At 43.5% G+C, this 144,179-nt stretch overlaps 1 protein-coding gene and 1 long non-coding RNA gene across 11 annotated transcripts in view; both read right to left on the reverse strand.

Moving 5' to 3' along the window:
• LOC147034480 (transcription factor COE3-like) overlaps window positions 1–43,104 on the reverse strand; it is a 169,641-nt gene extending 126,537 nt beyond the window's left edge. For 4 of the 10 annotated variants that reach the window (XR_015058937.1, XM_085883949.1, XM_085883924.1 and 1 more), the window contains exons 1-5: window positions 41,539–42,417; window positions 37,333–37,489; window positions 32,308–32,392; window positions 15,066–15,121; window positions 3,697–3,770 (exon numbers count right to left, since the gene is read on the reverse strand). Coding sequence is in view for 9 of the 10 variants with exons in the window: in XM_085883949.1 (XP_085740075.1) it covers window positions 3,697–3,770; window positions 15,066–15,121; window positions 32,308–32,392; window positions 37,333–37,489; window positions 41,539–41,675 (509 nt within the window). In the remaining variant the exon portion in view is untranslated. Of the gene's footprint in view, window positions 1–3,696; window positions 3,771–15,065; window positions 15,122–32,307; window positions 32,393–37,332; window positions 37,490–41,538 lie in introns of all 10 variants that reach the window. The other 6 variants (XM_085883960.1, XM_085883906.1, XM_085883915.1 and 3 more) reach the window with 4 other exon arrangements.
• A 7,291-nt stretch (window positions 43,105–50,395) lies between these two features.
• On the reverse strand, window positions 50,396–120,241 carry LOC147034482 (uncharacterized). The gene is made up of 4 exons (XR_015058943.1): window positions 120,085–120,241; window positions 79,251–79,390; window positions 79,007–79,149; window positions 50,396–53,830 (listed from the first exon to the last, which is right to left on the reverse strand). It is a non-coding gene; the product is annotated as an uncharacterized LOC147034482 (long non-coding RNA).
• Window positions 120,242–144,179: the final 23,938 nt, after the last annotated feature.

Here is a 144,179-nt window from a genome sequence, read left to right on the forward strand (position 1 = left end):
GAGCACTTAAAAAGTACGACTACTCCATCCAATGAGACCATACTCTGTTCAGAGCATTGGTGCTGCCTAAGCAGTCTCCTTGGCTACTGGACACAATCCTGGACAGGTCACCACTCCGACACAGGTTACCAGCAAGCTGGCATTCATTTTGCCAACCTCAGGATGACAAAGCCTGGTGTTGGCTTAGTGGTTAGGGTGGCGGCTTGGGATCCTAGGGTCCTGAGTTCAAGCTCCGTTGGCCGCTGAATTAAAATACACCAGGAGGTTGACTCAGCCTGTCATCTTTCCGAGGTCGGCAAAATGAGCACCAGTGTACTGGTAAGGGGGACACTGCATCAGCGGCATAGCCGCGTCCCAACCAATGATGCAACCAGCAGCCATAGGCTGCACTCGAGAGGGAGAGAGGGAGAGAGGGAGAGAGGGAGAGAGGGAGAGAGGGAGAGAGGGAGAGAGGGAGAGAGGGAGAGAGGGAGAGAGAGAGAGAGAGAGAGAGAGAGAGAGAGAGAGAGAGAGAGAGAGATGACAGGCTGAGTCAACCCCACCTGGTATTGATTCAACAGCTGAGTGGGATTTGAACAGGATCCTAGGATCCCCAGCACACCACCTTAACCATTAAGGCAACACCAGCACACTACTACTACTACTACTACTACTACTACTACTACTACTACTACTACTACTACTACTACTACTACTACCACTACACCACAATAAAATCCACCTTATTGGGTTTATCATGGGGGAAAGTATTTGGCCCAAGTCTTCCACAAACTGGCGAGTCAGGCCGAATGTTCAACCGAAGGTGACTTGGGCAGGAAATTTGTAATTTACTCAGAGTGCTGGTGATAACTTGCCTACTCTTTGCAAAAGACACCGTGGAGCCTTTAGCGTCCACCAACTAGTACTAGTCGACGTCACACCCAGCTTAACGTACACCAAAGGGACGACACACTTCCTGATGCAACGCCCTGCCTGTGAAACACTAATCTGACAGTTTATAGTTGTCCCGGAAATGAAACCCAGACGAGGCGGATCACAGGTAAGTGTGCTACCTTGCGAAATCCTGCCAGGATGTTGTTGGAGCATTAGGAAGGCATACAAATTCAGCCATATTCGTGTAGGTAATAAAAAGATGACCCCCATATTTGGAGCCGTCTCTGATGATAATTTCTTGGCAAATAAGAAATTATTAACGAAAACAAAAATATTTAACGAAAAGGTGTGTGTGTGTGTGTGTGTGTGTGTGTGTGTGTGTGTGTGTGTGTGTGTGTGTGTGTGTGTGTGTGTGTGTGTGTGTGTGTGTGTGTGTGTGTGTGTGTGTGTGTGTGTGTGTGTGTGTGTGTGTGTTACAAAGAATGTGACCCGAGAATGCAGTACAGTATTTTAAAGAGAGGCAGCAGAGTGGGGAAGACACACCTCCCACCACTTCAATTTGGCGGGAACGCTGCCACGTGGCCAGCGTGATCGATGAGTGTGAAACGCCGACGGCAAGGAAAGCACTTCCGGGAGCGATCAATTGTCTGTACCTTGCATTCTGTTGGCCCGACACGCATCCGGCTTTTTGGGCGGCGAGCTCATCCGACTGTAAAAAAGGGACCGTCGGACATTGTAAGAGCTTTTAAAACACGATAAAATTCACGCCCTGATTATTTATGTCGCATTAAACATCGAGGTGAACAAACGTTTCGCCACATTTACCAATATCCCTGTTTGCGTGTCTTTCAATCTCAAAGCACGATCATATATAATCGGCGAGGTTTCATCATACATTAACGTAACGACATAATTGGCGCAGAATGCTCCTCGATAACTGCATTGTAATTGCACTTTAATTGTGCAATGATTACAACACAATCGCATGTTGGAAATACCAATCCAAGCAAACGGCCCAAGGGAGAAAGTTTGGAGCAATGAAGTTCGCATGTTTTCAATGAGGTCGACGATTCACTACAGTTTACAGGTGTTGTACGCCATGTTGTACCTGGCTAAAGCAGTCAGAGCCGTGGCCACATCATGACAAGGGTTCAATTATCGATGCTCTCTGTGCCAGAGACGGGCGTTCCTTGTAAAATCGTCTTGTTCCGGAAATGCATATTGATCACGACCGTTCGATCGATCGAATCGATTCAGACTCTGGAAAGACGCGGGAAATGCGTCACTTTCCGCGTAGACCATCGTGTGCAGTTCTTTAGTTGCTACAAGCAGCGTTGAAGGTAATTGTGCTTCTTTACGTATGAACCCTCCTGCCAGGCTCGCTTCATTGGCCTACAGGTGTGCGCACTCGCCTGGGTGAGAATCTCGACCCAGTTGTAAACTATCACCATGGTGTTTCACAAGGATGTTGCATTGGAGATCCCATGGTGGCTTTTCCAAAGAGTAGGTGAGTTACAGTCGGCATCATGAACCAATCACAAATTCCTGCACCTTCACTGCAGTACCCTGTGATGGAGTGGTGACCGGTCGAGGATTCATTCTTGCTTTGAAACGTTTCTCTCTTTCTTGACCTCAATGCCAGGGTAACACTCTTACAAGACATGTCTGCACACACGTGTCGAAGTGTTGAAACGTTCGGATGGACTTACTTGGAGTATCAAAAAAAAATACTCCTCGAATGAGGTACTCATAAGAGTGCAAGATACCTTGATGTTTTTAAAATATATTTTTCATTGCATAAGTTTGAATAATTAGGCAAACAACATATGTGTATCTCATTGATATGATTAAATAGGAAGTTATACTTTTTGGATGTTGTGACTTTGACTCTTGTTAATATCTTATTCGAATAACTTTCTGAACAGCCCGTGTTTGTAATCCATCCATCCATTGGGACCATACTCTGTAGAAGGCATTGATGCTGCCAAAGCAATCGCCTGGGCTGTTGAGCACAATCCTAGACAGGTCACCACTCTGACACAGGACACTCGAATGGCTCAATCATCCCAGCAAGCAGGTACTCATTTTGCTGACCTCAGAAGGTCGGCAAACTGAGTCAACCACACCTAGTATTAATTCAACGGTAAAAGCGGGATTTGAACTTAGGACCCAAGGATCCCAAGCCCACCACCCTCAACATTAAGCCAACACCAAGCTTATGTATGTAATGCGCACAGGATATCGAGCCGGCGAACAAAACGTTTGCATTTACCGGTATGTGAAAGTAAATACAAGAAGGTGATAAATATTGAGAGAAAATGATATGTTTATGATGAACTTCTGAAATTTAATGCATAACAATATTGCAAAGCAGAAGATGAATCAGCTTCGCATTGGGGTCCGAATAAAAGTCCTCATTAGACCACAAGTGCCTTGAGGTTTTGAACCAAGAATGAACATGTGATCCAACTGAATGCATTTTGACAACATTACATACCATCAAGTATGTATATTATATATATATATATATATATATATATATATATATATATATATATATATATATATATATATTTATATATATCAGCTTTGGTGCAAGTCACACGAGTCCATTTATTACATCATAAGAGCCATAAATATATGGTTGGCAAAGCCATACAGGTAGGAGCGAAAAGCCAAGTTTAACTTCTTTGAAGTTTAATCAATTTCAACTCTTCTTTATATACATGGCTTAATCATGATAGAATAAAGAGAAGAGTGCAAAGGCTCATTGAAACAGGATTAATTATATACAGTATGAGCAGTCCCCAATGGCATCCTCACCTGCACATAATCTCGTGCGTGAGAAGCACCCGACACATCTCGGGGTTTTTGTCTTGTCCTTCGTATATGATCGCCTGCAAGACAAATCATTCAAATGGCCTCATCGTCGAAAGGAAAAGTTGATCTTCAGGGGTCATGCCATCCATAGCAAAGGAGGAACTGACATCACCACTAGAAAATGATAATATCAACAATAAAGTTTTTCAATGATGCTCAAAGTCAGTGTCCATTAAGACAACACAGAGTTATAATATTGGAAAAAAAAAACCCCACCAATATTGTGTACTTCATATCCTTAAAATATCAGGTGAATGTCGTGGCATATACTACGAGGCAATACAAGTCAAAACTGACATCAGGGAATCCTGCTGATGCGAGCCGAAAAGAATGACAAAGATATGGCATCATGTTCAAGCATTCACTTTGATCCGGTCATGGAGTGTTTGTTTTCAAAGGCAATTTTAAAGCTCGTGTTCTTCACAGACAAGGTACAGCTCGATGCAGGCAGGCGGCAGTTTCCGTAGCATATGAAGGTTGTACTCAGACAAATTAATAGTATATATTGTCTAATATTCATCCTTTCTGAAAAGTAAAATGCTGAACCAGATTAGAACAGCGTAAGCAAGCAAAAAATTTTCATGAATAATAAATAATTAAATATTGTCCTTCCAGCTGGCCTTGAGGAATCTCCAAACACGTTATAGACAAGAAGCACTCCATTCCCAGAGCATAACATTGGGCATCTGGTGCGGTTATAGACCAGGGAGGATTCCAATTACAAGGTCAAGTTGACCAGCCTGCTCTATATCATGCAGGCAATTTGGCCAAAGAAGAGGTAGAAAGATAGCGTGGGATCGGTAATCTAAACTTTGCAGAGAGGATAGTCGGCTTAACAACTTCAAACGACAAATATGATGCAATTTATTCTCTCCCAGCTTGGAGTGCGCCAAATGATGGGTTTAGTCGAATCCAGTTTCATCAAAGATAGAATCCCAGTGCAGAAGGCTTATAAGGCAAAGCAAGCTACCGTGCTGGCCATCTTCACACTACATTATAAACACTTTACGTGCCATTAACGATGACCAACACTCAAGAGATTCTTCAGCCTAAGCCTGAATGGAGTGGTAATGGAGTGACATTTAGTGAGTGTGTGTGTGTGTGTATGTGTGTACACACACAAAAAGAGGTTAAGCACACCTACAAAATGATACTATTTGCAAAAACAACCATTGAATGAAATTCAAATTTTCCTTCAAACAAAATAAAAGAATCCTCCATGCATAGACTGTATTTTCCATTCATCACTGGACCATGGAAATTTTACACACCTGGAGTCTACCACATAGTAAGGGTACCAACTTTTAAAAATAAAACAACACTTTGACCTGGTCGAGGGTTAGAGAAAGTAATATCTATGCATACTTCCATTGGCAGACCGTCTTAGTGAAGGCCAAATATTATTGGGGTGAACAATGCTGGAACAGCCTACAGTGAAATTAGATGTCAACCTGGCGTCCATCGGACTTATCAGCAGATTATTTTATTTACACCGAAAGGGAAGTGTCAAGTCAAAAACCTAAGAGGGGCCCCTTGTGTGAAAAAGCAAAGAAAGATGGGAAAATGTAGGATGAGGTATCACAGATGATTGGCTACAGTAAAATAAAGATGGGGTGAGGGACTTCAGGGAACTTTGCAGACAAGCAAGGAGCATTCCAGATGGCACCAGCAGTGCAATCTAGTGGCCCGGAAGGGCCTCCCAGAATCCCGTGCTTGGTGCAGCTCCAGTTGCGTACTGGCAGAGAAGGGGACCTGAGATTATGCCCCAGATGATGAGGCAGGCTCCCAGGGTGTTATATCCAAGTTTGGGCCTTTAGCTTTCTGGCAGCAAGACTATGGGACCACCGATTCCAACGGTACCTTCTAGCAGGCACTGCAGCACCAAAAATACAACCCATAAGGCAGAAACAATACCAAAATCCCACAAACCCACCCATCTGGCAGCCTGCCTCAAGAGCTTGCAAAAGAATGAATGTTCCGAGAAGAATGAATGAATGTGCACTCCTTAGGGGCAGGATTGGTCGGAAAACATCAACAAACCAATGATGTTCAAGACAGACCATGATCTGGATGACTCAGAGTGACCTCGAACAGAAAATGCATGAGCTCTGATCAGGTTTGTTAGACGTATTCACTTTGCCACAATCACAGTGTTGAGGACGAATAAAATCTCCCTCAGAGGTGATCCACAATGACCGAAACCAGCTCCGTGCTGCAGGTTACAAAGCCAGGAGACCAATAAGACACCCACTTTTCACCCCAGAACACAAAGCAGCCCACTTGGCATGTTGCTGGGCATGTTAACACTGGAATCTCACATCCTAAAATAAGTTCCATTGGTCTGATGAGCATCAATTTTCCTGTACATGACTGATGGTAGAACCCTGGTTTGGCGGCAACTTAGCACACCCCAAACAGCTAAGAACATTGGAGAGTCCATCCCATTTGGTGGCAGATCCGTGATACTCATAATACGGGGCTGCCTCTTGTATGAGTGTAAACTTGACCTCACTGTACAAGGTAACCAAACAGGCAAAAATAACCATTGATAAATTTTGCATCGTGTTGTTGTCCCACATTTTGACAACCACTCACTTCTCACAAGACCTGCATTAATGGATGACAATGCAAGACCCCACCATTCTCTTGCAGTTACCAACCGTTTGTTAAACTATACGATCACAACATGCCCTGGCCAGCAAGGATCCCTGATTTAAATCCAAGAGAGAATGTTTGGGACATTATTCGGTGTAGGTTTAAGAAAATGGACCCTCCTGTGCAGACTCCAGCACAGTTGGGAGCTGCTTTGGACCAGGAATGACAACAACTCCCTTTGTGTTCTCTCTGCTGACTTATTCAGGGGATGACAAGGAGGGTTGTAGCAGTCATTCCTTCTAATAGCGCTTCCACATATTATTGAACTTTTGAAACATTCATTGTGTTGTGACATCATTATTAACTGGTCTTGAGGCCAACAGCACAGGATCTATTGCTATCAGCCCCATTCTCAAGTCATAATGTCTGTGTTAAAACAGTGCCATTACATACATCCTCGTTTGTGAATTTTTCTGAAAAAAAAACTCAACAAAATCCCCAAATTTGTGTCAAGTCATTTGTCAAACATGCATACTCTAGGAAGATGTGGCTTTTTTTTTTTATAGAAACGCTCCAATTTCAGAATAATTTCCGTGGTTATTGCGCTGATCCAGGAAAAACAAACCCGTGCTGAACGTTATGCCATGTGCACGTGTCTTGTGTTACACAGAATGTCCACAAATTACCGTTCCAAATTCAAACCGTAATTAATAAAAAAAGAAATTGGATATGACGATGCAGTTTGCTGCATGTAAAATAACCATTTCATAGAGTTTTATTGACTTTTATTTTGTTTCCAGGTCTGTCCTATGACGAGTGACGTAACATCTACTGCAAATGGCATCCCGACCAGAAAAGGCGCAGTTTGTTTGCCTGGTTCACAGAGACCAAATCAGTGACACGGGTTCAATGAAGCTTCAGGACGCCCGATGGAATGCAATTCGTGAGTGGCACAAAAAATTTATGGAGACCGGTAGCATCCTGAAGAGGAAGGAGGTTAGCCAGCTTGACAATAAAATTTTGAGAAATATTCTTTCACATGCAGCAAACTGCATCGTATCCCATTTCATTTTATTTTATTACCTCCTCCACCAAAGATGGAAGGAGGTTATGTTTTCACCCCTCTCTGTCTGTTTGTTTGTCTGTTTGTCTGTTTGTGTACAGGATATCTCAAAAAGTCGTGGAGGGATTCGAATAAAATTTTGTGGGCAGGTTAGGTGTGTGACAAGGACAAACTGATTACATTTTGGTGAAGATCCGGATCCAGATCTGACTACTCAAATTTTAAAGTGATTCTTCACCATTGAGAAATAGGGTGTAACTGATACACAGCACGATATCTCAAAACGTTGTGGACGGATTGGGTTGAAACTTGGTGGACAGGTTGGGTGTGTGACAAGGACAAATTGATTCGATTTTGGTGAAGATCCGAATCCGGATCTGGATACGAGATTTATGTAAGTTTTTAAGTGATTCTTCACCATTGAGAGATAGGGCCAAAAACGATATATAGCATGATATTGCAAAAATGTATTGGGCCGGATATGTTCCACTGGATCAGGCATTGCGCGGCGGAGGTATACGCTCTACCGAGTACCCTTCTAGTTATGGTTTGAATTTGGAATGGTAATTTGTGAACACCATGTGTGTGTATACTCGTATATACTCTATTTGTGTATGTGTATGAATGTATGTATACACACACACACACACAATTATGTGGCATAACTTTATTTTTTTTGAAAATGAGATGTTTATTGTGCGCCTGACAATACAAAGCAATAAAGGGAGTAGAGAGAGTCGTGTGCCATATCTCTCTGGAAGAGAAGGAGAGAGGTTGTGGAGGAATGAGAGAAGAGAACACGTCATCACCCACATGTTCCAAATAATGATGCTTTGTGGAAGAGGAGTGGTTCATGATTCGTATCATTGCTCATTTATTTCGTTTTTTTTACACACTATATTAAATAATGCATTTTTTCAGACTTTGGTACGATCAAGGTGAATCAAAGAGTGCATTATTCTGCACGTCATCACCCATGTGATCAGGTAAAGGATTCTTATGTGGACGAGGAGTGATTCATCATTTGTGTCAATGATCCAAATCTCCTTATTGATCTGTAGGTTTTTTTTTTCCTTTTCTGACAGTTTCGCAGTTTGGGTTTTGTGTGAACTTTAACTAGTAATACTCACTCGCTCTCTCCGGAAGCGAAATATTGTGTCTGTGAATCACGAAAGCAGGAGAAAGGAAAGCGGAAATCGATGCATTTTTTTTTATCGACAAATACATATATACAGACATGAAATTGGCATATCTTCATTTGAAATATGAAAATTTAACTGGAAACTTGCACTGCTACAAGACATATAGTTTTAGACAGATGAGTTGGTTTATAAAAAAGGTACCACGAAAATTACACGAATAGGGATATACACTCTAACTTAGAGGATTATTTTCAGAATAAGCGTCATCAATTCCCACCTTCAATACCCCATACTTGTGGACAACCATCTGCACTATTCCACGTCTACAAATGAAAATTGCAAGTCGTCTCCCCACCCTCAGGGATGGTGAAGGATGGTAAAGATTTGTTTCCCATAACCTTACTCTTGGTACCTTGAAGATGTATGCAAAATTTGAAGGAAATTGGCCAAACAGTTTTCGATTCCATAAGGTTAAGACACATATATCGAAATAAAATTACCAAAAGTTAGTATGAACATGCACCTCACATTCACAAGTGTTGTTTTATTTACTTTTTCAAAAGAAAAAATAAACATTCACATTACATTTGAGAGCCCCTTAGAATCGCATAACGACGCACACGCGCGCGCGCACACACACACACACACACACACACACACACACACACACACACACACACACACACGTTGCTGTATTTCCTCCACCAAACCCATGCCTCACTGCACTCAATCATTTATGCAGCACCATATGGTGCAATGCTAAGTGGTTTCTTACTTGCACATAGTCAGTTATAGTGTTGAGCTGACGTCACGAAACACGTGTATACATACTGACACCGATCAAGTCATGGTGTGACACAGACATATAGATGAAGCTTTAAGCCAAAAATGTAGCAGATAACCTGCTTCAATCTACACGATGGTCTTGTTCCGTGATGACACATGCATTGCACAATTTCACAAAATGACATCGGAAGACTGCGACGATGCTTCTTAGGATGTTCGTTATGAAACAATAACCATGAACAAATCACTCAACAGGTTGATGCTGCATCAGGTAACATCTGAACAGCAGATGCTCACTGGGTTTCGCTAAAGATTATCATAACTTTTGCTTTAGTCTTAAGTATAAATGAACAGTCCTGGTAAAAGTAGAACAGTTGGCGAACCACATTTCCAAGTTGGCTGCCAAAGCCAATCATGGACTCCATTGTGTAAAGTCCTTCCATGGCACACTTTAACTCTTATCCACCGACAAAGCATTCATCCGCAGCTTGATGGAGTATTGCTCTCCCCTCTGGGCTGCCCCCCCCTCCATTCCTCACACCTTGCTCAGCTTGATGCCATGTAATCCAAGGCCTTCAAGATCATTGGAATCTTCCACGATGAGGGTCTATGGCCTATCACTTCAAGTTGCAGACAAGTCGGTGGTCTCTCTGTCTTCTACCAGCTCCTTCCTGGTTTTGAGCCCTCTGCTCTCTTCATACTTCCTCCCCATCCCCTACCCCAGGATTCTTTAGGGCACACATGGTCTGCCATCAACCTCCTCTGGAGAAACTCTCAAAATCCATGATCACTGCTCACCTGCACTCATTCCTTCCTCCTTTTTCCCCACCTGTTGAACCAACTTCCACATTCTTTTCGATCTCATTTTTCCCTCCAGGTCTTCAAGACAGATGTTCATCATCTCAGATCAGCCCACATCCAAAAACCATTACCTTTTATATCCCCATTACTCACCTCTTTCCAAGTTTCCAGTTCTTCCTTCCTGAGAGTTTGCTTCTGTATCTATCTTATCCAGCCTGTGTGACCTCCTGAAGCCCTAATTCTTCTCCACATCCCTTATTTATCTGAGTCTCCCTCTATTTTGTCCCTCAACCCTGCTGTTGACGTGTTCCTCCTCCCTCCCTCTATTTTGTCCCTCAACCCTGCTGTTGGCATGTTCCTCCTCCCTCCCTCTCTTTCTACTGTTCCTTTTGTTCTGTCATGTCCTTATCCATTCTTTGTTCTAGCTCCTCCATGAGTCAAGACTTTGCATCAAATAAAATAAAAACAGCTGAATGATATTTTCATTCGATTTCTTTGTGCTTTGCTTCAGTTTCAGAACAAAAATTGAGTCGGGGTACACCATCCAATTTGGCCAGACAATGTTACATTGAAGAAGCTGCAATAATATGCAGACGTTACGTTGAGAAACTTTTGCGTTGATGCCATAAATAACGCACCTAGCTGTGATAATAACATGATGTAATGTACTAATGTACTGGTGATATCTAAGTTCAGAAAACTACATGTGACACGTTCCCCCAATCTCTCCCTCCTTCCCTTCCTGTAATCCCCAATTCCCTGAACCAATCCAGGATATTCCTGCCTCGATTTATACACCTTTATAAAAATGGCGCGTTGGAAATTAAACGAACTGTGGTCTCACTCAATATCACTCTCGTTTGTATTTCAGGTTTTTCCATCATTATGACATACCGTCTCCATTTCAACTGCTTATTATCATTCTTCCTCCATTTATATTTCCTCCCTGTTGTGCGATGTGCATGATGATGCTGAGAGATTTCCACACGGCCATTCCACCATATTTCCAGTTGAAGGACACACTCGCCTCGCCATGTCGGGGGCTTTTTAACGTTATAACCTCAATCCGTGGGGAGTCGTTTACATCTCACGAGGCTGTGTCGTTTCACACTGCGGTAAAAGTGGAGCCGGAGGGGATGGCGCTCGAATCCACCGCAGGGTGTGGCACTTTAATCCACCTCAGCATATGACTGCTGGGTAAGTCAATCCACCGCAGTGTAAGGTGCTCAAATCCACTGAAGGATAAGCTGCTCAAATCCATCACTAGGTAAGGCGCTTGAATCCATTACAAAGTAAGGTGCTCAAAATCCACCACAAGCTATTGTACTCAAATCTGCAGTATGCATCTCCTCCATGGGATACTTCTGCGACTCGGTGCAAACTCGGCGTTTCTGGCTCATTTTACCCACTTTACAGCCTGTTTACCTCTGATAAAAAGTGTGGGTATGGGGGAATGAAGCTGTAGATGCTTGTGGTTGGGTGGTGATCAAAAAGAACCCAGGCATGCCAAATCAGCAGGCTGAACCCATGCATTGGAAGTGGGCCATTGTGAATAGCAAAGAGTTTGAAATGTGAGAGTTAATCAAAATTCTGCACAATGCAGGTACTCATGTGCGGCATGTACAGATATTTAGTCATATGCTTCATGATGTGTGCATCGTGCGTCACGACTCCGTGTAATCCTGAAGTGCGGTGGCACATCAAGCGCATGTCACCAGAAATGATTACACGTGGGTTTAACAGTGACTTCATGGTAAAGGAGTGGCCTTATTGGGGTTCACATGACAAAAAAAGGTGTGAAGAGCACATTGTATTGCGGATGTGACCTGTGGGCACAACATGCCATTTTTTTTTTTTTGTAATCTCGTGTGACTTTAGATTTTTGTATTGCAGGTTTTGTGAGACTGCAATCTACAAACAATGAACATTGCGGAGAAAATGGCGTTTGCACATTGTGGCACCTTGCGATGGGATGCACAATCAAACCTATTCACCTGTGATACAATTCACATGCAGCACAGTCTGAACAGAAATGGTCGCTCAATTTTGCAACCACTATTTAACCCAACAACAACAAATCCAAGAGAAATCTATTACATAAAGATACATTAATCTAATGGCAGTATATTCATTTCTGCACTCTACATGGGACAAGTAACTGATGAAAGAAGACATCAGTGAGAGTGAGAACCAACAGGGAGTCCAAAAGGTGGGAGATAGAAATGTTCTAAATCTTCTTTGTGAGCAGCCACGTCTATGGTCCTACCTGATAAACATTCAGTGACATCACGTACATTAACACTTTACTTGACCTGTCTGGAGTATTCAAATACGATTTTTTTTTTACTACGATAATCTACCTACCTTTTAAAGAATGTATGAGTGTGTGTGTGTGTGTGTGTGTGTGTGTGTGTGTGTGTGTGTGTGTGTGTGTGTGTGTGTGTGTGTGTGTGTGCACGCGCGCGCGCGCATTGGGGCTGTACATAGAATTCGTGATTCTTTTTTGACAGTATTTTGACACTTTACCTCCCCGCTGTGATGCTCAGTGACCCTTTGCTTGACCCCAACCTAATAAATACCTGACTGTGAATGAGAGTGATGGAGCATTTTTATTTTGATCAGCTTCCATTCTGCAATATTTTTTTTTTTTTTTTTCGGTGGCATCTGAGAGCTCAGTCAATGAGTTTGTGCTGCCCTTAAGCTCCCTTCAAATTTTACAAACTTCGTGTTCAACTTCCTACTTTCCCGTTTTCTGAAATGCCCTCTCATATCTTTGAATTAATGATTAAAATGGCACCTCTGTCAATTTTGGATGAAATGAACCAAAAATAAGGATATTCCAAATTGACCTGTCCCTTCATGGTGAATATAAACCCAAGATGGATAGTGTGCATGAGAAGACGGTGTCAGGCGACTGTGATTCTGACATCATCCTCCCTCCCCCCGCCAACCATGCCATGCTCTGAGAAACCGACCCCAAAGCGGCACATATTTTGTCTACAACCCTACACACACATTATATGTATATATATACATATGCATATGCATATGCATGTGTATGTGTATGTGTGTATGTATATATATATATATATATATATATATATATATATATATATATATATATATATATATATATATATATATATACACATAAACATACATATGTACAGTGCTTTCAGAAAGTATTCATACCTCTCAACTCTTGTCACATTTTGTTGTGTTACAGCCTGAATTTAATTTAAAATGGATTAAAGTTAAATTTTTTGTCACCAATCTACAAAAAATACCCCACAATGCCAAGATGAAAAAATGTTTTTCGAAATTTTTACAGTTTAATGAAAAATGAAAACCTGAAATGTTTTGCATCAATAAGTATTCAACCCCCTAAGTCAATACTTTGTAGAAATGCATTTAGCAGCAATTACAGCTTTGAGTCTTCTTGGGTATGTCTGTATCAGCTTTGCATATCTGGATTTGGGGATTTTCTCCCACTCTTCCTTGCAGATTTGCTCAAGCTCTGTCAAGTTGGATGGGGAGTGTCAGTGAACAGTAACTTTCAAGTCTTTCCACATATTTTCAATGGGATTCAAGTCTGGCCATTGGCTGGGCCATTTAAGGACTTTCATATTCTTGTTCTGAAGCCATTTCAGTATTGCTTTGGCTGTATGATTGGGGTCATTGTCCTGTTGCAATGTAAATCTTCGCTGCAGTCTAAGGTCTTTTGCACTCTGAAGCAGGTTCTCCTGAAGGATTTGCCGATATTTGGTTCCATTCATTGTTCCATCTATCTTTACAAGTCTCCTAGTCCCTGTTGCTGTAAAGCATCCCATAGCTTGATGCTGCCACCACCATTCTTCATGGTAAAGATGGTGTTAGATGAGTGATGAGCTGTGCTTGGTTTCTGCCAGATGTAGCACTTTGCATTCAGGTCAAAGAGTTCAATTTTCATCTCATCAGGCCACAGAATAATTTGCCTCATGCTCTCAGAGTCTTTCAGGTGTCTTTTTGCAAACTCCAGGCTTGCTGCCACGTATTTTTCTCAGGAGTTGCTTCTGTCTGGCCACTCTCCCATACATCCTACATTTGTGAAGTGCTGCAGCGACTGCTGTTCTTATGACAGGTTCTCCCATTTGTGCCAAGGAACTCTGAAGTTCTGTGAGAGCGGTCATTTGATTCTTGATCACCTCCCTGACAAAGGTCCTTCGTGCCTGGTTGCTCAATTTGGTCAGACAGCCAGCTCTAGGAAGCATTTGCAGAGTTCCATATTCTTTCCCTTTCCTAATGATGGATCTCGCTCTGCTCTTGGGAACTCTCAACATTCTCTAGAAATTATTTTATACCCTTCCCCAGATATATGTCTCCTCCCATTTCTATCTCGGAGTTGTACGGACAGTTCCTTAGACTTCATGGTGGAGTTTCTGCTCTGACATGCACTGTCAACTGTGGGACCTTGTATAGAAAGGTGTGTTTCTTTCTAAATCATGTCCTATCAATTGAATTGGCCACAGGTGGATTCTAATCATGTTGGAGAGACATCTCAAGGATTTCACCTTTTCATTTTTAATTTATTTGTAAAGATTTCTGAAACATGATTTCACTTTGTCATCATGGGGTATTTTGTGGAGACCGGTGACAAAAATTTCAATTAAATCCATCTGCAATTCAAGCTGTAACACAACAAAATGTGACAAAAGTCGAGGGGTGTGAATATTTTCTGAAGGCACTGTATATGCATTTACGGTATACATCCATACCTATTATATGTATGTGTATAAATATGTATATGTACGTATCTATAACTTGCGTACTTGTAATTTGTGAAAACTTCACGGGATCTCAGTCCACACCTTCTAAATGAAGTTGGCAGGTTAGGAAGTTATGAATTATGGTGTGAGGTAAACATGCGGCCCACCATAAAGATTTACCTGTTTCGTCATTGAATCGATGAGCCTGACGTAAATATCTTGCTCCGTTCGAATTCCTGAAAAGGGTGACAGTTAGTATAGCGTCGAAGCAGAGAGGATCAATGGGTAAATAAGAACACATTCTATTTATATATTAAAAAAAATAATGTGCCCAAAGGGTAAATAAGAATACTATGTGTGTGTATATATGTTGTTGTTCGTCTTTCGGCTGCTCGCGTTAGGGGTCGCCACAGCGGATCATCCGTTATGATCCGCATACTGATTTGGCACAGGTTTTACGCCGGATGCCCTTCCGGACGCAGCCCTGGTCGCGTCTTACGACACAGGGATATGGATTGGGTTTCACCATGATTCCGGGCTGCCCTCCACCCTCTCATAGCGCGGCCCAGTGCAGAGCTCCCGTCCTCAAGCGATCCTCCAACCCAAGCCTCCGGGTAGCCGGATTACAGGCACACGCCACTACTCCCAGTTTGTGTGTGTGTATATATATATATATATATATATATATATATATATATATATATATATATATATATATATATATATATATATATATATATATATATATATATATATATATATATATATATATATCGTCGAGCGAGAATTAACAGGGTCTATCTGACATTTCATTCAGATATCTGACATCTGACATTTCATTTGTCTGACATGACAAATTTAGAAGAAGTGCATGTAGAAGGGCAACAGAGGAAACTAAGTAAGATTATTTTATGTAACCTTTATATGTACCTGCTATGTAGCACACGATATAAAAATAAAATGTTATGAGATAGCGGCAATTCCACTTTGAATTTTTGATTTCATTTTTCTCAAACTTTAAAAAAACTGTAGGTGGACCCTGTTAATTCTCGGTCGACGATATATATATATATATATATATATATATATATATATATATATATATATATATATATATATATATATATATATATATATATATATATATATATATATATGTATATATCATGCAGTTTACAAAGTTTATGTAAATTATAATATATCTATTTCAGGTGATAATGAAATGCCACTCTTGCCTTGATTGTTTGTAAAATGGACACTGAGATGCACAAACTGCTGAAATTGAGTGAGTCAACAATTTGCTTTAAACATATGGAGGAATGTATTGAGGTCAGCAATTAAAGGTATAAATTGTACACTCGGTTTACGATTGTAAAAACACTTACCAATGAATCTATCACAAACTGTAACTGTCTTGGATTTCACTCTTGCTTTGTGAACTGCATGTACTACACCTGTGGAATTATATTTTGTTTCCTTTCTAGTTAATGTATCTAAATTCTTCCCATCATGCCTGTAGCCTATTTTGAACAGAGAGTGCTGATGATTTGTACAGGTTGGTGATGAATAAAATTACAGACAAAATACTGCAATTAGCAGCTTAATAAAACTGGAATAGTTATGGCCAATGATAAAGGTCACGTTTCACCTCATCGACTTTAGCTGGAGAATCAATCATACATTGTCATCGAATTCAAATCCATTGTCAATCTGACATCTCATTTACACCCCACCCCCTTAATGAGATCAGAGAGAGAGAGAGATATAGAGAGAGAGAGAGAGAGAGAGAGAGAGAGAGAGAGAGAGAGAGAGAGAGAGAGAGAGAGAGAGAGAGAGAGAGAGAGAGAGAGTGAGTGTGTGTGTGTGTGTGTGTGTGTGTGTGTGTGTGTGTGTGTGTGTGTGTGTGTGTGTGTGTGTGTGTGTGTGTGTGTGTGTGTCCGCACTTGTTGATTGACTTATTGCTAGAATGGCTGACTGTTTGGCCACCACTGATGTCATGGACCGAGTGGTGTGTACGCATGGTCTAGGTAGTGGAGTCGCTGTTTAGAGAGGTTCTGGATAGAAAGGGTCAAAATATCGATGAAGAACTGAGTCCAGCTGATAATACAGACAGCCAGAAAATCAATTCATCATTAACTGATTGGTTAGGTTCTGACATTCGGCCTTCACCTATTGAGAGTGCCTTAAAAAATGCACCACAAGGAAAACTGGCATGAGCCCCATGACTGGTTGGAGCATTAATTTAGAATTTGTACTTGGTGCCAGTGATAACTTGCCTACTCATAATTTGTGAAAGAAACCATGGGATCTTTAATGTCAACCAGCAACCAATGCAGCAAGTAGTTCCCCAGCTTAACTACCATCCGAGAGAAAATGAACATGCTGATACAACAAATTACCTGTAAAACACCAGGGTGACAGTTTATAGTCAGGTTAAGAATTTAACCCGCATAAGTGAACATACCTCTGAGCTACCCTGCCAGCCCCACTCTCCAAGACCATGATATCACACACCGCTCTTAGGAAAATGAGTGCTAATGTATATATGAAGGTATAAATTATTTTTATAAGGAACTAGCAGGGCACCCAGCATTGCCAGGTGCTGTTCAAAGCCTGTTGGCATTTTGAAAAAAAATTAAAAATAAAAATTTTACTATTTTTTTGTGGGGGCCTAAAACACTTCCCTACACCCACTAATGAATATGGTCAGGCATTATTTATTTAATATTACCTTTCACATAGCCACAAAGGCTTAGGCACTAGAGAGCGATTTTTAAATAAAATCCAACTTTATTTTTTCAAAACTTTCAAAAAAATTATTTCCCCTAAAACACTCCCGGGTACTCATTGATGAACCTCTCAAAGTTTGATGAAGATCCATTTAGCCATCTCTGAGAAGAATGGTGACACAGACAGACAGGCAAAGATCTCTCTTGCAGTATAGATATTGCAACTTCATACGAGGCTTAAAAATTAGAAAATGCAGACATCTATTGTCGATATTTGGAGATTAAATTATGAGGTATTTTCATTTCCATGGAATGAACAGTCAATTTATCAACAGCCTTTGCAAAAAAACAAAAAAAACAATCTTGTCATTTTTATATCAAGCAAGAATGATATTTCTCGAAGGAAATGCATTTGAAAGAAGCTCATTTTTGTAATTGCAGCTTCAGAATGAAGTAACAAAGGATGGCATGAACGAGTGCATTCGGTGTTTGAGATATATTCTGTACGAAGAAGGGGGAAAAAAAAAACAGGAAGAAGTTAAAATGAAAATATATGGCTCAACTACAAACTTTAGACTGAATTTTACAAACTCTGTCTTCATAAAACAAAGGAAGCTATTGTACAAAAGGCATGTGAAAATTGAGCGTCTCAAGCTTCATGAGATTTAACTTCCGTGATTTTGAGCAAACACATACACATATATCAGGGTGTTCCAAAAGTCACCTTGGGATTCGGAAATTAAATAACACTTCTGTTTTTAAATAATTTATGATTATTTTTATACCAAAATAAAATTTATAAAATGGAGATAAATTTGCTTTAGTTATGAAAAATTATGCAGCTCAGATGTCCTCCATTTCGGCTTCGCAGAGACGGGCTCTTTCGACAGCATTTTCCATAACAGCGGACAATAACTCTGGCTGCAGCCCTCGAATTTCTGCACAAATGTTGGCCTTGAGCTGCTGAATTGTGTGGGGCTTATTGATATATATATATATATATATATATATATATATATATATATATATATATATATATATATATATATATATATATATATATATATATATATATATATATATATATATACACGCTCATTTAGGTAACCCCAAATAAAATAACCGAGAGGCGTCAAATCAGGAGAACGTGATGGCCAAGAAATTTCTGAATTTCGCGAAATTATTCGGTGTCCATGCTCTTTGGGTAAGGATAATTGATCGATAAAATTTAAAATAAAATTCCACGATTTTGGTTCTTTGTTCAGTTGCGAATTTTTCCATGGGGAATTTCCAAATGTTAATCTAAATTCTGAAAAGAAAAGAAAAACAAAATTATTAAGAAACAGAAATGTTATTTAATTTCTAAATCCCGAGGTGACTTTTGGGACACCCTGTATATATATATATATATATATATATATATATATATATATATATATATATATATATATATATATATATATATATTTTTTTCTAACCACTGACTGACTGATATTAAAGATCGGTACTTTAAGGGTGCCGTAGAAGAAAGTTGAAATTTTGCATGCCAATGGACATCGAAGCCAGTACAGCAGAAAAATTCACAGAATCGTCAAACAACATCCATAAATGAAAATATAAACACATCCATCCATTGGGACCATCCTCTGTGCCGAGCGTTGGTGCTGCCTAAGCAGTCTCCTTACCTTGGTTATTGGGCACAATCCTGGACGGGTCGGAAATATAAACAAATGAAAAAAAATATGAAAAACTGCAGGTGAGTGACCCGAGACAATGGGGAGCATGGTAATTTTGGGTGCCAATGGATACCGAAGCCGACACACCAGGAAAAATCACAGAACTATTGGAAAGCAACCGTAAATGAAAATATAAATAAATGAAAAATAATTTAATGAAAATTAATAAATGAAAAATAATTTAATGAAAATACGTAAATGAAAAACGAAATGCAGTTCAGCGACCCAAGACAATGGGGAAACACAGTTCATATGCTTACACAATGTGGAAGCACACCCCGCTATATGTACATACATTATGTGTAAATGTAGATGTATATGTATATATCTGGTGTTGGCTTCATGGTTAGGGTGGCCGGCTCGGGATCCTTGGGTCCTGAGTTCAAATCCCGCTGTTGATTTAATACCAGGTGGTGTTAACTCTGCCTGTCATCCTTGAGGTTGGCAAAATGAGCACCAGCTTTCTGGGATGATTGAGCCATTTGAGTATTCTGTGTCAGAGTGGCAACCTGTCCAGGATCATGCCCAATTGCCCGGGAGACTGCTTCAGTCGCACCGATCATCTGTACAGAGTATGCTCCCAATGGAATGGATGGATATATATATATATATATATATATATATATATATATATATATACATATATATACATATATACATATATATATATATATATATATATATACATATATATATATACATATATATATATATATACATATATATATACATATATATATATATACATATATATATACATATATATATATATATATACATATATGTATACATACATATGTATATATATATATATATAAATATATATATATATATATATATATATATATAAATATATATACATACATACACACACACACACACACACACACACACACACAAATCTATACATGCACATATATTTTTTTATTTATTTTAACTTTTCCAGGAGATCTCACACGGATTTTACGGGATGCCCTTGAAACGATGGCTCTTCCTCTGGGTACTATTTGCGTTCTGCCCGTGAAGGTGCCATCTGTGCAGGAAATAAACTCATAAAAAACTGCTCAATACCATACCAGGGCTGAGTCCACCCCTTATTCTATGCCTCTCATCTAGTTTATAATGTTTTCTGCTTGTCTCAGCTTGTTTTCTGCCCACACCACCTGGTACATGGCTGACACGAGATGTTCGTCCATTCATTGTGGTTGACTTTTATTGCATTCTCTTCTTACAGGAGGTTGTTGTGAATAAGTATGTGTCCTCCTCTTCTCCTATCCTTTCAAATTTAGACAATAAAATTATTGCTCTTCTTTGGAAATCACTATTTCATTGTTTCATGCATATGTTCTAGTCTCCTCCATATGCATATAGACATGATAAAGCAATCTATGAAGCATTTCCAGTAACAGAAAAATAGTCAGTTGACTCGAGGTTTTGCACTCTGCGATTAAGATCATACTCCATCACAGCCAACCGGCCAGCACGATTCCATAAAATGTTATGTAATGGAAACATGTCACTCAAAGAAACAGCACAACTGATACACTTAAACTGTATGAGCTGTGTTAGTTTCTCCAGCATAATGATGAAAGAGATTATTTTGCTTTAAGGATGTCGCATGAATTTCATTTATAAGAATTTGTAAAATTAGAGGCCATCTTCATATTTCATATGCAGCAATGGGTGAATTGAAAAAATGAACATTTGAGAAAAGAAAGGAAAGCGGGAATGATTATGAAATGAAGAAAAAAAGAGGATGGGAGGGTTGGGGGGGAGGGGATTGGGGAGGGGGTTGAAATAAGAAGAAATCAGAGACAATGGTAAAGGGTGGAGAGTGAAGGGAAACACATAGGGTATGTGTTTGTGTGAGAGAAAGACAGACAGAGATGGGGGAGAGACAGACAGAGAGAGAGAGAGAGAGAGAGAGAGAGAGAGAGAGAGAGAGAGAGAGAGAGAGAGAGAAATAGACAGAGAGACAGAGACAGAGAGAGAGGGAGGTAGAGAGAGACAGAGAGACAGACAGAGAGACAGAGAGAGAGAGAGAGAGAGAGAGAGAGAGAGAGAGAGAGAGAGAGAGAGAGAGAGAGAGAGAGAGAGAGAGAGAGATTAGACAGAGAGACAAACAGAGAGACAGAGAGAGACAGAGAGTGAGAGAGAGACAGACAGACAGACAGACAGAGATAGACCGAGACAGAGAGAGACAGAGAAAAGGAGAGAGAGACAGACAGACAGACAGACAGAGATAGACCGAGACAGAGAGAGACAGAGAAAAGGAGAGAGAGAGAGAGAGAGAGAGAGAGAGAGAGAGAGAGAGAGAGAGAGAGAGAGAGAGAGAGAGAGAGAGAGAGAGAGAGAGAGAGAGAGAGAGAGAGAGAGAGAGAGAGAGAGAGAGAGAGAGAGAGAGAGAGAGAGAGAGATAGATTAGACAGAGAAAGAGAGAGAGACAGAGACAGAGCGAGAGACTAAAATTCCAATATTTTTCAACATCTAAGATGTAGATGGCTCTTCTGGCTAAAACCTAGGTTACTAGACTTGCCAAGGACACTTTAAATACAAGCTATAGTATTCAACGCTCTCTTGTGTGGGTGGGTGTGATGGCTAAGAGATACGTTATGAATTGTCATAATCCAGGTGGTCATAGACAGGCTTGAAGGTTCTTAAAAGGATTTAGATGTGGTTTCAGAACTGGAGTAGAAAGCTGAAAAGGCCGATTGACATTAATATTAATGGTACTCGAGGAGGCATCTGAAAGATGGCATGAATGGATGTATAAACGTGATTTTATCTTTACCCCCACGTGGTACGAGTCCTGTAATGTAAAAATAAAACAACGTACACGAAGCTAGAGATAAATGCTGTGATAAATATAATTATAATCATTAACGCAACATGGCAACATCCTTGATTGGATTGCAACAACCATTTTCAGTGGCATGCAGAAGATGCACAGCGATGTTTCCTTTTATATTGTATAAATCTAACGAGGTGTGGTGTAATCACAAATAAAAATTTCCAAAAACATGTGGATTCGCTATGATGTTCCTTGTAGCCTCAGCACACGAGAAAGGAATAGATTTCTTAATAATTATTCCCGTACATTGAGAAATTTTGGTAACTCGATATTTTGCCCTATTTGGACCAAATATATAAGGTTTCAATGTCAAGAGGGTTGGTAAGATAGCTCAGGGATAGGGCACTCACCATTTAGTTTTCTTGTCTGGGTTCCATTCCTGATGCGAATATGAATATAAATTGTCACCCTGGTGTTTCACAGGAAGGGTGTGGCATTAATGAGCATGCAGTCTTATGGATGGGACATTAAGCTGGGTGTCCCATCTGTCAGCATCGATTGCTGGTGGATGTTAAAGAACCAATGGTGTGTTTGGCAAAGGAAGAGGCGATTGTCGCTGGAACCTTGAACAAATCCCTAATTTGTGCACATGGGGGCAATGCTGCAACTCAGGGAGGATGCAACCAAAAGGATGAATATATATATATATATATATATATATATATATATATATATATATATATATATATATATATATATATATATATATATATATATATATATATATATATATATATATATATATATAAAGCAGGGGTGGCTGTCTGTCCCCAAACGATTCCCTCAGATTTGGGGCTAGCCCCGTCAAACCTTCTGTGGAATGTTTTTAGGTCCCATCCGGTGTCCTAAGGTAGGTGTAAGTTTTCAAAAATTCCTCAATAGAATTATGATTTTGAGTTTTGATCCATATGACACTGGCTGCTCCCTACATGGATGTAATGGCAGAATGACATTTCTCTTCATTTACTTAATGAGTTATATTAATGTTATATTAATGGTAATATTGTTATATTAATGGTACAGTATTAATTTGTGATTGGAATGATGCTGTTTGCAATGAAAATATAGGCCCCGGTAGCTCTTTAGTTTGCTGCCTACCCTCGCCTTACACTGCCTTCTCTCCCCCACACCTCACGCTTCCTTCCCTTAAGCTGCCTGCCATTCCCATTACACTGCCTTCCATTCCCCTCATGCTGGCTTCCCCTCCTCTCGTGCTGCCTTCCCCTCATGTTGCCTTCCCATTCCCTCACATTTCCTTCCCATTCCCTCATGCTGCCTTCTCCTCCCCTTGTGCTGCCTTCCCCTCCCCTCACGCTACCTTCCCTTCCCTCTCAGTTACGCACATGTGATAAGCTCGAGAATCTCTTAACCTGAGCCAAATTTCAAAATTGAAACTGCAGAATTGACCTTAGCAGCAGTTCAGAGAGCTACAAAAGTGTTCATTTGTCAAATTTGGATGTTATTTGATATTCCGGGTGTCTCTGGGTGGTGTTTAGTATAACTGATCGCTGATCGCTAGACAAGCCAGCAGTTCCTTATCACCCATTTCATTGGAGTTCTTGCTTGAGTGCAGAATAGTGGTGGCCAGAATTTATTCCAAAGTACTTGATTCCAACTCTGGAATCAAAAGGAATTGAGTAGTGAACTGGAATTGATGTTGATTCCGAATAATTCCTACTTCAGAGAAAAAAAATTTTTTGCCCCCGTTGGGCATATTTTGGTTACACATGGCCTGGTCACCCCAAAGGTGTGTTCCTTTTAAATGAATAGCAAGGTATTTAGAGTTGGAGCGGTAAAGCATGCTAATCGCTTTGCTAACGGACGGGAAGGCCACATAAAGTTTTGACAACATGTCATCTAAAAGATGAAGAAGTACAGTTTGGAACCATTTTGGGAAGGTTAAAGAAGCAGTCGGAAAATTGCATGTTCAATTTGTTCAATGGACATTGTTCATTACTGTAATACGTCCAAAATGCGAAAACAGTTGAAAACCAAACACCAGAGAGAGTACCAATTAGTGACGGTTGAGAATGTGGATTAAAGTAAACCAAAGTCTGCAACAGCAAAAAGTTCGCTTTAGCAATTGACAATTGAAAGCACGTTCGCCCCGGTAGCGCCCTGGTAATGCACTGGTATGCTGCCTTCCCTACCCGTCCCAATGCTTTCCCTTCCCCTTCTCTCATGCTGCCTTCCCTTCCACTCATGCGATACCATCCCTCCCACTCCCCTCATGCTGCCTTCCCTCCCCCTCACCTCATGCTGTGCCTTCCCTTCCACTCATGCTATACTTTCCCTTCCCCTCCCCTCATGCTGCCTTCCCTTCCACTTATGCTCTACCTTCCCTCCCCCTCCCCTCACACTTCCTCCCCCCACACTACCTTCCACTACCCTCCCCTCATGCAGCCCTCCCTTCCCCTCCCTCCATGCTGCTTCCCCTCCCCTCATGCTGCCTTGCCTTTCCCTCCCTCCATGCTGCTTCCCCTCCCTTCATACTGCCTTGCCTTCCCCTCCCTCCATGCTGCTTCCCCTCCCCTCATGCTGCCTTGCCTTCCCCTCCCTCCATGCTGCTTTCCCTTCCCATCATGTTGCCTTGAGACTCCTCCTCTCATGCCTTCCCTTCCCCAACCCCTCCTAACTCCCCTACCCCTACCCCTCCTCACTCCCTCCCTCCCTACCCCTCCTCTGTCCCTGCCAACCCTCCTCTCTCCCCACCCCCTTTCTCTCTCCCTTCCCATCAGCGAATCGACAGGTTGTATTTGCTAGCATAATGATAAATGTCAGTGTGTGTCAATCAGTCAGTGTGTGTGCGTGTCTCCTCCATAACTCCAAAACCATGAAACCTACTGGCCCAAAACTTTGCATGCGTATGAAGGGAACTCCAATTGAGTGCATAAATGAAAACTGGGTATTTGGGTGATTTAAACACTCCTTTTAAAGATAATTAATGGCTTAGCTTTTACGAATATAGGCAAGGCTTATCCTTGCTAATACCAAATTTACCCTGCAGGGGTCTTGAGACTCCTCCTTTTGATTCGGCCTACGATGAAGGAACCTTGTCTTGAAAACACGATCTACTCTCATGGACTATGAAAGTATACAATCAAAATATGATTTTGGATTTATGGCTCGGATCTGGTGGATTAAATAAGTGTCGAAATCTGGAGTGGACTCTGAAAATGTTAAGAAATGACCGATTCTTATAACTATGCAAAGAAGCGTATTTAATTAATGAAGGCTATGCTTCAATCTTTGCCATATTTGCATGAGAACATATGAAATTGCTCTTGCATTAAACTTAACTCTTTCTACTGTTCCGACAATTAAATTGAATGAAGAAAAGATTAAAGAGCTGCTGAAAGTATAAATTCATTGAGTGGAACAAAAATAATTTTAACGCAGGAGAAAGCTCCTGCGGTGTGAGCAGTGGGTGTGGCAACTGCAGCTTGGTTCTCTGTGGGGAAATCCCTGGAGTTTGGAAGGGAAAATAAATTAGAGGATTAGAATAAGTAAAGCAAACTACGAGTTCAAGAGAGAATTGAAAAATGTTTTCAGTGGCTACAAAACAATGCATCCCCACTCCACAGCAGGACTCGCCGAGAGGTAGGCACACTCGCTCTCAGCTGTCTCGCTGGGTTCTAATCTCAATCCAGGTATAAACTGTCATACCAGTGTTTCACAGGCAAGTAAGTGGATTAATCAATGTGCATGCCGTCCCTTAGATAGACGTTAAACTGGGCATCGCATCTGGTGGAATTATTTGGTGGTCATTAAAGATCCCTTCGCCATGTCCTTCCCGAAGAGTAGAGGAGCGATCCTCGCCATCCTGGCCAAGTTCCAAATTACTGCTCAAACCTACAGGGGCACTACATCAACAGCACTGCCACACTCTCAATCAATGATGCCACTCACAGCCTTTTGCTGCATAGAAAAGAAGAACACAAACAGACCCCGATGTATAGTATTTTATTGTGATAATATTTTAATTAATTTACTCTTTGAAAAGTTTGCACTCAAGTTTTTTTTATTTTTTCGATCAGGAATGGATTCTCCCTTTAATACATTTAAACGTCAATTTAAATGATGTTTTCCAGGAGCGCATATATGACATACATAGGAAAGTGACACATATAGATATAGAGTATGTGTGTGAATGTACGTGTGTGTGGTGTGTGGTGTGTGTGTGTGTGTGTGTGTGTGTGTGTGTGTGTGTGTGTGTGTGTGTGTATTTTTTTTTTCTGTGTGTCTGGTCATAAAGCACAACATGGAATTCTCGTTTTCTCCCTTCTCCCCTCCTCTCTCTTCTCTTTCTCACTCTGTCCCCTCCTGGCTCCCCCTTCCTAATAAAGTGCATATATATATATATATATATATCTCTCTCTCTCTCTCTCTCTCTCTCTCTCTCTCTCTCTCTCTCTCTCTCTCTCTCTCTCTCTCTCTCTCTCTCTCTCTCTCTCTCTCTCTCTCTCTCTCTCTCTCTCTCTCTCTCTCTCTCTCTCTCTCTCTCTCTCTCTCTCTCTCTCTCTCTCTCTCTCTCTCTCTCTCTCTCTCTCTCTCTCTCTCTCTCTCTCTCTCTCTCTCTCTCTCTCTCTCTCTCTCTCTCTCTCTCTCTCTCTCTCTCTCTCTCTCTCTCTCTCTCTCTCTCTCTCTCTCTCTCTCTCTCTCTCTCCCCCTCTCTCCCTATCCCCCTCGTTCTTCCTCCCACCCCCCCCTCAGCTTCTGCTGGTATTCCTGTCAGTGAAGCGACAGGTTGTATTTTCTCGTGTATATATATATATACACACACACCGTATCACCCCACTTATCCGCCAAGTTGGGGCAAGGTCATTTTTGGCGGATAAGCGGGGGTGGCGGATAAGCGAGGGTACACGCGAGATGTTCTGGAGGGGTGCAAGGGGTGTCAGCTTGGGCTCATAGGGGCCTAAGAATCTCATTCCCTACTCACTAGAACGAAACCAAACAAACAGAACAACATACACCATATTTTCATAAATGATTCACGTTTTTATTGCCGTACATACATGTGTGTTACGGGGCCATTACACAACCCCAACAGGATGGAAGAAATCAGTAATTTCCTTTTGTTCAGCGACAGAGATTACAAGTCCATTCAGGCGCATCCTGAGTTTTGAAATGGCAGTAATATCCTCCTCGTTCGTATTACGGTTGCTCTCTATGTACCTCGTGACTTGTTCCAAGGCGCGCCTCGCTTCCAATGCACTAGGAACTGTGGCTACTTCTTCAGGCGCATCCGGTTCCTCGGTATCCTCGTCATGAATGGTAGTCACAAAATCGACGATTTCATCATCTGTAAGAACCTCGGTTTGTTCTGGATGATCATCGACATGATCGAATTATTCTGGTGTCATCAGCATGGCTCTATCTATGTTGAAATGTTCAGCGATCTGTTCGAAAATGATCCTCGGATATGAAGTGCTGGTGGCGATCGCAGAAGAGGACGTTGTCGTAGGATCGAACCAATTGTCCGGGGTGATGCCAGTGTGTTTGAAACAGTTATTGATGGTTTCGGGTTTCACTTCATCCCAAGCCATCATGGAGAAGCGAATAGCTTCGCTCAGTTCCAGCTTCGGGTCTCGATTTTTGTCAATCGCATCCACCAAATGCTGTAGTTGATATCTTCGATAATGCTGCTTGAAATTGTTTGTGACACCGACATCCATGGGCTGGAGATGCGACGTCGTGTTAGGCGGCAGGAAATGCACTTTCGTATTGGTGAGACCAACTTGGCCCTCCTCGTTCTCGGGCAGAATATGAGATGGCGCATTATCCAGCAACATCAGCACATGGCGGTTCGCTATTTGCATTTTCTTATCGAAATCGCGCGGCCAGTCGTGGACCACTAAGCTGGTCATCCAGGACTTTTTGTTGTTGCGGTAATCGCCTTACAAGTCATACTTGAATCCCTTGATGCACCTGGGATTAGCACTTCTCCCAATGAGTAGTAAACGGGACTTATCACTACTGTCAGCGTTGCTGCAAACAGCTAGCGATATTCGAGCTTTTGCTTTCTTAGTTCCCCTCGAATACTCCCCTGTCGTGAGAGATCGGTCAGGCAGCATTTGGTAGAACAGGCCCGTTTCATCCATGTTGTAGACATCACGAGGCTGGTAATCTTTCAGCACACCCTTTGCCTGTGTTCTACCAGCACTCACTAAATCCTGGGACACACTAGCACTTTCACCGCATAACTTCCGACATGATATAACATAGTGCATTTTGAAGCGATTCATCCAACCATTCGAGTAATGGAAGTCGACAATTTCCAGCTTACCTCCAAAAAACATGGCTTTCGTCCTCAGTATAGCTTCAGTTAGTGGAATGGTTTTAGCACGTGCTGAGCTAAACCAAAGAAAGAGCGCTTGTTCCATATTCGAATGTTTGCCGCCGACTTGACGCATCATAGACGCGTCCAGCGATTTGTTCAGCCATCGGTCTGACTGTTTTATCACGTCACTGATTGTCCTCCTCTTCACGGGCTTTCCCCATTTCGCTGCGAAGAAATTGGCGACGTCTTGTTGAGATTTTGATGGAAAACTCTTAGAGTACTCGCAGATTTCTCTCTTCTCTTTCACCCTCAAACACTGACGGTCCCTTTTCCTCTCAACAGGAGCCATGCTGTTTCAAACTTTTTTTAGAAACCACTAATCCACTAAGCACTGTTAGATCCACAATACACACTGGAGATAGCGCTGCAAATGCCACGAAAGCATAAACAAAATTAGATATCACAATACTCTACCGGATGTGCACTGCCACAGGCTCATTAGTACATTTCTCCATGGAAGCGAGAAATTTCCTGATGACTCATCACTGGCGGATGTCACGGGTGGATAAGCGGGGTAATTTTGCAGGGATTGCCATTACTATGTACGTCAGGCAGACCTGGCGGATGGCGGATGAGCGGGGAAATTTGCTAAGCTTTTAGCTCAGATGTTCGGTTCCTGAGCAAATCACGGCGGATGGCGAGGGTGGCGGATAAGCGGGGTAATACTATATATATATATATATATATATATATATATATATATATATATATATATATATATATATATATATATATATATATATATATATATATATATATATATATATATATATATTTTTTTTTTATTTTTTTTTTTTTTTTTTATTCCCATACATGTTTGTGCAGTGCTTTCAGAAAGTATTCACACATCTTGACTTTTGTCATGTTTTGTTGTGTTCCAGCCTGAATTTAAAATGGATGAAATTGTAATTTTTTTGTCACTGATTGACACAAAATACCCCATTATGACAAAGTGAAAACATGTTTTCAGAAATTTTTACAAATCAATTAAAAACTGAAAAGGTGAAATGCCTTGTGTCAATAAGTATTCAACCTCTTTTCTATGATGCTCCAAATTGAGCTCGTCCATTTTCCATTGATCATCCTTGAGATGTCTCTACAACTTGACTGGAGTCCACCTGTAGCCAATTCAATTGATTGGACATGATTTACAAAGAAATGTACCTTTCTATACAAGGTCTTACAGTTGACAGTGCATGTCAGAGCAGAAACTCCACCATGAAGTCCAAGGAACTGTCTGTAGAACCCCAAGATAGAATTGTGAGGAAACATAGATCTGAGGAAGGGTATAAAAAAAATTCTATAGAGTGCTGAAAGTTCCCAAGAGTACATTGAGATCCATCATTAGGAAATTGAAAGAATATGGAACTACATAAATGCTTCCGAGAGCTGGCTGTACAACCTAACTCAGCAACCGAGCAAGAAGGACATTGATCAGAGAGGTGACCAAGAACCAAATGACTACTCTGACTGAACGACAGAGTTCCTTGGCTGAAATGGGAGAACCTGTCATAAAGACAGCAGTCTCTGCAGCACTTCACAAATCTAGGCTTTATGGGAGTGTGGCCAGAGCCAGACGGAAGCCACTCATGAGAAAAAGGCACGTGACAGCACGCCTGGAGTTTGCTAAAAGGCCCCTGAAAGACTCTGAGATCATGAGGCAAAATATTCTGTGGTCTGATGGGACAAACATTGAACTCTTTGGCCTGAATGCAAAGAACTACATCTGATGGAAACTGAGCACATCTCATCACCCATCTAACACCTTTCCCACTGTGAAGCATGGCTGTGTGGCAGCATCATGCCATTGGGATGCTTTTCAGTTTCAGGGACTGGGAGACTTCTCAGGATACATGGAACAATGAATGGAGCCAAATATAGAGAAATCCTTGCGGAGAACCTGCTTCAGAGTGCAAAAGACCTCAGATTGCGGCAAACATTTACATTCCAACAGGACAATGCCTCCAAGCGTACAGCCAAAACACTGGAATGGCTTCATAACAAGAGTGTGAAAGTCCTTGAGTGGCCCAGCCAAAGGCCAGACTTGAATCCCATTGAAAATCTGTAAAGACTTGAAGATTGCCGTTAACCGACACTCCCCTTCCAACTTGTCAGAGCTTGAACAAATTTGCAAGGAAGAATGGGAGAAAATCCCCAAATCCAGATCTGCAAACCTGATACAGACATACCCAAGAATACTCGAAGCTGTAATCGCTGCCAAATGCATTTCTACAAAGTATTGACTGAGGAGGTTGAATACTTATGTAAATTAGAAATTTCTGGATTTCATTTTTCATTAATTTGTAAAAATTTCTCAAAACATGTTTTTACTTTGTCATTATGGGGTATTTTGTGTAGATCGGTGACAAAAAAAAACTTAAATTTAATCCTTTTTAAATTCCGACTGTAACACAACAAAATGTGAAAAAAGTCAAGGGGTGTGAATACTTTCTGAAGGCACTGTATCTCACGAGGGACACAGTAAATTATATGCGTACCTCCCATGTATTATTCTCAAATTTTTGAAGAACAATTTTACATCAATGTATGGAATATCAACAAGTCAATGCATCAATGAGAATGATATACTCAGAGTACAGCGAGACACCACGTTCCTGACCGTGGGATGTACAACATGTCTGTTCGAGGGTTAATGTACAGAGTCGTTGGATTGTTTCAAAATGCTGAAAAACTACACGGAATATTAGTTCTCGTAAACAACAATGTACAAATCAGGTCTGTTTGTTTTGCTTGCGGGCTGATAAAAGTATATGGAGCGGCAATGCTGAAGAAAGTTCAAAGTTCAACTTACATGATATATTTGCAAACATATGTCGATAGAATAAAATTGTGACATATACTTTGTACCTTTACAATTCCTTTAATATGCTACACAATATTTACTCATTCATTAACAATTCCAAGAAGCTAGAGGTTTCTCCCTATGCCTTCTTCTTCTTCTTGTTGTTCTACTTCTTCTGCTTCTTCTTCTTACCATGATCACTATTATTCTACGACTCCTTCAACTACAAACACGACTATTTATCAACAGTCCCAATCATTCCCACTTTTTGTGTGGGGTCGACTGGAGGTTATTTTGCATTCAACACTTTCACGAACCGGTTGTGATGGCCTGATGGTGGACAGAAGCTAATTTTGGTAGGAATTTCCAACTTGTTCAGGGTGCCAGAGATAACTAGTCCACTCTTTGCGACAAATACAGTGGAATCTCTAATGGTCACAACTAATGCTTACAGATGGGAAACACAGCTTAAAGTCAATGTGAAGGATGGCATACTCTGTGAAGCACCAATCCAACAATTTAGTCAGGTCCAGAATCAAATCAAGGCTCGAGAGCTCAATAATAAGTCTCTGCATCTCCACCATCTTGTAGGACTGGTAGTTTTTCACAAGGAGTGTCAAATTTGGCCAGAAATGCCATCATACAATGGCCTGCTCAATGTAATTTCACTGATGGCCTTTCGTCAATCATTTTTTTAAACCCACAAAAATGGTGAGAAGTCACATAGTGACGGATCAGGCAAAAGCCACACATCAACAAGATTGTGTGCAAAGGAGCATTGTCGCTCAGAACAAGCCAGTCGGTGAGTGCAATTCTAAGTAACACCGCAATCTCCTTTGAGGACATCTTTCTAACAGTACAAATGAACAATCTGACGGAGATATTCATGCAAATGGCAAATTGTCCTGGAACTGTACGACCAGACCTAGTAATCACAAGCATACATGGATGAACATTTACCTGCATATGTGCTGCACTCACCACTGCTGTAAAGAAGTTGAAGGCGATAATGGATTCCATTGTTCGTTTTTTCGCTGGTCGGTTCCTGAAAATAGATGAAGACAAGGCGCCAAACATTATTGCCATTTACCTTCCTTCACCCACAAGGCGATGGTGTGTACCTTAGGTGTTCTTGGTGAGACTTGAGCCAAAGCGATCAATGACAGAATAACACAATTTAATTGTTTGCAATTTAACTTCAGGTAGGTTAGAGTCGACTGAATAGTGTTCCTCTCTGAACCAATGTCTCATGATCTAGGGAACCCGGGTTCAAATCCCATATGTCTTGTCTCCTCACGTGCATGGAGTTAATGTGGAGGTACACTGATATCTACTAATACCTTGGTACTGTATGAGGAGGTTTATGTACTAAGGTCCTCCATGAGTCTTATATCACTGCAAAAATAATTTTAAAATTAAAGGGTTCACCCCCAATGCCATAACCTCACCAGCTGCCCTTCATTGCCTCTCTGTTAATACCCCCCCTTCTCCCGCAGCAAGTGTGCAAGTTTTAACATCAATAATTCATGCATCGAGCGATATAGGATTAGTTGGGTGAATATCAATGGCACCATATGCTGTATCAGGCTCTGAGGATTTAGAATTAAAAAAAAAAAGAATCTGAAACAGAGGGGGGAAAAAGTGTAAAATCAAAAGCGCTCCGGTCGGGTGCGTTTGTATTATTAATAGGTGCACGGAGATAAAGGACGGCGTCCCGCAGTAATACTACAAGAAGCAATCAGACCAAGTCCATGTTGATTACAAACGCGGTTGGTCTGTTCGTCTCGTCCGAGGCCTGAATGGAGCTCCACAACCCTTGGTGCATGAAGCATCAGTGCTTTGCACTAATCAATCGGGTTGTCCGATTTGACATTCCCACCTGAGCACTTGTCTTGTGATTCAGGTATCAAGGGATCAAAATCCTGTATATCACATCCGATTTGTTTATCGTTTCCTAACATCCTTGTACTTCACATGAAAAGTGCAGTGACGTCTAAAAAATTATTTTCCTGCACGTAATATATGGTACAAGCTCCCTCGCGAGTTGAGATCGCTGTAATAATATAAATATATCCTTTAGTGGGAGACTTTGCTCCTTAACCTCATGAACTTGTTGTAAACCACTTGCAGATTAAGTTCTCATTTAAATATGAGCTTTCCAGTGTAAACACACCTGCACACCTTCTAATTAAGTCACGTTTTCGAGAGTTCAGTTGAAGCAGATTCTTAGGGAATGTCACTCTCTCAATGGTGGCAGGTTGGTGTGCTCTCTATTTTATACAAGTTTACATCTGCAGGCCTTGCTCCTCCTGAGATCTCTTACATCTGCCTTCCCCAAATCTACACCAGGATGCATATGTTCCTCTCGAAAGCCTCACCTGCTCACCCTTCCAAAATCCATGCTGTTGTCCATCCCATTATTCGCTCGATTATCTCCCTGTGTGCATCGTGTCGTTCTCTTCCCTTCACTATTCCAAATGTGCTGCCCATCACTAACTCATTCCTCCACCCATGCAATCCACCATACCCTTTGCTAGTTTGTTAACCTACTACACATTGTCATTCAGCTCCCCCATGAGCCTAGACTCATGTATTAAAAAAATGCATAAACGTTTGTACCTTTTACACATATTGTACTTCCTTGGATATCTCAACTTATATGATGATGCAAGATCATGAAACTCAAGCTTGGAATACTTCACCGCCTTTGTCCGAAGGCCTGAAGAAGCGCAGAAATGAAAGAAGAAGAGCTGAAATACGACACTGTATTATATAAATGTATCTTGGTGCGACACAAAATTATCACAGTGAAGCGTCACATCTGGAGTCATGCTTTTCTGTTGCTGTTAAAAGCTGGTAGTTTGTGGTTGGCACAGGGATGACACCACGTAACAAAGAGCAATAATTTTGAATTTTGTCAACAAGGATAGGAGAAGCGTTAAAAAAAATTACATGAACGAGATACTCACAATAGTCCAAGTCACGCCAATATAAAATATCACATAAGTACTATATATATATATATATATATATATATATATATATATATATATATATATATATATATATATATATATATATATACACATATATATATACACACATATACACACACACACACACACACACACACACACACACACACACACACACACACAAAATCTCTGTCTCTTGGGTAATTGTGAGTGATTTATTCCAAGAACATGTTGAAAGGCCCTCGTGTATCGATGGTGCTTTGAAAACGCAGACATCACCGGTCTACGTCAGAGCATTGATAATGCGATGAGAGAAATCACTTGAGGCCAGTTGTCCAGAAAAAGAAAGAAAGGAATGAATCGTCACTTGATTAACCTGAGGGGATGAATTTCTAAACCTTAGATTTAACAATGTCGTCAAAGTTTGGTCCATATTAGGTAGGATGAGTCTGTTGACTGAATTCGGAAACAGGGAAAATAAAATAAGGGTCACCGCCTCCTTCTAGACGACAAGTTTATGAACTTTTACAACTTAACACAACTTGGATATTCTATGTGTAAAAGGAATCTTTAAGCAAAGTAATTGACTTGATGTTAAACCTTCATATATAACAGCTGATATATATATATTTTTTTAAATTTTGTTAAGATTATGGTACGTGTTTTGTTTTTACATATACGTGTTACTCCGACGAATAACACAACTATGAGGAGTGTTCAAAACGTTCTACATGACAAATGCATGATTTAATGATGGAACATGTTTCTTCCAAATCATAACAACTAATATGGTGAAAGATAACCTTACAAGGAACTTCAATGCAACAGGAGGCCATTAGGCCAATATAGTCTATGCAATAGTAGCCAACCTATGGTTGTTTGCCCACCCTCTATCAGTGTATCCTTTTTTTAAGTGCTGAGAGTCAAGCACGCACCATTTTTGAAGTATGACTTTGTTCGAAACACCAATTTACCAGACTCGGAGCAGATGCTCTACCAATTATGCCACCGAGTCTGGTTGGTCTGTCTTGGACGACTGTGCGTGTGTCGTTCGCAGAACCCTTTGAACGTCCCCGTGTAATGAGTCATGGAAAATACCGAAGTGCTCATGGACGAGTCTTTCCAATTAAAGTGCCATTTTGAATGAGAATAAGGAATTAAATTGTTAAGTGAACGCTGCTCCAAATTCCAACATGTGCGGAATGGTCGGTCAATTGCATTGCATTTCATTTGCAACCAGCAGACAATGATTTCATCACCGAGAATAAGGTATAATTTCCTTTTGGAACAGTAAAGCATTTTCGATTAATACTTTACAACGGAGCCAATTAATCTCGTGTGCTTTCACCATGTAATAGCAAGCAACAAATAATACAAGGAAATATTTAGCGTTAATAAGTGTTTAGCACGCTCCGGTGCATCACTTACAAAAGCGTACACGTCTGCCCGTTAATGAAAAGCACTAAACGTGCTGATAAAACCAGAACAGACTTATACTGTGCACGCACCACCAAATGCTGAGTCTCTTTAATCCTTTTGCTGAACTTGCGGCCTGATTCCAAAATGTCTGTTTTCATCACGACACGAGCACAGTGTGCCTTTTGCAGTATGTCTTTAACACTCTACTTGATATACAAAACTTTCTTCACAAACGCCTGTCAACTTTCATTTCACCTTAAAACTGTGCACCTTCATACTTTCAGTCCACCGGGCACTTCTATTCCACTCCATTCTATTTGATTCCTTTCCATTTGATTCCAGCTGCAGGCCCACAGAGGGCCTCGTGGGTCTGCTGAGTCAGGGAGCAAGAAGTCAGTTCGACGTCAGATGGGGCTTTTTGCAGGGTTTATAGGCCAGCGAGTCTCACGCCGTTTGCTCACCGAAGTCCATCATAATTTACCAAAGTCCCAGTAAACCTGCAAGACCCCGACAAAAGTTTTGCGATCACAATTGAGTACTAGTGGGTGAGACAGTCCGCTTGAAGTGCCACCCGAAGAAGGAGTGTTGCGCCAACTCGCTACAATCTTTTTCTCCACGTACACTCAAAGTAATGGGAAAAATGGCAATTGGTTAGTTGAGAACCCACATTGCTCACTAGAATCCAGTAGAGTGACTTGGCAAGATGCAATTTTGTTTCCAACAGCAACACATTATGAAAAGTAGGAAATGCAACTATATTATCTTGAGAGTGACATAAATTAAATAATTGATAATTACCAGGAGTGGTCAGTAAGTCCGAAATGTGTCATGAAAGGTTAATGAGTTTACATAAAACTTATTTTCCAAACATTTAATCAACATTTAGACTCATTATGATTGTGATAGATTAACTTGTACTGTTATATTAGCGAACAATTGCGTCAATGCTAATATACAGTATATTCCATTCCCTTCAGTCCTCATGCCTCGTTTTTTGGTTGCCATGCAGCGATGGGATCTATTCCCCCTGGACACCATAGTGTGATCCCTGTGCAGAGATATAGGGGTGGCTGCAGCCTGTAGGAACAGCTGGAACTGTGAAGCTGCTGCAGATCAGTTTACCTATATGAACCCATACCTTACAGTACGGTCTCATGGCCCAAACTGCACGATGTGTCATCCCTGATGGTCCGTTATACATTCTTTAAAGCATACATTCCAAAGAGTGCCATCCTTTCTTATGGGGAAAAATCAGACAAAGGCTATTGTCAAGAAGATTGGAATTATCTCCTGGCAATGGCATAGCATCAAAATTAGATGCAACCCAATGTTGCAGAAAATAAATAAATAAATAAATAAAAACGTGTGGAGTTCAAATATTAAGCCAGAAATAATAACATTTGTAACTTTAGAGTTATAATGTCAAGATGGCAAAAGATCACGTTTCACTTTATAGTCACTGCCAGCCCCAAGACGGTGTAACAGCACACTGTACATCGAGATCTCCAAGATACGTGCAGGAACAGAGTACATGGAGACGTTCCAAAAAGATATTCATCGGTCGCACAAGCTATTGAGATATGCAACTCACCCGCTCCTTTTCAACGAAGTCCAAAAAGACCGTTCTCTCGATCTCCACGGGCTGTCCCTGGCGGTCGTACAAAGCCAGCACAAAATGAAAGAAGTTTGATTTCCGCAGGTTTGACGGTGGCTGTTTCTCAAAGTGTGCCCTGGCGAGAGCCACGCCACTAGGGATAGGGAAGGGACGCATGAAGACCGCCAGCATTATTTTCACTCAACGACAGAGAGGGGACGCGCGAGACGGGACCCAGCTACATGCTTGACCACCCTGCGGGGGGGACTTCTCCCCATGAGGTCGTTTCCTGAAAACCCAACGGGATGCTGCTATAGGCAGCAGTAACACTGAAATTTCGTCATGATACCCAGAGCCAAGTCGTGGACCTGTTCTGCACACGAGCCAACCACACGGGGTACCCAGAGCAGCGGGACGTGCTACTTGAAACGTACTAGATAAATATATCAATAAATGATGGTGTGTCACGACACGGAGTGCCTGGCAACTGAACAGGCAGTGACGATGGTGAGACAGTGGCCTGGTCACAAGAGTGTGGTGGGACTAAAGCGGGCTTGGTGTATATGAACGTGTGGTGTATGAACATGTGCCCTCAACTCAAAACCACAAAAAGTGTCCTCTGGCAACCGTTTGGGGTAGTATATATATATATATACACACATTAAATTCACAAGCATGCACACATACACCCAAACACACACACAACAGACACACACACACACACACACACACACACACACACACGTGATGGATAAAGTCGGGCCCTGTGATTGTGGCCTGCAAACAGCCAAGCGAAGCGCGATATGGTTCCCAAATGTTTCACAGATCTAATTCACTGGTCGTGATCTGAAGTATATTGACTTCCCACATATACCGCTACATCCACGGACAAGCAATTTGCAACGTGCTTGTAGAACCTTCCGCGGAATTGCTTTGCGACATTAATTCAAGAGACTGGTACATTGGGAGGACATGTGTTTTGATCGACGGGGAATGTGGGGGAAAAAAAAAATGTTTAGCAGCTGCAACAGATCAGAAAAACATCCTTCCCAGCCATTGGGGGTCGTCTGTACTTCAGATGTACGCAACTACCGTCCGTGTACACCTGACGTGTATATCATATACATGATTGGAATACAAGTGTGCGGATGTCACGTCACCTTCTCAACTTTCAAAGCTTTGTGTATATATTCAAGCACCCTTTACGGAAACCGCATCAAAGAGATCCCGTGCAGACTTGTACACATGTCTGGCCATTTGTGACCCCACAAAACAGCATGTAAAAAAAAAAAAATAACAATAATAATAATAAAAATAATCATGTGCGAACGATCGACACTCAGGATTCAGCTACGTTCTCTAAAAAGCATCTTTGTAAACATTGTCGCCTTTCGGAGAACGTGTCGTCGGGTGTACGTTACACAGGCCCGAAATACTCGAGACAGTGCAAGCTATACGACATAAAGCATATTATTGACGAAGGAGCTGAGATGTAACTTGAAAAGGCCCGTCCGATACGTGAGATATTGCTCTTTGAAAGGACGGCAAGGATGGGAAACGCCTAAACTGGATATAAGGTTTCATGGTTGGTGAGAAATGAACAAAATGCTGAAAAGCTCACGATGTATCAGTGGGAATGTGAGGTATTGTTGTGAAAGCAATGTTTTTGTAAATTGTGTCATTGGATACATATATATATATATATATATATATATATATATATATATATATATATATGTAAAGATTTTTAATTTGAGATCTCTCACTCACACGCACACACACACACGTTTACCTAAAGTTGTGTACATATAATACATATGCATCTAATTTTACAATCATGACTTTATGGGACTGAAACTTCTGGAGTCATATTTGAGATACCATGCCATCTGTTAGAAGAGACAAAAAAAATCCTCAATGTTTGAAAGTGTCATCGAAACGATGGGAATTTTTCTGAAATCGTTCATTGACACTACTTTGATGTTTGGAATGCGCAGGTTCAGCATGGGGATATTCGCCGCCGAGTGGAGCAAACTATAGTTCCCTTTAACAGAAAGTGCAGAGGGACTTGCGACGCATGTTGGTCATAGATGAGTGCGTCAAAAATGTACGAACAGATGCAAGCAACAAATAGGAACTATTAATTTTAGAAGGGGAGATAGGTCAATAAATATGCGTGTTCTTCGATGTCTGGAAGTGTTGGGATCAAGTCACGGGGCAAGCATAGCGAAACAACGTCCGATTTATCTGCGCCGTGCAACCGATAAGAAGACGAGCTTTGGTTCATCGAATATAAACTCAAGGACCATGCTCCAGTTGTGCACATCCACGGGTTTAAGAAAGCACTGGGGAAAACAAAAAGCCTCAAGGAACTCCAGGAAAGTCCGATCAAGAGGCAAAGAGGCTCAGAGAATATCGCAAAAGTGCAGTTGGTGACGCTCACCTGCAACAAGACTGATCCATCGGTTGATCCAAGGCGAAAGCTCGAACATCAATCTCGGCGCAACGTCTGCCGCCCCACGCGTGAACCGTACGGCACATTCGTTCCGTCTGGAGCTCATAATGAAGCCATAAAGCGGCGTAAAAATCACTTAGTATCATAAAATTGTGCAAAAGCAAAGGACGACGCACGACTAAGGATGTGGAGCAGGATGAGAAGATGTTTGCAAGGCGACAGACCGGTGCACAGAAATAGCAACAGAGAAGTTTGCAGAAAAAGAAAGAGCCGACACGAAGCATCATGTTGTGTCCATCAAAAGAACACGTCCGTCCTTATTTTGGAGAGTACCATGTAAGAGGAGTGCGCATACGCTCTGCAAGTACTGCAGGCACATCAACGTTCTTCATGCGTTTATCTCTGATTTAATACTATATATACATAAATATATATATATATATATATATATATATATATATATATCGCTTTTGCCAGTAATTCGCATGTGAATACAATATAGTGCTGTGAATATTACATCGAATCTCACATCATTCGAACGATACGTCAACACACCCACGCACATGTATACATATACCAGTTTGGTCATTTGATCATCTATATATGTACATATATATATATATATATATATATATATATATATATATATATATATATATATATATATATATATATATGGATATATTTCCCATGAGCCCTCGGTAAGCACATGTCATATCCACATGTTAGTATACATCGTACAAATATCAAAGAAATACAAAACATCTCGGTAAGTATATTATCATCCAATGATATATCCATATATATATATATATATATATATATATATATATATATATATATATATATATATATATATATATATATATATATATATATATATATATATATGGACACACACACACACACACACACACACACACACACACACACACACACACACACTCTTTCTCTGCGACGTCACGTTAAGTCGAGACGACAAGTCACACCGAACGAAAAGAGATTACACATTAAAGAGCTCCGAATGTTGCCGCTCTTTGCATTAGGGATGCGGCCCGAGCCGAGATCGGCGGGAACACGAATGTTTGATGAAAGGTGTTTGGAGCGAGCGACGGCTCAGGCTGAAACATCGGTGTAATGAAATTTGCATACGACTATCCGCGACGCGCGTTCGAGCAGCGGGAGGTCAATTGATGTGGATTTATACGCGGGACTCCCAAACGTGGGATGCTGTTGCACGGGGGGGGTTTTCATAAGCTCAGCACGATATTGGGACGCACGCCGTGCACGGCGAAGCCAAAGGCGCGTGTTGCAATCGCAGAGTCAGTCGTCTGGGAGGAAATCTATAAGCACGGCGATTCAAGAGGCGTCGCCTGGTCTTTGTCTCCCGCAATGAGTTTGCGCGCACCGTGTTTCCAGCGTCGGAGTTCGACGAACGGTGTTTTATTGGGAAAGCCCGTTGTGTGACCACTCGGGTGGTGCGGAGTACTCACGTGCACCCCTCCTACCCTCCCTCCCCCTCCTCCAGAGAGGCGACATTGACAAGACAGGAACGGAGCGCGACCCAGCAGCAGGGAAGAGTTGCTCATTACAAAGTTGGCGCGTTTTTTTATGTGCGCTTCGTGCGAGCGACGGCTCAAAGTGAGATGTGCGTGTTTGTTTTTGCCCGTCGGAGAGAGCGACGGAGACAAAAAAAAAACCCTGCGATGCCATACAAGAGCGATTGGAGCAAATCGTGTCCCTCGTACCTCTGCGCCGCGGTCGCCGCATCCACAACTCCCGTCGACTGCATCCACGAGCGAACCGGGGTGAGGCCAGAGCCCACCAAGGGCTCTTCTTTCATGCTCGGCCCGCCCCGCGGGAGGGTCTCCGGTAGAGCATACATGGAGAAATCGGGGGTAAGATGCGCCAGTTGGGCGCAGCGGAGTTCGCCTCCAGGGTCCGTGCCTCGGGCACTTGCAGTGAAAGCGACCGCGTGGATGGAGGAGGAGGAGGTAGGAGGAGGATAAGGAGGAGGGGAGGGGGGGATTTTGTTATCAGAGGAGGGCGGGCCGAGTGCGGGCAGCACACTCAACAGGGGAAGGAAACTGTTTGCAAACAAAAGTAATATGATCCCAAAGATCCACGTCCGAAATGGGCGAGTGGGGCGTCCTCGAGGTGGAGACGGGCACGGGAGCAACTCGGGAGGTGTTCCAGCAGCACTCCTCTTGCACGCTCTTCGCGGGAAATCTGACGCCCAAATCAACCGGGGCTGTTTATAAATAAATCTAATTCTCTCTCTCCCCCCTCCTCCTCCTCCTCCTCGTTGTCGTCCTCTCTTCTGCCACTTTCTCGCTCGTTTCGCACCCTCTCGCTCCCTCTCGCTCCCTCTCTCTCCCTCCCTCCTACTCGCGCTGTCAGGTCCTTCGAGACCTGCGCGCTTTCGCTCGTGCTGTCGATTTTCGGGGGCGTGGAGGAGACTACTGGACGGGAGGAGGAGGTAGAAGAGGAAGAGGAGGAGGAGAATCGAGAAGGAGGACTGCGAGAGGCTTGAGAGGTGATGGGGGGGGGGAATTGCAAAGGATGTCCAAGAAGCTTCGCCTTGGTGCTCCGACCTGCAACACGAGTCGATTCCGGCGGCGCAAGTTCCTCAGCCTGGTCTCTTCCTCCCGGGTGCAAATTGCAAGACGTTTGTTTGTTTGTTTTTCCCCTCTTTCGTGATTGTTTTCACTCTTCTCGCTTGTTTAGCGGTTCCTCTTGGTCGTGGTTGTCCGGCGATGATGCTTCATGAAGCCGTTACTCATACTCCGTGGAGATGGTGCCGGGAGAGAGGTGCGCTCACGGACCCCTGCATGCTGGATGGTGACGCCGCAATGATGAACACAATCCAGCAATGGTCTTCCGTCGATCCCCCGGCTATTCGGTCCTCAAGAGCGGCCGCTGAAGAACAGAGGCCTCACAACGCTCGCTTCCTCGACCAAGCCCGGACTGACCGCCGAGTCCTGCCCATCGCCGCCTTTGCATGGTGAGAGGGCGGCCGAGGCTGATTCGCCAAGACTGAGGCCATTCCCGGGGGAATTTCCCCACCTCTCTCCCTCCCCTATCCGCCTCCTCTTCCCCTGTCTTCCTCCCGCCACTCCCTGAAGCGCCTCGTAGCTCTCCGTAGCTCCCCCCTCCATCACCCTTGTCCCGCGTTCAGCCCGAGAGAGGGAGGAAAGTGAATCGAGCATCACAACCAAGCACTGATGTCCGACCGTCACGATTACACCAACCAGTGTCGATCACGCAGACCCTTCTACACATTAGGGTCTTGCAGAAAAGACCGCCCGAGGAGGGAAGGTGAGCACCGAGCGACCCAGCGCTGCCCATTAACCACATCCTGGCAGCCAACAAAACCCTTCCCCTTCTATGATGGACAGCTGGAGTGGGCGGTTTTGCCCCCATATTTGGTAGCCACTGCCCGAAGAGCCAATGGAAATGTGCTCTAGTCTATGGTCCACGATTCGTAAATCCACTCCCGAGAGCGCGACCTTGGCGACCTCCGTGCCAAACGCCATCACGGCTGCAGAGTCCCGACGTGTTCCACAAAGATTTATCGATAACAAGCGCAGACGTTTTATATCTATTCTGGCTCTCTCGATGAACAAATTCAACCTGGCAAAAGGCCGTACCCCCTTATCACCTCCACCCCAAAACCCCACCACCCCCACAGCGGCCAGAGAAAGAGGGAGAGAGAGAGAACATCATCGATACGATAAACGGGTCACTTTAAACATCTCCATAAACGAAACGTTCCATGACCGAGCCCCGCCCCCCTAACCCCCCCTCGCCACCCCCTGCCATCACCCCCTTCGGGCCCCACCCGTCAGGGTCATGCGTGCTTGTCCGAGTTTGATCATTTGATGATGGGCGAGTGTAAGGGTTCTGCTTTGGGAAGACTCAACACGAGCACCTGATTACAGGTGCGCATGAATGCCACGCATGCAATTCCATACCTTAGTCGATGAAAAAAAAAAAACTTACAAATGTGAATGTTCGGCTCGTCGAGGCAAAAAAAAATTACTTAAGTAAACGTTCGGCTCCTTGGGGCAAAAAAAAACAAAACTTACAAATGTAAGTGTTTGGCTCCTCGTGGCAAAAAACAACTTACAAATGTAAACGTTTGGCTCCTCGAGGCTAAAAACTTACAAATGTAAACGTTTGGCTCCTCGAGGATAAAAAAATTTACAAATGTAAATGTTCGGCTCCTCGAGGCAAGAAAAAAAAACTTACAAATGTAAATTTTCGGCTCCTCGAGGCAAAAAAAAAATTTACAAATGTAAACGTTCGGCTCCTCGAGGCAAAAAAAAAACAACTTACGAATGTAAACATTCGGCTCCTCAAGCCCCCAAAAAAACTTACAAATGTAAACGTTCAGCTCCCTGAGGCACAAAAACAACTTCCAAATGTAAACGTTCGGCTCCTCGAGGATAAAAACTTACAAATATAAACGTTTGGCTCCTCAAGGCTAAAAACTTACAAATGTAAACGTTTGGCTCCTCGAGGAAAAAAAAAACAAACTTACAAATGTAAACGTTCGGCTCCTCAAGGAAAAAAAAACTTACACATGTAAACATTCGGCTCCTTGAGGCACAAAAACAACTTACAAATGTAAACGTTTGGCTCCTCGAGGCCAAAAAACTTACAAATGTGAACGTTCGGCTCCTCAAGGCAAAAAAAAACTTACAAATGTGAACGTTCGGCTCCTCGAGGCCAAAAAAACTTACAAATGTAAACGTTCGGCTCCTCGAAGCTAAACCTCACAAATGTAAACATTCGGCTCCTCGAGGCTAAAAACTTACAAATGTAAACGTTCCACTCCTTGAGGCACAAAAACAACTTACAAATGTAAATGTTTGGCTCCTCGAGGCCAAAAAAAAACTTACAAACGTAAACGTCGGCTCCTCGAGGCCAAAAAAAAAACTTACAAATGTGAACGTTCGGCTCCTCGAGGCCAAAAAAAACTTACAAATGTAAACGTTCGGCTTCTCGAGGCCAAAAAAACTTACAAATGTAAACGTTTGGCTCCTCGAGGCCAAAAAAAACTTACAAATGTAAACGTTCGGCTTCTCGAGGCCAAAAAAACTTACAAATGTAAACGTTCGGCTCCTCAAGGAAAAAAAAACTTACGCATGTAAACATTCGGCTCCTCAAGGAAAAAAAACTTACACATGTAAACGTTCGGCTCCTCAAGGAAAAAAAACTTACACATGTAAACATTCGGCTCCTTGAGGCACAAAAACAACTTACAAATGTAAACGTTTGGCTCCTCGAGGCCAAAAAACTTACAAATGTGAACGTTCGGCTCCTCAAGGCAAAAAAAACTTACAAATGTGAACGTTCGGCTCCTCGAGGCCAAAAAAACTTACAAATGTAAACGTTCGGCTCCTCGAGGCTAAACCTCACAAATGTAAACATTCGGCTCCTCGAGGATAAAAACTTACAAATGTAAACGTTCCACTCCTTGAGGCACAAAAACAACTTACAAATGTAAACGTTTGGCTCCTCGAGGCCAAAAAAAAAACTTACAAACGTAAACGTTCGGCTCCTCGAGGCCAAAAAAAAAAACTTACAAATGTGAACGTTCGGCTCCTCGAGGCCAAAAAAAACTTACAAATGTAAACGTTCGGCTTCTCGAGGCCAAAAAACCTTACAAATGTGAACGTTTGGCTCCTCGAGGCCAAAAAAAACTTACAAATGTAAACGTTCGGCTCCTCGAGGCCAAAAAAAACTTACAAATGTAAACGTTCGGCTTCTCGAGGCCAAAAAAACTTACAAATGTAAACGTTCGGCTTCTCGAGGCCAAAAAAAACTTACAAATGTAAACGTTCGGCTCCTCGAGGCCAAAAAAAAACTTACAAATGTGAAAATTCGGCTCCTCAAGGCCAAAAAAACTTACAAATGTGAACATTTGTCTCGTCGAGGCAAAAAAAACAAAAAAACTCACAAATGTAAAAGTGTGGTTCCTCGAGGAATAAAAACTTCCAAATGTAAACGTTTAGCTCCTCGAGGCAAAAATAAAAAAATTACGAATGTAAACGTTTGGCTCCTTGAGGCAAAAAAACTTACAAATGTAAACGTTCGGCTCCTCGAGGCAAAAAAAAAAAACTTACAAATGTAAAAGTTTGGCTCCTCGAGGCAAAGAAACTTACAAATGTAAAAGTTTGGCTCCTCGAGGAAAAAAAACTAACAAATGTAAACGTTCAGCTCCTCGAGGCAAAAAAAGTTTACCATTTAATGTTTACGTCACTCAATATGGCTAAGAATTGGCCGGACAGGTGGGCTAACAAATTGGTTAAACCACGCCTCCAAGCAAGGTGTGCACGTACATCGTAAATGAACATAATGTTGCATGGTATCGTTTTGCGTACATGGACTGCGTGTACTTCGGTTCGTCGGACAAAGCGAATTGCATCTCACGGTGTTGTACGAACACGGCGAGTGGGACAATAGGAAAGCAATAACTCCGTTACCATGTCATTCGTTCAACCCGTGCTCTCTGCTAGTTAATGGTGTAAAGGTAAATACCACGGCCAACGTGTGCAAATCTCTTAACTCAACAACTTAGCGATTATACAAGAACGCGAGGATTTTCGTGAGAGTTCACACCTCGGGATGGAGGCCTAAAGCAAATAGACGTTGGTAAATGCTCCTTGTGTAAGTACGCTGTAAATGCGTCTTTTTCATGCAGATGTGTACAGTGGAATCTCGCCTCTGGGCTGTCTAGCCTGGGTTCGAATCCGGTTTGAAATCTATAAACTGCCATCCTGGTGTTTCGCAGGCAAAGCAAGGCATCGATGTGCACGAGATTCTTCAGATGGAGGTGGCATTAGTTCATGAACGTTAAAGATCACAAGGTGTCCTTCACGAAGAGTAGGCGAGTTATCGCCGGCACCATGAGCAAATTACAAATCCCTGCGTGAACTGTCGGTACTAAGTGGTCCGCTCTTCTTGGAGGTCCCTTGACACCAGGTGACACTGCTTGCGGTCTTCGAGAGTGTTTTCTGTCTTGGCAGCAGCTTCGAATCTGTGAACGAATTGACCATGCGCTCTGCATCGTTGACGCGAACGGTCTTCTCTGGATACGAGGGGAAACCAATTTTTATCGATTCTGGTTTCGTGGGATCGAAGTGTAACGCGTCGCAGCCATTTGTGAGATCAAGGATTGAAGGGTGTCCCGGGATGGCATGGGATAAGAGACAGAGGGAGGGAGGCCAGCGGGGGAGGAGAAGGGTATTATAATTACTTCATAACAAGTCTGTTCGATCGGTAGGCGTTCAACATTTGGACCGCCGGCTTATTTTTTCAATGCGCAAACGTTCTAAGTCTAGTCTTTAATGTGACGTGGAATGTTCTCGTTTTCTTTCTTCTTCCATGACCTCCATTTTTGGGGGTATTAATTAATAAATAAAAAAGGGCTATCGAGCGAAATACTTCCACCCCACCCACCTCCCTACCTACCTACCAAGCTGTGATCCCTGCCTCTTTTCAGTCTCACCTCCGCATCAGATCAGGTGCGCAAGGTATTCGCAAACTTTCTTTTCACGTAAGCACATCGTTTTTCGTGGTTAGCGTCGGATTTGTGGAAATAGAAAGTTAATCACCGTTTAACCGCTTCCATCCATAACCCCTCCTTCACCCACCTCCGTCCCGAGTTGGACTGTCAAGTTTTGCGTGATGACGCGAATCAGAAAATTCATGCTTTGGTGCAAATATTGCGTCATAACAAATTCTGCTATATATATATATGAACCCTCGGATCGCTGCATCATCAGGTAACTCATGCTGAGATGACGACATGTGAAAGGTACTCCAAATGTCGTTTGCAAAGACATTAGCTTTACCTGAGCTGCACACCTGCACAATCAAATCATGATATAAAAGGTGTTCAATGCAAAACATACGCGACTTGTATAATATTGCGAATTGGTTTACATACATAAGACCTTGGAGTTTTATCAACTTTAAACACGTGTTACAGCCAATTGCGTAATATTACAAATGATGATTAAAGTTTATACAAAGTCTGCGATGACGAACGAATTGATTTAAACAATCAGTCAATTTACGCAACCAATAATTATCAATGCGCATATATATGGTTATAAAGATCAATACTGTGCATCGTGCACGTCACAAGTAACCAAAGGCACACGACGATGAGGTCATGAAGTGCTAGAATGTGTGCCGGGAAGGTGCTGGGCAAGCTCGTTGGTGAAATTCCCGGCTCGCAATCCACCAATGGCGAAGCGAGCCAGATGCGGCCCGTGGTTCCAAAGGCCCATGAGGCCGATGGAATAATACGAGCCAAAGAGCCTTTGCACACATTGCAGGGCAGTGCAGCGATGCACCCTCTGTACAACGTACAGTACGCACGAGGAGCCTGTGATTACGCACTGGCCATGAGGACAGCAGCGAGTTGCGCGCTCGGAGACGTTTTTACGTTGCGTGCTGCGTCTCTAAATGGTAAGTTTGGCGAAATCGATCGCTCTCGACGATTTATGTTGCAGCGCTAACCGAGCCTTCCCCACCCTCAATAAAAAAGCTATCAAACTCTCTTTTGAGAAACGCATCGCTGCTCAATACCGGCGCACCGACACTGAGCGCCGCGACCCCGCGACCACCCCGCGATCGTCGCCGGGGAGCGGAGGCGCGAACTTTTACGCAATTTGGACAAGAGCGCTGGAAATGTCCTCATGCGAAGATCGAGCCCAATTCTTCACCAGCAAGGCACGCAAGTATAATTAACGAGGCCGTTTAAAGAAGAACGTAACGAAGAGGCGAAGAAACATGCAATTTGGCGACGTGGAAACGCGTCTCGCGGTTAAAGGAGACACTCGTGTGCGCAATGCGGGGAGATTACCGTGAAACGCACGACGAGAATCACGGCGATTGAGTTAAAAGGGAAACGCGTGTTGAGGTTCAACTTGCAAAGGCACAAGGAGTGGGTGGTGGAAGGGGATAGAGGTGGAGGGGGGAAGGGGTGAAGGGGTGAGGATAGGGTGGGGTGCGATGGGGGTGGGTGAGGGGCGCACCGTGGGGGAAATAATGGATGTTAATCCGAAGCCCCAAACCATCTGGCCTTAACACCCGTCGTCTCGCCTCCTTTCTCTCCCTGTGCATCCTTACCATACCCCCAATCCTGTCGTTGTTTCAACCTGACATCTGTGCCAAAGTGGCCCAGAGGAACACCACGAGAATACAGCGCTCTGCACTTTTCAGTGCTTTATGCTTTCACGTGAAAATTCATTTGCATTTTGGACCCGACGATATCATGTCATCGCACCGCGGACTGTCCAGATACCCAAGTTAGCAGCACTTGCTGTGCTTAACGAACATGAATGTGTGTGTGTGTGTGTGTGTGTGTGTGTGTGTGTGTGTGTGTGTGTGTGTGTGTGTGTGTGTGTGTGTGTGTGTGTGTGTGTGTGTGTGTGTGTGTGTGTGTTGCACAATCAAAAGTGGTCAATATATACATGTTTAATCTACGTCCTTAAGCATCTGCGTACAGTACCTGCTAAACGCCGAAATGTACGGTCAAGCGTTCAATTATACGAAGCTGCGAATCGTCTTTAAAAAGGCACATACGGCCGAAAATCGAAATGGTCGGACACAAGCCCCGTTTGAAAAGTACGGTCGTCAAACCGTTGGGCATTAATGGTTGGCGCGACTACGGTCGGACGTCGAAGAGTTTGCGTGTAGTTGACGCCTAAACAAGACGACAGTGAGTTCACTGGCGGAATTCCGAAGTGACCGGATGTTTTTGGCAATGAAAACGGAGGGGGGGGGGATTGAGGAAGTGAGGGTAGAGGGAGGCAAAAAAAAGAAGTGTCAGTGTCAAACAGGCGCAAAGGGGGTGGCAGGTCGATGAAGCGAGTCTCCGTGATGTCAAAAATGGTTCGAGTAAAGCAGCGTAAACGAGGCGATGCGAAGCCATGTGAAGGCCATCGCGTGTGAGCTGGAGAGGTTAAGTCAATGCCGTGTAATTTACTCTCCGTGAGGCTCTCGTTCCTTCTCGTGTTCGCCTTGTGCTCGTTTTCCCAACGTACGCAGTCAAACAATTGCGCATTTTCCCCTCCGCGCTATTCAACCTCCAGCGTGACTGACAATGTGATCATGTTGAAATGTTTGTTAAGAACACCAGGTCGGAGGTGGGGGAGTAGAGGGAAGCGGTATGTAAGGGACGTGCGCACGGACTTGCACGGTCCATGAAACAGCACGCGCGCAAGCAAGGTAGGCGCACGAGCAGCGCCGGGCTCTCGGCGGCCACGCGCGCGCGCACGCATTAGCATTTCAATAGCGACACCCAGTGGCGCGAAGCGCGCTGCCTCCCCCTCCGTGCCGGCAAAGCCTCCGGCAGCGGCTCAACCTCCCCGAGCACACGCCTTCGGTCAACAGATGGATAGGAGGTTACAGGGGGTTAAATGTATTGGTTATACGTGGGGAGGGGAGCCGAGCCGGAGCGCAGCTGTGAGCACGAGATGCTTTATATTGACCATCATTCAAGCTGTCTTTTGTGTTTATGGTGTGGTGCTGGGGGGGGGGGACCAAAAAGTTAATGAATAAGTCCAAGCGATTGAATATGTTTGCTGCAAAACAAATTGAAGATTTATTTAAAACATTCAGGTTGTGAAATTACGTTGCAGTAAAAATTAAATAAACAAATAAATAAACAAATCCAGCTCCATGTTTGGGGATAAACACATGCATGGACTAAATCATGCATCCATGTGCTCTTGTGCACTCTTTGTCCCATAGAATCATGTCATAATCACCATTAAAATTAATTGCCATGATGATTATTTTATACTTCACACAAAATTTATAATCACCATGAATCAATACTTCTATAGTAATATGTAATATTTCCTCGTTTAAAAACAATTGGCTGTAAACCTCGTCTTCACTCGTGTATAACAAAGGTGAAAATGAGGTTCATTACAAAATACATCCCCTTTAAACGAGGACACCAAATAAGAAATAATTGTTATTTTACCGTTATTTTGGAAATGACGATATGAAGGACCTCTGGGGTGTTGTTGTGCAACCATGGAGTCCAACCCATGAGCAGGCAACTGTCCGGTGGAATTTCATCAAATGCTGCAGTCATTGTAAATTCTTCCTTCCCGCCAAAAGGGTCACGGTGCACGAGTTGCGCTGGTGTCCAGAGTATACACCAAGCACCTGAATATTCTTCACTTTTTTTCAGAGGTTTGGAGAGGACGTCTGTACCATAGGGATGACACAGCAACGACCGCTTTGGATTCTATACTGAAATTAATTTACTAACGTTTCACAGGAGGTCAAGGCCGATGTCGACGAAGCATGATTACAGAGGTTAGTGGAAGACCTTTCCAATAAACGATTAAAGTTGTATTCATGTGATGCCAACAGGTGGCACAAATGCACATGGCACGTGCACTATTATCAGCAGCTGAGGTCATTTCAAATAGGTTATAGGATGAAGTGGGCACCTGAAGGAGACAATCTCTCAACAGGGTCCCAAGGCACTCAACAGCCATGAACTCAACAAGATTGACACTCAAGAACAGCAGCATGGTCGTGTTGCAATTAAGCAAACAAACAATGAGTCCAACAAAGCACCCAAACATGGCTTATACGGATGGAGGAGCTTCCCCGACAGCAGCTTTTGGTGTGTGTTTTATCTCCATTCAATAGCTAAATGGAGGACCGCATCATAACAATGCCACTGTGTGGGCAGCATAGGCCACGTGATGTACCTGATGACTGTGTTCAGTGTACACGCTAACAAACGTTTGTTCCAGTGTAGAATGCAGGGTGGCACCTTACCACAGCAGCCATTTTGTCATATCTGAAATATTGCCGGATGCTCCTGCATCACTTTTCCAAAGAAATAAACATATCTCTCTGAACGAGGCATTGTGATAGACCACCAGCCCAAAGGAGTAGAATATAACACTGTAACAGTCACATGGAATTTCATGTTTATGGCAAACCCATGATCAGCACTGTTTCTAGTTCAAGCAAGACAAATAACAATTCATGCAGGAATTAAGCAAATAATCCTTAAATATGAAGGACATCAGTAGTAAAACAACACAACCTTGACTGACAGAGGAAAGAATGGCAAGGTCGGATTAAAAGTAGGGATAGAAAAATAATGTAAAACAACAAACAAACAACTAAAGATATAAAATCTTCCAGTAACCCCTGTACTGGTTAAGCTCCCAGAATCCAGGCTCTGCTCCTTTGTTGCTCTCTTCTCCCGCTTATGGAATCTCCTTCCTCAGTCTGTTCAATCCCACTTTTCCCAAGAGGATTGCTCCTCTCTTCTCATGCTAATTGAACTTCCTTCCTCAGTCTGATCAATTCTACTCTTCCCTCCATAACAAGGTTGCTCCCCTCTTCTCCCATTTGTGGAACATCCTTCCTCAGTCAGTCTTCCCTCCATGTTTGATCATGTCATCTACAACTTGTAGAACCTCCTTACTCAGTCTGTTCAGTCGCACTCTTCCCTCTAAGGTTGTTCTTCTCTACTCTCACTTGTGGATCCTCCTTCCTCAATTTGTTCAATTCCACTCTTCCCTTAAGTGGTTGTTGCTCTCTTTTCACACTTGTACAGTAGAACATCTTTCCTCAGTCTTTTGAAGCCCACTCTTCCCTCTAGTTTCAGGTAGGACAACACCACCTCAGGCCATCCTCCATCCTGACCTGTGATCATTGCTGTTCTTGTTGACTCGACCACCCCTCTCCATCTATTTACAGGTTGCTATATTTCGTTCCCTCTTCTCTCTCTCTCTCCCCCTGTTCGTCCATCCCCTTGTGTCCACATGTCCCACTGTCAGTACATTGTCATACCCTGTATGCCACCTCACTCTTCCAAAGGACTAGACTCCGCAGACAAGAAAATTAAGGTACTTCAAAACCCATGCATATCATTATCATAATGACAATGGTAAAGAGGTATTGTGGGATTAAACACCATTGCTTGTAGGCCGATGGATCATTCCTGTATCACTGGTACAACATGACTATCTGACAGGAGATTGATGAGTCAAACAGCCAGATTAGATGCCACTTGTGCAAAAGCATTCAATAGCTTAAAGCATGTCCTTTTTAACCCTGCAAATGTCATGCGTTCTGGAAACAAATGTCGAGATGCTGTAGGTACTGTACCAACACGCATGGCCCATGAGTTTTCCCAAATACTCTTTGTGACGGGGAGTTAGCCTGCGTCTCTTATTGAAAGTAGCTGATGGATTTTCAGCATGTTAAGCACTTTCTTAGCATGGTGAATAGAACTGTAACCATGTGCACACAAGATCTTCCCCAACATGTGTATCAAGTTCAACAGCATGGGCCACCTCCTTCACAGTTTGGCAACTTCGTTTTAATATTCAATGCAGGTTATTCCATGAAACAATGTCCCGCATTGAGTCAACTTCTTCGTGCCATATCTGGTGAACTTTTTCCATTAAATGAGTGTGTCCAAAGCAAATTGGTTAGATAGCCTCTGGATGTTGAGGTTTCAGAAGAGCTGTGGTCTTCATGGTTTGAGATGAAACATTTTAGTTTAAATACTTGATCCCATGGAAAGAAGTCTAAAACGTCGTCAGATATCCCTTGTGATGCTTGCAACCTGAAATCTGATGAGTGTACAGGATGCAATTCAGAAGTAATTTGCAAAATTGATCACAAGGGATGGTGGTAATGCATAAATAAATCAGATAGAAAGACCATCTAACACTTGAACAAGACCAAAAACAGGGCATAAATAATAAATGAGAGCAGTAGTTGCTGAAGGTGTGTGTGTGTGTGTGTGTGTGTGTGTGTGTGTGTGTGTGTGTGTGTGTGTGTGTGTGTGCGTGTGTGTGTGTGTGTGTGTGTGTGTGTGTGTGTGTGTGTGTGTGTGTGTGTGTGTGTGTGTGTGTGTGTGTGTGTGTGTGTGTGTGAGAGTGTCGGTGTGTGTCAGATCACCAGCTGTACTTCACTGAAGTGGTTTCTGGAATTCTTCATGAGGCAGAGAGGTTGAAGGTTATGTCTCTGTCGGGAACATAAAGACACACTGCTGGGGTCTCGGGGAGGGGATGGCGTGGTCATTCTACATTGCAACTAATTATAGTTAACTTGATATTACAGCAACGTTTTGAATTATAATAATAAGTAGGATATAACTGTACGAACAAAATATACAGCGTCATCGAAAATACCACATCGAAAATAGTCGGAGAACCACACTCTATAACCAATGGGCCTGAAACATGTATACGATTTTATCTGAGTTTTGGTTTCATGAATTCCCATCAGGTTGTTATTATCGAATTCACCGATCTGACAAAATAAGGAGTTCAATGGCACGTGTACTTGTTTAATAGGTGAGTAAGACTAACAGGTGGGGACCCGATTGGTGGGTACCCCATAATTTCTGTTCAGATTATGATTAATTATACTCACCCCCCCACCCCCGATCCCCCCTTTTTGCATGCTGTTTTGCACTTTTTTCACTTTTAATCGCTTTTTAATTCGTTTTCACTGCAACCGCTTGACCGATCAATGTGAAACCTTCAACATATGAGTGACGACCCGTGGATAAATTTTTTATTGATATCTCTGACATCAAATGTTTGCGAGATATAACAGCTATATATATCAGCTATATATATATAGAAAGAGCCACCCACATCTCTCTCCTGTGAATGGAGGGAATGCCAATCAGCTCTCACCTCATCCACTCAGGTGGCGAGGATTATATAAATGATTGATCCTCCCATGTTCCTCCAGCCAAAGTAGCTGCATAAAGCAACCCAAGAAGACTTCCACAAGGCAAGTGCAAAACGCTGTTTCGAACCCTTCCCAGAGTTCATCAACAACTATAAAGACGTTCACACATAGTACACACATGACAATCCCATTGCTCTACACTCTCCTCAGCTACTGGACTGGTTTCATCACTTATTGGCAAATCATCAGCGATAGCGTAGAGAGCAATGCATACCAATGAGGCTCTGAAGCATGTACATATATATATATATATATATATATATATATATATATATATATATATATATATATATATATGTATATTGTTGTGGTTGAGGAAATTCGCAAACCACCATTCAGGTCCCGTAGGTGAGATATCTCTGTAAGTACATGTGCAGTTAGCCCTAAACCCGTTGTTTAGAGGGAATAAATGTGATTCATTCGGGCTGCGACCCTTTAAGATAGCCGTTTTTCTGTTCTATCATTATTTTGAACCAACCACGTCTCAACCGCCATCACACAACAACCACCAACCGCAACGCCGCTTCATAACAACAACAACGCCAACAGCCACGACCTTTACCTTCACAGCTCGCTCCCGCAAACATCGCATCACCGCCATTCTAAGCATCACCGTGGCCATGGACCAGCACTTTGGACCCTCCACCACCTTCGCCTCTCCTTCTGCAGCCATTCCCGCACCGCTTGTGGGCACCGAGCGTCAGGCTGTCCTGGACTCGTACAGGGCGCGCGCCGAGCCGCGGGTACAAAGTGCGGCCTTTCCGAGGAGAAGTCGGATCAGGAATGATACACGCCCACTTCTGATCCGTCCAATCAGCAAGCGCGGGGCGATTTGGCCCCGCCTCCAGGCGTGCCGGAGTAGAATCGATATATGCAAATTCGAGGATCAGGGGAGATTCACGCCCCTTTTTCTCCGTCCAATGGGCGAGCGTGGCTCCACCCCCGAGCTCGTTCTGATCCAGAAATTTGCATATGGGTTCTCCTGCCGTACTATAAAGTGCCGAGCGCTGGGCGAATTTAGTCAGTTTTGGGCTCAGGCGAGTTGGAGAAGTGTGGCAGCGGGAGAGTTTTCGGTCAAGGGAGTTGGAGAAGAGTCAAGGCGAGTTGGAGAAGTGTGGCAGCGGCAGAGTGTGGCAGCAGCAGTCAAGTCGGAGTCTGTCGGGGTTCGGAGTCTGTCGGGGAGCTGCAGAGAGGGGAAGCTGGGAGCGCGGTCGAGGTCGCAGTGGAGTCGCTCGTTGCGGGACCCAAGCAAGCCAGCTATCCCCTTTCCCCAGAGCATCAACAATTCCCCCCTTCCCCCCCCCGTGCTGAGATAGTGCGAAAAGGGGGCCCCGTTCCCAACCCACTCCAAGCAGTGCCAACGAAACCCGCGAAGGAGCGCGGAGTCGGGGCACCGCCGCCACATTTGCGGCTCATCACAAGACGGGTAGGCTCCACCCGGTCTCGTGGCCCACAGGCCCGTCTGTCCCCTTGTCGTTGAGGGTGGCCCTTTTCTTTTGCTTTTGAGTATATGTGTTGTCCGCGCCGTCTGTAAAGTAAAACTGTGTGTTGCCGTGTGCTCGCGTAGTCGGTAGTAGATCTGCATTGTTGTGTTTCTTTTGTAACATCTGCTTTTGGTGCATAATTGTTGTAATTGTATATGTGTGCTTTCCGTGTGCCACAGAATAAATGTGCCTCATGTTGAACTCTTTTTCCCGTTTCGCTTCGTCTTTTCTTTAATTGAATCTCCATCTTGCTTCACATAAAGGGTTGGTAGTGGGCTTCATACACCCGATAATTAATCGGAACCGTCGAGGTCGACGATAACACCGCTCGGTTATCCCGATAGTAGGGAACGGGTCGCTTAAAGTGGCCCGTGTCCGGAGTCGACCTGCGGCGAGGTGCGATCGCCTGGTCTACCCTCCATGTGGGTACTTAGGTAGGTCGAATTTGGCGAACAACCCTATCCCACGCGGGGGGCCGATTGGCACAATTGTGGTGAGGCCGAAAGGCCCACCCGTGACTAGTTCCCGGCGTTAGTCCGAGAGGGTCACGACAGAATTGTCCGTCCGGTGGGCGACGTGCCGCGATTCGAGTTACGTGGCCACTCGCATGCCGGCGGGCGCGAATTCGCAACACTGGTGTCAGGTCGTGGGACACAAACCCATCCCCCTCCTCGCGGCACTGGTGTCGGAGAGCGGGAAAACGGGCTCTCCTGTCTCCAGCTAAATTCACGGGAATCGGTCCAGGGGTGAGAGGAGCGACCTCCGATTCCCTCCAAATTACGAGAGATTTAAATTAACCCCTTACGAGAAATAAGATGGAGTCTCAAGGCGAGCGGGAGCCGGGGGTATTAGAAATGTATATGTGTAGTTATGTAGGATCCATGGTCCAGGATGAAATCCCCATGCAGGAAATGTTGGTTGTACAGCACGAACTCGCCCAACTGAACCCAGAGCCCGAAATTGGTGCGGCGGCGGCCGCGGTGTATGACACCTCTCCTCCCCTTCTCCGCCACAACCCCCAATCCTTGTCGAACTGAGTGCACTCGACAGGATTCTGCAGGCAATAACAGCGAATACGCAACAAATGAACGAAATAAAAACAAAAATGGATACAAACACAAATGAAATGAAAAACGAAATAAAAGGCATGAACGAAAAGATGAATACAAATGCACTCAAAATGAAGGAAGAAATGAAAGAACTGCGGGGTGAGACGCAGAACATGAGCCGAAGCCTGCAGGCGGGCATGAAGGCAATGGCAGCGGAGCTCAAAATGGCGACGCCACGTGTGGGAACGAACGAGCTGGGAGGGAGTGCAATGGCTGTCAGGCCTGCAGTGGAGGCGGGTAAGGAGAAAATAATTCGGGGGCGTGTTGGGCGAGACTGGTAAAGGTGACGGAGAGAGCAACAGTGACGGTGACCGAGAGGGAAAAACTAATTGGGGTGACGGAGACGTGCACGAGGGAGACAAGAGACGAGGTGAAAGGAATTGGGAGGGAGAGAAAAGAACAATTAAGACGGAAAGCAAGGATGAGGTATGCGGAGATCGTGAAAGAGCAAGGAGTGAAACAGAGGGAAGGACGGGAGCGACTTAAGGAGAAAGCAAGGTTGACCGACATAAAGATAAGGGAAAGACGCCAGAAAGAAGCAGAGACTAATAGACACGAGGGGACAACAGAAACTAATAAATGTATAGAGACACGGGAGATGGGAACGATAGAGGGAAGACTACACGATGAAGACGGGGTAAGAGACGAACACACACACACACACACACAGAGTTAGTGGAGGACGATGAGGGTAAGCTCGCGGAGCGTGCAGGGACCCAGTGCGAGCAGCGGGATAGCCTCCTCCAGGAACGAGGGGAGGGAGTATGCCCCCTTGAGGCGAGTCACGACCAGGTGGGTTCGGTCGTGCTTTGCGAGGTTGAGGGGAGGAGTGCTGCGAACGGGTGCACGCCGAGCTTGGGGTGTATAGAGGCCCCGGAGACCATTGTGGGAACACGAATCCCCAGTGTGGTTGTCCCGGTGTGTGTGGTGTCGAGGTGTGTGTTCACGAGTGTGGCGAAATGCGTGCTGCAACGCACGCATAACGCGGTTGCAAGGGCGTGTGTGAGAGCGACCGGGTGGGTGACAAAGACCCCGTGTGTGGATGAGACCCCAGGTGTAAGTGCGCCCCCGTGTGTGGAAGCGAACCCGTGTGTGAGTGGTGTGGTGGCAAGTGTGCCGAAGGGCGTGCTTCCCAGCACGCCGTGTGTGGATGAGACACCGCGGGCGAGTGCCCCCGCGTGTGTGAGTGGTATGGTTTGTGTGAGGGAAATGGCACGAGTGAGTGAAAGGCCGCGAGTGAGTGGAGCCACGTGTGCGAGGGAGGTGGCATGCGTGAGTGAGCGGCCGAGTGTAAGGAGAGAGACAGCGTGTGTAAGGTCGCTGTGTGTAAGGGAGATGTCGGTCGGCATGCGGGAGCACACAGCCGCGTCTCCCGGTGTGAATGTGATGGAGTGGTGTATTTGAGTGTCGTAACACGCGGGAGTGCGTGTGTTGAATGGCGACGGAGACTGCGACAGAGGAAAGAAAGCCGGGTAGCGGCTGTAGATGTTTTGCGCACCGCGCCGGGTTCACCCAGCAGCGAGCGCGAGGTCCGTGCTGTGCAACACACGAGCCACCCACGTGCTCGCTTGCGGGGGTGAAGCCCGGTCCGGAAACGAGCGCGGTGAATGTTGCCGATCCTGCGACGGACAAAGTTTAGGCAGGATTTCGGATTTGGACCGGACGGGTTCTCCACGTGGGCGGGTGTGTGTGTTAAGCTCCAATGGGCAGAGCACGTGTGTTCGCGTGGGGAACCCCTCGAGACGTGAGGCTTGTGTTTTTTTTATGCGCACGGTGACGCCATGGCTGCACGTGGGGTTGGAATCCGGCAGGAGGGTGAATCCCTGCCGGATGGTACCGTCCAAGTGGGACGAGGGACGCGAACAGCTCCCATGACGTCACGCCAAAGGTGCGCGGCTGTGAATTGCCGCGCTGGTGCACAGGTTGTGAGTTTCCGCGCTGGTGCTGCGCGATGAAAAAAAAAAAAGAAGCAAGCCTCACTTTCGGGTGCACAGGATTCCCGGGCAAGGGGTGGAAGACCCCCTTACCTGGGCACAGGATGGACTAGCTAGGGGGAAGGGTTAGCTTAGCGAGACCGGCTCCATGGGGCAGGGTAAGTCCTCATGGGGCCCGTGGAATGGATTAGGTGGAGGGATTTTAGCGAGATTTAGGTTGGGAAATTGATTAATGGGATTATTTGGAGACAGTGACAGACAGTGAATGTGTAGAGGGGACGTAGTTTAGCTTCGTAGTGTTAAAAGGAACGTGCTGTAGTTTAAGGGATGACGTGGGAGCACGAGTTAGTTCGGGGATGTAGTTCGCAGGATGGCAGAGTTCAGCGGTGTGTGTGTGTGTGTTGAAGAGTTGGTGAGTTGGGTGAGTACATGTGCTTGGTGAGTGAGTGAGGCCAGCGGGTCTGTGTGAGTGGAGCGTATGGGGAATGCATGGTGCTATGAGTGATTGGGGGGAGGAGTGACTCCCGCCCAAGGGACCCCGGGGTCAGTGTAGACTGAGTTAGTGGGTTAGTCAAATTAACAAAAATGGAAGTCGTTTAGCTGTTGGTGGGAATGTAGGCTCGATACCCATTTGGAGGGGTGCAGGAGCCCTGTTGACGGGCTGGGAGCATGGCTGCGAAAGGTGAGTATCGCTGAGTGGGTACCCCGGGCACCAGACTAGTCGGCCGTGGTAGGCCAAGGGCCCATGGGGGGCCGGGATAGCGTAGTGGGCACGGGTGCGTCTGCTGGGTGCGGGGGCCTGGGGCGCCATTAGCCGCGTGGGCAGTGTTGTGGGCACGGGTGACCCTCAGAAAGGGGCCCGGGAAGCCAGCCTGCCACGTGTGTGTTTCAGGGGAGGTGCCATGGGGGGCACTCCCCGGTGTTTAGGGAGCTGGTAGACTCGGAGGCAGTGTAGTGCCCGGGGGTGCCATCGTAGGGGAATTGGCAGAGGGTCATGCCTGCCAAGGGGAGCCACGCGTCCCAGCCTTGAGACCGTGTGAGAGCACGGGAAGAAAATTGGGGGGCGAGGCCCGAAATTGTGAGGACACCAACACAGGCGACGGGAATCTGAGCTTATAGAACCAACAGTTTAAGCGAGAGGCGCTTGTTGAAAGCCCCGGGATAGTTTAAAGGTAAATGTATAGGGTAGATTAGGAAGTGTACCCCTCCGCACCATCCATCCCCTCACTCTCGTTGTGGGCCGCTGGACCCACTTTGTGTTATAGATCGCTGAAGTCTGGGGAGGCCATCTTGAGGCTTCATTGGGCATCGGCGCAGGATGCTAGCTCTCCCTTGTTCCCCTCCGGGAAGGGAACGTAGGGGTTGGGAGTAGGCTAGGTGACAGGATAGGTTAGCCAAACAAGGACGATAAAGGGGGCTAGGGGACGAATTATAGAGGGGAAGTAAAAAAGAAAATAAAAACAACAAAAAAAAATAAGTTGGGGCTAAATTGGGTTTGACAAATTAAGGGGGTGGGTAGGGACAGTGACAGGCAAAGGCGATAGGTTGGGAGGGAGACCGTAGGATAGGTCCGAGCCCGCCTTCCGAGTGGCCAGCACCACCGCACTCCCTCCACCAACCTCCACTGCAAGGCAAAGGCCGGCCCACTTCATCGGCAGCTGTTGTTTTGCTGCAAGGCCTGTGCCGGCTGGATCGTCTGCAGCTGCTGTGCTGCAAGGCCTGTACCGGCCGGATCGTCTGCAGCTGTTTTCTGCAAGGCCTGTGCTGGCCAGTTCATCTGCCGGCTGTGTTTGCCTGCAGCGGCCCTGTTCTGCAGGCTTTGTTTGCCTGCTGCCTTTGCCATGCCATGCCCACTGCCCCATGTTCGCCAGCCCCCGTTCAATTTTGCTTTGCCCCCCCCCCCCCTGTTCATTTCCATGTGCGCTAGGATCATCAAGGCAACAGTTTGCAAGCTGCAAGAACTGCCCTGTTGGCAGCTACAACACGGGTCTGCAGTGGTGGCCCGTGCACCATGTTTGCGTCCATCCATTCGTCCATCCATCCATCCATCCGTTGTGTTCATTGCGTGTGCCACTTGAGCTGGCACGGAAACTGCGTTTGTGCAGCCCATGCACCGTTGTGGTTCACTGGGTTCATTTTCAAAAGGGAAGGCCTTGGACTGCGTGTGAGCAGCCGGCCACGTTCCCTGTCACCTGCATTGTTTGAGCCAGAGACTGCATGCGAGCAACCTGGCTCCCTGCTAACTGCTTTCTTTTTGCAGAGTCCATTGATCCTGGGCCATGGTTTAGTGTAAAATTTGTAAGTTAAGGTTAAGATGTACTGTAAATATGAGTGCGCCCCCGGCATGTCTGTCTTAGCGCCGGCAATTTTATTTAAGTCGTCCGTGTGAGTGGGTTTGTTTAGTTAGTGACTCAGTCCTCAGGTTATTTATTTTGGGGACACGAATACCATGAATGTCGCACTCAGGGATCCGTAGGTAAAACGTACTAGGGGAGAACTACACATGATGGCACATGAAAATTTGACGACTCGGGACGAGTCTGTAAAAAGGGGAGGGGGTAGTGTTGCGGTTGAGGAAATTCGCAAACCACCATTCAGGTCCCGTAGGTGAGATATCTCTGTAAGTACATGTGTAGTTAGCCCCAAACCCGTTGTTTAGTTGGAATAAATGTGATTCATTCGGGCTGCGACCCTTTAAGATAGCCGTTTTTCTGTTCTATCTTTATTTTGAACCAACCACGTCTCAACCGCCATCACACAACAACCACCAACCGCAACGCCGCTTCACAACAACAACAACAACCCCACCAGCCACGACCTTTACCTTCACAGCTCGCTCCCGCAAACATCGCATCACCACCATTCCAAGCGTCACCGTGGCCATGGACCGGCACTTTGGACCCTCCACCACCTTCGCCTCTCCTTCTGCGGACATTCCCGCACCGCTTGTGGGCACCGAGCGTCAGGCTGTCCTGGACTCGTACAGGGCGCGCGCCGAGCCGCGGGTACAAAGTGCGGCCTTTCCGAGGAGAAGTCGGATCAGGAATAATACACGCCCACTTCTGATCCGTCCAATCAGCAAGCGCGGGGCGATTTTGCCCCACCTCCAGGCGTGCCGGAGTCGAATCGATATATGCAAATTCGAGGATCAGGGGAGATTCACACCCCTTTTTCTCCGTCCAATGGGCGAGCGTGGCTCCACCCCCGAGCTCGTTCTGATCCAGAAATTTGCATATGGGTTCTCCTGCCATACTATAAAGTGCCGAGCGCGGGGCGAATTTAGTCAGTTTTGGGCTCGGGCGAGTTGGAGAAGTGTCGCAGCGGGAGAGTTTTCGTTCAAGGGAGTTGGAGAAGAGTCAAGGCGAGTTGGAGAAGTGTGGCAGCGGCAGAGTGTGGCAGCAGCAGTCAAGTCGGAGTCTGTCGGGGTTCGGAGTCTGTCGGGGAGCTGCAGAGAGGGGAAGCCGGGAGCGCGGTCCAGGTCGCAGTGGAATCGCTCGTCGCAGTACCCAAGCAAGCCAGCTATCCTCTTTCCCCAGAGCATCAACAATTCCCCCCTTCCCCCCCCCCACGCTGAGATAGTGCGAAAAGGGGGCCCCGTTCCCACCCCACTCCAAGCAGTGCCAACGAAACCCGCGAAGGAGCGCGGAGTCGGGGCACCGCTGCCACATTTGCGGCTCATCACAAGACGGGTAGGCTCCACCTCCACTCCACTCCAGGCCCGTCTGTCCCCTTGTCGTTGAGGGTGGCCCTTTTCTTTTGCTTTTGAGTATATGTGTTGTCGGCGCTGTCTGTAAAGTAAAACTGTGTAAGTGTTGCCGTGTGCTCGCGTAGTTGGTAGTAGATCTGCATTGTTGTGTTTCTTTTGTAACATCTGCTTTTGGTGCATAATTGTTGTAATTGTATATGTGTGCTTTCCGTGTGCCGCGGAATAAATGTTCCTCATGTTGAACTGTTTTTCCCATTTCGCTTCGTCTTTTCTTTAATTGAATCTCCATCTTGCTTCACGTAAAGGGTTGGTAGTGGGCTTCATACGCCCGATAATTAATCGGAACCGTCGAGGTCGACGATAACACCGCTCGGTTATCCCGATAGTACAGAACGGGTCGCTTAAAGTGGCCCGTGTCCGGAGTCGACCTGCGGCGAGGTGCGATCGCCCGGTCTACCCTCCGTGTGGGTACTTAGGTCGGTCGAATTTGGCGAACAACCCTATCCCACGCGGGGGGCCGATTGGCACGATCGTGGTGAGGCCGAAAGGCCCACCCGTGACTAGTTCCCGGCATTAGTCCGAGAGGGTCACGACAGAATTGTCCGTCCGGTGGGTGACGTGCCGCGATTAGAGTTACGTGGCCGCTCGCGCGCCGGTGGGCACGAATTCGCAACAATATATATATATATATATATATATATATATATATATATATATATATATATATATATATATACATATATATATATATATACACATATGTATATATGTATATATATATATATATATATGTATATATATATATGTATATATGTATATCTATATGTATACATACATATATATACATATATACATATATATACATACATATATACATATATATATATATATATATATATACATATATATATATATATATATATATATATATATACATATATATATATATATATATATATATATATATATATATATATATATATATATATATATATATATATATATATATATATATATATATATATATATATAAATATATATATATATAGTTACGGCTGTGGAAATTCGCAATACACCATAAAGGGTCCTCAGGTGAGATATATCGATAAGTTAATGTGCAGTTGGCCCACACCTGTTGTTTAGAGGGAATATGTGCGATTCATCCGGGCTGTGACGCTTTGAGTTAGCCATTTTTCTTTCTCTATTGTTATTCTGGACCATTAAGCCACCAGCAACTCAAACACCACCACCTTTGCCTCTTTACCTCCACAACTCCATCCCGCAAACATCGCTTCACCGCCATTCCCAAACGACGCCCGCCAACCACCACAGCAAACCCCCCACCACCTTCGCCTTTCTCCTTCCACAACCAACGACCCCACCACCAGTCAACACCGAACGTCGTACTGTCCGAAGCCGTTCGGTGATTGCTGCCGAATGCGGCAAGCCGCGAGTGCAATGTATTCTTTACGGGAGAGAAATTCGGATCAGGAAGGCTTCATGCCCCTTTTCCTCCGACCAATGGGTGAGCGTCGGGCGGTATGGCCCCGTCTCCAAGCACGATGAATGTGGATTCTTTAAGGGAGAGGAATTCGAATCGAAAGAGGCTCACGCCCCCTTTTTCCACACCAATGGCCGAACAGAGGGTGGCGTGGCCCCGCCTCCAACTGCGTTTTGATCCTAAAATCTGCATACAGGCTCCTCCCCCCGTCTATAAAAGACGCGAGTCTGTGTGAAACTGAGAGTAGTAGTGTGGGGGTCGCTCGTCTCTTCGTTGGTGTCGTCTCGTCGCTGGAATCGAGCCACCTTCGCTTTCACAAGCGACCAAGCCATCCAGCCATTCCCCTCGCTCGACCCTGAGCATCAACAATTCCCCCCCTCATCCGCGCTGAGATAGTGCCGGTGGCCCCGTTCATTCCCCACCCTAACCGTGGTGCCGATCCAACTGTGCTGGCGCGGAGCACGCCGGAGAGGGCTCACCGACCACGCCAGGGGCACGGAGTCGGGGCGCAGCTGCGCGGACATTGCGGCTTGCCCGCCATCGCGCCACGAGGGCATGGGTAGGACCCTTCGGTCTCGTGGACCTGGCCACTCCTCCAGGCTCCACGCACATCTGGTCCACGGACCCCATCTACCGCCCTGCCTATGGGAAGGTCTTTCCTGTTTATTTTGAATGCATGATGTGGCGTCGAGTCCCGACAAGTATAATTGTTTAAGTGTTGTAAATAATTTTAGTCGGCAGTATTGCTTTTCCTTTAGTTGCATTTTCCTTTTTGCTTTTCCCGCATTAATTGCATGGCTGTACATACGTGCATGTGTGTGAAATAAAAGTGCTTCCTTGTAAAACTGTTGCCCGTTTCGTTGCGTCCTTTCCTCTGTTTGAAACTTCCATCTTGCATCACGTAAGGGATTGATAGTGGGTTGAAACACCCGATAAGTAATCTGAACCGTCGAGGTCGACGATAACTCCGCTCGGTTATCCCTGCAGCACGGAACGAGCCGCTTAAGCGGTTCGTGTCCGAAGTCGACCTGCGGCGAGGTACGATCGCCCGGTAGACCACTCGCGCAGGTACTTAGGTAGGTCGAATTTGGCGAGCAACCCTATCCTGCGCGGGTGGGAAATTGGCACGATCGTGGTGAGGTTAAACCCCCACCCGTGACTGGCTCCTGGCGGTAGTTCCCGGAGGGTCACGACTGAATTGTCCGTTCCGGTGGGCGACGCGTCGCGATTTGAGTTACGTGGCCGATCGCACGCCGGACAGGCCGAAATTCGTAACAATATATGTATATATATATATATATATATATATATATATATATATATATATATATATATATATATATATATATATATATATATACATATACATATATAGTTACATTTATATCGCTATATTTATATATTGTAAATATATTTATATATTGTAAATATATTTATATATTGTCAATATATTTATATATTTACTGCTTTGACGTTTGCACGTGGTACATGCTTGAGAGCTTCATTGGCATGCATTGTTGTCTACGCTATCACTGATAATTCGCCAAAATGATGAAACCGGTCCAGTAGTTGAGGAGAGTGAATAGAATTGGGATTCTCATGTGTGTTCTATGTGCAAATGTCTTCATAGTTGTTGAGGAACTCTAGGAAGGGTTCGAAACAGCGTTTAGCACTTACCTTGTGTAAGTCTTGTTGGGTTGCTTTATGCACCTACTTTGAGGCTTGAGGAACATGGGAGGGGTCAATCATATATACAGTAATCCCCCTTTTCTCGCGGGGGTTACGTTCCAAACCCTCCCGCGGTAAGTGAAAATCCGCAATGAATGGACGCCTCCACAAAACACATTTTAATCTCAATTAAACACATAAAGAAAACATTTGAAGCATAAAAATGCTTACTGTAAACTCAGTAACGTTGCAAAAACATTGTGATGGGCAGTTGCTGGCGTTGTTTCTTCATGGTGGTGAGGAGAGTTTAAGAGTTTTCCATTGCGCCATCAATAGCGTTCTTGAATTGCAACACCCGAACCATAGAGGGATCCCATGCTTCAGCCATCCCCTGCAATTCTTTGGCCGTTTTCACCATTGTTGCTAAGCCTTCAAGGGATAGGCCTTCGTCGTCGTGCTCCTGCGATGGATCAGATAGTTCCTCCTCCTCCTCGCATGCAGACTTCGTAAGCTCAACCAAATCCTCGTCCGTTAATGGGTCAGAGTTGGTTTCGATGAGGTCATTCACTTCGTCGTGCGTCATGTCGTTGAATCCTCCTCCTGGAATCTTCGCCAGCTTGACCACCTTATCGATTGCCGAATGGTGAATTTCGTCTGGAGAAAAGGCCTTGTATTCGTGGACGCATTCTGGCCACAGCTTCTTCCAACAGGCGTTTAAGATTTCTTTTTTCATTTCTTGTAGAGCCTTCGGAATGATTTGGAGACACGTTGCTATCGTGAAATCACGCCATTACGCCTTCAGTGAAAAATTGTCGTCGGAATCCATGGCCTCCACGAGGTGCTGCAGGGCGTTGCGAATGTAAAGCGCTGATGTTGGCTTCGTCGTTCTTGATGTAGCGTATGGTCGATTCATTCAAACCGTAATGGCGCCCAACCGTGGCAAACGTTTTTCCTTTGGGCGGCATCGTAGGGCTTGGAGAAAAAAAAACATAGAAAATATCTGTGTCGTTCACAAGCGAAACATTCAAGACAATGAGAGTGTGCCTCGTGGGCAGCAGCCAATCAGTGCCAAGGAGAAATGAATAGCACGCTCTCTGTCTCGTGGGTTGTGTCGACAAACATACAATTTTTTTTTTGTTTGTTTTATTATGAAGATACTTTCGAGCGCCACGCGTTATAATTTATTTCTTAAATAATTTATATTTTATATATTATACCGCGATGTACCGGGGGAATCCGCAGAAAAAATTAGTTACGTTCCAAGGGAAAACCCGTGATGAACCGGGGGCGCGATCGGTGAACCGCGATGAAGCGGGGGTTGACTGTATGTATGTATATATATATATATATATATTGTTACGAATTCGTGCCCGCCGGCGTGCGATCGGCCGCTTTCCACTAATAGCAACCGCGTCGCCCACCGGACAGACAATTCAGTCGTGACTTTCCGGAGCTAACGCCGGAAACCAGTCACGGGTGGGTTTCTAATGCCCACCACGACCAAGCCAATTGTCAACCCGTGCAAGATAGGGTCACTCGACAAATTTGATATACCTAAGTACCTGCGCAGGCAGCCGACCGGGCGACCGTACCTCGACGCAGGTCGGCTTGGGACACGAACCGCTTAAGCGGTCCGTTCCGTTCTGCAGTGATAACCGAGCGGGTATTATCACCCGACCTTGCCAGATCCGATTCTATTGAACGGGTGTTTAAAACCCAACTATTTATACCACGATGCAAGATGGCATTTCCAATATGGTAAAAGGAGGGTGAGACGAACGGGGTGCATTTGAACAAAGCACATTTATTTTACACATGCACGTATGTACAGCCAACATGTATACAGGCAAACAAAAGCAGGCAAACAAAAGCAAGGGAAAGCACTACGACCAAATATGGTTATTATTCATGTAGTCATTAACAGTTTTTACTTGTCAGGACACGGCGACACAAGATTCCCTCAAAAGGAAGGAAAGGGCCACTCTCATAGACGAGAGTGGCAGACAGGGTCCGTGGACCTTAATAGTGCATGAGGCTTGGTTGACCGAATGGGCTCGCGAGACTGATGCGGCTTACCCGCACCCTCGTGGTGCGACGATGGGAAGGTCGCGACGTCTGCTCCCCACGGCCACCAGGACAGCTGCGCCCGATTGCGGCCTTGCGACGATGGGCAGGTCGTGACCTCTGTTTTCCACGGCCACTAGGACAGTCGCCCCTCATTGTGGCCTTGCGACGATGGGCAGGTTGTGACGTCTGTTTCCCACGGCCACAAGGGCAACCGCGCCTGATTGCGGCCTTGCCAAGGCGAGGTGATCTGGGCCCCGGTCCGCAACGTGGTTTGAGAGGAACGAACGGTCTTTTAGTGCTATGTCAGAGTTGATGCTCTATAAGAGTTGATGCTCGATAAGAGTTGATGTTCTTATGACCCCGTCCGCTTCTCAGCGATGCGTGAACTGTGCCGAGGTCCGATCACCTCGGACTGCATTGGCGCTGGCAAGTTCTCCCCGGCTCTGGTCTCCACGAAGCTCCTTGGCTTTCCCCGACTGACTCTCTCCAGACTTCGGGCTCCACTCGGCTCTCCGACCCCTCCAGACTGCTCGAAGCTCCGTTCTGCACGGCCTTTTATAGGGCTGGTGAGACGAGATCTGATCTCTGCACTCTCACCTCTGACCTTTGCCCTCTGCCCGGAAAGCGGACGTGGTCGAGATCACCGGCCCTCTGGATCCGATTCTCCGAGAGCGAAGATTCCACACAGAGCAGACGTGGTATAAATCAACACTCTTCGACCCCCACAGGCCCCGCCCCTTTCTCTTCTGTGATCCGTTTTTCGAGGCGAAGCTTTTACACAGAGCGGACGTGGTGGAATCACCGTCGCTTGTGCTCACAATGAAACCCCCCGCGTCGGTTTGCAGTGACACTGTTCGCTGGGGACTCGCCACGGCTGGTGCAAAGATGGCGTCGTTTCGGAGACGAAGGTGAGGCGATGTTTGTGGCGTGGAGATGTTGACGGTTGCTGGTGGAGTGGTGAGGATGGCGTGGTTGTTGAGAGGCAGGTGTGGTTGTGGTTGGTGTTGTGGTTAAGGGGAGTGATGTTGGTTGTTGTAATGGTGGTGGAGATGTGGTTGGTTCAAAATAACGATAGAAAAAGAAAAACCTACCTCAAAGGATCACAGCCCTGTGATACGAATAAAGTCCATTAAATAACGGTGGGGAAATCAAACTGAACACAGACTTATCGATCTAACTGAACTACGGACCTTTATGGTGTTCTGCGAATTTCCACAGCCATAACACTACCCCCTTCCCTTTTTACAGACTCGTCCCGAGTCGTCAAATTTTCGTGTGCCATCATGTGTAAGTTTCCCCTAATATGTTTTACCTCCGAATCCCTGAGTGTGACATTTAGTGTATTCGTGTCCCAAAAATAAATAACCTACGGACTGAGTAACGAACTAAACAAACCCACTCAGACAGACGACTTAAATAAATTGCCGGCACTAAGACACACATGCAGGGGGCAAGCAAAACCATGTACAATCTTAACCTTATAATTTTACACTAAACCATGGCCCAGGAACGATGGGCTCTGTGGAAAAAAGAAAAGCAGGGAGCCAGGCTGCTCACATGCAGTCTCTGGCTCATGAACCAATGCAGGTGACAGGGAATGTGGCCGGCTGCTCACACGCAGTCCTTGGCCTCCCCCTTGAAATGAGCGCAGTGAACACAAGCAGTGCAAGGGCCGCCATTGTGGTCCCGTGATGCGGCTGCCTACAGGGCAGTCCCTGCAGTACGCACGATGATCTGACGCAGCAAACAACGTTGCACGGGCCGCCAATGCAGTCCCGTGATGCGGCTGCCTGCAGGGCAGTCCCTGCAGAACGCGCGATGATCCTGGCTCACATGGCAATGAACGGGGGGGGAGGGGGGGATGCAAAACAGGGTAGCATGGAATGGGGCCAAGGCAAAGGCAGGCAGGCAAAGCATGGCAAGGCAAAACAAGGCCGTTGTAGCAAAACGGGCCGGAGGTGAAGCTGACCGGCACAGGCCTTGTAGTAAAACAGCCGGCAGATGATCCGACTGGCACAGGCCTTGCAGTAACACAGCCGGCAGATGATCCGACCGGCACAGGCCTTGCAGTAAAACAGCCGGCCTCTTATCCCGTTCAAGGAGGTTGGCGGAGGGAGTGTGGTGGTGCTGGCCACTCGGAAGGCGGGCTCGGACCTACCCAACTGTCTCCCTCCCAACCTATCGCCTTTACCTGTCTCTGTTCATACCCACTCCCTTAATTTGCAAACAAATCAAATTTAGCCCCAACTTATTTTTTTGTTTTATTTTATTCTTTTTTTATTGTCCCTACGATAAATGTCTCCCTAACCCCCTTTATTGTCTCAGTTCGGCTCACCTATCCTGTCCGAGACTCCTCCCAACCCCTACGTTCCCTTCCTGGAGGGAGGGGAATAAAGGAGAGCTGGCGTCCTGTGTCCAGGCCCAATGAAGCCTCAGAATGGCCTCAGATTTCAGCGATCTCAACCCAAGGTGGGTCCAGTGGCCCACAACGAGAGCGAAGGGATGGATGGTGCGGAGGGATACACTTCCTAATCTACCCTAACCATTTACCTGTTAACTACCCCGGGGCTTTCCAAAGCGCCTCTCGCTTGAACTATCGGTTCTATCAACCCAGATTCCCGTCGCCTGTGTTGGTGTCCTTGCAAATTTCAGGCCTCGCCCTCCAATTTTCCTCCCGTGCCCTCACACGGTTTCGTGGCTGGGACACGTAGCTCCCTTGGCAGGAACTACCCTCTGCCGATTCTCCAACGATGGCACCCCCAGGCACTACACTGCCTCCGAGCCTACCAGCTCCCTAAAACTGGGGAGTGCCCTCTCTGGCGACTCCCCCTCGATGCCCACATGGCGTGTTGGCGCCCCGGGTCCCTTTCCGACGGTCGACCGTGCCCAGTACACTGCCCCCATGGCATATGCGGGCCCCGGGCCCGCATCATGCGGGTCACCCGTGCCCACTTCACTATCCCGCCCCCCCATGGACCCTTGGCCTACCGCGGCCGGCTAGCCCGGTGCCCGGGGTACCCACTCAGCAATACTCACCGTTCGCAGCCATGCTCCCAGCCCGTCAACAGGCCTCCTGCACCCCTCCAAATGGGTTTCAAGCCTACACTCCCACCAACAGTAAAATGACCTTCATGTTGTCAATTTGACTAACCCACTAACTCACTTTATTCTGACCTGGGGTCCCTTGGGCGGGAATCACTCCTCCCCCCAATCACTTATCGCACCATGCATTCCACATTCACTCCATACACTCAGACCCGCTGGCCTCACTCACTCAACATGTTTCCACTTCACTCTTCAACTCTCACACTACATCGCTGAATACTGCCATTCCTCTATCTAAATCCCTCATCTATCTCGTGCTCCCTCGTCATCCCTTACACTATAACACGTTCCTTTTAACACTACGTAGCTAAGCTACGTCCCCTCTACACACTCAAAAGTCTGTCCGTGTCCTCAAAATCATTTTCCATCTCCCATCCTAAATCTGACCTAAAATCCCTCGAACTAATCCATTCCACGTGCCCCATGAGGACTTACCCCTGCCACATGAGACCCGGTCTAGCTATCACTAACCCTTCCCCCGAACTAGTTGTATCCTGTGCCTAGGCAAGGGGGTCTTCCACCCCTGCCTGGGAATCCTGTTTACCCAAAAGTGAGGGTTGCTTTGCTCAACTTTTATTGTTTGTTTGTTTTTTTAGCATCACCAGCGTCACCAGCGCGGCAACTCACAGCCTGCGCACTAGCGCGGAAATGCATCACCAGCATTATGCATCACCAGCGCGGCAACTCACAGCCTGCGCACTAGCGCGGAAATTCACAGCCGCGCACCTTGCACCTTTCCCGTGATGTCACTGGCAGCTGCTCGCGCACCTTGCCCCTCTCGGACGGCACCATCCGGCAGGGATTCACCCTCCTGCCGGATTTCAACTACACATGCAGCCATGACGTCACTCCGCGCATTAAAGCAAACCTCGCACTTCGAGGGGGTCCCCACGCGAACACATGTGCTCTGCCCGTCCGTAACCTGCGCAGTGTGCTCTGCGAACAGAACACCCTGCGCAGGCCACGTAAAGTTTCACACACACGCCCGCCTGGAGAACCCATCCGTTCCGAATCCATTAACCAGCCTAGCTTCTGTCCGTCGCGGGATCGGCAACATCCACCGCGCGTGTTTCCGGACCGGGTTTCACTTGCGCAGGCGAGCACGCGGCGGCCTCATGCGCAGCACGGCCCGAACCTCGCGCTCGCTGGTGTACAAACCCGGTGCGGTCCTCGAAATAGCTATGGCCGCTACTCAGCCTTTGTGCCTTATCTGTCGCCGTCTTCATCGCCATTCAACCCACGCACACCTGCGTGTCACAACGCTCAAACACCATGTCATTACATTCACACCGGGACATGCGGCTGCGTGCTCCCGCATGCCCACCGTCATCTCCCTTACATACAGCGACCTCACACATGCTGTCTCTTTTCCACACGGCCGTTCTTCACTCACGCGGACCATTTCCATCGCACCCGGCCTTCCACTCACACATGTCATTCCTTCCACACACGGTGTTTCATTCACACGCAGTGCCTCTTCCACACATGGCATGCTGGGAAGCACGCATTTCGGCACACTCGTGAACGCACCACTCACGCACGGGGTCTCTTTCACACTCGGGGTTTCTGTCACACGCGGTGTTTCTTTCACACACGCGGCCGCTCTCACACACACCCTTGCACCCACGCTATGTGCGCGTTGCAGCATGCATTTTACCAAACTCGTGTACACACATTTCGACACCACACACACCGGCACAATCGTACTGGGGATTCGCGCTACCACAAGGGGTTCCGGGGTCTCTATACCCCCCAAGCCTCGCGTGCACCCATCAACAGCACTCGCCCCCTCTAACTCGCAAAGCTCGACCGAATCCACCTGGTCGTAATCAGCTTCGAGGGAGCATAGCGTCTCCCTCCGTTCCCGAAGGAAGCCATCCAGCTGCTTGCACCGGGTCACGAAACAGTCTGCCAGCTTGCCCCATTAAGCCTCACTAACTGTGTCTGTGTGTGTGCTCGTTTTCCACCCCGTCTTTGTCGTGTAGTCTCTCCTCTACTTTTTCTATCTCCCTTGTCTCTGTTATTCCTTTTATTATTTCCGTTTCTTCCTGGCTCCATTTTCCTTCCCATTCGAGTCGTTCTTCCACTCTGAGCCCCCTTAGCTGTTCGTTATCTTTCCGGAGCTTTTCCATCTCTGTGGACTCCAATTTTGCACTCTCCTTGAGTTGGTTAATCTCAAATTCATATCGTTTTTGTTTTCTACCCCACCATCTCTCATGTTCTTTATTCTCCAATCTCATCGTTTCTTTCAATTGGCCGATCTCCTTTTCCTGTTTCATTCGTTCTTCCTTCACTATCTCCATGTACTGCAACCTTGCTTTCTTTTTTAATTGTTGTTGTCTTTCTTTTTTAATTTCTTTCATCCCCTGTCCCTCACGCTCTTCATTCTTCCATCTCATAGTTTCCTTCAATTGGCCGATCTCCTTTTCCTGTTTCATTCGTTCTTCCTTCACTATCTCCATGTACTTCGACCTTGCTTTTTCCTTTTGTTGTTCAGTTTCAAATTCATACTCTTTTTGCTTTTTATTCCACTGTCTCTCTTGTTCCTCATTCTGCAATCTCGTTGTTTCCTTCAATTGGCTGATTTCCTTCTCCTGTTTTATTCCTTGTTCCTCATTCTTTAATCTGGCCTTCGCTTCCAGCTGTTCGATCTGTACAGTGTGGTTCCTTCATGTTTCATTCTCTGTTTCCGTTCTTTCCTCTCTCAACATCCTCAGCTCGTTTTGTAATCCTGTCTTTATTTTGGTGTTTCAGTAACTCAGAAGCTCTTTTTTCTAATTCCTTTCTCATCTCCCTTTGTGTCTCTGCCAATTCCGTCACCTCGTTTTGTAATTCCCTCTCTTTGGTTTGGTGTTTCTGTAACTCAAATTTTTTCCCCATTTTTCCTCTCTGGCCTCCTCACCTTCGCATGCTTCCTTCCACATTTCTTCCATTTCATTACCGTATCTCTCTCGGCCTTCCAGGCGTTTCTCATTTATTTATATCGTCCCTTCTAGGCTTTTTCTTTTCCGAATGCCTTCTTCTACCTCTCGCTTCAGTAGTTTCAATTCCACATCGTGCTCACTTTTTTAGCTTTTCTTCCCATTCTTCCTCCAGAGATTTCTCTCCTCTTTTTATCGTCTCTTCTAGGCTTTCTCTTTTCCGATTGCCTTCTTCTACCTCTCCCTTCAGTTTTTTGAATTCCAAATTGTGTTTCCGTTTTTCCTTCTCGAGCTTTATTTGCCTTTGTTCTTCCTCCCTCCTTTCTTCCTGTACATCGGCCAATCATTGTGACTCCGTTCGCACGTAATCCTCATGAACCCTGTCTACGTGCCGCTGTGCCTCGTCCAATTCAAAGGAAAACGAATGCAATTCCCCGAGACAGTTGTCACCATTCCTCCATCGCTGCAAGGACTTCGACACTTGTCTCCGAAGCCGTCAATGCATGCTCCGGCATCCTGCCACGCATGCCATGACCCCGTGGTTTGAAACGGTGGCTGGGAGCACCCGCCTCGTATCATGCCGTTAGTTGTGCTAATAATAGCAGCTCGCTCCGTGTTGTGCTAAGATGCGGCAGCGCCGCTATTTTGCCGGCAAAGTTCGTGCTCAGGAAAGGGTGAGCGGCCCCGCTGATTAAAATTAGTGGTGGGGTCATAAAAAGAACCGTCCCAGGCCATGAATCCTACATAAATACACATTTCTAAACCACTCTGCACCTGCTCGCTTTGAAAAGCCATCTTGTTTCTCGGAAAAGATTTTAAACCGCTCGAATTTGGTGCGAATCGAGGGTCGCTCACACACCTCTGAACCGATTCCCATTAATTTAGTTTGGAGGCGCGGTGGATTCGAATCCACGCCTGACACCAGTGTTACGAATTTGCGCCCGCCCGCGTGCGATCGGCCGCTTTGCACTAATAGCAACCGCGTCGCCCACCGGACGGACAATTCAGACGTGACTTTCCGGAGCTAATGCTGGAAACCAGTCACGGGTGGGTTTCTAATCCCCACCACGGCCGAGCCAATTGTCTACCCGCACAAGATAGGGTCACTCGCCGAATTCGATATACCTAAGTACCTGCGCGGGCAGCCGACCGGGCGACCGTACCTCGAGGCAGGTCGGTTTGGGACACGAACAGTTCTGCAGTGATAACCGAGCGGGTATTATCGCCCGACCAAGCCGGATCTGATTCTATTGAACGGGTGTTTAAAACCCAACTATTTATTCCACGATGCAAGAGGGCATTACCAATATGGTTAAAGGAGGACGTGACGAACGGGGTACATTTGAACAAAGCACAGTTATTTTACACATGCACGTATGTACAGCCAACACGTATACAGGCAAACAAAAGCAGGCAAACAAAAGCAAGGGAAAGCACTACGACCGAATATGGTTATCATTAATGTCACTTAACAGTTTTTACTTATCAGGACACGGCGCCACAAGATTCACTCAAAAGGAAGGAAAGGGCCACTCTGATAGACGAGAGTGGCAGACAGGGTCCGTGGACCTTTATAGTGCGTGAGCCTTGGTTGACCGAATGGGCTCGCGAGACCGATGCGGCTTACCCGCACCCTCGTGGTGCGACGCTGGGCAGGTCGCGACGTCTGCTCCCCACGGCCACCAGGACAGCCGCATCTGATTGTGGCCTTGCGACGATGGGCAGGTCGTGACGTCTGTTTCCCATGGCCACTAGGACAGCCGCGCCTGATTGCGGCCTTGCCAAGGTGAGGTGATCCGGGCCCCGGCCAGCAACGTGGTTTGAGAGGAACGAACGGGTCTTTTAGTGCTCTGTCAGAGTTGATGCTCTATAAGAGTAGATGCTCGATAAGAGTTGATGCTCTTATGATCCCGTCCACTCCTCAGCGATGCGCAAACTGTGCCGAGGTCCGATCACCTTGGATTGCCTTGGCGCTGGCAAGCTCTCCCCAGCTGTGGTCTCCACGCAGCTCCTTGGCTTTCCCTGACTGACTCTCTCCAGACTTCAGGCTCCACTCAGCTCTCTGACCCCTCCAGACTGCTCGAAGCTCTGTTCTGCACGGCTTTTTATAGGGCTGGTGAGACGAGATCTGATCTCCGCACTCTCACCTCTGACCTCTGCCCGGAAAGTGGACGTGGTAGAGATCACCGGCCCTCTGGATCCGATTCTCCGAGAGTGAAGCTTCCACACAGAGCGGACGTGGTAGAAATCAACACCCTTCGACCCCCACAGGCCCCACCCCTTTCTCTCCTGTGATCCGTTTTTTGAGGCGAAGCTTTTACACAGAGCGGACGTGGTGGAATCACCGTCGCTTGTGCTCACAACGAAACCCCCCGCGTCGGTTTGCAGCGACGCTGTTCGCTGGGGACTCACCGCGGCTGGTGCAAAGATGGCGTCGTTTCGGAGACGAAGGTGAGGCGATGTTTCTGCTGTGGAGATGTTGACGATTGCTGGCGGAGTGGTGAGGATGGCATGGTTGTTGAGAGGCAGGTGTGGTTGTGGTTGGTGTTGTGGTTAAGGGGAGCGATGTTGGTTGTTGTAATGGTGGTGGAGATGTGGTTGGTTCAAAATAATGATAGAAAAAGAAAAACCTACCTCAAAGGATCACAGCCCTGTGACACGAATAATACCCATTAAACAACGGTGGGGAAATCTAACTGAACACAAACTTATCGATCTAACTGATCTACGGACATTTATGGTGTTCTGCGAATTTCCACAGCCGTAACAATATATATATATATATATATATATATATATATATATATATATATATATACATATACATATACATATACATATACATATACATATACATATATATATATATATATATATATATATATATATATATATATATATATATATATATATATAGTTGCGGTTCTGCACACAGCCACTCCTCAAGGCAAATATATAGTGGACCCCGGCAGTTATTTAATTTGTGTCCATTTCAGAATGCCCTTCCCTTATGTTTCATGGGTTAATGGGTCTTTAATTCCATTAATCTATTTTAATTTACTTTTCACGCACGACCTTTCCTTCAAGCAAGCATGCATGCCACAGACCGAATGGTGACGTTAATAGAGCCTCAGTGGCATCATTGGAATGCCGCATATGCGGAACATATGCCGCAGTGGCATCATTCAAACTGTGCACCATTCCCCAACGGACGTTTTATTTCAGAACAACAATGTTCTCAGTACTTGAACCACAGTGCTACAACCTTCATATGAACACCACAACGCCTTCCTAAAAATCCACACAATAACCTACACTCGACCGCTTCATCACAAATGCTTCCTCACTACAAATGCTTCAATCACCTCACCACAACCGTTCCAACTGCTTCAACCTCTTCATCACAAATTCCACAGCGCTTCGCTGACTTCACTACAATGGCTACAAAACTCCGCAACCACAGTCAGTACTCTGAACGCTCACCACAGTCCTTTAAGGATATAAGGCAAATATGTACATGACCCACCATGACGTATGCTTGGGGTTGAAACAAATTGGCACGTAACTCAGAGTGCAATAATGCGCTGGAGTCTGCTTAACATTATCTGAGAGGCCCTGGCACTCTGCTAAATGGCGACCCTCATTCGAAGCCCACCACACGTTTGTGGATGAAGAGCGATCCCAAAAACCTGTTGCCTATGGTAATCTTGAGGCTCCATCGCATAGCCGGGTTCGGGTGTGAATGAGGCAATTGACGGCTTCGGAGTCTTGCGGGGTGGGGCTACTTCTCAGGGAGGCATCTGTACGCCGTTGATATGCCTACAGAGCATGTTGATCTGACTGTTGGCTCCTTCTTCACCCAGGCTCTATAAAATAGCTGCAAAAGGATCAGTCAGTCTTCGCCAGTCAGTCTTGAGCCAGTCAGTTCCCACCACAGGCTTCGCCAGTCAGGTGTTGTCAGTCAGTCCCGGCATGAGGTCTAAGAATCTTCTCCTGGGTGTGAGGTGGCTGCTTCCGAGTGTGGGGAACGAGATGAGGAGGAAGGTGCAGACCTGAACAGTGGCGTGAGAGGAAAGGTGGAGCAAAGCGCTGAGTAGGCGGATCGCTAGACTGACAATAAACGTAGTAATTACACATACAGACTTTCTCACACATCATGTTAAGTTATCATCTCACACATTTTGTGTCTTCCTCCACTCTTATCTGCTGTAGACACATAAAATGAAAAGAGCAACGGCAGATACGCACCTCTTCACTCTCCTTCTGCATTACATTTGCATGTCATTACACCTCATTTTGCACCTCCTCACTCATGCACCATAAACACCCCTAGTTTGCTTCCCTCCTCCCCTCCTAAGTGACTGGGTTATGTTGGTCCTTCGACCATACCAGGTATTCTAGAGGTCATTCACACCTCAAACTTTCTCTCATCTTTCTTGCTCTCTGATTTCCTCGGGTGTGTGTCTGATGGCACCTGTTATGTTCAATTAAAGATAAGATTCCATCCACTGGGACCATACTCTGTGCAGAGCGTTGGTGCTGCCTAAGCAGTCTCCTTGGCTATTGGGTACAATTCTGGACGGGTCGCCACTCCGACACAGGATACCAGCATGCTGGCACTCATTTTGCCGACCTCGGAAGGATGACAGGCAGAGTCAACCCCACCTGGTATTAATTCAACAGCCGAGTGGGATTTGAACTCAGGATCCTCGGATCCTAAGCCCACCACCCTAACCATTAAGCCAACACCAGGCATAAAGATAAGATTGCAGAAGTTTAATTTTGGTTTATCTCTGCCCTGTGTCTTCCTTTTATAAATAATTGCATTTCTTTTGCCATACCCCATCAATCATTGCTTTCCCCGACTGTACATATTTCTTAATAAAACCTTTTATTATTTTGCCACATGACATTTCCACAGCCTTGCTTTGTGAATAAATTACCTTCACTAAAAATGTATCCAACTCATTCTGTCTTTTCCTCCATTGGTCCAACGTACTCCGCACATAGTTTAGTCGGGAAGTTGTACTCCATCGATTTGGCTCCAATTAGCCTGTGCATACTTGGTAGCTCCGCTCAGCTGCACCTGTTATGGTAAGTTCCATGCAAGTATGAATCGAGGGCATGTGACCCCCCTTGGTAAGGCCATCCACAGGTAAGGTATCATGTGCACTAGTGTAACCCTACCAGGATTTTGCAGTTTGTTGTTGCTTCGCAATCCATCGGCACGTGGAGCTATCTGCACCCAGCAGCAGGCGCGCGGGAAGGGGGGTGCTGAGGGCGCTGCAGCACCCCCTAGCTGTGGATAAGAGCACAGCACCTCCTGCCTGCAAAAAAGAGAGTCTTTTTCATATTAAATATATATATATTAAAACGATATAATAAATAATTTTGCTTTGGGGAAGAAAATATAAGTTTAAAAAATGTGTTTGTTAGTTTTTAGTGATCACAGACATGGAGATCTTGCTCCAGGCTTGGGGTTCACGACGACTCAAACACCATCGCTAAAATAGATAGCACCTCAGCACCCCCACTCAAAATACCTTCCCTCGAGCCTGCTCAGCAGCCTCAGGACCGGGCGTTGAGGAGGGACCCGAGCGCTTTCCCTCGAGGCAAACCTCGAACTCCAGATCTGTAAGTTTGGTTGTCAGGGGTGCGGATACTGAAACCCCCTGACATCAAAAGTAACAGTTTGACATCAGGAGTGAGATTTGGCCCTGGGGGAGACTAGTGCACCCCCAAAATTATAAAGAGCAGGTGAGGGTGAAAATTTTAATTTTAAATATTAGTGTGGTTTATGGCGGACCAAGTTGCACTGGTCCAGGAGGGCATAGAGGAAATGGTAGAGGAACCCAATATTGAGGGAGAGAGGGCAGTTGGGGGTGCAGTCGAGATATCACCAGTGCTTGAGGAGCCCCTCCCCCATGCCCCGTAAAATATAACACCCGCAAGACCTCTACCACAGCATAGCAGATTAGCACCACCAGTGCATCCTGGTATCGACATTTTTCGACAACAATTATTCATAAAAATGTACATGATGGGTGATAAACTAAGCAATGATATGAATGTGATGGGCAAGAAAAATGGACGTAAAAATGAATGTGATGGGCACCGACATGAAGGCGGGACAGAAAATGATGGAGGCGGTGCCGGCAGACGTACGGAATGAGGCGAAGACTGGTGTAAGGTAATTTGAGCAATGGAATAAGGAGGATAGGCATTGAGGTAAAGGCTGAAGTGAAGGCTGTTATGGAGGTGATGGGTTGGGAGATAATGACAAAGATTGAGGCAGTGCGAGGAGAAATGTACGAGGTAAAGGAGAGAGTGGTATACATGGGGGTGGGGGGGGGTAGAAGGAGTGATCACGTTCACGTATTACAATTAGGCAATGAGTAGGCCTGAGCAAAATTATTGCATCACTCATAAAGAGTCATTGGCTATGCTGTCTGCTATGAACCATTCACCCCTACTTCTACGGGTGTAAATTTTCAGTTCAAACTAACTATTCCTCCTTGCAATGGCTCTTATGGTTCAATGAACCAGAGGGTCAAATTGCAAGGTGGTTGGATAAGTTGCAGCAGTACGATTTTAATGTGACCCATAGCGTTAGGAATACTTATAGGAATGCCGACACACTCTATTGATGTTCTTGTCTGAGAGTAAACTGTAAATTCTGTACAAGGCATTAGGACATGGACCAATTGGCAGACTCCTCCCATAAGATTATAGTCCGTGCAGCCCGGGTGGTAGGGCCAGTTCTGCCACTAACCGCAGATGAGAAATTTGGCACTTTGGCTTGGACCATGGTCCAGCATGAAGATCCCATGCTGGGGCCAGTGTACGGGTGGGTCCGGGAAGGTAAGAGGTGTCCTTCAGCCAATGGGCCCGAGCTTTTCCCCTCAAAGCATTGGTCAGCATTTGGCTCTGATGCACTGGGCATAGTCAAGACCTTCCCTGGTGGGTTGTGCTCAGGCCTGTGGCCTGGGACCTCATGATGCAGTGCCCCAAATGTGTTGCGTGGATCACTGAAGTGCTCTGGGTGGTACACGCCAGGCTGGCCTCATGGGCTAGATCCTGTGGCTTACTTCCATATGTGCCTCACCAACTGGTCAGCTTTGGGCTCGTGCCTCATGGTGACCTGGCCCCACTAAAGGCCGGACGCGTCACTGGCCGCCAAACCAGGCGGGCCTGGGCTTCACTTGCCTATGGCTCCCGGTGGGATACCGATTTGGCTTGCTTGTCCCGGCCCTGGCCGGTGGCGGCTGATGGGGGGTGGAGGGTCATGACAGAGTCTGACTCCACCGATGGTTTCCCCCACTCCTATTTTATCATGCGTCCAACTCCCACTCCCTTCGACGGTTCTCTTCCTTGCTTCCCAGGAACACCAGACAATGTTTGAGATTGAATGACGACCTGCCGGGCCACTTGCTGGATGGGTGAAGCATGATGGGTGCACTTCCTAATGATGGGTGCAGATCCCGTGAAGCACTGTCAAATTTCACCAGGAACTGGGCACGTCGTGAGGCAGCCTCATTGGCTCTGGATCCGGTGGAAATCGGCAAAGGGCGTTGATACCCAAGCACTGATCCTCCGGATTCTGGAGCACCTCCATAGCCTTGAGACCCATGCAGTGTTCTGGTCCTGACCCGAACTATGTGCCAGTGTGTTGAGAGAGAGGGAAGGAGTTCCCGGCCCCATACCCTTGTGGGAATATGACGGGGGTAGGCTCAGCGCCACTTTGCAGTGATACTGGGGTAGACCTGATGGTCTCGCCCACACTAGACACATATATATATATATATATATATATATATATATATATATATATATATATATATATATATATATATATATATATATATATATATATATATATATATATATATATATATATGCCTGGTGTTGGCTTAATGGTTAGGGTAGTGGACTTGGGATCCTAGGGTCCTGAGTTCAAATCCCGCTCAGCTGTTGAATTAACACCAGGTGGGGTTGACTCTGCCTGTCATCCTTCCGAGGTCGGCAAAATGAGTGCCAGCATGCTGGTATACTGTGTCGGAGTGGCGACCCGTCCAGGATTGTTCCCAATAGCCAAGGAGACTGCTTCGGCGGCACCAACGCTCTGCACAGAGTATGGTCCTAATGGATGGATATATATATATATATATATATATATATATATATATATATATATATATATATATATATATATGTATATACTAGCAAATACAACCCACCGCTTTGCTGACTGAGACAATAAAGGGTGGGGGGGGGAGCGAGGGGAGAGAGAGAGAGAGAGAGGAGACAGAGAGGATGAAGAAGGAGGAGCTAGGAGGAAGGTGGGGAGAGAAACACCTCACCAAACGTTGTTATTCACTGTGGGAGGGAGGGTGCCTGAGTGAGACACACACACAGACAGGCAGAGACAGTGAGAGAGTGACAGAGGTGTGGGAGGAGAGGGCTGCATTGTATTATGAGGAGGGGAGCAAGGAGGGGACAGAGTGAGAGAGAATTGTGTGGGGGAGGAAGGAAAAAACAATGACAGGTGAGGGGTGAAGCTGTGGTCAGCAAAGACAACGATATGTGACGATTAATGACTGAACACACAAAAAAACTGTCAGAAGAGATGTACACACAATGGCACAACAGAGTTTGTAAAGTAATCCGCTGGCACATCTGCAAAAACTTTTATATTCCAGTTTCAGAAAATGTGTGGAAAATGAACCAAAAGCAATCACTGAAAACATTGAAGTACCGCTCATGTCCGATCTAATGATCCCATCAAGCGTGAACATCAAAAATAAAGCATGGCGACCAGATATCATACTTAGATACAAAAAAGAGTGAAGGTGGCATTACTAATTGAGGTGTTAATCGCAGTAATTTTGGACGAACGATGCAGAAATCAAACAAATGACCAAATAGCAAGACCTCAAGCATGAAGTGAAAAGATCCTGTAAGCTGAAGAATGCCAAATTTGTACCAGTGATGACGAAGAACCTCACAGAGATATTAAAAATCATCCCTGGGAATAGTATTACAAACAACCTGCAGTTGGAAGCCGCCATGGGTTCAGTAACGATCCTGAAAAGAGCCCTCGGCACAAAACTTTGAAAACAGAAAACGTCACAGCTTGGTCCCTGAATCATGACCCCTTAACGAAATGAAGGTAGATACTTTGAACCCACCCTGGGAGAACTCCATTGCATATTCTGATACCAATCAATGGCACACACACACACACACACACACACACACACACACACACACACACACACACACACACACACACACACACACACACACACACACACACACACACACACACACACACACACACACACACATTGCCTTTTATTAGCAGAGATATATCCATACATTTGTTTATGAATTGTGAGAAAAAGACTGTTTAGAACCCCGATTTATGTGCACGTGGTAAATAATGTGGTCCTATAAAATTTATTGGCAAATAAGCTTGGGAGCTCAGAGGAATAGGGTCACAAATAAACAAACAAATAAACAAACAAATAAACAAACAAATAAACATTTCGCTTTTATACCTACAAATAGATTACAATAAATACCTGACACATTATAATTTCAATTAAAACTGGTAAACCAGTAATCCCGGGCTTCAAGGCGTGCCTCCATTTTAACAAATTTCAACACCATCACCCTGTCACATGATATGGGTTTTCCAAGTTAGAAAGTTAGTTCAAGTCTGCAATGGGGTCCAGCTACGGGGTCCCTCATGTTCTATCAATGAAGGATTGAAAAGCCCATAGCAATACATGATAGAGAACGAAACTTCACATTGGACAAATCGAGGCTGGACAAATTTTCAAGTCCCCAAAAAAGTCCAATAACTCCACATTTGCATATTAATGTAAAATGGCGAACTTGTAGAAGGTTAAAATATCTTCCAGAATTTGTGGTCACTTTTTGTCTATCTTCTTTGGTTTTCATTTTACGACATGTCAAAAATGGGTGATTTTCAACTTTGGGGGGCTCTGGGGCCTCACTGGGGTAAAATACAGACATATTGTAAACATATTTGGAGTCCCCTCTTCAAGGTCTATCAGAATCTGTCATTAATTTTTTTCAACTCTCATTTGCATATTTGGCATATTTAATGAGGCGAATCGGCATCATTTTAATCATATCAATTATGCAACGATTTCGATGAAATTAACAACTTAACATTCCAATGGAACCTCGCAAATGTGTGCAAAAGTTTGAGGTTGTCGTATTACCCTTCTGGAGAAAAAGATGTTTTTAGGTTTTGGAGAAAATCCAATATGGCCGCCATACCACGTGACCTACGTCATCAAAATTTTCAAATTATAAACTTCAGGTGGAGAGTTATTCAATGGATAAGTTTCATTGAATTTCATCCAAGCGTTGTTTTTATTTTATGACATTTCAAGAATGGGTCATTTTCAACTTTGGGGGACTCTGGGGGCTCACTGGGGTCAAATACAGACATCGTATAAATATATTGGGAGTCCCCTATTTATGTCCTATCAGAATCTGTCATTATATTTTTTCAACTCTCATTTGCATATTTTGCATATTTAATGAGGCGAATCGGCATCATTTAAAATCATATAAATTAAATACCAATTTTGACTAAATTAATAACTTAACATTACCATGGAATAGTGGACATGTGTGCAAAAGCTTGAGGCTGTCGGATTATCCGTTCTGGAGAAGAAGATGTTTTTAGGTTTTGGAGAAAATCCAATATGGCCGCCATACCACGTCACCTACGTCATCAAAATTTTCAAAGTATAATCTTCAGGTGGAGAGTAATTAAATGGATAAGTGTCATTTAATTTAATCCAAGCTTTGTTTTCATTTTATGACATTAAAAAATGGGTCATTTTCAACTTTGGGGGGCGCTGGGGGCTCACTGGGGTCAAATACAGACATAGTATAACTATATTAGGAGTCCCCTGTTTATGTGCTATCTAAATTTGTCATTAAATTTTTTGAACTCTCATTTGTATATTTTGCATATTTAATGAGGCGAATCAGCATCATTTTAAATCATATTAATTATGTAACGATTTCGACCAAATTAACCAATTAACATTAGCATGGAACAATGCAAATGTGTGCAAAAGTTTGAGGCTGTCGTGTTATCCGTTCTGGAGAAGATGTTTTTAGGTTTTGGATAAAATCCAATATGGCCGCCATACCACGTGACCTACGTCATCAAATGTTTCATAGTATAAACTTCAGGTGGTGAGTAATTATCCTGGTAAGTTTCGTTGAATTTCATCCAACAGTTTTCCCTCCAGATCCGCCACAAAATCGGTCAGTAGAACATAAAAACGCCTTTAATAATAATTAAAACTGGTAAACCAGTAATCCCGGGCTTCAAGGCGTGCCTCCGTTTAAAAAAATTTCAACACTATCACCCTGTCACATGATATGGGTTTTCCGAGTTAGAAAGTTAGTTCAAGTCTGCAATGGGGTCCAGCTACGGGTCCCTCATGTTCTATCAATGAAGGATTGAAAAGCCCATAGCAATACATGATAGAGAACGAAACTTCACATTGGACAAATCGAGGCTGGACAAATTTTCAAGTCCCCAAAAAAGTCCAATAACTCCACATTTGCATATTAATGTAAATGGAGAACTTGTAGAACGTTAAAATATCTTCCCGAATGTGTGGGCACTTTTTGTCTATCTTCTTTGGTTTTCATTTTACGACATGTCAAAAATGGGTGATTTTCAAATTTGGGGGGCTCTGGGGCCTCACTGGGGTAAAATACAGACATAGTGCAAACATATTTGGAATCCCCTCTTCAAGGCCTATCAGAATCTGTCATTAAATTTTTTGAACTCTCATTTGCATATTTTGCATATTTAATGAGGCGAATCGGCATCATTTTAAATCATATTAATTATGTAACGATTTCGACCAAATTAACAAATTAAGATTAGCATGGAACTTAGCAAATGTGTGCAAAAGATTGAGGCTGTCAGATTATCCCTTCTGGAGAAGAAGATGTTTTTAGGTTTTGGATAAAATCCAATATGGCTGCCATGCCACGTGACCTACGTCATCAAATGTTTCATAGTATAAACTTCAGGTGGTGAGTAATTATCCTGGTAAGTTTCGTTGAATTTCATCCAACAGTTTTCCCTCCAGATCCGCCACAAAATCGGTCAGTAGAACATAAAAACACCTTTAATAATAATACTAACGATTTCAATAGAGCTTCAGCCATGCTTGAAGCCCTAATAATACTAACGATTTCAATAGAGCTTCAGCCATGCTTGAAGCCCTAAATATACTGCATTCCATTATTTAACCACAGAATCATCACAACACCTGTTATCGTGAACTCAGGTTTTGAAAGAAACCACCCATGAAAATCTGTCTGTAATTTGGGCGAACAATCACATTGTATTCCCCTCTATTAATTTTACACAATATTACATAATTCACACAAACAGCGTTTAGTCTTTATCGTAATACTTCCTCAAAATTTGTAATACAATTATTATCATTCCAGCAGATTGCTATGAATGTATTTTGATTATTATTATTATTTAAAATATGCAGAAAGTTGGTCAATATTGAGTGCTTCAAGGCTCTCTGCAGGCTGCTCATCCAAAACAAAGAAGACATCGCAGCGAAACCAACAGGATGTCTCAATCTTCGCCCTGAGGTCAAATTTTTACAGAAGAGTCACAACTGCCCAACCGCTAAAGGATTCCACTTTTGGCAAATTACCATCCCTTTCATGGGATGAGTCATGGGATTTCATGAGATCATGGGATGAGTGTACTTTCTCAGTGATTACATATATTATAGTGAAAGCACACGTGTGAAAATGCAATGAGATGTTGAACATGATGAACACATTATTCAATTTCACGTTTCGCAATGTGTTGTATGGATTGGATGAAAACATATTTTATATGTATTTAGACCCTGATCTTTATTTCATTCCATGCAAATATATGCATGTGTTGAAATACATGCACATTTGCATATAATAATATTATTATATTTGCATATTATTATATGGAAATATAATAATGTTGAATTGAATTTTATACAACTTGTACGTGCCCGTAAAAAAATAAATAAATAATAATAATAATAATAACTAGAACTGCCACTTTATAACTGCTGGCAGTGATGACCGGGTACCCAGTCCGTCCGCCTTTGACACAACTGATACAACATGAGACTTAAATCATAGCCGCAAAGTTTCGCATTTATCGGATAAGCGGTGCCAGAGAAAACATTATTTAATGGTGATACAAACACAGGCCTGCTTCGAGACGGCGCGGAACAGACGAGTTATGAACCGGGCAGCACAAAACGTTCAATTTCCTTATTACTGGCGAACAGATTCAAATAATTAAATAATTCTGGCTGCCAAACCGTGTGACCGATCAGGTTGAAATTTTAAACTTTTGTTTCGCATGTCGGCTAAATTACAAATTTGAAGTTTCGTATATATAGAAGCAGCGGTTACAGAGTAAACATTAATTAATATTTATCCTTCAATCCAAGATGGCGGCCAAACCATGTGACTTGTGATGTCATAATTTTCAACACATATGCAAACATGATCGCAGACGATAACTGCAAATTTTCGCTTCGCTAGGTTAAGCAGTTCCAGAGAAAACATTATTTAATATTTTTCTTAAAACCAACATGGCTGCCAAACCCTGGACCCGATCTCGTTGAAATTTCACACCCTCATTCCGCATGATTGTTCCACCATAACGGTGATGTTTCACATTTATTGATGCAGTAGTTCCAGAGTAAACATTAATTAATATTTTCCTTCAATCCACTATGGCTGCCAAACGTTGCATCATACCTCAAAAGGCGGTGAGAACATTTTATTTGTCATGGAGAGGCGGTCATAGTGGTGGAGTTTCGCCTGGATCTGTTCAGCCGTTTCAGAGAAAAAGACATTTTAAGATATTATTTTTCAATCCAAGCTGGCTGACGAACCATGTGACCTATGACATCACAAATTTACATTCTGCTTCCAACTGGGCATTGGAACACGTGTGTGAAGTTTCGTGTTAATCGGTAAAGGTGCGTTTTTCTATCCAAGATGGCCGCCAAACCATGTGATGTGTGACATCATAATTTTTACCACGCGTGCACACGCTATGGTAGATGATAATTGCAAACTTTCGATTTGTTAGGTTAAGCGGTTCCAGAGAAAACATTATTTAATATTTTTCTTAAATCCAACATGGCGGCCAAACCGTGTGACTTATCAATTCGAAATTAACAAACTTATATCGCCTACGTGTCCCGAATATAGTTCTGAAATGTCCCCTTCATCGGACCAGCGCTTCTGGAGAAGAAGATGTTTGAAGGTTTTAGGGTTTTTTCAAGATGGCCACCAAACCATCTGACCGATCAAGAAGAAATTAACAAACTTGAGAAAGGACCTCATGGGGAATATATGTGTGAAGTTTTGTCTTAATCTGTCTTGCCCTTCTGGAGAAGAAGATTTTTAAAATTTATTCATTTTCAATCCAAGATGGCTGCCGAACCTTGTGACCGATGAAAACATAAATTTAAATTCTGCTTTCCATCGTCGACCCGAACAAGTGTGTGAAGTTTCGTGTAAATCGGATGTCTATTTTTCTATCCAAGATGGCCGCCAAACCATGTGACTTCTGAGGTAAAAAAAATTTTTACCATGTATGCAGACTTGAGGGAGGAAGGCACTTGCAAATTTTCGCTTCAATGGCTTATGAAATTCCAGAGAAAACATTATTTAATATTTTTCTTAAATCCAACATGGCGGCCAAACCATGTGACCTATCACTTCGAAATTAACAAACTTGCATCGCATACATGTCACGAATATAGTTCTGAAATCTCGCCTTCATTGGACCAGCGCTTCTGGAGAAGATGTTTGAAGGTTTTAGGGTTATTTTAAGATGGCCGCCAAAACATGTGACGTATCAACAAGAAATTAACAAACTTGAAAAAGGACCTCAGGGGGAATGTTCCTGTAAAGTTTTGCCTCAATCTGCACAGCCGTTCTGGAGAAGAAGATTAAAAAAAAAAATTTTCAAAACAACATGGCGGCCGAATTACGTCATCGATGACGTCAAAATATTTTTTTTCTACAATGAATTTATGTGTAGATGACGCTCAAGAAATTTCAAATTTTTGCCATGTGGCGTTCTACTTGACGAATTTTCACTGGGATACCTCTTCACCGATGACGTCACGAAAAATGACACGTATTCCCGAGAGGGAGCTTAGTAAAATGTATCAAACGAAATTTTTTTCCATTGCACGGTTTCCGAGATACAGATGTCCAAAGTTTATCTATTTTTTCAAGATGGCGCCCGTACCACGTGACCTATGACGTCATAATTATCAATTATGTATGCTATTAAAAAAGATACATATTTGGTGAAAATTTTGTGTCGATTGGTCTTACCATTTCTGAGAAAATGGCATTTAAAGCGAAAAAATTTGGAAATTTTGCAAATTTACGGCGGAAGAAAAATAATAATAAACAGAAGAAAAACAATAGTTTATCCAGTCCATTTGACTGGATACCCTAATAAATAAACCACACAGGCCGTTTCATCGCTCTCACGTGGCCGTACGTGCGTGACCCGGAAGTTCGATATTATTCGCAATTTATTTTTAATACCCAATTATTCAATTAACACCAATGTATTTTACCTTTTCGCAATGTGGTGGCAAGGAAAAACAAAAAGAGATGAGAAGAGAGAGAAAAAATTTACTTCCTGGTTCGGAGCATACCAGCACTCTGATGTTCCCGAAATTTATACACCGTCTAATATGAAAACGATCATAACTTGGGCCATTGTGTTTATCTCTAAATGCGCAGAAGAAATCGAGAAATTATCAGAATACACGAAGTCATCACTCTCCGGAAGCCCGTACGTTGTAACCCGTAATGGGGAACGTGGCTGTGCTTCCCTCCCCCATCGGCCACGCCCACGCAACAACGTGTCTTGCCATTGGTTTGGTAAATAAATGGCCATAACTTGGGAAGCACTTGTCCGATTAATATCAAACCTTGAAAAGGCACATCCTCAGGTCCCCAGCAATATACCTGGCAAGTTTCAATTAGATCGGACCAGAGGTTGTCGAGAAACAGCGGTCACACACACACACAGACACACACACACAGACACACACACACAGACACACACACACAGACACACACACACAGACACACACACAGAGATTGCTGGAATTATAGATAGATAAAGCTTCATATACAATGAAACTATTAAAAAAAATAAAAAAGATTGTTTAAAATATTTCACCAAACATTCAAATGCCTCAATAATTTTGCTGCTTAAAGCATGCACCAAATGCTTTTGAAAAAAACATAGGCTTAAATAAGTGTTCAAAAATGTGTACTTGCCATGGCAATGAGAGGGGTTCCAATGAAATATTTTCAAATATTCAACAGGAGTGCTCGCACTTGCAGGCCGACACTCTGACCACATCAAAGGAAACTTTTATTATACATATACGTTTATATGAACATACATATATATATATATATATATATATATATATATATATATATATATATATATATATATATATATATATATATACATATACTTTTTTGACATCAAATCAAAGGGGAAAAAAAATTCCTAGGGGTCTCAGCATTGAAAATTATGCTCATAATCCAGATGGCAAAATGAACAGCTGTCCCTTTTCCAGGCGAGTGCCTTTTCCAATCCCGTGAGTGCGCAGTCTCAGTGCAAGCCCTCGTCCGAAAATCCATGCATCGGAAAGCACGAGTCTTTTTGTGGTAAAGGGTTGCTTATAGAGGTGTGGCTGACTGCCATCAAAAATTCTGAGATATTTACCCCCCCACCCTTCCCCAAACCCAGTCTGCTGCCCACCCCCTGCAACCCTTCCTGAAACACCCCCAATCCTGCCTTCGTAACCACTGAAATCCCCCTCCTCAAACACCATCTTCCACTGCCTGAGTGTCATTGCTCTGGGTATCAAGCAAAAATAGGAGAATACAACTGAAATCAAGACTCAGAAAATATTATATTCGTGTCAGGAAAGGGGATTTTCTTAAAGGAGAAGTTTTAAAAAATTTTTATGAAGTTTGACAAACAAGAAACACTGTACCCCTGACTGTACATGCAATTATGGACACCACAAACTGTTTGAAACAAAAAAACCCTGCTTATAGTGAATACCTCTTAATAATTACAAGCAGGCTGTATGGTAACTCAAAGAGGATGTGTCTCCAGTATTATAATGGTATCTGCTGACTCCCTGAACCACATGAAGGTATGATAAGGTTTCTGCTTACTTCACTCTACTCTGTTGAGGTACAATAAGGTCTCTGCTTCTCTCTCTCTCTCTCTCTCTCTCTCTCTCTCTCTCTCTCTCTCTCTCTCTCTCTCTCTCTCTCTCTCTCTCTCTCTCTCTCTCTCTCTCTCTCTCTCTCTCTCTCTCTCTCTCTCTCTTCTCTCTCTTTCTCTCTTTCTCTCTTTCTCTCTTTCTCTCTTTCTCTCTTTCTCTCTTTCTCTCTCTTCTCTCTCCCTCTCTCTCTCTCTCTCTCTCTCTCTCTCTCTCTCTCTCTCTCTCTCTCTCTCTCTCTCTCTCTCTCTCTCTCTCTCTCTCTCTCTCTCTCTCTCTTTCTCTCTCTTTCTCTCTCTCTCTCTCTCTCTCTCTCTCTCCGACCATAGGTTATGATAAGGTGTCTGTACTACTATAAGGTACAATAAGTTCTTTGCTCACTCCACTGTACTGAACTATGAAAAGATGCAAAAACTAATTTACTCACTCTGTACTATGATAAGGTGTGAAAAGGTATCTGCTCACTCTGTGGAACTACAATAAGGTATGATAAGGTATCTGTCACTCTGCTCGACTACAATAAGGCCAAAAAAAAAATGTTGCATTGGCGTAACGGGTCACTGAAAAATAGGGTAGGTCGGTCGGGATCTTTTTTTTTTTTTTTTTTTCCTAATAAATCCCAAAATTTTTGGATAATAAATCCAAAAATTTAATAAATCCTAATAAATCCCTCCCAAAATCTCCCCCGGCTCGAGTACCACCCTTTTTGTCGGCGGGTTCTGTCCGAAACACTTCCGGGTTTTTGCGATCGCGATCGCAATCAACAAGATACTTGAAATCGATAGCAAAAAAACAAAAAAAAACGTAGGGTCGGCGGAATTTTTAGGGTCGGGCGGGTTACGCCAATGCAACATTTTTTTTTTTTGGCCTAAGGTATGATAACATATCTGCTGACTCCCTGTAGAATGAAAAAGTACGATAAGATTTATTCTCACTCCATTCTGCTGCAATACGATAAATAACATATCTGCTGACACAAGTCAGAATACCTCCCTCTGCCAAACTATAAGAATGTACAATAAGGTATATTGGTGCAGAATACCTCCTTCTGCTACACTATAAGAATGTACAATAAGGTATATGCTTACTCTGCTGAACTATGGTAAACCACTATAAGGTATCTGTTCACACCGCTGCACTACAATTAGGGTTGACATACAACCATACTTTTTTAAAGGAGTGCTTTTTATGGCCAAATTTCACACTGATCACGAATCCGTTGAACGTTTTGACATAGGATGATGTCTTAGGTTGTTAAAATGCAAAAATTCAAAATGGCCACCAAATTTACCCACTTTTCAGGTAAAATTTGATAATCATGGCTTACTAGTAAGGCATGTAATATTAGAGTTGGGCACACGTGGACTTTTTCTCTGTTGTCCCGTTGAAAGGAGTGTTTTTTATGGCCATTTTTCACGCTGATCACGAATCCGTTGAAATTTTTGACCTAGGATGATGTCTTACTAAGACTACATGTAATTACATTGTAATATTACATGCCGTAGTAAGCCATAATTATCAAATTTTACCTGAAAAGTGGGTAAATTTGGTGGCCATTTTGATTTTTTGCATTTTACCAACCTAAGACATCATTCCAGGTCAAAAAATGTCAACGGATTCGTGATCAGCGTGACAAATGGCCATAAAAAACACTCCTTTCAATGGGACAACAGAGAAAAAGTCGATGTGTGCCCAACCCTACTACAATTAGGTGCAATAACGTATACGCTCACTTTGCTGTACTATGTTGAGGTACAATAATCAACCAAATGTATTTATCCTTTTCAAAATGAACACACAGATAATATCAAATTAATGAATGATTATTACCTCCATCATGGAAGGTGGACGAAAGTTATGTTTTCACCCCTGTCTGTCTGTCTCTGTCTGTCAGTGAGCAGGATATCACAAAAAAGCAAGGAAATTCAGACAAAACTTGATGGAAATGTTGGGTATGTAAGAAGGATTAAGTGTTTCGATTTTGGTGAAGATCTGGATCCGGATACTGTTGGGGATATACACCTTGGCTTGCCTTCCCTTTAGTGGGTGTATGCTGTTCATGGTGCCGAACGCAGCTCGTTTTCCATTGACTGCAATCCAAGGTTTGCACTTCACGAGTATCAACAATCGTACCAGTTGGCTACCAATCAAATGGATCTTTGTCAGTTGGGGTTTGTGACTTCTGAGTGACGTTACAGTGACCACATCAATAGCGGAACGTTTTTGAAACTTGTATTTCAAATAAACAGATGCAAAGTCAAATAAGGAAGTTCACCATTACACACAATGGCCAACTCCGATTCTCGTGTTGAATTGGTTCCGCCCAGAGTTCCTGTCCTGCCAGCTCAACATGCGAGTGTTCACCTCGTCTTCCGAGGCTGTCGAACTATCGAGTCCTGTCGCGTCATTCTCTCTTGTATGCTGGCCTGTTCAGGATGATTGAAGAGCTCAAACAAATTCTTTCCCAATACACAATATTCATGAGTTTTAATCAACCTGATTATAATTGGCTCCATATGTTAATGACTGGACATTAACACCTCGTTCACTCATCAGAGCTAAATCGAGCATGGGGACGATCGAAACACATAGCTCATCATATGTCACTCGTCTCTCTAGACTTCCCTCTCATGGGTTTATATCGTAACAGAATGATCCGGTGCCTTCCAGCAAATGCGATTCTCGTCTCTACTTGAAGTTTCATCTTAGAACATTCCAGCATCTTCACGAATCTCACCAGGCAGTCTACTGTACAATACTGTCACCCACAGTCATAATTAGCTCATTACATCAAGCAGTTTACAATTTACCGATTCATGCTACAACAAATGCAAGTCAATTTTAATCGTTAATTTACAGGCATTTACTAATGCTTATCCACGAATACCACAACGAATGCTTACTGGCCATATTGTCTCGCTTTTACTTGACAAATAAGCCCCACCTTTTGAAAAATATTATTGCAAATATATATATATATATATATATATATATATATATATATATATATATATATATATATATATATATATATATATATACATATATATATACATATATATATATATATATATTTTTTTTTTTTTTACAACAGTAAGTTAAAATTAGAGGTGCAGAAACAAACCAAAAAGAAACAATCACAGTCAACTGATACAATCAGCTCCCACATTCTCAGATCCTTCAATGGCTTGAATACAGAACCAATAGTTCTGGAGGAACAGCACCAACCACATTATCCTCATACTGTCAATCTTACACTTCTGTATGTATGATATGGGCTGATGATCAGTCTGTATAATGAACTCTCGTCCGTAGCTCTGGAATTTTTTAACAGCAAACACGATAGCAAGAAATTCACGTTCTATCGCCGAGTAGTTCCTTTCCCGGGGCAGTAGTTTCTTGCTGACACACATTACAGGAAAGACTCCGTCCTCATATTCCTGCAACAATACCGCTCCGATTCCAACATCGGATGTATCCGCTTGCACGATGAATGGTCTGGCAAAGTCAGGCATCTGTAGTAGAGGGGCCTTAAAAAGAAGGTTATTGATCCTCTCAAATGCCCTCTCTTGGGGTGCCTCCCACAGAAAGTGGTTGGGCTGACCCTTTTTGGTGAGGTCAGTGAGGGGCACAACTTCATCTGCATAGTTCTGTATGAACTTCCTATAGTACCCCGACAAGCCCAGGAATGATCTAACCTGTCTTGTGGTCATCGGTACTGAGGGGGTTTCTGACGCAGGTGAGTTTCTCTTCCTTCATCCGTATCTGTCTCATTAAGATTGTGTATCGGGAAAGAACATTTCCTTCTCTGGATAGTTATTTTTCAGCAATTTTAACCTAAACTACAAATCATCTTAATTTTACATACTCTTACTTCTCAGGCCACAGTCTTACAAAAAAATGAACCATCATCATATTAAGCAACTTGTCAACAGCACGGCTTGGAAGCTTGAACCGTAAATTATCAAATTCATAGAAAAGCTAACATGTAAAATTGTACATACAGTATCGTAAAATATAATTATGACAGAAAAGGAATCAATGGCATGGAGAATGAGATTGAGGAATAATAGATTAATAATTAATTAAGACAAGCTGGTAGGCGGACATGGGTAGTCAACTACCCAATAGAACCTGACGTGATGGGCCTGCTCGATGGGGAATGACCTGAGGATTATGCACAAGAAAATTCATGATTCCAGCTTCAAGGGTTAATGCTGCAGATTGCTTTTTCGTTAAAATACCCCCACATTTAGAGGTTTTTCGGCCGTTGCTAGGCAACGGAGGGGTCCATAGCAATGGTTCATTCTCACGCATAACTAGGACATACCATGAACCTACCATACGAGTTTCATGTATATCTGACTCATAGTCTCTGAGATATAACGAACTTCGTTTTTTTATTGTTAACCTCCGCCATCGAAGATGTACGGAGGTTACTGTTTTCACCCCTGTCTGTTTGTTACTTAACGAAATCTACGATTTTGTCAAGTATGTTGGTCGGTTCAGTTTGTTTGTTTGTGTGTACGTCTCGCTCTACAGGTCGCATTTCGAGTCGGAATGTCATGGAACTTCACCAATGGACTTATTGGCCACCAGAATAGAACCCTATAACTTTTGGCATGTCAAGGTCAAAGGTCAAAGTCAGGAAAAATTCCAGAAAATCGCGAAAATCCGTATCTTTTAGCATGGGCCGATTTTCAAAAATTCATGTCTCTGCCAAATCTTAACGGATTCCTTTCAAATTTGAAACACGGACATAGAAGGGGAGTATCTTTGATTGGATTAAAAATTGGTCACATCCGTTACGGATTACGGAGGTGACAGATATTTTAATTTAACATGGTTAGTGCTCTCTACGGTTTTTCATGGTAGTCATGATCACTTATGAATTTTATCAAATCCTGGCCCTATGGGCCATTTTATTTGTTTGTTTGTTTGTTTGTTTGTGAACAGTATTACGGAAAAACTCCTGGACGGATTTCGACGAAACTTGGTGGGGGGATTAGGTATGGTCCAAGGATCATGCCATTAGATTTTGGACTTGGTCCAAAGTCCAATATGGCCGCTATGGCGGCCATTTTGAAAAAATATTTGAATTTTTTTTCGCATTTCTCGACGTTTTAAGTGATTTCCAACCCCCCCAAAAAAAATTGTGAGAGAAAAGAAAAAAAAAATTTGCAACTTTTTTTCCAAAAAAATTTCGATTTTCTTTTTTGGCCATTTCTACATGCGTGTCAATCTAGTTTAGTTTATTCAATCGTGGTTCAGTAGAGTCTGATCCGTTTTGACCTACAATCAATAGGATATCAGGTTCACTTAAGTGACCCAGCAGTATTGGCGGCGGAGGTTTTGCACTCTACCGAGTGCTCCCCCTCTAGTTTTCGACCAGGGTTCATTCAAAGTCTATCTTCTCCGACAGTTTTCATAGGATCCGGCTGGAAATTTTTGAAAATATGGCTGAATGTACTGCCCACAGTCGCTCATGGCCCGATTTTTGAAAAAACAATTTTTTTTATGATTTTTCAAAAATTTCAAAGTCCCGTAGCTAGGCAACGGTGGTGTCCATAGCAATGGTTCTCATTTGCACACAACGAGGTCATGGTATGAACCTACCAACCAAGTTTCATCGAAATCACCATTGTATTAACTGAAATCGCCATTTTAAATACTGATAATAAGGGTAGAACAAACCTCCAAAAAAAAATTTTTTTTCGACGAGATCGACTACCCAACAAACTAGAAATCGCTCATAGCGGGACACCTGATGTAACAAAATGAACTATAAGAGTACTCGGTAGAGCATATACCTCTGCCAGACTGAACCGTTTACATGTTGTTTCCACTGATAGGCTGGATCTGGATCTGGACCTGAACCAAAATCGAATCGTCCTGTTCTTGTCACCTACCCAACTCATCCACCCAGTTTTATCATAACTCGTCCACACTTTGACACATATATATATATATATATATATATATATATATATATATATATATATATATATATATATATATATAGTGTCAAAGTATATATACACATATATATACTGCGCCAACACCAGGCTAGTATATATATATATATATATATATATATATATATATATATATATATATATATATATATATATATATATATTTATATATATATATATATATATATATATATATATATATCGTTAAGCCTGGTGTTGGCGCAGTGGTTAGGGCAGCGGCTTGGGATCCAAAAGGTCCTGAGTTCAAGCCCCGTTGGGCCACTGAATTAATACACCAGGGGGTTGACTCAGCTTGTCATCCTTCCGAGGTCGGAGAAATGAGTACCAGTGTACTGGGCCGGTGTATACCCCGGTTAAAATAGGTGTACCATATCCCTGTGTCGTAAGAGGCGACCAGGGTTGTGTCAGGAAGGGCATCCGGCGTAAAACATGTGCCAAATCACAATGCGGATCATATGGATGATCCGCTGTGGCGACCCCGAATGGGAGCAGCCGAAAGAAGAAGAAGAAGATATATATATCGTTATGTTTGTGGGATAGATGGAGGAATTTCAAAGAAAACGTAGGGTTGTATGAAGTAGCTTAGTCCGTGGATGTGTCGGAGGCATCTCGATGTAAATTAGGTCGGGAAATTGTGAACTTAAGTGTTACGTGTCACTGCACGGGGGCGGTGCTGTGTTATTTAGGTAGGGGTTAAGGATAATTTCTCCCAGTATGTGATTTCCCCCTGTGACCTTTTCCTATATTTTTTGCATTTCCAAGACCGGCAATAAAAAGGAATCACATCCTGAAAACAACAACAACCAAGCTGCACTTCAAAGCAGGCAAGAAACCCTGCCTCCAGGGATGGAAACTAGCAAACCACTCCCCTGGAGTGAAGGATTTATGGGTGTGACATCAGAGAGAGAGAAGAGAGTTAGGTTCAGGGAGGGGGGAAATGAAGGAGCAGGACAGAAGCTAGTGAGGAAAGATGGTGGATGGAAGAGAAGACATGATGGCTGGCTTCCCCTCGACAAAGTGAAGAAGGCTGCATGATTCTCGTGTTCATGCTGAGGCAAATTGGCTCGCATGATGGAGCAAGATGCTTGCCATTGACTGTTGGCTGGGTCAGGTGAGACCATGCCTCGAAGCCTTGTGTTGTGCCGTCGGGAGAGAAAACGGCGCTATTCTGCAGAGGAGCGGCGTCGGCAAGTGCAATCGATGAAAGAAGCTGCACGGCAGTTTTTGAGCCCTGGTGTTGAGTATCACCACCCGAATTGCCTCCTGTACGTTTTCTGCCCAGAGTGCGGCTGGGCGTCATTTTTGGGCGTGTTTTCCCGCGCAGTGACGAAGTGGTCAGGCAAACCCCAAGCTTCAGAAACTCATCTCTGGGCACACAGCTAAGTGCCGGGAAAAGGGAGGATTTTTCTTTTATTTACACTGTCCCCTTGTCTGTATTTAAGTCTATGTAGAGGTGCCTCAAAATTAGATTTAGTTTTATTTATTTAAGTTCATTTAAGTTGCTTGTGTTGTCTACTTGTCATGGGTTCGAGTATAAACACCTGTGCTGTGCTTCCATCTGCTATGTGCCTGTGCCGCCCTTCCTTCCCGCACGCTATAATCTCCAAGGATCATGTGTTCACCTCCAAGGTAGAACCGTTCGTTTATACGTCCAGGTAGGGGCAAACCTACTGGACACGACAATACATATATGAAATGCCATGCTATATATCGTTTTTGGCCCCATCTCTCAATGGTGAAGAATCACTTTTTAAAAATCGTAGCCATACTGTGTTGGTGGTGGAATATCGGAATGGCTCAAGTGTGCATTTTTGCCATAATTCTGTGTCGGATATGCAATACCTGATGGTACTCGTGATATTAATCAGCTTCCTGCTTCCGAAGTTGTGGTGAGTAACGCTGTGAGGCCGAAATGCTTAGGTGATGTAGTTGAGGTTTTTGGTGTTGTAATACCACGAGCAATCCTCAGGCAGCATGCGTCTGTGTCAATGTCTTCTCCATCATCCAACCAATAGATTTGTACAGCAAAGGGTGTGCAAAGTTTCTCTGTCAATCTAGACCTGTATCACCAGGAGAATAGTATTCACCATCTAGGTTACAGATGAGATAAATTTAGTTCCGCAATTTGCCAACTGCATGATGCACCATTGTTTATATTCACTGACTGGCCAAACTTCTTCACTGGTTTGAGCCTAAATGAATTCCTCCTCAGCAGAAGTAAGTTTTCTTGCTAGTTGAATTGTGTTGAGAAGGGCTTCACCCACAGATATGTCATTTGAGCAAACAAGATCAGAGCGTTAGGGTGGTGGGCTTGGGATCCTCGGGTCCTGAGTTCAAATCATGCTTGACTGTTGAATTAATACCAGGTGGCGTTGATTCAGCTTGTCATCCTTCCGAGGTCGGCAAAATGACTACAAGCTTTCTGGGATGATTTAGCCATTTGAGTATCCTGTGTCGGAGTGGCGACCCGTCCGAGTCTGAGAGCAGCTCTTTGTAGCCAGAGTTGTAACTATATCTTGGTGCTGTTTGGGGTTATGCGTCAAGTTGTATCCCAGGTGCCAGAGAAACTTCAATTAGAACCCCAGATATTTTGTTCAAACAAGTATTAAAACAATATATGTGAACATGCTCAAAAACGAATTTTCCAAAATTCTGTTTGCTGGATTGAGGGTGGAGCTGCACAAAGACGTCAAATTCACAGCTCGAACAGGTTTCCTGTAATGTTATCAAACATATTCTTTATCCTTGGATCCTCAGCTTTGATTTTATCGATGAGAACAAATATTGTACCACGGGTTTGGCGAAATCCAAAAACAGAGCATTTTTGGCCCTCTGCTGCTAGATTCGTAGAGAAAAGTATGCCTATGCTACCTTTGAGCTATCCTGCTGATGAGCACGTCCTGAATTTTAAAACTACGTTAGCAGTGAAGTGGTTAAACAAACCACCATGTAGTCAGAGGAGGGTAAAGCAATGTTATTTGCCAATTTAACGAATGCTATTAGGGTCAGCCATAATGGAAGGTGTACAGGGAACAGCTTTTGTCGATTGCATTTCCCATGCTGAATGCCTGCTGACCTGTTATCTCGAAATTATGGCGGATATTGGAATACGTCTAACCCCTGAGTGAGAAGTTGTGAATGAATAAAAAAAGTAGTTGGGGATTCTAAAAGAGGGTGGGTGGGATTGCAAGGATTCTCGAAATAATTGAGGACAAATCAAACCAACCATTGCATACGTGGATGAAGTCGTTTGTTGGACCGATATCAGTGTCTTTAGTTTGTCATATCTATAGTGCCAGAGTCAAAAGGTCCCGTCCCCCTGACCTTTCATATTTTCAGTCAACATCATGATTTCTATTGCAATGGCATCAGAAAAGTCACCCAAGGCTGGGAGAAATATGTGACACTGCCTGGAAACTGTGGAGACAAGGATATGTGTTGAATTTTGCTGATGAAGGACCATTCCTTCATGGTTGCAAGTAAAGATATTTGACTCCCCTTCGTTAGTCCATTAGGATTTCCAATCAAGGCTCCGCAGGATAAATGCAATGTCAAGCAACGGTGGCATAGTATATTCAACTAAGTCATGCAAGGTGAGAACAAAATGGACTTGAAGCAAATGGAAAAGAAACCCTCTTGGGCTACCTTTTTCAACACCTCTGCATCTTAATATCCTGCTGTACCTCCTCACCTGTCAGTAAATGCACCTAAGTCAATGAAAATGTGAACTCCAAGACCCTGTATGATCCTGACTTCCTGGTCAGGCCACTTCGTCGCAGACTTCTCATGTGGGGGCTGGGTACTGGCTCAAGATGCTAAACAGGTGTAGGTTGCTGGAATTGCTGGAATAGGACAGAATATGGGCAAGTGATGATTTAATTTGACATAACCATGGTTTTTTATATTTTTTTTAAATTGCATTCACTTAATACCTGTTTCTAGAGCTGGAAGGATAATCTAGAGGCATGTGCACTTGCCATTGAGCTGTTTCACCTGGGTTCAAATCTCAACCCAGCCATAAACTGTCAGCCTGGTGTTCGCATATAGGGAGATGCATCAATGTGTGCATCATCCATCAGGAGGAGGTTGAGATGGAGGACTGATCGTTGGTTGACGTTAAAGATCCCACGGAGACCTTCACAAAGAGTAGATGATTTAACGCCGGCACCCTGAACAAATTACAAATTCTGGCAACAGTCAAACATCAGCCAGTTCCCAAAAGATGGGCCAGTTACCCGGCCGACCCCACAAGGTGGGAACAATTGGGGCCGTTAAAGAAGAAGTGTTACAACGTGAAGGTTCACGATGACTGAGTGGGAGCACATTTGCCAAATTTTTACTTATGTGAGAATAAAATTGTTTGAGATGAATCCGAGGCTTGATTAATGAGAAACATTTCAATGCAGACCATTACGTTTGTGGGTCATGACCTCGTGAGTAACCAAAAATGAAAAATTTGCTCAAAAAGGTTAACTGCATCCATTGTGGAAAAATTGTACATTTAAATAATAACAAAGCAGTTGTTATCTCATCGATTTAAAAAAATAATTCTTGAAATTTTAATGATTTTTTTTTTTGGAAGAATTGGAGCTTGTATGCATATGATGACGCAAGCAAGAGAGCTTGCTTATAAACAGCGTCATATTGTCATATGGGTATCCCCAACAATGATGTCACCACAAATCTCATTTAATTTATCTTTTCATTGTTATTATTCAAATCAGTAAATAAAAATGTTTTCTAATTTGATCATATTTAAAGAAATTTGAGAAACTAGAACACCTGCTTCCTGGCCTGGGGGTGGAGAGGAGGAAGAAGGAGGGAAGAGGTGGGGTAAACATATTTTGTGCTCGTGGATAGTAATACCCACTCTCTTCAACTGACAAGTGTGGGGAGGTGGGACGCGGGGGGGGGGGGGATAAGGGAGTATTACCATTGAGACTGTAACTTCATGCTACTAGAAACACCCGCTCCATACCGAGCAGCCAGGGCATGGGGGAGTTATGTATATGTGCATGTGCACATCATTCGACATAGTTGAGTTCCATTTGTATTCAAAGTCCTTTTCACCATAATTATCCATTTTCAGACTCTTGAGAGTTTCAGATTCATGTTGTTACCGCCACCACCGGAGGTGGATGGAAGTTATGTTTTTTGGTTCTTTTGCCCCTGTTTGTCTGTTTCTTTGTTTGCGAGCAGAATATTTCAAAACGTTGTGGATGGATTCAAACGAAACTTGATAGCCATGTTGGGTATGTGGCAAGGACAAAATGCTTCGATTTTGGTAAATATCCAGATCCGAATCCTGATACTTTCATTTCTTTTCAGTGATTCTTCATCATTGAGAGACAGGGCCAAAAACTGTATATACCATGTATTAATTGATTCGATTTTGGTGAAGATACAGATTTGAGATTTTTTTTTTTCTTTTTAATCCTGAATTGATTCTTCACCATTTAGAGACAGCACCAAAATCAATGTTTAGCATGATATTTCGAACAGTTGTGGATGGATTCAGACGAAATTTGGTGGATGAGTTGGGTAGGAGACAAGAACAAGGTGATTCGATTTTGGTTAAGGTTAGGATGCAGGTCCGGCCTATCAGTGGGATGCAAAACGCAAACTGGTCACCCTGGTGGAGATATGCTCTCTACCGAGTGCTGTTATGGTCTATTATAGTTATTATTGACTGACACTTTGACGTAATGGAATAAAAGAAGGGTGACTACATTTGAGAGAGAAATAAAATTTATTTGAGCAGTCTTGACTATGCTGTGTCTGAATTAATAAATTTCCCACTGGACAAATACTTTCACACCCCATGCACTGTATATGAAGCAAAAACATGCCTACTGCCCTTGTGCATATATAAAACATTGTGGTTATAGAGCTCAGATAAATCCAATTGCACTGGGCCATACATGGGCTGATGCCTGAGGCCTATGCAGCTTCACAAAATGGTGGCCATATGATTATTCTTAGATTACAATTGTGGGTGGAGACGGACCAGCTGTCCAACCAAGGGGCGACAGCAGTCCGTCCACACATACATGGTCCAAAAACGAACTGGTCTTTATATATATATATATATATATATATATATATATATATATATATATTAGATTATTGTTAATATTATGATTATTAATAATTTTTTTGCAATAATGTTAATACTATTATTATGCTATTATATTATTCTGATAAAAACATTATTATTATTGCCAACGTACCATTTTGAGTGCAAAAATATCCTCCATGAAATGCCTGCTCCATGTCCTGCTTTTTCTTCATGTGATGTACGGATGGTGGTGTGTTGATATTATTATTATTATCTATATATATTAATACTGAAGGACCAATTTTGTGCTCCTGGCGGCCGTGTCACGTTTTTCTCGGTACTGTGACCTGGACTGAAAGAAACTTCGTACCTGTAAGAGTGCATCGCACATAGTGGCAATAGTCAACCTTCAACTCTGAAGCAGAATAAACACTTTTCGTTTTACATTCGTTTACATGGCGACGTGTGACGTCACCGCTGAGAGGAGTCAGGACGTCATGACATCATCGGTCATTCGCTGACGTCATTACGTCTGTCGTCGACAGACCGTTACCGCCGAGAGGTGTAATTCCACTCCTCGAAAATAGCGTCTGCAATGTAAAACCCTCTTCTGCACATGCTGACTTCCTCAGAATGTGAATTTGACACAAAAAAATGTAACAAGAAACATTGTATCTTCTATATATTAACACTGAAGGACCAATTGTGTGCTTCTCCTCGCGGTCGCGTCACGTTTTTCTCGGTACTGTGACCTGGACTGAAAGAAACTTCGTACCTGTCAGAGTGCATCGCACATCGTGGCAATAGTCAACTTTCAACTCTGAAGCAGAATAACCACTTTTCGTTGAGACTGGAGTGAGGAGTGAAGAGGCGGGGGCGGGGGATAAAGAGGCGGGGGCAGGGAGTGAAGAGGCAGGGGGCAAGGTAAGCAAATTGAAAGCGGGATATGGGGGGAAATGGGGCAGGGGATGAGTGGGCGGGGGCTGGGGTGAATTAGGCGGGGTTGAGTGTGAGGGGGTGGACAGGAGGGTGGGGGATGAAGAGGTGGGGGTGGGGGTAAGCAAATTGAAAGCGGGTGGGGGGGAATGGGGCAGGGGTTGAGTGGGCGGCAGCTGGGGTGAATTAGGCAGGGTTGAGTGCGAGGGGGTGGACAGGGGGCGGGGGATGAAGAGACGGGGCGGGAGATGAAGAGACGGGGGCGAGGAGTGAAGAGGCAGGGGGCAAGGTAAGCAAATTTTTGGGCGGGGGTAAGCAAATTGAAAGCAGGGGGAATGGGGCAGGGGATGAGTGGGCGGGGGCTGGGGTGAATTAGGTGGGGTTGAGTGTGAGGGGGTGGACAGGGGGCGGGGAAAGTGGGGCCGGGAGTCAAGAGACAGGGGGGCGGGGACTCAATAGGCTGGGGCGGGGCTGGGGTAATTGAATTTTTGGGCAGGGGTAAGCAAATTGAAGGCGGGGGGGGGAATGGGGCAGGGGCGGGGGATGAGTAGGCGGGGGCAAGCACGTCCTGTCCAGTCCATGTCCCTCGGGTGTGGGTGAGCTGGTGAGGGTGGTTGAAGGAACGGAATCCGTCTGTGACGGGGTTTCAGCTAGTTATTATTATTATTTCTATTACGAGCAAGTTGCCCGCGTCCACACAGGATTCTAAACAAGGTCGGGATGAAGCGGAAAAAGGCAAATGGCATGTTCTGTCATCGAGCCGGCAATCTTGGAGCAAACATTCGCATTTATTGCCACGTCTGATGCAATTTAAAGCTCTAATGATGGCAAGGTGCTCCATTTGAACCTGTTTGTTCAATATGTGTAGCTTTTGATGGCTAGGGTCCATAATAAAAAATATATTGTATTGGTGTCAAACCCAGTGACCAGTTGCAAATTAATAGTAGGATGCCATTATCATTATCATTATGCCATTACCATTCGATGGAATTGACCGAATAATTTGTGATTATTATAATTTTTACTTCCATGAATTATATAATATTATAATTTACCAGCGACTTATGTAGATGTGTATACATGTATACGTCCAATTTTCTCCAAATTTCCCTCAAGTGGGTATGAAACATTCCCAGTAACCATTAGGAATGTGGTTATGTGTCTAATAAAGGCATTTAAAGCCATGTTGCACTTGAAGTAATGCGCAGGAGAAATTACTTATGAGGGCCCCAAGTTCTAAGTTATAAACAATCCATATGCAGCCCACATATAATGTGATGGCTAGAAAATCAGAGGGACAATGGGATACATCATTCATGTATAAAGACTCATTTAACCACACTTATTAGCTAAAGATCATTGTGACCGAGGTAGCGGTTTACCTTGCGGTCAAGCTTATCAAGGAGGCTCATTTAATTGTTGTTTCTCTGGGTCTGTGGTGGATACAATAAGCATAGAATACCTCAAGAAAATCGGGTTTCCTCCTTATTTATTTCAGTCTAGTGTTAAACAAAACCAGTGACTGTTTAAAAAGGTAATCGTACGTTGCATGGAATTGACTGAACAGTTTGTGGTTATAATAACTTTTACTTCCATGAGGTGTGCCCCACGAAACACCACGATAAGCTATGCACTTTCACACAGTGTTTGTCCATCCACCCATTGAGACCATACTCTGTACAGAGCATTGGTGCTGCCGAAGCAGTCTCCTTGGCTATTGGGCACAATACTGGACAGGTCGCCACTCCGACACAGGATACCAGCAAGCTGGCACTCATTTTGCCGACCTCGGAAGGATGACAGGCAGAATCAATTCCACCTGGTATTATTTCAACAGCCAAGTGGGATTCCAAGCCCACCACCCCAACCATTAAGCCAACACCAGGCATGGCATTTGTTCAAGGCAAAAAAAACCCTGGAGGAGGGGGCAAATGAAGTCGCTGCAACTTTCATTGTATGATCCTTAGGCCCCTGGAAAGATTGTTTGAAATTGGATAAGTAACACCCAAATGCATTGCGGTCAGATAGACAAACGGACAGACAGACAGACAGAGAGACACTAAAATTCGTATTTTAGTATGATAAGGTGTAGTAGACATGTTCTTATATATTACCATGGTATGGCAGAATGTCTCTGGAGTATTCAGGAATTTACTAGGAATGTTGGAGCATTGTGCAGAGGGAGCACACTTGTCTCTGAGCAGCGATCGACTATGCGTTTGATTCCTGACCCGACTATAAACTGTCAGATTGATGCTTTGTAGGAAGGGTTTCACAAAGTGTCCTGTCCCTAGGATGGATGGTGAGCATTAGTTGGTGGACATTAAAGAGTCTGACAGAGCAATTTGAACATTTCATATGTATGACTTAATCTTATAGGAAAGATTGGTGGTTTTTGTGATTTGTGCTTGTCCAACAGTTGCCCTTCCCATGAAGAATTTTCAGTGATTTTCATAAGTTTTCATTAGAAGTTTTAAGAGACAGTATTAAGACACGTTGCTAGGCAGATTCAGCAGAGGAGACACTAGAGACAACAGCTGGAAAGAGAATGGAAGAATTGTTGCAACCACTATTAATTTGAAAACTGCTGTGATTCGTACTGTACGTGAAGCTACTGTTAACTGTACTGATGTGAAATATTCTTGAATATACAGCAACAGTTACAATACAAATTCAGACCACTCCACTGAAAAATACACTCTTCCTTCAATCCACAAAGAGAAAGCCGCAAATTGCAACCTTGCTAACAACACGCAATTACAACCTCACAAGAAAACAGGCCATGACTTACTTAAACAAATAAATCAATTAATAAATAAATAAACAAACAAACAAACAAAACACAAATAAACAAAATTTGCAACACAAATTGATGCATATCAATTAAATATGACTTTCAAACCCAATTAGGAACCACAACAGCAAGACTTGGCTGCCTCCTAATAAATTACTGATAAATTATACAAGTTGTATTTCCTGCTTCATGCTGCTTTTATAGTTTTTATTTTATTTTATTCATACAAGCATGTGAAGAGAAAAATATCATCATGGCCATGTTGAAAATTTTTCACATTTTGAATTTTGCTTTAACGTTACACACCTTTCTTTATATTCAAGTGACACAAAATTCCTTTGTCAAGTCTTTCAGCTCTCTTGCAAGTTTCTGCAACACACAGTAACAGCTAGAATACACCTGTAGACTATTTTTCTTTAAAAAATATCAGTACATCAGTCAGTCAGTCGGTCATGGATGCCCCGTGTCAGTCGAAGATGCCCGTTCACGTGTGACAGGTGAACAACCTGGGAACGTGAATGTATTTATAGCGTATAAGTTGTTTCCCAGACAACAACCACACGCCGAGATAGAAAGCAGTGTAACATGGTGTCAAGGGATATCCAAGAAGACCAGACCAGTTGCTATCCATGGTTTTCGGCAGCAATTTGTAATTTGTTGAGAATGTTCTGAAAACTAATGATAACTCAACTACTCTCACCAAAGCCATAAATGGGATATTTAATGTCCACCAGCGATCAACGATGGCAGATGGATCCTCCTACTTAACGGCACTCTGAGGGATTATATCAAGTGTACATTGTTGCCTTGCCCTGCATACGAAACACCATGCATGCAGCATGGCAGTTTAAGGGTGGGACGGGATTCAAACCCCAGGTATACAGCTTAGAGGAGAGTATGTAGAACTCAAAATTCTCCTGCCAGGAACAATATATATATATATATATATATATATATATATATATATATATATATATATATATATATATATATATACACAAATACATATACATGTATACAACAGGAAGAAATTCAATGAGTTACGGATATAGCTTCTGCATCATCTTTATTGGAGCATTGTGCAGAGGTAGCGCACTTGTCTTTGAGCGATATACTCTGAGTTTCATTCTTGACCCAACTACAGCTGTCAGATTGGTGCTTCGCAGGAAGGATTGGTGCTTGGAACTGATCATCCAGAAGCTATGTCTGTAACTCATTGAATTTCTTCTGGTTATTATTCTCTAAAGAATGTACCAGTATAAAGGCTTTAAAATTCTAGAAACAACAATTAAATAGTCAAGAGAGGGATTATATCATGTGTTACTTACACCAAACAAATGGCACAAGTGTGTGATGGAATGATTGCACATAATGAGTCATGAGTCAGCTGTTTCCAAAAAGCAGTACAGAATGAAAAGACAGTATAGTTTTCAATATATATATATATATATATATATATATATATATATATATATATATATATATATATATATATATATATATATATATATATATATATATATATATATATTGTTACGGTTTTGGAAATTCGCAAACCACCATTCAGGCTCCCCAGAGATCAGTTATTTCGATAAGTATGTGTTTCAGGTTAGGTTCCTTCACCGATGTATAACGGGTCTTGTTCGTGTGCCGGTGTCATATAAAATTCTGACCCCATGGAAATCTGACCCCCGGGTCACTTTTCTACAGAGAATTGTGACCCGCGGGTCACTTCTCTAGCATAGAAAACTGACCCACCCCATAGAATTTTGACCCCCTATATGAAATATTAAATTTTGTTAATAAAAATGTTCTACTATATTTATTGCTATAGAATATTGACCCCATGATTATTTCTATGATATGTTAAGTATTATATTACTTATATGTAATGTTTTGTGGAATAAGTCACTTTTCCATGCTATAGAATATTGACCCCATGATTATTTCTCTGTTATATCAACATAAATATAATGACCAAGTATTTCAGTGTAAATATTGTGAAATACCATGTGTTTGTAAATAAAATTATTATTTTCATTAACATGATTAATGTGTTTTAATTTTTATTTGTTTAAATAAAATTTGTATACATTTTTTTTTGAATTAATGGGGGTGGGTCAGAATTCTATAATAGAAAAGTGACCCGCGGATCACTTTTCCATGGGTGTCACTTTTTTTATCTGACACCGGGCTGTGCATCTTGGAGTGAGCCATTATTCTTTTTCTATCTTTTATTTTAAACAAACAACATCCCCTCAACAACAAACTCTACAACCACGCCATCCCCACCACAACGCCAACAACTCTACAACCACGCCATCAGCCATCCCCACCACAACGCCATCAATATCGCGACACCATCACGCCCGCCTCAGCAACAGTGCAAGATGCTGTCGACGCGGACACGCGGCGCCGCCATAGGAGCCACATTCTCCAGCGTCCATGTGCAAATCAGCCATGAAGACGGCTGAGTACCATAGTCGGATCAAAACGGGCTTTGCCGTGGAAGAAATTGGATAATCGGAATGTCCGTGTGCAAACCAGCCGTGAAAACGGCTGATTACCATATTCAGATAAAAACGGCCTTTGCCGTGAAGAGAACTGGCCAATCAGAGGTGAAAGGGGTGGAGCCAGCCTGGGGTGAAGGTTCAAGGGTGAAAGGGGGAAGCGCCGGATTCGGGTGGCGAAACCTACAGCGGTTTCACCCCTCGAGGCTATAAAAAGGCGCGTTGGGACGCCGAGAGATCAGATCGTTGGCGGGCGAGGAGATCGTTGGCAGGCAAGGAGATCGTTGGCGGGTGAGGAGATCGTTGGCGGGCGAGGAGATCGTTGGCGGGCAAGCAGCTCGTTGGCGGGAAAGCAGTTCGTTGGCGGTTCAACGAGGAGAGCGGAGCGCGAAGAGTCGGGCGCGCCACCAGCCCCGACCAATCAAGCCCGCGGTTCGTTGAGGAGAGCAGAGCATGGGGAGTCGGGCATGCCGCCAGGTCCCCGACCGACCAAGTCGCAATTCGAGCCGCTGCAACGTTGGCAACGGGCTAGCGAGACGAAGACCACCGAGTCGCCATCAAGGGGCAGCAAGGTAACCAGCCCGGTCTCTCGGAGCCCTCGGTCATCCAGGCTCCCAAGTTGGAAATAAAGGCTTGTGAGCCCTTTTCTTTCCTTGGGTTTTTGTGTGAAAGTCTGTGGCGCCTTGTCCTCCATTAAGTAGAACTGCCACAAGTACGTGCTTGTATAGAAACATAGAACTCGGCTGTAGGCTTTGCTCGTGTGTTGTCCCCATCCCCCCATTGACTGCTTACGTGTTGAAAATAAATGCCCATTGTTTAAACGTTCACCTGCTCGTTTGCGTCATTTTCCTTGTATTGACTGCCACGGCACGTATCAGGAATTAACTGGCTAATTAAGCCGAAAGAAGCGATAATCTAGTCCGACGGGACTTGGCAATATCAAACCGCTCGGCTACGCACACGAAACGGGCACGCTTAAGCAGCTCGTGTCCGTACAAATTCCCATCGAGGTATAAACTCTCGATATTTTCTGTCCGCGCAAATAGTTAGGTAGATCGACAATTCGACAATTGACCCTATAGCGCGTGGACAGAGTATAGACTAGTTTATGGTGTGTTAAGGCATCCGTGGCTGGTTTCCGGGGTTGGTCCGGAAAGCCACGACTGGATTGCGGCCTTCGGTGGGCGCGCGACCGCGATTTGGCCATCCGTGGCGGAAATATGCGTGTGCGTGTGTGCGTGTGCGTGTGTGCGTGTGCGTGTGCGTGTGCGTGTGTCGAGCACTCCCCCGATTTCCATTGGACATAGTCCTACACTAAAGTGTCACCTCCAACCCAGAGGACTCAGCTGGGTGACTCTGTCAAACAGACAAAGATTACATGGTCAACATCAAACAGAGTCACCGATCCAGATTTCGGGCTTGTTTCCACCCCCATCAGGAAAGCATACCGATATATACCTAACCAATGACAACCACATTCGTCGTTTAAACATCAGACGCACATCCTGACTGTTCTGGTGTGTATCACGATTTTACCATGAGACATCATCCGTGGCGATCGCCGTGTGTCTCACGGTAAAATGGCGATGATTCTAAAGCGTCAGTTGATTCTATAGCATCACAACATACATTAAAGTGGTGTGTAATTAATAGACGTATGTGTGTGAAGTCAGGGTGCAACTGACATTCAAACGGTACGTAATTAATAGACGTATGTGCAGTCTGCAACCAACATTCAAATAGTACATATTTAATAGACATTGTCACATAGCTTCACTGTGAAAGGAACATTCGAATAGTACGTAATTTATAGATGTTCGTGTAGTCTGCAATTAATGTTCAAACAGGACATGATTAATAGGCATGAAGTCTTCATGGACTGACGGATGGCTTCACCGCCTCACCATGCTTTTCGTATTTACATATGGATGATATTTAGATTGTACCCCTCCCCTCAAGCCTGGTCTTTGGTTGGTGGTGGTCGTATGGCAGCTTAGCTGCCAGGGTAGCTATAACTTCTTGAAGCGCAACTGTGTCGCTGATGCAGTGCCCCTCTACCAGTACACACACTGGAACTGGTACTCATTTCGCTGACCTCGGAAGGATGATAGGCTGAGTCAATCCCCTGGTGTATTAATTCAGCGGCCAACGGGGCTTGAACTCAGGACCCATAGGATCCCAAGCCGCCACCCTAACCACTGAGCCAACACCAGGCTTGTCATTGGTTCATTCTGCTATGTGGATTACCACATTTGCGAAACGATGCGATTACTGTTTGAAAAAAAATAATTAAATGCTTAATGTTTTATATATTTTGTTATTATTTTGTATGGATTAAATCCATCAATGCTATTAAATTGTTTTAATACTTGCTTCAGTTGATTTTGAGGATGGTTTGGATATGTATCACTTTTGGAATGGTCCTGCCAGTGTCCATTCCCTCCCCCGCCCCCCTCACAATCCTGGCATGCTTTGTTTGAGTCCACATTTGCGTTTAATTTATTTTCCTAATAAAACGATTAATGTTTTATAATTTTGTCAAATTTTGGGTTGCGTGCACTAACCCAGAGACAAAGTAACTTCCTCGCGTTGGAATCACCATCATAGCTTCAGCAGTCATCAAGGTAGGTCGGGCTACAGTTTTACAGTTTTGAGAGAGGAAGAACCACAAGAAAAAGAAGAAATACAAATTGGTGTTTTCATGATTTCCCAATGTGGTACTTTATTGATGTATTGTGGCGTCTTTTTAAGTCTTGGTAGTTCATAAAACGCTCAAGAATAAAAGGTATGGCTTTTAAATGCTTATGACTTCACTCTTTAGGGGTTTATGAGCATATCATGTGTACACATTTGAATGGGTGGCCATTTTTCCCCCCATATCATCCCTCTATATGGAGTACTACCATACTCCATGATCGGAAACAGCTCTGCAATGTTTAAACAAATACACAAACGTGTAATGTTTCGTAACAGAATAATATTAAAAACCAAATTTAAAACTGCATTTGGTTAACCTTTAGTTCTTCATATTTTGCTCATATGCTCATATGAGCAAAATATGAAGTACGCTCAAAAATATGCTCATGAAAATGCTCATAGTGGGGGCTGAGTGAGCTATAAAGGGTGCAAAAAGTAGGGAAGAGGAGAGAAAGAACCTCAAATCCACTTTCATGATAGCTTCTCAGTTAAACTGAAGTGAGGTTTGTGGATGTGAGATGTTGCGGTCATCTCTGAATCCAGAACCTTGATCCAGAATCCCTTCCCATCAGCACCACACCATCTCATCCACAGCGTACACGAGAGACCTGCAACTCCAATGTCACGGGAACAGTTGTTTTACAACCGTTAACCAATGAAATCTCTGGAGGTGTCGCTTGATGAACAGAAGTTGATCAGCTGAATGAATTTAGCTGAATTTATTTTCGTGACCAATTATCACCTGTGTGACAGAATTACGCTCTGCAAGCCTCACATTTGGACAGCATCATTATAGAATGAAATCCTGCAAAACTAATTTTTTCCCAATTCAATAAAATCTAATGTTCTATTGGATAGAACAGCATCAGCAGTCATGGAATTGCATTTTCGTATCCCAAGTGTCAAATATCTGAAGGAAACCTTCAAATCCGTGTGAGAGCATTACTTATGGACGCCACACACTCACCTCTGAGCTGTCTAGTCTGGGTTCGAATCCTGACCCAATTATGAACCGTTACCCTAGTGTTTAGCATGCAAGGTGAGGCATCAATGTGTGTGCCATGCATCGGATCGAGAATAAGCCAGAGGATCCGTCTGCCACTCCTGGGGCCAGTGGTGGACGTTAAAGATCGAATTTTATCTTTCGCAAGTTACAAAATTGTGCTCAAACCGACAGGGGGAACTGCATCAGGGGCACAACCATGCTCCCAGGAAGATGGAAATCCTCAGTCACGTGCTGCATGCGAAAGAATGCGCTATGGATGCTATGATGGGAATTTTCTCAGCCCAATGGATCATGAACGACCATTTATGCAAAGTTTATCAATAACAGCTCGGAGTGACCAATAGTTCGAACGATCTTATGTGGATTTGAACGGCACACAGCTCAGTCATGGAGATGATAAAAAAATACTGGAGCCCTTTAATTAAAGGGGTTGGTTGGTTTGCCATTTTCGTGTAATTCATCAGATGCTCCAATTTTTTTGTGGGAAAGGGGGGCTGGTGGGAGTGAGGTGCTTGTGGATCGTTATTTAAGGTCCTTTATTGGGCTGCCAATATTCCCTGTGCCCAGAAGGCTTCGTGGGTGGCATACTTTAAAAAAAGAGAAGCAAGGTGTGGGTTTTAATTTATTACTTGCGAAAATCGAAGATTTTTCAAGTATATTGGTTGGTCGCGTGTGTTTGTTTGTTTGTCTGTTTTTCTGTCTGTTTGTTTGATTGTCTATTTGTTTGTATGTCAATCGCCGACGGGTCACAATTTTAAACCGATCGTCACGAAACTTCACAAAACCTCACTCATTGTCAATGAGTTTGGTCATAAGCAAAAGTCTATTGATTTTGAGGTCAAAAGGTCCAAAGGTCAACATAGGCCAAAGGTTAACAACACTGTTCAATTTCTAAAATCAACAATTTTCATCCGATCGACTTGAAATTTGAACAGGATTTGCATGTCAAGTCAGTGAATTCAACCATCAAATATTTTTGAGGTCAATAGGCCAAAGGTCAACAACTTAGGTGGGATTTTTAAAATCAGTTTTCATCTGATCTGAAATTTGAAGAGGATGTGCATATTAGGTTATTGAATTTAACCACCAATTATTTTTATGGTCAAATTTGTTTGAGGGATTTCGCAAGAATCATGCTCTGCACAACGTCTCTCTTGTTTTGTTTCTTTAATCCATCCTGTGGCTGAATCATTTTCTGGGGGCGAGGCTGTGCCACTGATGTAGTGCTATTGTTATCAGTAAACTGGTACTCATTTTTCCGACCTCAGAAGGATGACAGACTGAATCAACCCACCTGGTGTTAATTCAATGATATGACAGGGCCTTCAACTTAAGACTCTCGGATCATAAGCCAGTTACCTTAACCGTTAAGCCAACACCAGGCTTTGGGTTTTAATGAAGGTCCATCAATAATGGTATTAAATTATGGGATCGCGGACTTACTTTCTAAAGTCAAAATAGAGTTGTGGGGTTCGGAGAAGGCGTTACATCATGCGTGCATGGAGAATATAGGAAATTGGGGAGTTACCGCAATATTTGCCTTCATGATGAACAGCTGACCCAAAAGGGATTAGCATGAATGTGTCTGATTCCATCACATCTCAGAAGTTAGCCAGAGTGGAGTCTGGTCAGTAGTTAGATTGGATGGGAGACCTCCATGAATTACCGACATGATGCTGGGACCCGAGTTGGTGGCGTGCACACGCCTCTCCAAATCTAACAACTCCTCTATTTCTTTCTCCAAACAAGCAGGTGCGATCCTCACCTGGGCGCTTAATGTCTAAGCCCACCACCCTTCAAACAGAGTGGGAGGTAATAAACGAATCCAGCAGTCACATGCACATTTAACCTGCATTCGTCAAAGAACAGCAGCATATACAGGGAAGCACATTTAACGATGCATGGAAAAGAACAGCAGTGCATGGTAAAGATCAGTCACAACATCTCTGTGGGCAGTCACATTGCGCCATCGTGTGTTTACAGCTCGCAAAACATCATGATTCGCAATACGTCAGGGTCTTTTTTCTAAGTCGACCAAACAAACCCATCATCTAGTACTGCAGCCTAGGTGAGTTCCACGATGGGCAGCATGTACGAATAGGACCAAAACAACGTATCAATTGCCAGGTGGACCTACCTCTAGAGGTTTGTACAGTCGGGTTACATACTTTACACGAGGTGTGCCAGGTGGATCCACCTCCAGAGGTTTGTACAGTTGATACAGGGTGTGCTTTACACGAGGTGTGCCAGGTGGATCCAACTCGGTTGATTTGTACAGTGGAGTGTAATTTGGGGATTCGATTAAAATGCGGTGAAGTTGGATGTATTGAAGGCACCACACTCGGTCAGTCCCGTTAAAATAAATGAATGAAATAAAAGCATCCAATCGAGACTCGGGTCTCAGTGGTTTTTTAATTCTGCCGTCGGGACCTTCCTCGTGGTTAAGCCTATTCCTCGCGTTTCCAACCTACTCGAGCCCGAATAATCCCGACATTTGGAGGGTGATCTTCAACGCGATGCTCAAGCTTCCGAGAGCACTTGGCATAAACATGCGCCTTATGACGTCATTTCATTATAATGGTAATTCAGCATCGAGTGCTTCTGATTTTAACTGCAGTACCAATGCTGGATACCCACGTCATGACTTGATGTCTTCCCTTTACACTTGACTTTCTTTCTTTTTCTTTCTTCTCTAAATTGTACCATTCTTTTTAATTCGTTCCCATCCGCCAACCCACGGCGATTCGGATCTTCTTTAATGCTCGGATCCATTAACTAAGCCCCTTCATTAGGACTCGGACGTTAATTACGCCACTGATGGTACATAATTCATCCCAATTGCGTCTGGGGACTCTTGGACACTGCAGTATATCTGATGTATATAGACAATTATTTATTTGTAAAACGTGGAGACAGTGATGAATAATTCGATGGAAACAACATTTCTATAAATGAAAGTTTCCAAAGCCTTGTGTCCGAAGTTTTGTTATAAAAACTTGTTTTAGTCATTGTGTGTGTGTATTTTTTTTTTTTTGTGAAGAAAGACCCACCCACATCTCTCACCTGTGGTGGAGGGAGTAGCCAATCAGCCCTCACCTCATCAACTAAACCCAGGTGGCTAGGATTATATAAATAATTGCCACCTTCACACTCCTCCAACTGAGGAAGCTGCATAAACCAACCCAAGAAGGCCGGCACAAGGCAAGCAATTTGCTTTTTCAAGCCCTTCCCAGAGTTCCTTCACAGCTATAAAGATGTTCACACATGATTCTCACATTCTCACGTACGTACTCTCTCTCTCTCTCTCTCTCTGTCTCTCTCTGTCTCTCTGTCTCTCTGTCTCTCTGTCTCTCTGTCTCTCTGTCTCTCTGTCTCTCATGGTTAATGGTTATGGTGGGCTTGGGATCCTAGGGTCCTGAGTTCAAATCCTGCTGCTGATGAATTAATATCAGGTGGGGTTGACTCAGCCTGTCACTCCTCCGAGGTTGGAAAAATGAGTACCAGCAATGATTGAGTGATTTGAGTATCCTGTGCTGGAGTGATGACCCGGCCAGGATTGGGCCCAATAGCCAAGGAGACTGCTTTGGCAGCACTGATGCTCTGCACAGAGTATGGTTCTGATGGATATTATATATATATATATATATATATATATATATATATATATATATATATATATATATATATATATATATATATATATATATATATATATATATATATATATATATATATATATATATATATATATATAGTTATGGATCCAGAGTTTGAGGCTTGCCATGAGGGGAAGCACTCGGGGAGGCACTTGAATGCCCAGTCCTGAAGCCGCCGGGCACAGTTAACTCCGTGCACCAGCAGGTTTCTCAGCAACCATGAATGCCGATTGGCATGGCCAATCTAGGGAGGGTTGCACAACTTTGTGTGATACCTTACCAGTGGATGGCCGGTCAATTTGGGTCATGTGCCCTCAGAGCACACTTGGATTATTGCTGAGCATTACAGTGAGTGTGCTGGCTAACAAAGCAACAACTTCCCCTTTGACTATACTTGTGCACTGTGTCGGACCAATAAAGTAAAACACAACCGACATAGATTGGAAATGACCATAAACAATTATTTATTATAAACACAAGAAAGCAAGTATTTATATGCAAGAAAAAAAAGGCTCAAAAGAGCAGATTTAACCATAACACTATTATTCTTCAGTCTTACTTATACTTAATGTCTTACTTCCGGACCTCTGGTAGCTTGTACATGTTGCTGTGTTTGAGCGTGGGGAGTAACTGCTGAAATCTATCTGTCCAGGTTCTTCCTGATATCATTTTTCTTTGTACTTTTCACATTTCATTCTATTTTTTCTTTTTTTCATAACTCTCTTTATTCATTCTAATTCTTGATTTTTCTTCTCTTTCATCTCTTTTACTCTCTATTCCTCTCTTTTGTTATCTGTCTCTTTAAGGAGAAGTGAATTATTGCAGAAATTTTTCTGTAAGGCTCACTTGGCTGCACCTGGATGGGTTTGAGGGTAGTGGAGTCGTGGCTGAAACCCGAATCCTATGCAGGTTCCTCCTGATGACTCCATCTTTGCTCTTTACTTCTTCAGCTTCCTTCTTGGTCTTCCGTTTGAGTACACAAAACACTTCACCATCATTCACCCAGGTGAGAAGAATAAAACACGAAGAAGTTGAAAATAAAAAAAGTAAAATATGCAGAAAAGAAAAACAGTCTTTTCTTTTGTCCCTCACCTCACACGAATATTCAAGGGAATGGAAGAAAATGGATGGCGAAGATGTGTAGTGGCGATGTGGTAAAATGAGATGCACAGCTGCGTCCCCGAGGTGCCAAGACCTGGTCAGCGACTTCTCTCCAGTATCCCAGATATGCCAGCTAGACATGCGACTCACCTTCCTCTGCCTCAGATTCTTCCTCCTCAGGTCCCCGTCGATGAGGTGCTGCTGTTCACCCTTCTCGTCCTTAGTGGCTGACAGGATTGAGAGGGCAGGATGATGCTCATGGAAGAATTGTTCTTTTTCACACATGCTTGACACCAAATGCTCATGAATCCTTCCTTTCTTCACCCTCACACACTTTTTTTTCCTCCCTTTATGAGCCTTCTCCATCCCTCGGCCTTCTGTGTCTCTCTTTTCCTTCCTTTCATGAGCTTTTTCCCTTCCTCTCGTAAAGTCCTTTCTTTTTCTCCCTCGAGCCTTCTGCGTCTCTCTTTTCCTTCCTTTCATGAGCTTTTTCCCTTCCTCTCGTGAAGTCCTTTCTTTTTCTCCCTCGAGCCTTCTGCGTCTCTCTTTTCCTTCCTTTCATGAGCTTTTTCCCTTCCTCTCGTGAAGTCCTTTCTTTTTCTCCCTCGAGCCTTCTGCGTCTCTGAATTGTCTGCTCATGAGCTCTTTTCATCCCGGCTGGAACATGCCCAATTAAGCAATGCGTGAATGGAGGGAAAATGGAGAGGGATGACTGAACGGCTGCAGGGCCGAAGGTAAGACTGATGGGGTGAAGGAGGGATTGTCAAAATTATGTTTACTGAAGGGGATTATTGGTGGACCGTTGAACCAGGCCGATGGGGGTAATGGAGGGAAGATTGAAAGTAGCAGAGTACCAATAACCAGTGCTGGCAGATGCAGGGCCGGATTTAGGCATGGGCAAGCTGGGCAGTTGCCCAGTGGCCTCCACAACCAGGGGGCCTCCACATATTTCATGAAAAAAAAATTTGCAAGGAAAAATGTATTTGTGAGTGCTTGAATGGTAGTTGGTAGTTAGTGGAAGAGATATAAGATATTCATCTTATCTCATTCTCTATTTTATAGAGAAGTTCAGATTCTTTGTCCTTGAAAAATATACTTTGTGGATGACTGTAAATATGTCTTGTCACCTTTTTAGTATTCTAAGGTAGGGTGGGCCTCCACTACTGAAGGCTGCTCATGGGCCACCAGATGTCTAAATCAGGCCCTGGACAGATGATTCCTCAGATTTTATGTCCTGATGGACGATGGATGGTGCACACATTGAAGTATCGCCCCACATGTGAAACAGCAGGGCCGTGCTCCGTTAGCAAGTGGCATGTTTACCACTCACCAAGTGAGCTTCTTGATTCAAGCTAACACTGCAATGGACCGCTGAACAACTGCTTACTGCTCGGTACTGCTTAACAACATGGCGGTCTCCATTGCATACAATGCAATCGTGGTACTCAAGCAAATGCTTTCCAGGCCGTAGTTTTCAGTTTTACATGAGCCTCTTGTGACAACAACTTCCCCAAATGACTTTCTTGTGTTGGCAGTGGCTACATAGAATAGGAAGAAGAAAAGAAAGAAAAAGAAATGGGAAGTGAGAAGGAGGAGCCCGCTGTCAGACATATCTCTATGGACTTGCCAATGTACATTTTGGGGAGTCGGGGGGGGGGGGAGGAGGGGATGGAGGGTTTTTGCATGTTTGTCGACCTTAAATAATTATGATGAAAAATAGGAGTAAAAATAAAAGTATGAAATACACATTTCAATATTGTCCTCTGTGAGAGCAAAATTGAAGATGAAGCCAGCAATTGTTTTAAATGCGACTATAGCAGCCATTTTTGCAAACATCCTGAGGTGTTGCATTCGCATGCAGCTCACTTACCACTCACCAAGCACTTCTCTTTATCGCTTGCTCAACTTGCCGAGCAGCATCGGCAAGCAGCTTGCAAAGGGGTTGATCTGGAACAGCTTGTTTGGCAAACTTAAGGAAACCACTTGCGAACGGAACATGCCCCAGGGAGAGAGTTTATAGCTGGGTCGAGATTCAAACCTAGGTGAAAAAGCTCAAAGGTGAGTGTGAATACCTGTAGGCTATCTTTCTAGATACATTGTGGTATTGTAAAGAATTATGGTAAGAGTAACGAGCTAAAAACTAGATATCCGAGAGAGTTCAACGAACACCTTACCTCACCTCATATGTTAAAGTATAATATGGAATAGGCAAAGCCGAGAAGCGAACGTAGAATTCTTCTTACATTCGATGCTGCAATTTCTGGTTACTTCAGCCTGGATTCGGGATCAGCGATCAAATAATGTAAATCACGATTGGAAATTATTTTTTGATGATGCGGGAGATATCTTTATTATAAAATTAGGTAGACTTAAAACTGCGAGAGTATTTACTCTCGAGTTTTGTTGTTAATTTTTTATTCATAAAGGTGTGATTGGGTATACTATAGATCAAATTAATTATTTGTGCATTTCTATCACTGTGATAACACTACTGCATATTACCTCAACATTACCTTCACAACAACAACTACACCGCCGAGAACAGGCTCTCATCTGAAAAAAATTAATATTACCTCAACATTACCTTCACAACAACAACTACACCGCCGAAAACAGGATCTCATCTAAAAAAATTAATATTACCTCAACATTACCTTCACAATGACAACTACACCGCCTAGAACAGGATCTCATCTGAAAAAAATTAATATTACCTCAACATGACCTGCACAACAACAACTACACCGTCTAGAACAGGCTCTCATCTGAAAAAAATATATATTACCTCAACATTACCTTCACAACAACAACTACACCGCCGAGAACAGGCTCTCATCTGAAAAATATATATATTACCTCAACATGACCTTCACAACAACAACTACACCGTCTAGAACAGGATCTTATCTGAAAAAAATTAATATTACCTCAACATTACCTTCACCACAACAACAACACCGCCGAGAACAGGATCTCATCTGAAAAAAATATATGTAACCTCAACATTACCTTCACAACAACAACTACACAGCCGAGAACAGGATCTCATCTGAAAAAAAAATATTACCTCAACATTACCTTCACAACAACAACTACACCGCCGAGAACAGGCTCTCATCTGAAAAAAAATATTACCTCAACATTACCTTCACAACAACAACTACACCGCCGAGAACAGGCTCTCATCTGAAAAAAATATATATATTACCTCAACATTACCTTCACAACAACGACACCGCCAAGAACAGGCTCTCATCTAAAAAAATTAATATTACCTCAACATTATACCTCCATATTACCTTCACAACAACAACACCGCCAAGAACAGGATCTCATCTAAAAAAATTAATATTTCCTCAACATTATACCTCAACATTACCTTCACAACAACTACACCGCCTAGAACAGGATCTCATCTGAAAAAATAAATATTACCTCAACATTACCTTCACAACAACAACTACACCGCCTAGAACAGGATCTCATCTAAAAAAATTAATATTACCTCAACATTACCTTCACAACAACAACTACACTGCCGAGAACAGGCTCTCATCTGAAAAAAAATTAATATGACCTCAACATTACCTTCACAACAACAACTACACCGCCTTGAACAGGATCTCATCTAAAAAAAATAAATATTACTTCAACATTACCTTCACAACGACAACTACACCGCCGAGAACAGGATCTCATCTGAAAAAAATTAATATTACCTCAACATTATACCTCAACATTACCTTCACAACAACAACTACACCGCCTTGAACAGGATCTCATCTAAAAAAAATAAATATTACTTCAACATTACCTTCACAACAACAACTACACTGCCGAGAACAGGATCTCATCTGAAAAAAATTAATATTACCTCAACATTACCTTCACAACAACAACTACACCGCCTAGAACAGGATCTCATCTGAAAAAAATAATATTACCTCAACATTATACCTCAACATTACCTTCACAACAACAACTACACCGCCTACAACAGGATCTCATCTAAAAAAAAAAAATCCTCAACATTACCTTCACAAGGACAACTCCACTGCCGAGAACAGGATCTCATCTAAAAAAATTAATATTACCACAACATTACCTTCACAACAACAACTACACCGTCTAGAACAGGATCTCATCTGAAAAAATTAATATTACCTCAACATTACCTTCACAACAACAACTACACCGCCTAGAACAGGATCTCATCTAAAAAAATTAATATCACCTCAACATTACCTTCACAACAACAACTACACCGTCTAGAACAGGATCTCATCTGAAAAAATTAATATTACCTCAACATTATACCTCAACATTACCTTCACAACAACAACTACACCGCCTACAACAGGATCTCATCTAAAAAAATTAATATTACCACAACATTATACCTCAACATTACCTTCACAACAACAACTACACTGCCTAGAACAGGATCTCATCTAAAAAAAATAAATATTACCTCAACATTACCTTCACAACAACAACTACACCGCCGAGAACAGGATCTCATCTGAAAAAAATTAATATTACCTCAACATTACCTTCACAACAACAACTACACCGTCTAGAACAGGATCTCATCTGAAAAAAATAATATTACCTCAACATTATACCTCAACATTACCTTCACAACAACAACTACACCGCCTACAACAGGATCTCATCTAAAAAAAAAAATCCTCAATATTACCTTCACAAGGACAACTCCACCGCCGAGAACAGGATCTCATCTAAAAAAATTAATATTACCACAACATTATACCTCAACATTACCTTCACAACAACAACTACACCGCCTAGAACAGGATCTCATCTAAAAAAAATAAATATTACCTCAACATTACCTTCACAACAACAACTACACCGCCTAGAACAGGATCTCATCTAAAAAAAATAAATAGTAGAAGCGAACGTAGTAATCTTCTTACATTCGCTTCTGACTTTACCTATAACTTGTTCACAACTGTATACGCAATTTCCGGTTACTTCGGTCTGGATTCGGGATCAGCGATCAAATAATGTAAATCACGATTAAAATTATTCATTGATGATGCGTGAGATATCTTTATTAAAATCAGTGGAGGAAATATACACCATGTCTGATATTTGGGTCTTTCATGTCTCCGACAATGCCTTTATCTCCCAGCATGCATCATTCCCCATGACAAAAACCCGGAAGCAAAAAAAACCCGGAAGCAAAAAAAACCGGAAGCAAAAAAAAAACTGGAAGCAAAAGGGTCATAGCCATCGACACGGATTCCAAATTGCCAAGGTATTGTATTGTTGTTGTTGCTGTTGTTGTTGTTGTTGTTGTTTCCTATTCTCTCATCGACCCGTCGAGGATTGTATCCACTAGCCAAGGAGACTGCTGAGGCAGCACCAATGCTCTGAACAGAGTATGGTCCCAATGGATGGATGGATTCTCTCATGTGCACGCGTTAAGTATGAAGCTCACTACGTTCGCTATAATTCAATTGAAATAAAATAATGATTTTTTTTTCGTATACATTGTCGAGGCTCATATGAGAACTAACACACAACTCACAGCAAGGGGGGCATGAGACAAGAGGGGCGGAAGTGGGAAGGACAAAACAGTGGGGAACAGAGACATTAGGAGATCTGTGGAAGGGAGAGGGATGGGACGGGGAACATGGGGAATAGAAGATGGACATTACAGGGACTTTCAGGAGGGAAAGCAGGGAATTTTGAAGGAGGTGGGTTTTGGGTGGTTTAATGGGGGTAGAAAAGATCGAGGATTTGGATGGAGGATGATAAGAGGTGGTGGTGAACAGTTGTTTTGAAGGCCTGGAGGGAAGAATGGGATTGAACAGAGTGTGGGAGTAAATTCCAAAGGTGGGAAAAAAGAGGAATGAAAGAGTGAAGGTGAGCAGTGATTCGTGATTTTGGTAGTTTTACCAGAAGAGGGTTGTTGGTGGATCTTGAGTGCCCTGCGGAAATATGGTGGGGACATATGGCAGACAGAGCGGGGGGGGGGGGCGAGACCGGAGAGGAGATGGCAGAAAACAGAAAGACCACCGCCCTGCCTGCGGTGAGAGAGTGAGGGGCCCAAAGACTTAGCCTCATCACGGGAGATAGCAATAATCCGAAATGCCTTGGTTTCCACAGTGTGAAGCCAAGAAAGGTGAGAGGCAGGAGCAGCAGCCCAGAGGGGAGAGCAGTACTCCATCAGGCAGCTGACGAAAGCTTTCTATGTGGTCAGGAGCTCAGGTGGGCCGAGGAAGGACTTTACACGATGGAGGATTCCCAGTCGGCGACTGGCTTTTGAGGCGAGGTTGGAAGTGTGGCTTTCCCAGGAAAGATCATGGCAGATAGTGAGACCCAGAATCTTGAATGAAAGGACTTCTTCCAGAGGATTGTTGAGAAAGTAGATGGGGGGGGGGGGGGTTTAAACGGTCCTTTCGGAGAGACATAGTGAGAGTGTGAGATTTTAAACTTTAGTTTAAAATACATTAAAACTTTAGCAGTATGCAAAACTGAGGAGGACACATGAAAATGGTAATATTGAAAATATCAGTGGTTGAGGAAGAAAGCCCAACTTCTCCAAAAGTGGTTAAGGACCTAATGCGCTCCTCTTGCATCGAATTTCCTTGAACTGTATATCCTTATATATTCTTGTACCTCAGAGTATGTGCTCTGCATGATCAAGGACGATCCAACAGAGATCTTGTGAATGACATATCTGAAAGTACAGATGTTAATATTTCTTCAGGAACCTTAATATACCCATTGTGGCAAAGTAGTCTCAATGGATGTGTAGCTGCCCAATAACCTTTGCTAACTTTGTTGCTTATTTTGCCTTTCCCCCTCAAGGGCCTTGTATACAGCTCCGGCTGAAACATTGTCGGGCTGTAATCGACCACCTCGAATAGCCTTCACAAGCTCAGACTTTGATTTTTGTATGCTTGTCAGGGGATATTTTCTTTCCAGGAGGCATAGTAATCACAACGTAGTCACCATACATCAATGATTGATGGCATGACAACCAATCACAGTGTACAATATCAACACGTGACTTATACCCAATTTTTACTTTCCATAATTATTTACAATAATGTGTATACCAGGCAAAAACAAATTTGGTGTGCAATCCATAAATATAAATTTGGATTGTTATATTCTCGCTGGCAATAATAAACAAACTTTTAAAAATGTAATGTTCTTGAAAATAACACATTCTTTTTATTCAGCACTCTGTAATTGTTCTTTGATATATAATGTTTGGGATTTGAGCACATTGTGATAATTTGCCAATTTTCTTCTGGAGAGTTCACATCTGATTTAAAAAGGTAATATTCTTTACAACGTCTTCAATTCCCCATAAATTATGAAATTTGTTAAAAAAAAAAATCCTCCGTAATTTGTTAAAATTCATTAGTTCAGATTGCTCTATGAGTTGGAACATACCATATTATAATAGGAGTGAGAGTGATAAAGTTGGAGAGTTTAAATGAAATAATGAGAGGAAAGCCCAAAGTTCCATTGAGGAAATATTTAATTGGAGAGGAAAGACCAATGTCGCAGGGATGAAAAAACTAAATATATAATAGGACAGGAAAGACCAGACATCCAGGAATTAAATAATTACTATAAGGGGAAGGACCAGACATCCAGGGATGAGATAATTAATAGGAGAAGAAGGACCAGATTTCCAGGGATGAAATAATTAAAACGAGAGGAATTTCTGGACTAGACTTCCAGGGATTAAATCTACACTAATAAAAGGCAATGTGTGTGTGTGTGTGTGTGTGTGTGTGTGTGTGTGTGTGTGTGTGTGTGTGTGTGTGTGTGTGTGTGTGTGTGTGTGTGTGTGTGTGTGTGTGTGTGTGTCTACTCCATAATTCCAAAACCATAAAACCTATCAGCCTGAAACTTTGCCTGCATACTAAAAAAAACTCCAAGGAAGTGCAGGAGTGAAAATTGGGTGTTTGTGTTAATTAAAACACCCCTTTTGAAGATCATTAACGGCATTATTTAATTATATCCTTCATCAGGCGATCCTCGGCCACCTTGCTCTCTGGGTCTTAAGGTGTTTCCTGGGTAACCTCGCTGGGGTCTGAAGCCGCCATGTTTTTTGGCCTCCTCAACCATGCCTTGACTTGGAACAAGTCGTTATGATTTCTTAACAATAAATTTCTTTTTCACTTTCCTCACTCAAATCGAATGCCTGTTCATCATAGCTACGAATCGCTGTATATTTCGCTTTTGAGGATCGGATATTGTTCGGACTAAACAAGTGTCATAATCTGTTGTGAAATTTGATAATTTAAAGAAATCACGAGTCTTATAACTAAGCCGATATACCGATTTACTTTAAGCAAGCAAGGATATGTTCCCTCCTCCAGAGATATGCAAGAAAATGTGAAATTTCCAAAGCATTAAACTTCTCTTTTTATACTATTTGGAGAATTATATGGAGTGAACAAAACATTTTGGAATGTAACAAAATTAACCAGCTTCTACGCGCTGTATGATTTAATGCATTCACTGCTTGACCTCGCACCCTGTGTCCCCAGAGGGAATGCCTATCCATAGCGTTTGCCAGATTTGTGTCTATATTTTCGGAGGTTTCATGAAGTGCTCTGCAGGGAATCAAAGCAAATCTGGTAAAAAAAAAACAACAGACGTTTGAAAATAAAGTGATAACATTTGCGCGAACCACAAACCGATGGACCACGCGACACGTGCACAGACGAGCAGGCAACATGGCGGATTATCTGCAATGTTTATTTCATTAGTGATTTAACTTTGCGATGTCTCCAGGGTTGTTCTGCATTATGTAACAACTCTTTTGTGGATAAAGTCATTATATTTCATTAATTCATTTTATTTCATTAACTGCTGTGTGCGCGGTGAAGACTGGCTTTGAAGTTAAAGGGATCCTTTATGGTACTTATCCAGGCGGTTTGCAGCGACAGCCTGGCCAACCATTCCTTATCAACCATTTAATTGGAATGCTTGCATGAGTGCTTAAGACACTTGCCGGGCACCCATTGCCAATCGTAAATAATAATGTTTGTGAACCTTTCCATGAAATGTCTACATAATTGTAACGTTGTTTTTCGGTGAAAGCTACTCAAGGTTTCTCGGTTGTATACAGTAAGTACTGTAGTTGGTAATCACACTGACTCCAACCAGCCGATTCCCGAAAAATTGTCGATATCGTGTGTGCGTGTGTGTGTGTGTTTTCATGAAGCATAACATATTCTTTCTGCCCACTCCCCTACCCCCATATCTCTCTCTCTCTCTCTCTCTCTCTCTCTCTCTCTCTCTCTCTCTCTCTCTCTCTCTCTCTCTCTCTCTCTCTCTCTCTCTCTCTCTCTCTCTCTCTCTCTCTCTCTCTCTCTCTCTCTCTCTCTCTCTCTCTCTCTCTCTCTCTCTCTCTCCCCCCCTCTCTCTCTGTCAGTCTCTGGACATATCCAGATGGTGGTTATGTCTGGACAGACAGATGGTGGTTATGTCTCTTTGGACGCGTCCAGGCGGTGTTTGTCTCCAGACAGCTTGGCTCCGGATGCACCCAGGTGGCATTTATTTCTAGACTGGAGTTTGTGTCTGGGCCGTGTTTATAGTATGACCGGTAGAAAATGGATTTGAAACATTATTTTGTTTCCATCTTCACTGTTATTCTATGCAGAATCATTTTGATGAGACGGTATGAATCGCCACTGCCTTCCCTTCTCCACCCCTCCTCGCTCCCCCTCCCTCCTCTTTCCCCCTCCCTCCTCTTTCCTTTCCCATCCAGCTCTTCACTATCCCCGCTCTCCCTCCTCCACACCTCTCTCCCTCTTCCCCCCTCTTTTTCTCCCTCCCCCCTTTCGTATTACCATCAGCAAAGCAACGGGTTGTATTTGCTCGTAATTAATAAAAGAGGAAAGACCAGACTTTGAGGGATGAAATAATACAAGAGAAAGTACAAGACTCCTACAGATAAAATAATTAATAGGAGAGGAAGGACCAGACTCACAGGGATGAAATAATACAAGAGAAAGTACCAGTCTCCCACAGATAAAATAGTTTATTGGAGAGGAAGGACCAGACTCCCATGGATAAAATAATTAATAGGAGAAGAAGGACCAGACTCCCATGGATAAAATAATTAATAGGAGAGGAAGGACCAGACTCTCAGGGATTAAAATAATTAATAGGAGAGGAAGGACCAGACTCTCAGCGATGACTAAAACAAAATTTTCAGCAGAAAGCGAAGGCAAGCTGCCAGTGACACCTGGATGTGGTGAGTTTTTTTTGGAGCCCATCTAGAGCACTTGTAAAAATAGAAATTGGAGATCATGAGGAAAATAGAACTCGACGAAACCGGCAGGGGATCCAGTGAAGGAAACACAATCGACCGGCCAATGTAAACATTCCACTGGGTCTCCTGTGGAATGGGGTGCATGCGTACGGTCCCTTTCCCTCAATGCTGTGCGGCCAATCCTTTTAATCGTGAGGTTTATCTGGGCAGGTGTTCTCATCGCACATAGTACAGTAGAAATGAAAGCTTTCAAAGGAAGGTGTAAGAGGAAACCCCCCATCTGTGTGTTTCCTCCGAGCAATGGAGCCGTTTGAATGGCCAAAAATGACGAAGAAAAGTAAAAATATAAAAAAGCTCATGCTTAGTTCAAGAGTGTGTACTGATTCAAGTGAGGTACATTGCACATGTGTGGGGCCGCTTGCCTGGAGTGGTGTGCCCAAGGTAAGATGCCTGGGGAGCCATGGCACATGCTTTGGTTGGGGTGCCCTGGTGACCTACCCAGGGTGCCATGCCACGTGCCTCGGTAGGGGTGCCCGGAGTGGCTTGGCACATGTCTCAGTTGGGGTTTCCAAGGTACTATGGCACGTGCCTAGTTTGGGGTGCCAGAGTGCCCTGCCGTGTGCCTGCAGTGGAGTGCCGCATTGCCGGAGTCCACTGCCCGAGGTGTGGGTCTTGCTTCATGCATGGGATGTGCCTAAAAGGCGATGCCATACCTATGGTTTCAGTGGTCGTGCCGATGCGTAACTGGATGATTTGCATCCGCAAGTGTAAGAAATCGTTTTAATTGAAGCAACTTGCAATTGGATCGAGAGAAGATGTCCGAATATATTACATACACAAAGTTAGTCAGGGTAATTGGAAGGGAGGAGGGTGGGATAAAATTGAGAATTTTTTTTTTTTTGAGAAAAGGAAAGTGTGGGTGGGTTGGGGGATGGTGGTGTTTTGAAGACTTAGAGGGAAGAGGAATATATGAGGCATAAGTAGGGTTGTGGGAGGAAATGAATATTTGCCATATTACAATCATAATAGTCTATAGGATTGTAGATGGCAAAATAGCAAAGGAAGATATGACATCCAGCAGAACTAAATGAAGAAAACGTGCCATTTCCTCTTCTCATGGAAAGCTTTGCTGTCCGGATCAGGGGTTAGAGGGCAATTAATAAACGCAAGAAGCAATGAAACCCCAAGGTCCAGCGTTCCCACGAGAGGAAGGAGGGTTGGAAGGGCGACCCATGGTGGTGAAAGAACATGGTGTGTGAATGGCGGAAGGAGAATGAGATTGCAAATTTGGAGGAAGTTGAAGTGTTTTGTTTTGAGGAAGACTTACGTATTCTATACCATCTTGTTGTTTTAGTTTTTATTAGTGATGTAATCGTTACTCCAGAATTCCCAAAAGAGTCGTTCATTGACTAGTACATTCGTTACCTCTCCGATAGGATGGTGCCCATTGGTAGCACCCTCACCTTGGAGCTGTCTAGGTTGTGTGCAATTCCCACCCCAATGATATATTGTTGGAATGGTGCTTTGCAGGAAAGGCATTACCTCATTGAGTACTCCGTCCCTCGGATGAAACATTAAACCAGGTGTCTCGTCTGCCAGTATTCGTTGGTGGACATTAAAGATCCCATTGTGTCGTGCGCATGATACAGGATGAAACAGAAAGGTCTAGATATATATATTTTTTAATTCTAGTAAGTTCTTTATTTGACATCAGAATGACTTAAAACTGGCTTGATATTGTGTATTAAATAATGGAACAACTTTTCATTAAAACACAAATTATAGAAAAACTTTTCAATTGAAAAAAAACACATTATCAATGCAACAAAGTTATGGCATTTTAAAAGATCTCGTCCTTTATGTTCCACCCTGTACATACATTTATTCAGAGCGTTTGTTTGGCAGAAGCAGTTTTTTGGCAAGGATTACGATCCTGGCTATCTTTTTCACTTTCCACCATTCTCTTCCAATCACTTGTATTACAAAAACTACTCACAAACCTTTGTGGGTGTAGAGAAGTGTTTACGCCCTCACAAAAAAAAAAATAGAAAAAAAATTAAAAATGCCAAAACATCATAAGAACAGCAACAGGCAATGCAGGTTACCCAATAAGTAAAAATAAGAAAAACATTATAAGTTGAAATACATGTAAGTTAATAAATGGAATACTGTATGTATATATATATATATATATATATATATATATATATATATATATATATATATATATATATATATATATATATATATATATATATATATATATATATATATATATATATACTAGCAGGGATACCCGTGGATGACGGCGGGTCTGAAGGAGTATATGTCACAGTTAATTGTAAAATTGTTGAGGCTGCCACCATTATTATTTTTTGTCATCACCACTATAATATTATATTTTCCCCGCCATGTTTTATATGCAGAAGACTCGAGTTCAAAAATGTTAAGATTTATTGCCGCATCAGATAAAAAACCATAATGCCTCAACAATGTGAGTCTGGTTTCATGTCATCATTTGCGACTTAATTAATTCTCATTCTCTAGCAAATTCCGTTTGTCCCATGTCAATCGGCTGAACTTGAAAAATTAACGTTACGCAATCAGGTGGTGATGTCATAATTCGGAAACCGGGAAGTCGGAAGTCATTGTCTTCAATTGACTGTAGCATTATTTTTTTCATTCTATTGCAAATGGCGTTGGCCCCATGTCAATCGGCTGAACTTGAAAAATTAACGTTACGAAATCAGGTGATGACGTCATAATTCGGAAACCGCAAGTCGGAAGTACAATTGTTTTACATCGGGACACTCCCGGGTTCATGTTCTGTCAGCATGTGAAGTTTGGTGAGGATCAGTCCAGTACTTTTCGCGTGCATAGGTCACAGACAAACACACACACACACAGACACACAGACAGACACACTTTCAACTTTATATATATATAGAAGATATAACATAACGCTCACCAGTGATGTTATTAACACAGTAGGATACTCCACACAGTAAGAGACAAGGTTTTGCAATCGCTTCCGCGTGGCTGTCTGTCTGTCCGTCTGTCCAGGCCATGACTTTTTTCTTCTTTTTTTTTTTACCATTTTAGCTTTTGTCAGCAAATTTTCAACAAACCTTTATTATGAGAATATGGAGACAACAATTAAAAATTGTGTCAAAAATGTGAAAAAAATCTGAAACCGCACCAAGGAAAAAATTGAAACTTGGTGGAGAGCAAGTACTCCTCATGGGGAATAAGTGATTTTTAATGACGTCATAGGGGCCCTCGTTATGACGTCATAATTGCATATGTAGAACGCCACATCCGATCAGTATGAAAATTTTTGAGGGTCATCTGGGGATAAAATGATCCACAGAAAATAAATTAATGATGTCATCGGTCACATGATTTGGCATCCATATTGTTTACAAAAACAAAAAACCTTCAAAAATCTTCCCTGAAGTGGCTGATCGAATAAAGGCGAAACTTTACACGTATGATATCATAGGTCACATGTTTTGGCAGCCATATTGGATTTTCCCTCAAACCTATAAAAAAAAAATACACCACTCAAAAGAAGTCGTGGCGAGGGTCTGCAATCTCTTATTGCTCTTTTTCTTGTTTTAATCACGTCCGCGTTTCTTTACTTATTTACCATTGAGCTTCAGTGTGTCTGTCCGGGTCATAACATTTTAGCTTCTCTGGAATTAATTCCAGATGAGGTATTGTCATCGTGCACTATACATCCGTCCATCCTTCTCTCTCCTATTTTGACATCTCATGCCAAACCACTGCGCCGGTTTGGCTGAAATTTTGCAGCAACGTTCCTCTCCTGACTGGTCGTTTCAGTCACATGACTAAGTGGGTCAAAATGGCGCACTCATTAAATTCCTTCAAAAATCTTCTTCTCCAGACCCAGCAGTCAGAATGCTATCAAATTTGGGTTTCAACTTTAGAAGAGCGTCGTGATGTTAAATTGTGGAGGCCATGCCAATCATATAACCGGAAGTGTGTCAAAATTGCGGTCGCATAAATTACTTCAAAAATCTTCTTCTCCAGATCCAGCAGTCAGAATGCTACCAAATTTGAGTTACAACATTAGGTCAAGGTAGGGATGTTAAATTATGGAGGTCGTGCCGATTACATGACCAGAAAAGTGTCAAAATGGCAGACTTAGTTAATTTTTTGGAGAAAATCGCTTAAAATCCTTCAAAAAGTCTTCTTCTCCAGATCCACCACTCAGAATGCTACCAAATTTAGGTTAGAACATTAGGACAGGGTCCTGATGTTAAATTGCAGAGGCCATGTCGATCATGTCGATTCAATTTATAATGATTTTATACTGAAGAATACTGTATAATCATTACCTCCACCACCTGACGTGGGTGGACATGATGTTTCCACCCCTGCTTGTATGTCACTGTCTGTCTGTCTGTCTGTCTGTTTGCCTGTGAGCAGGACATCTCAAATAGTTCTGTATGTATTCGGACGAAACTTGATGGGCAGGTTGGGTGGGTGATAAGGACAAATGGATTAGGTTTTAGTGAATATCTGGATCCAGATCTAGATACGGATCTGGATACTAAAATTTCTCAACCGCTTTTTCACCATTGAGAGATAAAGTCAAAAATGATATGTCGCAGGACCTTGGTAGCCTTTCTTGGTTGATTTATGCAACTTCTTCGGCGAGAAAAGCATGGGAGGAGTCGATTTATTTATATAATCCTAGCTCCCTGGGTTTAATTAATTAAAGGAGAGCTGATTGGTTATTCCCTCCATTCACAGGTGAGAGATGTGGGTGGGTCTTTCTTTTTCACTTATATGTTGACTGCTTTCGACATTTGCACGTGGTACATGCTTGGGAGCTTCATAGAAATGCATTCCTGTCTGAGGCTCTCTCGTACCTCTGTTGTGTTTGTCTGGAATATTTTTTTTTCAAGTTTGAGAAGGTGGGGCCCATTCCACCAAGTGAGGTGTTTGGGTGGACGGTATTGTTAGGCACATTGGCATTCAAGGCTGAGGGTTTTTACCGTTTAATCTCCTTGGCCTGTGGATTTGATGTGTCCTTCCAGTCTGCTGGAAGGCTTGCCAAGTTCTGGTTTAGGTGGACTACCACCAAGTCAGCTGGTCTCCTGGCTGATTGGGCAGTCGAGGCCCTTTCTAACTATGAGAGGGTCGTGACGGTCCACCTCTACAATGAGAGTATAAGTGATTATGATGTCCATTATTGGTTGCTGAGATATGTTGATGTCAAGCCCACCATGGTTAATCCAAAGTGATTTGGGTATATGGACTGGGGCTTGGCAGTATCGTATTAAGTTTTGGATCAAGGACGATGGTACAATCACCCACATCCTTGATAGAATCATCATTGGAAGGACCGTGGCCAGGTATTTTACGCAGGACAGCCAAAAGTATGCCGCGGGTACGGTCAACTCGGTCACCTTGTGTCTGGGTGCAAAGCACAATTTTGCACCCAGTGTGGCCAGTTGGGACTTTTGAGGGAGCACTGCATCGCTCAGGTGCACTGCAACCTCTATGGTATATGGGCACACCTGATGCTCGGGCCTGCAGAGCTACACGAGCAGGATGCATGCATCTGTGAACGGGGTGGGGGTGTTGGCCCAGGAAAGATGGAAGGTGTGGCGTCTGCCTTGCCTGGTGTGTTGTTCCCCCTTCCCCACAGAGGAGGTGGAGTAGGGGGTGGAAGAGAAGGTGGAAGAGGAGAGGAAGGAGGATAGCGGGGAAGAGAGCAGGGAGGAAGCCGCAGTCCCTTTGCCCCCAACAGCGCAGGACCTGGATGTGGTTACATCGGGTGCTGGGCCCACTGAGGTGGGAGGGGAGAACATTGCAGAAAATGTGGTTGCTCTGGTGGCGGGGTCCGAGAAAACGACCTCCATCCATGAGAACCTACCACCGGGCGTGGAAAGTGACAGCTCATCCTTTGTGGATGCGGGTATTCATACAGGAGAATGGACAATGAATAAGTGCCAGAGGAGGGGTGGGCAGGGCAAAAGACCACCTCCCCTGGGCAAAGCCCCACAGGGAACTTATTGACAGTGAACAATCGTGAAGAAGCTTGTGGGTGTAGAGCCCCCCCCAGGCATTAGACGACACATCCAGGGCCGGGGCAGAAAGGGGACACAACGCTGCTGAACATGGGGAAGGTTCCCTGAGTCATTGCTCCCCAACTCCTTCCCTTTCCTGCTCTCGCTCCCGTTGCCGAACATGGAGCTCCCTCCCCCTCATTTTTTCACCCCCTCCAGGTATAGCTGAGGCAATGGGACTCAAAAGGGTGGGATAATTACTTTGTTTGTGCATTTTGCTTTGATTTCTTCTTTTCCTTTGATTTCTTTATAGTCTTCCTCTTATTATTCTTCTTCTTTATTTCTGCTTCTCTGATTTAGATTTTCTGATTTTTGTGGATTTAGATTTTTGTGTTTCGATTCGATTGATTTTGTGTTTTGATTTTTTGTTTGATTTTCATGCTTTTGATTATCCGCAGAGATATTTACCTTTTTTGATAATAAAAAAGGCATGGTCATAATAAATTTCTATCTGCGCTGTCGCTGATGATTCGCCAATAACCGATGAAACTGGTCCAGCAGCTGAGAGTGTGTGTAGCATTGGGATTCTCATGTGTGTACTATTTGTGAAAATCTTTATAGCTGTGAAGGAACTCTGGGAAGGGTTTGAAACAGCAAAAGGCTTTCCTTTGGGAACCTTTCGTGGTTGTTTTATGCTGCTTGTTCAGCGAGAAGAGTATGAGGAGGAGTCGATTGATATGTATGTATGTATGTACGTGTGTGTATATATATGTATATATATATATATATATATATATATATATATATATATATATATATACATATATATATATATATATACTCAACCTGGCAGCAGTTTTTGAACACCCCCATTTTTCCATTTCTTTACTGAAATTTAAGCAGTTCAAGTCCAGTGAATAACCTGAAATGGTACAAAGCTAAGCGGTAAATTGCCAGAGGTTAAAAAAAAAAGTTTAGGTTACCAAAAACTGAACAATAATGTAAATTTTGGAGTTGTTAAAAAAGGTCCTTTTCAAGGAATAAGTAATGGGTTAGCAACTGCAGCTGTTCTGCAGCAATGGAAGTAAATTAAGCCTTGAAAGTTGATGTAAACAATTCCTACAGCTGTCCCAACTTTTGTTGATTAGTTGCAAACCCTCTGTCTGTATAAAAGCAGTGTTGGAACAGACTGTGTTGCTCCACCCTCTGAAGCATTATTTGGACAATAATGCACTGCAGGAAGTAGTATATTGCTATCATAATGGTGAGAAATAGACAATGAACAAAGGAAGACAGACAGACCATGATAACCCTTAAAAGTGTAGGTCTTTCCTTGAGAGAAATTGTAAAGCAGCCAAGGTGTCAGTGAGTACGGTTTCTTACACCATCAAAAGGCACTTGGAAACTGGAGGAAACTGACAGGAAGACGTCTGGCAGACCCAAAGCCACAACACAATCAGAAGACAAGTTTCTGAGAGTCAACAGTTTGCGTGATAGGTGTCTCACAGGACAGCAGCTTCAAGCACAGCTTAACACTGGTCAAGGTAAGGAAGTCTCAGTTTCAACTGTGAAGAGAAGACTTCGAGCTGCAGGTTTGACAGGTCAAGTGGCAGTAAGAAAGCCATTGCTAAGATGGCAAAATAAGAAAAAGAGGCTTGCCTGGGCCATGATGCACTGCCAATGGACTACTGAAAACTGGAAGAAGGTCTTATGGACCGATGAATCAAAATTTGAAATCTTCGGTTCATCACGCAGGGTTTTTGTACGCCGTCGAGTGGGCGAAAGGATGGTTCCTCAGTGTGTGACACCAACTGTCAAACATGGAGGAGGAAGCGTGATGATCTGGGGCTCTTTTGCTGGATCCAGAGTCAGCGACTTGCACAGAGTGACTGGCACCCTGAACCAAAAGGGCTACCACAGCATTTTGCAGCGCCATGCAATACCCTCTGGTCTACGCCGAGTTGGTCAGGGGTTCATCCTACAGCAAGATAACGACCTAAAACATACCTCCAGGCTATGTCAGAACTACCTTAGAAGAAAATAACAAGACGGTAGGCTTCAACTCATGGAATGGCCAGCACAGTCTTCAGACTTAAACCCCATTGAGCTGGTTTGGGATGAACTGGACAGAAGGGTGAAAGCAAAGCAACCTACAAGTGCAACACATTCGTGGGAACTTCTAAAAAACAGTGTTGGGAAGAACCTTCCAAACAATATTTGATTTCCATTGTAGAAAGAATGCCACGAGTATGTTCGGATGTTTTTCTGCAAAAGGTGGCTACTTTGATGAGTCAAAACTTTAGATTAAATTTTGTTCAACAAAACCATTCCATGATTTCTTTGTTATCTGAAATGGTTTATTTGTTCTATGCTTTAATTCCAGAGTACATTGAAACATAAAACTGTTTAAATTTCAGTAAAAACTGGAAAAATGTGGGTGTTCTAAAACTTTTGACTGGTAGAGTATATATATATATATATATATATATATATATATATATATATATATATATATATATATATATATATATATATATATATATACAAATGTATGGATATTATTTTGCTCCGGGATTCCCCCTCCTTCTCGCTCATATTATTCCTTCAAACTCCAAGCTGTTGTACATATGGATCAATGAGAATGCCATTTTTCGAAGAGGATGTCAGTCGGCTTTCATATCTGCTTGTCCTCGCATGTGGATGTTAGATACTTTGAAATATCTTTCGAAAAACAAAATAAATTACTCATAGAGTGACACTTGGCGAAACTGAACGGCACTCGGTTGCGAACACACCTCCACCAGGCTGAATAGTTTACATTTTGTATGCCATTGACAGGTCGGATGTGAATCCAGACCCTAACTAAAATCTAATCGGCTTGTTCTTGTCACCGAACCAACTCATCCACCTAGTTTTGTCATAACTCATCCACAACCTTTTGAGATCTCATGAGATACTTAGTTTTTGGCCCCAAATCTCAGTAGTGAAGAATCACTGGAAAAACTTTCGGATCTGGATTTGGACCTTCACCAAAATCGAATCAACTAGTCCTTGTCACACACCCAACCTGTCCACATCTTTTTGAGATAACATGCAATATCGTTTATAGCCCCATCTCTCAATGGTGAAGAATCAGTTTTTAAAATTCTCAGATCTGGATCCGGATTTAGATCTTCACCAAAATTAAACGTTGCCGTCCTTGGCCGGTCAACTACATAGACAAAAAAGTTCAGAACGATTGTTCGAAAACTGTGGCTAAAAATCGTGTGACAAACGACAGACAGACAGACACATGCTACAGACCAACATAATTGGCGAAAACCTAAGCCATTGTGCACCTTTCATCCTGTTGCATTATTTGACAAGCAAACAGGTGTACAGTATTTAACAGGTGTATTCCAGTGGATTTGTTGGCTGCACCTGCGTTGGGTTGGAGATAATTGTCCTTCTTAACCCATCTTCAAGGTTTTTGGTTCCAATGTGGCATCACGCCTCGATGGCTGAGTTTTCTCACTATTTCACTGAGATTCGCAGTAACAAGACAGCCCCAGTCTTTTATGGATATAAAAGGCACATCATCTGTACAGATATAAAAAGCACAACAAATTATCATACAATTAATAGCTATTCACTCGTCCGTGCCTCTCACCTGAACATTTACAAATGCAAAAGAATTCACAGTTGAAAATAAGTTCCTGCATGAGTCATCTCAGTTAATTACGATCAGGAACCTTGCGAGAAATTCGCATTTCGTCTTGTTATTCCAAATGATTGGAGACAACGACTTTGACTACTACCACTAATTATCTCCATATGTGGGTTTCAATGGTCAGCACCAGGTACCCCAACTAGTTCCCTATCTTGTAAAATTTAATGCGACTACTACTACCAGTACTATGCCTCCAATTACTCCCACCTTCTTGTGAGGTCGGTCATAAAATGTTATTGGCCCAAGTCTTTCACCAAACGGCTGTCCTGGTCTGTCGTTGGACTGAGGTTGGAAAAGGAATAGGAAAAGCAGAACAACAGGAGCAATCCTACTATCTGTACTATAAGAGATACACTACATGGCCAAAAGTATGTGGACAACTGCTTGTCCAACATCTCATTCCAAAATCATGGGCATTAATATGGAGTTGGTACCCCATTTGCTCATATAACAGCCTCCACTCTTCTGGGAAGGCTTTCCACTAGATGTTTGAACATTGCTGTGGGGATTTGCTTCCATTCATCCACAAGAGCATGGAGGTCGGGAACTGATGTTGGGCCATGAGGTCTGGCTCGCAGTCGGCATTCCAATTCATCCGAAAAGTGTTCGATGGGGTTGAGGTCAGGGCTCTGTGCAGGCCAGTCAAGTTTTTCCACACCGATCTCGACAAATAATTTCTGTATGGACCTCACTTTGTGCACGGGGGCATCGTCATGCTGAAACAGGAAATGGCCTTCCCCAAACTGTTACCACAAAGTTGGAAGCACAGAATCGTCTGGAATGTCATTGTGTGCTGTAGTGTTAAGATATTCCTTCACTGGAACAAAGGAGCCTAACCCGAACCATGGAAACCAGCCCCAGACCATTAGTCCTCCTCCACCAAACTTTACAGTTGGCACTATGCATTTGGGCAGGTAGCATTCTCCTGGAATCCACCAAACCCAGATTCATCTATCGGACTGCTTGATGGTGAAATGTGGATTCATCACTCCAGAGAACACGTTTCCACTGCTCCAGAGTCCAATGGCGGTGAGCTTTGCACCACTCCAGCCGACGCTTGGCATTGCGCATGGTGATCATAGGCTTGTGTGCAGCTGCTCGGCCAAGGAAACCCATTTCATGAAGCTCTCAACGAACAGTTCTTGTGCTAATGTTGCTCCAAGAGGCAGTTTGGAACTCGGTGGCGAGTGTTGCAACCGATGACAGACGATTTCTCCACGCTATGCATTTCAGCACTCGGCGGTCCCGTTCTGTGAGCTTGTGTGGTCGACCACTTCGCGGCTGAGCTGTTGTTGCTCCGAAACGTTTCCACTTCACAACATCAGCGCTTACAGTTGACCAGGGCAGCTCTAGCAGGGCAGAAATTTGACGAACTGACTTGTTGGAAAGGTGGCATCCCATGATGGTGCTACGTTGAAAGCCACTCAGCTCTTCAGTATGGGCCATTCTGCTGCCAATATTTGTCTATGGAGCTTGCATGGCAGTGTGCTTGATTTTATACACCTGTCAGCAATGGGTGTGGTTGAAATAGCCAAATCCACTAATTAGAATGGGTGTCCACATACTTTTGGCCATGTAGTGTATGTTTGCCTGTGACTGTCTATCTGTCTTCTTCGAGATGGCTAAACAGATGTTTGTCAAACTTTCAGAGCTTCATCGGTGAGTGGCTGGGAGTGTTTTGGGCAAAAAAAAAACCTTTTTAAAGAGGTTTTCTTTTTTAATTGCTCGACATTGCTTAAGCCTTTGTGGCTTTGTGAAAGAAAGTAATTAAATGATCCTGACCCCATTCCTAAGTGGGTGTAGGGAAGTGTTTCGGCCCCCACAAAAACAGAGACCAAAAACAAAATTTAATTTCTTCAAAATGCCAACATGATGAGAACAGTACCAAGTAACCCTGCTCATCTATACTAATAAATATCAGTGTGACTGTCTCTTCCATATCTCCAAAACCATGAAACCGAGCAGCCTGAAACTTTGCATACTTACAAAGGGAACGTCAAGGGAGCGCATGACTGAATATTGGGTGTTTGGGTTATTAAAACACCCCTTTTGAAGATAATCAACAGCCTCATTTAATTATATCTTTCATCAGGCACTCCTCGGCCACCACACTCTCTGGGGTGTTAAGGCGTATCCAGGGTTAGCTAACTGGGGTCTGAAGCCACCATGTTCTCTGGTCTGCTCAACCTTGCCTTGACTTGGAACAGGCCGCAACGATTTCTTAATGATAAAGTTGTTGTTTTCACTTTCCTCAGTCATATTATTGAATGCCTGTTCATCATAGCTATGACTCGCTGGGTATATTAAAATGCTTATAAATTCCTGGAGACACCAGCATTAGTGGCTATATTTCATTTCTGCACATGAGATAACCTGGAGAATCTCTTAAACTAAGCTGAATTACAAAATTTAAGCTCCAGAGTTGAACATCGCAGCAGTTCCGACTCCTAAAAACGTGTTTATTTATCTAATTCAGACATTGCTTGGGCGTTTCTGGGTGCATAGTTTCATCGACAGTAATTGGTAATCACTTGCCAAGCCAGGCGCTGCATGAGTGCTTAAGCCACCTACCGAGCGTGCTTGCTTGAGTGCTTGCTCGCTTAAGCCAACTACCGAGCGTGCTTGCTTGAGTGCTTAAGCCACCTACCGAGCGTGCTCACTTGAGTGCTTGCTCGCTTAAGTCACTTACCGAGTGTGCTTGCTTGAGTGTTTAAGCCACTTCCCGAGCACCCTACAGTCAATAGTGGTGCAGTTCGTGTCCAAATTGGGATGTACAGTCGATAGTTACTGCAAGGTGGAGGTATGTATACAGTGCACACAAACGTGGTACATATGGGTAGATTTGAATCTGTAGGAACTCTCCGTGGGGGTGTGGACATGCCATGCCGTTATGGGTGCCATGGTGGCAAAGTTTCATCCCGTATCTTGTGGAGGTTTTATCAGGTTTTCCTTTGTTTTCGTGCCTGTTTCTAGAACATTTGGTTATCGGATTTGCTTTACAAACGTTAAATGTTTCTCTTTGTGACTTTCAAAGCAAAATATATTTGATAACACACTTGTGTAACACGAAGAGTTTGGTGCCAGACGCGTCCGGGCGATGTGTGTCTCTGGAAGTGCCCGAGCGCTGTTTGTCTCTGGACGCGTGAGGGCGGTGTTTATCTCCAGACGTGTCTGGGCAGTGTTTATGTCTTGACAGGACTTTGTCTCCGGATGTGTCCAGATGGGAGTTTGACTCCGGACGGGAGTTTGGGTACACAGTTTGCCCCTCCCCCCTCCTCAAAACCCCCGGAGAGAGGGGCACATCAAATCGGGACAACCTTTGTCTTACGAATTATGATGAATTATTAGTCTCCCTGGCAAGTTTGGTTGAGATTAAATAACTAGAGACCAAATGCATAAACTAAAAACTGATGTTGACGACAACGGTAGAAAAGCCCTCGAGTGCCGGTGTGTGTATGTGTGTGCTAATATAAACCGGGACATGATGTGGAGCGGTTGCGGCCGAATACAATGAATTAAGTTCCCCAAAATCTTCGAATCTCTTTAATATTCCACTCGTTAAGTAATTCAGCGCTAATTCAAACTTTTCATAAAATGTATTAAATTACTTCCAAGGAAAATTTTTTCGTCACCCTTTGTGAGTACTGATAAATCTACTTTGTTTTTCGCCCAAAAAAGTGTGGGGGAAAATGGATATGATAAAAAAAAATTTTTTTCAGAGAACACAAATAATACATTAAATCAAGATGGCAGATTCCAGTCCTTTTCCAGTGGAAGAGAGGCTGCAAGCAGCAGTGTGGTATGACGAGAGTGGAAACACAAACAAGACAATGAAACAGGTAACAATGAGACTTCAAAGAGCGTTTTGGAAAGCCATCACTGTCAAAATTATTTGTATTCTCTGAAAAAAGAAAAAATAGTTTAAATACATGTTGTAAACAAATTTTGTAGAAGTTGCTAAAACCGTGCCCTGGGACTTATGACTCACCTTGTGGGCAATCCTGCCAAGCCGAATGATTGGATGATCGAGGAAAACGTTAACATCTTTTACAATAAAGACTCTGCAGCCTCGACAAGATTAATTCGTCGTTGGTTAATACAATGATCAGTAGGTGATGGCTGGAGATTCTATAAAATGTCGTCAAGTCAGAAAGATATAAAAAAAAATAACTTCACACTGAATTAATATGGAGAGAAAACTTCCCTTTTGAGTTGAATTTCGCACTAGTTGATGAAAACACCAAGTTGTTTCAGTTTTTAACTAAATCATTCACTCCTACTAACTTGAGTGGTTGGATAGATTACAGGTGTGTGGATTCACCTTTTCGTCATTGTCTTGCCTGGGTTTGAATCTCGGCCTGGCGAAAGACTGTCATTCTCGTGTTTCGCAGACAGGGAGATTCATCATTGCTTATGTCGTTCATCGGATGGACCTCAGGCCGGAGGATCCGTCTGCAAGCACCGGGGCAGTTGGTGCACGTTAAAGATCCCTCGATGATGTCCTCCAGGAAGAGTATAGTAGGTGAGTTATTTGTGAACAAATTTGTGAACTGTCTGGGTTCGATTTGTGAACAAATCACAAATTCCTGCCACATTTGAACATCAGGCTTGGCCAGTTTGTCCCAGAAACATGAAGAACAGAACCGTTCACCCCGCACCCCATCGCTCGGCCAACCCCACAAAGAAGGCAATAATTGAGCTCCGCAACATAATAACAAGTTTACTCTAATTAACGGAAGAACCAAAGCTGTTTGAAAAATATAAACAAGAAAAGATAAGAAGGAAAATTTATTTATTTATTTATTTATTTGGCACCAGCTGAGTGAGATAAAGCTGAAATGTAATTAGAAGAAAATCAGTTTCAAAAACAATTATTACCACTCCAGGCATGTTTGAAATAGCACACGATGTGGGAAATGGAATTTCTTTTCAATAATGATGTGACACAAAGCAGCAGGGGGGGGGGGGGAGTGCCCATGCAATGCACAGGCAAACTTAACAAATAATTAATCAGATCTCATTAGCTTCAGACTCTTTACCACCCTTCATGAAACAAGAGCATCACCATGACTCATGGATGTGATGTGTGCAAGGTGGGGGGAGGTGGTTTATATCACATCATTTGGTCCGGTAGAGCCGAGCAGGGGGTGGGTGGGCTACCCAGTAATCTTCCTGCTTTTTAATCCTAAATGTACAAGGGGTGATGGATGTAAGAGATACACATTCAAGGATGTTCGTTGAGAAATGCTTTGGCTGAATGTGGTTTCATTTCAGATGTGCACGAAAATCATCCTTTTCATCAGTTGGTTTTCCAAGGAGAGTTCCTCTTACAAGATGGAATCAAAGGCATCTAAAGATGGCATCATCTCTTTGGATGGCATCTAAAGAAAGCAGAGCTGTTCACACATCCCCCTCCTCACGGTCGCCTGCAGCAAGTAATATACTCGATGAGTCTCGATGCGATCAAGAAGCGCTGCATGGAGGTTGGAGTTTCACACTGTTGGCTTATCGAAGTCCTCCTCCGTTCAAAATGGAGGTTCATTTCGCTGCAAGGAAGGACTTGCACATACGAGGATGGTTGAACAAGTTCAAAAAAAACGACATGAGAGAGATGCTAACTTTTTATTTTCTTATTATATCAGTGCATGTAGTTGAGAAGAGTTGGGACTGGCATTGTAGCCTTTATGTCCCTGGTGTATGTACACTCATGTGTGAGCTAACCAGTCTGGGTTCGAATCCCGACCCAGCTGTAAACTGTTACACTCCAAGTTTGTGTGTTTGTCACACAATTTTGGCCAGTTTTTTTATTTTTATTTTTTTATTACTATTTTTTTTGTACACAATATCAAGGCTCGTAAAAGAGCTAACATACAGAACGCACAAGGGCAGCAGAAGACAAGAGGGGCAGGAGAGAGAAGAACAAAACAGTGTGGAACAGAGACG

Source organism: Eptatretus burgeri, chromosome 1 (assembly GCF_056783735.1).
Source record: "Eptatretus burgeri isolate ZD-2024b chromosome 1, Ebu_testis_v1, whole genome shotgun sequence".
NCBI lineage: Eukaryota > Metazoa > Chordata > Myxini > Myxiniformes > Myxinidae > Eptatretus > Eptatretus burgeri.